The sequence below is a fragment of the Pristiophorus japonicus genome, chromosome 12, assembly GCF_044704955.1.
Source record: "Pristiophorus japonicus isolate sPriJap1 chromosome 12, sPriJap1.hap1, whole genome shotgun sequence".
Lineage (NCBI taxonomy): Eukaryota > Metazoa > Chordata > Chondrichthyes > Pristiophoridae > Pristiophorus > Pristiophorus japonicus.
Genome location: NC_091988.1, coordinates 85,617,314 through 85,761,492, shown reverse-complemented (window position 1 = coordinate 85,761,492; position 144,179 = coordinate 85,617,314).

The window sequence follows — 144,179 nt, the reverse complement described above, 5'->3', positions numbered from 1 at the left end:
GATGTCATTTAATGCTGTTGGATTTAGTCAGTTTGCATTGTGATCATTTCTAATTTACAGATGTGCGATGAGAATGCGTGTTTGGATGGTGTTGTATGAGGACACGTAGCAGCAGTTGGCTCTTTCTCAGTTCTCACATGTGGTCATTCGCTGCACACCATACACCACCCACTTTTACAATGGCTGCGCTTGCACCAGAGATATTGTGGCAGCTCAAAGCCAGGCATCCTCTCCTCAAGCTGGGCGAGGAAGAAGGGATTCTTACAGAGGGAACTGCTTGTTCCCATTCTGTTCAGTCCATTTAGAACGGAGGAGGAATTTCTTCTCTCAAAGGGTCGTAAATCTGTGAAATTCTCTGCCCTAGAGAGCTGTGGAGGCTGGGTCATTGAATATATTTAAGGTGGAGATAGATTTTTGAACGATAAGTGAGTGAAGGGTTATGGTTAGCAGGCAGGGAAGTGGAGCTGAACCCAAGATCAGATCAGCCATGATCTTACTAAATAGAAACATAGAAACAAAGAAAATAGGTGCAGGAGTAGGCCATTCGGCCCTTCTAGCCTGCACCGCGATTCAATGAGTTCATGGCTGAACATGCAATTTCAGTACCCCATTCCTGCTTTCTCTCCATACCCCTTGATCCCCCTAGTAGTAAGGACTACATCTAACTCCTTTTTGAATATATTTAGTGAATTGGCCTCAACAACTTTCTGTGGTAGAGAATTCCACAGGTTCACCACTCTCTGGGTGAAGAAGTTTCTCCTCATCTCGGTCCTAAATGGCTTACCCCTTATCCTTAGACTGTGACCCCTGGTTCTGGACTTCCCCAACATTGGGAACATTTTTCCTGCATCTAACCTGTCTAAACCCATCAGAATTTTAAACATTTCTATGAGGTCCCCTCTCATTCTTCTGAACTCCAGTGAATACAAGCCCAGTTGATCCAGTCTTTCTTGATAGGTCAGTCCCGCCATCCCGGGAATCAGTCTGGTGAACCTTCGCTGCACTCCCTCAATAGCAAGAATGTCCTTCCTCAGGTTAGGAGACCAAAACTGTACACAATACTCCAGGTGTGGCCTCACCAAGGCCCTGTACAACTGTAGCAACACCTCCCTGCCCCTGTACTCAAATCCCCTCGCTATGAAGGCCAACATGCCATTTGCTTTCTTAACCGCCTGCTGTACCTGCATGCCAACCTTCAATAACTGATGTACCATGACACCCAGGTCTCGTTGCACCTCCCCTTTTCCGAATCTGTCACCATTCAGATAATAGTCTGTCTCTCTGTTTTTACCACCAAAGTGGATAACCTCACATTTATCCACATTATACTTCATCTGCCATGCATTTGCCCACTCACCTAACCTATCCAAGTCGCTCTGCAGCCTCATAGCATCCTCCTCGCAGCTCACACTGCCACCCAACTTAGTGTCATCCGCAAATTTGGAGATACTACATTTAATCCCCTCGTCTAAATCATTAATGTACAGTGTAAACAGCTGGGGCCCCAGCACAGAACCTTGCGGTACCCCACTAGTCACTGCCTGCCATTCTGAAAAGTCCCCATTTACTCCTACTCTTTGCTTCCTGTCTGACAACCAGTTCTCAATCCATGTCAGCACACTACCCCCAATCCCATGTGCTTTAACTTTGCACATTAATCTCTTGTGTGGGACCTTGTCGAAAGCCTTCTGAAAGTCCAAATAGGGCCAAATGGCTACTCCTGCTCCTATTTCTTATGTTCTTATAATGAGGCAGGGTCCACCATGGAGATGGTTGGGAGCATAGTCCAGATTGGTCTTCTGCTGATGAGTTGGTGGCGAGGCGTCTCCCATATATCTCGTTTTTCGAGGGGGGGGTGTGGCGGGGAGGGAAATTGACTTCCGATACTTCTCATACTCCATGCAGGAGTGAGCATAACCTCCGTACCTTTAAATTGAGTGCATCAACTGCAGCAATAGTACAGCAATAGTACAGAGACTGTAATTTAATATACAAATTGACAGTAACATGGTGCCTATGTTAGGAGGCCATATACTAAGAGGATTGGTTGTCATTTGATGGTTATCATTGTATGATTTAATTGTACAAGAACCAGTTTTGTGTGGGAAGAGTTTAACTGCACAGGACTGGAATATTCTCAAACTGAGTAGCAGGGAGGTGGGCGCCGAGCTGAGCTTGTAAGCTTATTTAGGAGACCATTTCTACTCTTGATCTTCTGAGTGACCTTGGTGAGGAGATCCTTGTAGGTAAGTGTGCAATCTGCAGTTACTTCTACGGGTAATGATACAAAGAACATGCTTTACACGGCTCATTGGGAGAATGCAATATGGGGTTCAAACCTAAGGGGTAAGCCATTTAGGACTGAGTTGTTAACCTGTGGAATTCTCTACTGCAGAGAGTTGTTGATGCCAGTTCATTGGGTATATTCAAGAGGGAGTTAGATATGGCCCTTACTTCTAAAGCAATCAAGGGGTATGGAGAGAAAGCAGGAAAGGGGTACCGAGGTGAATGATCAGCCATGATCTTATTGAATGGTGGTGCAGGCTCGAATGGCCAAATGGCCTACTCCTGCACCTATTTTCTATGTTTCTATATTCCTATTAAGAAAACAGATAGCCTAACATGTTTTCCTCAGTTGCAAATGCTGGATATATCAATGGTATGGAGAGGATCTGAGCGATGAAGAATGACACAATATAATCAGAAATTGTCATATGCAGTAGTGTGATATAATAAATCTCTCTGTGGCTGTCCATTATTCATTCATGACATTTTTCACTTGTGAGTTTTTTAGTCAGGCTCAGCTCAGGAGATACTCATCATATCACACTGATAGTCATGACCGACTCTGTAAATCATCCAGAATTTACCAACTTTTAAAGGGTGTATCTGACCCCTGTCAAAATATTCAGAATGAATATGACAGCTATTGATATGTGCTTGAGATGTCGTTGAATGAAAAGATATGATATGATGTAATATGACAATGCCCTCACTTTAGAAAAGTTCAAAGAAAAGCTTTGAAGTTATTTATGATGGAACAAATTAAATCACTAACATTTGTTTGCTAGAGTATCCGTGGTTTATGAGTTTTATATAACATGTGTCTGGTTCATCCCCCCCCCAGCAGTAATTGTAATTGTTATAGTTTTGGGATTATACACTGAGCAGCCTGTCATGAGAAGGTGAAGAAAGTGTCTAACCCTTTAGAACTGAACGGTAAGCTGATCTGAAAGAAAATAAATGTTTCTGAACTACATGACATGCTTCAGATAGATCAGAATTCATTCAAGCCCCGGAGTAAACCTAATCCCCGAACGATTGGAACTGTGACATTCAACTAAAAATAATGCTTATTTTTAATAGTTTGCAATTATACATTTAATAATTTGACTCCATCGTATAAGTGAATGTCTTTCATTAATATTGTAAATCTCACAGATCCATGCATCATGCATTAATTATGGCTTGCAATAGCACTGACTGTCAGTTTATTGCTGTTTTATGCAATATGGATTTAGAATATTCATCATCTTTTAACGACTAAAAGCATTATATAAAAATGAAAAGCTGAGTTTCAGCAATATTTTTGAATATCAGCACAATAGAAATTTGAGAAATGCACAAAAGCCTGAAACAATTGGCAATTCAAGTTAGAATATTCTTGAAATCCTGAGATTAGATTTTAAATTACTGCCCTATTTTCAATAAAAAAAACATAGAGGTTACTTTACTTTTTCTTGGTTAGGGTGCTTGGGACGTTGGAAGATAAATGTTGGGTCTGGAAGATAAAGGAAGAGATGAAAGAACTTGTATTTATATAGCACCTTTCATGACCGCAGTATGTCCTAAAATGCTTCGCAGCCAATGAAGTTCCTTTGAAGCGTAGTCAGGAGGGTGTAATTACAGGGTGACATGTTTACATGGGCAGTTTCCATTATAAATGTAGCCGTAGGAATTTATAGTAGAAATACAAAAATAAGGACAAAATGGATAACTGTAAAATTGGGACTGATTTATGTTTGCAATTCCAGGTCCAATTATCTTGTTCTCTAACCTCATTTCATCTGAAAACTATATTGGGTCTTGACTTCCTGGTGGTAATTTTAACATTGGGAATGGTGTAAATTGGTTGGTATCAAATTGGCCACTTATTATACAACCTGCCTGATATTTAGTTCCGTTGACTTAATTCTAAGAGATAATGACGGCTTATTCAATATCACCCAATTTACGCCATTGCTCAAAGTTAAATTTACCCCCATGTGCAACAATAATATATTAAATATTGGATGTCTTACGTATAAAAGTACTTCTTGTAAGTGTCACACTTACTTCCTGTAACACAATACCCATCACATAACCCCCATCACACTATGTTAATGGAGTGTTACTGTTATAAAACAGCATATCCTCTGACTCACCTTGAGCAATGTTATGGAAGGATTGCAAACTTAAACTAGATGGCTCAAAACCTTTTGTTAAAATTGTGGACATTTTAACCCGTTTGATAATAACTGACATGTAAAACTATTCCAGTATGATGGATTGAAATAACTGTAAGCTTTATACATCATCTGACCTAGAGGATAACTCTAATCTAGGTGCAGGAGTATGCATTTGAATTATAAATAACTGTGCATCTATCATGAATTGAATTCTAGTTATATTGGGCCCAAGTTTCGAGCCGTGCCGAGAACGGCGCAGTCCCGACCTGGACGCCCGTTTTTCGCGCCACAAAGTGCGCCTAAAATAAACTTCCAGATTCTCCAGCTCCCTGCAGGTCGTTTGCAGCTCGGCGCAGCGCAGCAGGAGCTGTAGGGGGCGGAGCTAGGTCACTGCGCTGAAAACAGTGCCGGGACCTCTGCACATGCGCGCTACAGTGGGCACGCATGTGGAGTAGCTCCAGGCGCCCAAAACTGTGTGGGAGGGGCCGAAGCACGCAGCCCCTAGCCCTGGCCCAATGGCCTCACTGGGGCTGCGTGAATAAGGCTCCTCCCCCAACCGAACTCCCGCTTCCCCCCGCCCCCCCCCCCACCGCCTCCGGACCGGACCCGACTCCCGCTTCCCCCCCCCCCACCCCCCCTGGACCGGACCTGACCCCGACACCGACCCGACTCCCACTTCCCCGCCCCCGGACCTGACCCGACCCCCCGGACTGGACCCGACCCGACTCCCGCTTCCCCCCCCCCCCGCCCCCCGCCTCCGGACCGGACCCGACTCCCGCTTCCCCCCGCACCCCCCTGGACCGGACCCGACACCGACCCGACTCCCGCTTCCCCACCTGCCCCCCCCGCCCTCTGCCTCCGGACTGGACCCGACACTGACCCGACTCCCGCTTCCTCCCCCGCCCCCGGACCCGACCCGATCCGACCCCCCGGACTGGACCCGCCCCGACTCCCGCATCCCCCCGCCCCCCCTGACTGGACCTGACCTGACCTCCCTCCCCCCGACCTGACCTCCCTCCACCCGACCCGAACCGAACCGACCTCCCTCCCACCATCCTCCCCGACCCGACCCAACGCCACCTACCTGTAAATCTGGTGCTGCCCGAAGTCTTGGGCCCTGCCCGAAGTCTCGGGCCCGGCAGGGCCTGGCCCGTTCAGCCTCCCTCCCCCTTCTCCTTTCCCCAGCCTCCCCCCCCATCTCCTTCCCCCCATCTCCTTTCCCCCCCACCCCCCCTCCCCCCTCCCCCTCCCCTCCCTCTGCTCCCCCCATCTCCTTTCGCCCCCCCTTCTCCTCCCCCCCTCCTCCCCCCCATTCTCCCCCCCTTCTCCCCCATCCCTCCGCCTTCCCTCCCTCTGCTCCCCCCCCTCTCCCTCTACCCCCCTCCTCCCCCTCCCCTTGCTGTCAGAAACACAGACACTGACAGAGAATGAGAGACACCACACAGACAGACAGACAGAGAGATAGAGTCACTGACAGAGACACACTGGGGGGGGGGGCATCCCAGCACGCTGTTGGAGGGCTCCCGGTGCTGCAGTTGGTAAGTAGAAAATGTTTTATTTATTGATTTAAAACCAAAATTATTTCTTATTAATTTTTTTTGATTGATTTATTGGTTGATTTATTGATGTTTTTATCATTTATTATTGATGATGGCTCTTTATTTGTAAAACTGAAGTGTTTAATGTTTGTAAACTTCCCTTTAAACCCCCCCCTCTCCATTCCCTATGCCTGATTTGTAACCTACGCCTGATTTTCTAAACTGTAGACAAGGTTTTTTCGAGCGTACAAAAATCTTCACTTACTCCATTCAAAGTTAGTTTGGAGTAAGTTTTCACTGACGAAACTTCGAAAACAGGTGTAAGTGGCCGGACACGCCCCCTTTGGGAAAAAAAATTCTGTTCCAAAGTGAAACTGTTTTAACTGACTAGAACTGGAGCAAACTAAATGGTGAGAATTCCGATTTCTAAGATACTCCGTTCGACACCAGTTGCTCTTAAAAATCAGGAGCAAATCATGTCGAAACTTGGGGCCATTATAACAAATTAATTTGGCCCAATATTTTTTGTGACTTCAGGCACCCATCTCATAAAATACAACATTTCCATTATGGCACAATTTCAAGTCTCACTTAATTTTCAATGTCTTAATTCACTGGTGTATGTTTTGAAGTTGATGTTGTTTTTGCTAAATGAGGAATAACTAGGAACAGTGACCATCATTCATATTCATATCTCTTCACAGTTCTGCTGGAGGGCTGATGCCATTTTTTTTTTAAAGGTGGAAAAGGTGTTGTGCAAACATTTATGGAGACCATGCCAGACATTCAAAACCCCATAAGCAGCAATGAAATAAATAGACGGATAATCTGTGTTTTTTGGTGTTGGTTGAGGGATAAAAGTTATCCAGAACACTGGGAGAATGCCTCTGCTTTTCTTAGAATAGTGCCATGGTAACATTTGCGTCCACCTGAGAGGCTACCCAGGGCCTCAGTTTCATGTCTCAAAAGACAGCACCTCTGACAATGCAGAACTCCCTCAGTACAGGATTATGAGCACAAGTCTCTGGAGTGAGGCTTGTGCCCAAAACCTTCTGACTCAGTGTTGAGATTGCTACTACTGAACCAAGTCTGACATTTAAAAAGTAAAGCTCCCTCCACACTGCCCCATCATTTAGATGACATTTCTCTGATTCATCCCTTCCAGAAGAAGGCAGGCTTTCCTGTTGCATATCATGTGCCATTGTTGAAAGAGCTCCAAATGGGTATTGGGATCAAAAGTGCCCAACATTTTCAGTTTTGAATAGACAATTAGCATTGCATTTTTCTAGAACAGACACGATCTTTACTGCGTGACAACTACAAGAGAAATGCAGGGAACAGCACCAACCCTTGCACATGGCCTTGTTTGAACTTACAAAGGCTTTTGACACTGTCAATTGTGAGGGACTATGGAGCGTCCCCCTCCGTTTCGGCTGCCCCCAAAAGTTTACCATCCTCTGCCTGCTCCATCATCATCATAGGCAGTCCCTCAAAATGAGGATGACTTGCTTCCATGCCAAAAAAGGATGAGTTCACAGGTATGTCAATGAAGGACCTAAAATTCCAGGTCCTGATCTATTTCCTGAAGGGTGGAAGATGCCTGTGCGTGGATTTTTTTAACATGTTGTGGCCATTACACACAGCCACCACCCGGGCTTGACAGAGCTAGGTCTTGGTCCAGTGGCAAGGGTTATCCAAGACTGGAGACATGCTCTGCTGCACGGACCTAGTGCACGCACATATCACAGTGTGGGCTGGCCCGTGCTGCTCCTGGGCCCCTGGCCCCGAACTCACCCCTCTCCTGGGCCCCGATCGCATCCCTTCACATTCTCTCGCCACTCCTGCTGTATCTGGCCATGCTCCACGACGACATGCAAGCCGTGATCCTGACCAATGGATCCACCACAGACCCAATCCACGTCCAGACCGGAGACAAGCAGGGCTGCGTCACCACACCAAAGCCCTTCTCGATCTTCCTTGCTGCAATGCTCCACCTCACTATCAACAAGCTCCCCACTGGAGTGGAACTAAACTATAGAACCAATGGGAACCTGTTCAACCTTCGTCGCCCCCAAGCTAGATCTAAGGTCGTCCCATCCTCTGTCATTGAACTACTATACGCGGATGACGCTTGCATCTGCACACACTCAGGGTCCGAACTCCAAACCATCGTCAACACCTTCACCGAGGTGTACGGAAGCATGGGCCTTACACTAAACAAACGTCAGACAAAGGTCCTCCACCAAACTGACCCCACCACACAGCACTGCCCCCCGGTCATCAAAACCTACAGCTCGGTCTTGGACAACATGGACCGTTTTCCATACTTCAGGAGTCTACTATCAGCAAGGGCAGACATCGTTGACGAGGTCCAACACCACCTCCAGTGTGCCAGCACAGCCTTCGGTCGCCTGAGGAATTGAGTGTTTGAAGACCAGGACCTTAAATCTGGCACCAAGCTTATGGTCTACAGGGCAGTAGTGATACCTGCCTCCTATATGGCTCAGAGATGTGGACTATATACAGCAGGCACCTCAAAGCACTGTAGAATTACCACCAGCACTGCCTCTGCAAGATCCTGCAAATCCCTAGATGCACTCACGTCAGTGTTCTCGCTCAGGCATCGAAGCACTGACCACACTCAATCAGCTCCATGGAGTGAGCCACATCGTTCACATGCCCAACACGAGACTCCCTAAGCAAGTGCTCTACTCGGAACTCCTACATAACAAGCGAGCCCCAGGCGGGCAGAGGAAATGTTTCAAGGACACCCTCAAAGCCTCCGTGATAAAGTGTAACATCCCCACCGACACCTGGGAATTCCTGGCCCAAGACCGCCCAAAGTGGAGGAAGGGCATCCGGGAGGGCGCTGAGTACCTCGAGTCTCGTTGCCAAGAGCAAGCAGAAATCAAGCGCAGACAGTGGAAGGAACGTGTAGCAAACCAGGCTCCCCACCCACCCTTTCCTTCAACCACTGTTTGCCCCACCTGTGACAGAGACTGTAATTCCCGCATTGAACTGTAGTCACCTGAGAACTCACTTTTAGAGTAGAAGCAAGAAGTCTTCCTCAATTTCGAGGGACTGCCTATGATGACAATGATGATTTCTAGAACTCCCAATGTAACATGAACAGGACTCCGCACTTTACAGGTTGGAGGACAAAGTTTATCCCAAACAGGAAGGAAGCAGGGAAACAGAAGGGTAAGGACGGGAGTGAATTCATGGTCAAAGAAGAATGAATTTGGGAGGCATTTGAAAGGTATTTAATAGGTGGACACTTGAAGGTGGATGAAGGCAGGAGCAAGTGTCAGATAAGCCTATGGTGAAGATGGGAAACATATGCCTGCAGCTCATTGAGGTAGGGTGGGGCAAGACCATTGATTGACATGATGATTAACATGGTTGTGAGCTCAATTCTGTGTGGCACAGAGAGCAAATAGAGCTTATTAAGAATCATGTGATGAGTGCAGAATATTGAGCTGTGTGTGGATAGAACACCTCTACATCCCACAGAGGCAAAATCAAAATCTCAATTTATTCAAATTGAACGAATTTTTAGAACACATTAATATAACATTTCATTAACATGACCAACAGCCACACACTCATTTCTATGGGCTCAATTTTTCCCGGTCATTTGCAGCGTTTATTTGGTGCATGCAGCTTTTTTTGGTGTAAGTTTTTAAATTAAAGTATCCCCAAGGAATCTGCGCCACGTAACTGAGTTAGTTACGATTATTTTAAGGTTTTTTTTTACATCATAGGGGGCGTTACCTCATGTCTGCACCAATTTTTATCATTTTTCAAAGTTTGCCAAAAAAAAAATTGTCCGAGGTCAGGTTATCTGGCCACTCACGAAAAACCTTCTGGTGAATTAAGAGAAAGCAGTGCACATTGAAAAACTGGTGCAGAAAGACCCCATTGTCTTTCATCGAAGTTTTGGAGGGAGTCAAGAACACTTTAAATATGTCTAACAAAGATTACCTTACAAGAGAGTACATGGAATGTGAAGGAGTTCTGAAGTTTTCATCTTTTTTTAACTCACACGCCTCCACAGAACATCTTCAAGCAGAGCTGGAAGGTCGGAGCGTCGGCTAGCAGAACCGGACCCGCGCCTGGACACAGGGGCTCAGGGCTTGGCAGCCCAGGGGAGGAGGTGGCGATCGGAAGACTGCACTTGGCAGCAAATGAGCCCGGAAGATTGGTGGGGAGGTGGTTGTGGAAGGTGCTGTTCAACGCAATTAGAACAAACATAGAAACATAGAAACATAGAAATTAGGTGCAGGAGTAGGCCATTCGGCCCTTCGAGCCTGCACCGCCATTCAATAAGGTCATGGCTGATCATTCAACCTCAGTACCCCTTTCCTGCTTTCACTCCATACCCCTTGATCCCTTTGGCCGTAAGGGCCATATCTAACTCCATTTTGAATATATCTAATGAACTGGCATCAACAACTTTCTGTGGTAGAGAATTCCACAGGTTAGCCACAAATCACAAGACTGCAATGAGCCCGTTGGTTTGGGGGCGGCAGGGGCCGGTCGGGGGCAGGGGGGGGTGGTGGCGGGGGTGGCAGGGTATGAGAGAGGAGAAGGTGCTGTAGAACACGATCGGAACAAGTCACAAGACTGCAATGAGCCCAGGGGGGATTGGGGGGCGGGGGGGGGATCTTCCCGATCGCTGTGCAAGCTCAAACCTGGGTGTTGTCCATACAGACCTTGGGGAAAGAGAACAAAGAACCTGTCCTGCCTGCCTGCTGTTTTGAGCTTCTTGCAAAGGTACAATTTAATCATGGGGGCAATACTGACAACGCCATACTTTGTGTGAGCCTTCTGCATGATGGTGCTGCGAAGGAAACAATTGATTCAAGGTCATCGCATGAAAAACCTCAGAGCCCGTAGAGTGCTGGGCAGGAAGCCTTACCCACGTCAGGTATATCGAGACAGGTGTTTGTACCTGCACCTGAGTGATGCAGACTGTGTCAGAAGGCTGTGTTTCTGTAAAGAAGTTGTAACTGAGATCCTGTAAGTTGATGAAAGCAGACCTGCAACCTAGAAGCATCAGGAGGACTGCTTAGTCAGTTGAAGTGAAGGTTACAGCTGCACTTCCATTCTATGCATCTGGATCGTTCCAGACCACAACTGGGGATGTGTGTGCCATTTCTCAACATGCAACATATATCTGCATTCGGCAGGTGACAACTGCGCTGTATGCCCGGAGGAATGACTACAAAAAGTGCCCCATGACTGCTCAGGCAATGTGTGAAAGGTCTGTGGGCTTCTCTAGGATTGCTGGCTTCCCAAACGTATAGGGCTGCATTGATTGTACCCACATCGCCTTGCGAGCACCTTTGGAGGATTCTGAGATGTGCATGAACGGAAAAGGCTTCCACTCCATTAATGTACAGCTCGTGTGTGACGACGTGCATCATATCATGTCAGTTGATGCGAGATACCCTGGGAGCACGATGATGTGTTCATCCTACACGTTATACCTGCCATGTTTCAGCAGCATCCAGATGGGCAGTGCTGGCTACTGGGAGACAAAGGGCCATCTGTCTCATGATGCCCATACATGTAACTCGGACGGAAGCTGACCGGGAATACAACATGTCGCACATTGCGACGCGCAGCATCACAGAGAGGACCATTGGCATCTTGAAACAGCATTTCCGATGCCTGGACCATTCCGGAGGCTACTTGCTATACACCCCTGAGATTGTTGGCCAGTTCACTGTTGCATGCTGCATGCTGCTGGTAGTAGAAGACCCACCTGCGGTGAGAGTGACTGATGATAATGATGAGGAAGATGCAGATGATGAGCAGGAGGATGAGGATGAGGAAGCCATGCAAGTACCTGAAAGCAGAGCACGACGGCAGAGGAGGGCGGGCCATCGTGCCCCTTTAACGATTGCTCGAGCCTTGCGCCAGCAGTTCATCCATGAACGCTTTTCTGCCTGGAAGCTCAGCGACAACGATTCCACATGGACCATGTTTACTGTTTAGACCTGTTCCATAATGTTGTGTTGTGTTAATGGAACAAATAATGGAAATGATTCTTGTTTACTTCAAAAGTTGTGTTAATAATCAAACAAATAAAGGAAATGATTCTTCTTGAATTCTCAAAGTTGTCTTATTAATGGAACAAATAATGTAAAAGATTCAGTTTTAATTTAAAATATATTTTATTCAAAAGTTTATTTGTACTTAGCTTAACTTTAATAAAATTATTCTTCTATTAAGCTTTAAAGTTTTCAGTTAAGATCACTTACAAACTTTAAGATCACTTACAAACTCTAAGATCACTTAAAAACTTTAAGATCACTTACTAACTTTTAAACTTGTAAATTTATATAACTTACAAAAAACTTTGAATTTGAGAACAGTTACAACAGTAACAATAATAACAACAACAACAACAGCAGCAGCAGCAAAGAAAGGCTGCACCCATCTCTCCTCCACCTTATTCTAAGACCGCCCGCCGCACTTGGTCTTGGTGACTCCACCACCCCTGCCCGCAGGCGGTGGCATAGTGTTTCTGGGGTTGGTACCAAGCTTATTCTTTCTAACATCTTGTGTAATGCACACCTGTTGAGGGTGGGGGATGGGGGGAGGGGCGGTATTGGGGCAGGTGGCAATGTAGAGGGCCCAGGTGGCAATGTAGAGGGCCCAGCTTGGGGGTATTCAGAGGCTGGTGTGGGAGTTGGAGTGGGAGTGGCAGTTGATTCTGTCAATGGGCACAGGGTCTGGGCGTGTTCCCTTATTGCAGCAGCTAACTCCGACATTCCCTCCCTCATATGCCCTGACAGTGTCTCAACAACCTCCAACATTCCCTCACACAGCGCAGGCAGCTGTGAGCAAAACTCATGTTGAGCAAAACTGTCTGAACTATCTTCAACGTTCCCTCCCTCATGTTCACTAAGAGTGTCTGAACTACCTGTGACAGTCCCTCCCTGATGTTCACTTACATGGTTTCAGCTGATTGAGATATTCCCTCCCTCATGGTTCTGGACATCTTTCCCATTTCTTTTGAGAGTGCTGTTACTTCTCCCGATAGTCCCGATAGCTCATCACCCACCCCACTAATGGTGTCCAGGAGTGATCGGGTAAGATCAATACTCTCCGCACTCATTGCCATCATGTGAACCACATCTGTTAGATCCTGCCCCTCAGGAGAGCGCGGTCGAGCTCTTCTTCCCCTCCTCACCACGGGTGTGGCTCACACTCCACCACTGGGACCCGCAGCCTCGCAAGGTGGGGCCCTGGGTGTGCCTCGCTGCACCCCACCACTGGGACCCACAGCCTCGGAAGGTGGGGCCCTGGGTGTGCCTCGCTGCACCACACCACTGGGACCCGCAGCCTCGGAAGGTCGGGCCTTGGGTGTGCCTCGCTGCACCACACCACTGGGACCCGCAGCCTCGGAAGGTCGGGCCTTGGGTGTGCCTCGCTGCACCACACTGGAATCCCTAGCCTCGGATGGTGGGAATCCATGGACTGTCCCACCAGCACTCAAGCCACTATTCACAGAAGGTACCTCAATGGGCGTCACCCACGCCTCCTCAAATGTCAGTAAAACAGTGGGAGCTTCATCCATCACCATCCCCTCCCTCTCCCCCTCCACCTCATGCTCTTGATTTGGAAGGTGGGATTGGAAGATGTTCTCCTCTTCAGGCTCGTTCTCATCTGAATCTTCTTCTGCATCTTCAGGGTTGACCTCAAGTTCTGCAAGATATAACAGAACAGACAAATGGTTAGCAGCAGAGGAGGAGGCTGGGTGGCATGAGTAGGTCACACAGCGCAGTCAGCAGGCAGATCTGAAGGATCACAATGAATGATAGCACATTGCATCAGCCGAAGCGTAGCATCCCCATGAACCGAAGCATGGCTAGCCCATGCAGTACTTAACATTGAGGAAAGTCAGACTGTGGAATTTGCAGGACATACCCTCTCCCTCGAGTGTGGGCCCAGCTTGTGCAGTGGTGGTTGCTTTTCTCCAGGCAGGACCCATCAAAGCAGCGACCCTGTCTTCCAAGGGTGTCAGTGGGTGCAGATTTGCCGGGCCTCCTCCTGGTCGAGATCTTTCTCGTTTGTTGTGTGCCACTTTTCTCTGCAAAGATGAAAATATAACTTTTTAGAGAGGGTGTCTTTGTGCTGGGTGGGACATGGTCACATTTACAATTAAAATTCTATTGAAAAATTAAAATATTACTTACATTAACTACTTGACCAAGGTCCTGCCACTTCTTTTTGCATTGGCCTCCAGATCTCAGGGTGGTCACCATTGCACAATAATCGTCTGCAAGTCGGTTCCAGCATTTCTTCATTTTTTTGGGTGCAACTTTTATGTGACCTCTGCTGGTGTCCAGCTCCTGCCATCTGGCCTCAATTACAATAACTAGTACCTCCACGTCATCCTGTAAGAAATTCTTGGTCCTTACACCGTGTTACATCTTTTATTGCAGCTCCCATTTTTCAGTTCTTACATAGCACTCAACTTTCTCACACACACAACTGGCTCTTTAAAAATGGCCGATTGCAGACCGGGAGCTGTACTGCACATGTGTGCCCATTGGTATCATGTCAAAAATGTCCATTTTTTTTTTTTGCACATGCTCAGAAGGTGCAGCATCGTTTTTTCGGCGCAGACAGCAGGCTCCACCCCCCGGGGCGATTGGACAGGCTGCGCGGCACCAAACTTGAACAATACAGCGGGGAAACTTGGGCCAAATATTTTTGGAGTATTTCTGGCTGAGAAAAATGGGTGTAACTCTGGCAATACACCAAAAAATGGCCTTGGGCAAAATTGAGCCTATGATAATTCATAGGAATAGTGCACAGTTACAAAAGAAATGCAAAATATGCATTGTTGTTCAAACAAGAGCATAGCAAAATCAAACATGTGTTCTTTATAAACCCATTTGCAGCTTTGCTACATATAGTGCACAGAAGAAATGCCTACAATGTGACATTTGACCCGCGGGGTTAAAAATTACCTCACAACATAAAGTTATCACTGGATCCTAAATATTAGGGGCCTGAAATTCATTAGCGAAAGGTCTGCTCATTTCTCGGCAGTATTCCAGTGGTGAGTCATTTAAAACCGCCAGAATACTGCCGAGACCGAAGACCGCTAGCTTGGTCAAATTGTTTTCGGTGGTATGCGAGCTGTGTGCAAGTGGTGTGCAGCGGGCGGTATGCAGCATTATAGTCGATCAAGATCGGCTTTCTTGTTGATGGATGGTGTGGCACTCCCCTGCGCATGTGCAAATTTTTTTTGTTGCCGTTTTTTCACAGATGCTTGATCTCCACGATTTTGGGGGTCAGGGGTCACCTGCGCATGGGCAGAGTGTTGAAGTCGAGGGAGGGAGAGTGAGAAGGAGCAGCAAAGTATTCGAGGTTCAGTTGTTTTCATCAGAATCCAGAATCAAATAATATTAATAACAAATAATAATAATACAACATCAATAAATAATAATACATATTTTATAAATAAAAAAATCATATCATAAATATAAATATAATGGAAATGCTGAAAAAGAAGTCTAAGCGCAGAAAGTAAGGTCAATGAAAGTAAAAATCTTCAATCCATTCAACATCGCACACACACAGGTTCACACACACACACGCACAGATATTAAAGCATTGGGTTGAGCCTCTTGTCATTGCCTGAAAGCACAAATACATCGCTGTAATCTTGGGATAAACAACATCATCCGTGTGACAATGAACCTACATTTACATGGTAATAGCACATGGGGGTTGCATAAATAAATTCATTATTGCTCCCCTCACCAGGTCATTCCGCCTCTTACGACACCTTTCTCCAGTGCATACCATTGTACTTGTGAAGGCACAACCTCCCCGATCTCATCCCATATTCTGTTGTACTTCTTTGGGGAAGGCTTTCCACGACTACCCTTCGTTAAGGCGGAGTATCTCTCCGTGATATTCATCTGCAGAAGAAAACATTTGCAACAGCAGCTGATCAGTGGCGTATGGGGGAGGACCCCCAATGCAAGAACCCTTGATGGAGATTGACCTCCGCAAAGAGATCAGACGACAGACCCAGTCTCCAACTCTGGCATCACCCAGCCCTCTCCCAACTTTACCCCTGCCAGAGATGATGAAGAAGAAGAGGAAGAGGAAGAGCAGCTCATCCTGGGGCCAGTGGAGGTGGAGGTGGAGGTGGGGGTGGAGACAGGAGGATATAACAGTTCCCTCTAGGCCAGCTGGAATATCCTCCATCACCGAGTCTGTATTCAGGGGATTCCCCCATGCCTCCTCTGATTCTGTGGGACCAAGCCGTGTGCAGCAAGACACCCCCAGTGTTGCAGCGTCTTTGCCGCAGCGATGGAGGTTGGTGCAGAAAAAGTCCATTGCTGCAAGACAGGTAGGCACGTGCCAGGACATGGTGCATCTGTCACGGGCCAGCGTCGATATAGGTCGAGAGCTGCTCAAGGCCATTGCTATGATAGCTGGAAACATCACAGCACCATCAAAACGACAGTTAGAGGATATGTCGCGTCTGATCACCACAATGGAGTGAACCATCGACTCTGTCAATGCTATCTGGCGATTGATGGGATCGGGATATGGTACGAAATCCCCCCCATGCCATAATAGTTGGGTCGAAAGCACCTAAAAGTGGGGAGCTGCCAGCAGCTTCCAGCCCTGAAGCCGTGCCTTCCACATCATGAGCTTCTCCTGAGGTCCCATTCATTGCATCTGCAATATTTCACCCCCAATGACAACAACAGCACTCGGGGTGCACTGTTGCTCGCCAGCTTGATACCACCACGGGGAGGTCCGGGCTCAGGGGCAGTGGGAAAGGGAAGAGCGGGAGTAAGTAAGGGGGGTGACCAAAGGATAGGGGAGTAAGCAGTCGAGGTCGAGGACAGTAAAGAGTGCTTTGTTGTAGTCAATCCTTCATTGTTCATTTAAAATAGTTGAAGTTTGATTTTTAAAAGTTTATTTCAAGTTGTTAAAGTTGTTAAAGTTGTTACAGTTAATCAACATTATAGTTATAAGTTTTACAAAGTTTTTTACATTTTTACATAAACATTTCAATTGAATTTAAGCACTCTTGTACAGTGTCAAACTTTTGGGGTAACAGTCATGAGGGTTTCACACACTGTGTGCAGGAAAAGATGAGACGCAGCTCTCCACATTCAAGCAAAGAGTTCATTTATGAGCTGCTGATGTATCAATTTTGGAGTGGCATATGCTTCGCATGCCCTCCGCTGTGGTGTTGGGGTGGGGGCGTGATGCCATGGGTTCATCTGGAAGCTCCTCCTCATCCTCCTCCCCCTCATTTTCCTCTTCTTCCTCCTCCCTTCCTGCACTCTCTGCCTCAGGTGGTCCCGCAGTCCCCTGTGGCAATTCCTGTCCCTGCATGATTGCTAAATGATGCAACATGCATCACACCACTGTGAACTGAGCAACCTGCTCAGGGTGGTATTGCAGCCTACCTCCCGAGTGCCCAAGCATCGCAAGCACTGCTTCAGCACTCCAATTGTCTTTCCGATACTATTACGTGTAGCTATATGGCTCTTATTATATCGTTGCTCTGCTTTTGTCCGAGGTTTCCGCAGGGGTTCAAGAGCCATACTCTTTGTCCCCCAGCTTCCAGCATTTACCTTGTGACTCAGACTTCAACAGGTCAGGCACAGTGCTCTCATGCAAGATGTACGCATCATGCATGCTCCCTGGAAAGTTGGCATTCACTGCCATTATGCGCTGCATATGGTCGCAGACGAGTGGAATCCCTTTCGGTTTTGGTACACCTCCGCCGCAATATGGGTACACTCAACAGCACCAAGCACCTTGGGGAAGCCAACAATGTCTGCAAAACCCAAAGCCCTGTCACTCTGTGCCTCCCGGTCATTGGGAAGTTTATAAATTCCATCCGGCATGCATACAATGCTTCGGTTACCTGTCAAATGCAGCGATGAGATGCGTGCTGAGAAATGCAGCAAATGTCCCCAGCTGATGCCTGAAAAGAGCCGCATGCATAAAGAAAAGTGCCCCAGTCACCATCTCGACAAAGAATGCAGTAATGTTGGTGGTACTGGGCTACAGGTCTGCCTTAATGAGCTGGAAAATCTCATTGATCACCTCTTTTCGGAAATGCAGCCTTCGAGTGCACTGTTGATTGGTCAGATCCAAGTATGAGCGCTTCTCCCTGAAAATCCTTTCGGGGTAAGGTCTCCTCCTCATCATCAGTCTGCGAACTCCTCCATTACCATGATAACTCTGCTCAATAAACCTTCTGTTGTGAATCTGTAAAGCATACACTCCCATATTCCGCCACTAGGGAGCTCATCCCCTGAAGTCCCAAGGGATCCCAGCATCCCTTGGGAGCACTGTATATTAGCCGGCCTCTAAGGCCTGTTCCTCTCTCTGGAGTGTCCTTATTAAAGACTGAGGTCACTGTTAATTTAACACCCCTGTGTGCAGCCTCTTCTGTGTTAGGAACACAATAACTGGCGACGAGAATACGAATCCAACGCAAAGATGCAGCAAACTGTGGGCATCCTGGAGAAGTTCTTGGAGGGTGAGGACTGGGAAGCCTATGTTGAATGGCTGGACCAGTACTTTGTAGCCAACGAGTTGGACGGAGAAGGAAGCGCTGCAAAAAGGAGAGCGGTCCTCCTCACAGTCTGCGGGGCACCGACCTACAGCCTCATGAAGAACCTTCTGGCTCCAGTGAAATCCACAGATAAGCCATATGAGGAGCTGTGTACACTGGTTCGGGAGCATCTTAACCCAAGGTAAAGCGTGCTGATGGCGAAGTATTGGTTCTACACGTGCCAGCGATCTGAAGGCCAGGAAGTGGCGAGCTACGTTGCCGAGCTAAGGCGACTTGCAGGACAATGTGAGTTTGATGGCTAGCTGGAGCAAATGCTCAGAGACTTTTTTGTACTGGGCATTGGCCACGAGACCATCTTATGAAAACTTTTGACTGTCGAGACACCGACCCTCAGTAAGGCCATAGCAATAGCACAGGTGTTTATGTCCACCAGTGATAACACCAAACAAATCTCTCAGCACACAAGTGCTAGCAATGTTCATAAATTAACACAAATAGTGTTTGCGAGCATAAATGTACAGGGCAGAAACCACGAGTCTGCAACTACCAGCAGGCCTCAGGTGACCCAGATGACTCAGAGTCCCCAACAAAGGATGAATGCAAGGCAATTCATACCTTGTTGGCCTTGTGGAGGCTTCCATTCAGCCTATTCATGCCGCTTCAAAGGGTATGTTTGCAAAAGCTGTGGAAAAATGGGGCACCACCAACGAGCTTGCAAACGAGCTGCAAGCTCTGCAAAACCTGCTAAACACCACATGGCAGAGGAATATCGGTCCATGGCGGATCAAAGCAATTTCGAGCCTCAGAGAGAGGAGGCAGATGTTGAAGTACACGGGGTGCACACATTTTCGACGGAATGTCCACCTATAATGCTAAACGTAAAATTGAATGGCTTACCGGTAGCCATGGAACTGGACACTTGCGCTAGCCAATCCATCATGAGTAAAAAGATGTTTGAGAGACTGTGGTGCAACAAAGCATTCAGACCAGCCCTGAGCCCCATCCACACAAAACTGAGAACGTACAGCAAAGAGCTTATCGCTGTCCAAGGCAGCGCCATGGTCAAGGTCACCTACGAGGGCACGGTGCACGGACTGTCACTCTGGATTGTCCCAGGCGATAGCCCCACACTGCTTGGATGTGTAAGGGGTGGTTTTCAGGGGGTCAGCTTTCCCTTCTGACCTTATATGAGCGGTTCCGAATCGCTCCCACAACCTTGGTTCTAGACACTGGAATTATGAAGGGACTGTGACAGACTTGGACAGACAATCGGTTTCAAGGGAGGAAGCAGGTATGGCTTTATTGTGTTTAAAAAGAAGTAAAAGGCACACGTTTAATCACACACACAGACCAATACACACTGAGGGGTACAACACATTGAATAAATTGTCAAATTACAGCCTGTGGGGAAAAGAATACAGCTTAAATTCTGAATGGGTTAAAGAGGAGAATGCAGATACATTTACACAAGTTAACCCAGCCTCCCCCCTCCCAATTCCCCTGACTAACTAAGTTATAGCACTGGGGGTTCAGGGGCTATGCTCATCAATCCCGGTTTCGGGGTCCGCTGCACTTGGCCTTCTAGGCGAGCCGCACCCTGGACGGAGGAGAGGACTTCGGACTGCGTAGTCTTCGGTTGGGGTGCATCCGTTGATGCGCTAAGTTGCGTTTTGGATGTATGGGGTAAGTACCCACTTTCTTTGGTTAGGAATAGTTTTAGTTAGTCCCTTTTGGTAATTTCTCCCCCGTTGGGTCGTTCAGAAGTAGATTGTAGAGTGGTTGTCCATTTGGTTGCTGACAACCTTCCGTTTCATGGGCCTCGTGCTCGGTCAGTTCTGATAGTTTCCTTCACTATTCCATTTCTTCTCTGTAGAGGAAGCAAGCTGCTTGTGTTTGTGTCTGTTTTCCCGTCTGTGTCCTTGTTCGAGTCTGTGCGAGTTCCAGTCTGTGTTCTGTTAGTCTGTGCGAGTTCCAGTCTGTGTTCTGTTAGTTTTTCCTTGGAAAACTGGGGGATAGATATATCCAAAAAAAAGGCTCCTTTATCTCCCATCAAATCTCTTGGGTTCTGTTTAAACTGTTCTGTCCATTGATTTTCAAATGTCTCCTTTGTCAGCAGTAACTCGATTAGGGTATGAGAATGTGCGATCACTGGTTTTGCATTGTTTTAGGATTGTCCAGTTTCTTGATCATGATTTCCATTGTGCTTGATTGGGTAATTCGATTATCTCTTAGGGGGTGAATTGCTTCAGAGGTTAGCCCCACCTCCTTTATTTGGTAACTCTTTTTCGCAGCCAAAATGTTGTAGAATCTTAAAATTGATATGCTCCTTCCTATAGATGTTTAGGGGATCTCAAGCTTCTGTAATTTAGGTCCATTTTGAATTCCCTTTCCTATGAGTCCAAACACTGGGGGGGGGGGGGGGGCGGGCGGGGCGGGGGGCTCCATGAATGCATTCCCTTTTCTCCCCCGCAGGCTTCGTCTGCCCCTTTAAACTCATTTTAAAAGCCCAGAAAGGGATTCTTCTCCTCTGCAGGGGAAAGGTACCTGGAATCTTTGCGAGATATTGGTAAAGTCACCTGAATTCATGTACGGAGTACCTGGCTATCTGTCCCAATCCGGATACACATCCGCTGACGGGAGACCCCTGGCAATCAAGCCCCTGCTGGAGAAAATCATGACAGCGGTGGGGGAAGAGGGAAAGGTCTACATACATAAGGTGAAGGCCCATTCAAAAACCGAACCCCGTGCAGAGGGAAACCAACAGGCTGACAAACTGGCCAAAGAAGGTGCCCACACGAGAAAGTTCTGGGACCCCTATGACACCGGCCGCATAGCAGCGGTCAAGAATAAGAACAGGGCAGCAGAGAGTACAGGGCTAGCCTTGGCCCCAGACTTAAAAACAGTTCAGGCACAGGACCCAGTCCTGAAAGCTGTCCTGAACGCGCTAGCTAGAGGAGAGAGAGTAGAAGGCCCGTACTGCACAGCAGCCATTACCGTTAAGGAAGGCATGCTGGTTAAAGAGGGACAATGGGTCGTGCTGCAGCAGCACCAGAGGGAATTCCTAAAACTGGCCCATGAAGGTCCAGGAGCGGGACACCCCGGGCCTGAGACCACCTGGCAATGGATGGAACAGGCAGGATGGTGGCCGGGACTTAGGGAGGACATCCGCGAGTTCTGTGCGAACTGCCTGGTGTGTGCTGTGAACAACCCTGACCCCCAGAAAAGGAAGGTGTCCCTAGGACACGTCAGGAGGGTAGAGGGACCATGGCAGTCAATCCAAATTGACTACATCGGGCCCCTACCCACTGCCCAGGGAGGCTACAAATACTGCCTAGTCCTGGTGGAAGTGTTCTCAAAATGGGTTGAAGCCTTCCCCTGCCGAACAGCCACCGCACTAGGGACAGCTAAGATTCTAGTGAGGGAAGTATTCTCCCGGTGGGGACTCCCACAGTATGTGGAGTCGGACCAGGGGAGCCATTTCACCGGGCAGGTAATGCAGGCAACCCTTAAGGTGTCGGCATTGAGGGGAAATGGCACGTTGCCCACAATCCACAGTCATTGGGTATTGTGGAGCATTTAAACTGCACCATTAAAGAAAGGCTGCAGGAGGAAATGGGAGACTCACCCCAAAAGTGGGTGGAGGTCTTACCGTTGGTCCTAATGGGGATCCGAGCCAGCCAGTCAAAGAGCACCGGGTATTCCCCATACGAGCTCATGACTGGCCGGATCATGCGGACCCCCACCCATGTCCTAGCCCCGGTGCTCACAGAAGGTCAGCTCAGAGAGGTGAACCGGGACCGGTTTGTTGGGAACCTGTTTGAACACCTCAAACAGATTCACTGGCAGGCTGCTAGTATCATGGGTAGACAGCATCAGGGGAACCGATTGCTGCTAGAACCCAGCAAACACCACGAATGGGAGATAGGGGACCAGGTCATGGTGAGGAACTATGCTTGGGTAGGAGTTTTTGAAGCATGATATATGGGGCCATACAGCATTGTCGACAAGGCAAGCCCGATGGTCGATGCCATAAAGCTGCCCCGCCGTACTAAGTGGTTCCACATCAACCAGTGCAAGCTGTACAACCCAGGGTCAGCCAAGCACAGAGGGCAGCCGGGAGGTGTGAACCGTCCTCAGGACAGGGACCCTCCGTTGGCTGCCCCCGATGGTGGAGGGTGCACAGGGAATGTTGGAGGCTCAGAAACCGTGCCTATAGGGGCGGTGAATTGCAGTACTGGAGGGGCTATCCCACCCATCGTTTGGGATTGGGACGCAACCCCAGTAACCCAAGCCCTGCGAAGGACCCTCCATGGCCAAAGATACCGTGGTCACCGGCATCTGAGCCTCAGCAATTCTACCCTAGGAGAAGGGCAGCCCGACAGGAAAGGCCGAAGGTCAGAAGTACAGAGGCCGCTCAGAGTAGGGACCACCAGCCAGCCGCCTCCAGCGGTGAGGGGCAGTTGTACATAGCTCTAATTTTTAGTTTAAGGCAGCTGACGGCACCATTTTACATTTTAAGGTTTAGTGTTCTGTTAGTCTGTGCGAGTTCCAGTCTGTGTCCTTGTTCGAGTCTGTGCGAGTTCCAATCTGTGTTCTGTTAGTTTTTCCTTATAAAACTGGGGGATAGATATATCCCCAAAAAAAGGCTCCATTATCTCCCATCAAATCTCTTGGGTTCTGTTTAAACTGTTCTGTCCATTGATTTTCAAATGTCTCCTTTGTCAGCAGTAACTGGATTAGGGTGTGAGAATGTGCTATCACTGGTTTTGCATTGTTTTAGGATTGTCTAGTTTCCTGACCATGATTTCCATTGTGCTTGATTGGGTAATTCGATTATCTCTTAGGGGGTGAATTGCTTCTCCTATATTTGGTAACTCTTTTTCGCAGCCAAAATGTTGTAGAATCTTAAAATTGATATGCTCCTTCCCTTAGATGTTTAGGGGATCTCAAGCTTCTGTAATTTAGGTCCATTTTGAATTCCCTTTCCTATGAGTCCAAACACATGATGAGGGAGAGAGTGGAAATTGAGCTAGACAGGCTACAACGCGAGGGCATAATCTCCCCAGTGGAATTCAGCGAGTGGGCCAGCCCGATTGTTCCAGTACTCAAAAGTCAAGCCATGGTCAGGATTTGCAGCGATTATAAAGTAACTATTAATCGTGTCTCGCTACAGGACCAATACCCACTACCTATGACAGACGACCTATTTGCTACGCTGGCAGGAGGCAAGACATTCACCAAGCTCGACCTGACTTCGGCCGACATGACGCAGGAGCTGGAGGAATCTTCGAAGGGCCTCACCTGCATCAACACACACAAGGGCCTGTTCATCCACAACAGATGCCCGTTTGGAATTCGGTCGGCTGCAGCGATCTTCCAGAGAAACATGGAGAGCCTACTCAAGTCGGTACCACACACAGTGGTCTTTCAGGAAAACATATTGGTCATGGGTCGGGACACCGCCGAGCACCTGCAAAAGCTGGAGGAGGTCCTCCAGCGACTGGATCGCGTAGGGCTGCGGCTGAAGAGGTCACAATGCATCTTCATGGCAACAGAAGTGGAGTTTTTGGGGAGAAAGATCGAAGCAGACGGCATTCGGCCCACAGACACCAAGACAGAGGCGAACAGGAACACGTCCAGGCCACAGAACGTCATGGAGCTGCGGTCGTTCCTGGGACTCCTCAACTATTTTAGTAACTTCCTACCGGGGTTAAGCACCCTTTTAGAGCCCCTACATGTGTTATTGCGCAAAGGTGAGAACTGGGTATATGGAAAAAAACAAGCAATTGCTTTTGAGAAAGCCAGAAACATTTTATGCTCCAAAAAGCTGTTTGTATTGTTTAGCTCGTGTAAAAGACTTGTGCTAGCATGTGACGTGTCGTCGTACAGAGTCAGGTGTGTATTACAACAAGCTAACATTGCAGGGAAGTTGCAACTTGTCGCCTATGCTTCCAGGAGCTTGTCTAAGGCCGAGAGGGCCTACAGCATGATTGCGAAAGAGGCATTAGCGTGTGTGTTCGGGGTAAAGAAAATGCATCAGTACCTGTTTGGCCTCAAATTTGAGCTGGAAACCGATTACAAGCCCCTCACATCCCTGTTCGGTGAAAACAAGGGGATAAATACTAATGCCTCAGCCCACATACAAAGGTGGGCACTCGCGCTATGAGCGTATAACTACACCACCCGCCACAGGCCAGGCACCGAGAACTGTGCAGATGCTCTCAGTCGGCTACCATTGCCCACCACGGGGGTGGAAATGGCGCAGCCTGCAAACTTGTTGATGGTGGCGCAGCCCGCAGACTTGCTGATGGTCATGGAAGCATTTGAAAATGATAAATCACCTGTCATGGCCTACCAGGTTAGGACTTGGACCAACCAAGATCCTCTGCTGTCCCTAGTAAAAAACTGTGTACTTCATGGGAGCTGGGCCAGCATCCCCGTTGAAATGCAAGAGCCAATCAAGCCGTTCTAGCGGCGAAAGGATGAGCTGTCCATTCAGGCAGACTGCCTGTTGTGGGGAAACCACGTAGTGCTACCAAAAAGGGCAGGGAGACGTTCATCTCGGATCTCCACAGCACACACCCGGGTATAGTAATAATGAAAGTGATAGCCAGATCCCACGTGTGGTGGCCCGGTATCGACTCTGACTTAGAGTCCTGAGTATGGCAATCCAGCGTATGTGCTCAGTTGAGCAACGCGCCCAGGGAGGCACCACTAAATTTGTGGTCCTGGCCCTCCAGACCATGGTCTAGGATCCATGTCGACTATGCAGTCCCATTTCTCGGTAAAATGTTCCTGCTGGTGGTGGATGCTTTTTCAAAATGGATTGAATGTAAAATAATATCGGGAAGCACTGCCACCGCCACCATTGTAAGCCTGAGGGCTATGTTTGCCACCCACCGCCTGCCTGACATACTGGTCAGTGACAACGGGCCATGTTTCACCAGTGCTGAATTTAAAGAATTCATGACCCGCAATGGGATCAAACATATCACCTCGGCCCCGTTTAAACCAGCCACCAATGGGCAGGCAGAGCGGGCAGTACAAACCATCAAACAGAGCCCTAAACGAGTCACAGAAGGCTCACTCCAAACCCGCCTGTCCCAAGTACTGCTCAGCTATCGCACGAGATCCCACTCGCTCACAGGTGTGCCCCCAGCTGAGCTACTCATGAAAAGGACACTTAAAACACGACTCTCGATGGTTCACCCCAACCTGCATGATCAGGTAAAGAGCAGGCGGCAGCAACAAAATGTAAACGATGGTCGCGCCACTGTGTCACGGGAAATTGATCTGAATGACCCTGTGTATGTGCTAAACTATGGACATGGTCCCAAGTGGATCGCGGGCACGGTGATAGCTAAAGAAGGGAATAGGGTGTTTGTAGTCAAACTAGACAATGGACAAATTTGCAGAAAGCACCTGGACCAAATGAGGCTGCGGTTCACAGACTGCCCTGAACAACCCACAGCAGACACCACCTTTTTCGAACCCACAACACACACCCAAAGGATGAACGACACCATGCCGGACCAGGAAATCGAACCCATCATGCCCAACAGCCCAGCAAGGCCAGGCTCACCTTGCAGCCCTGCAGGGCCAACAACACGCCAGCCCAGCGAGGGCACAGCCAACACACCAGAACAGACATTTGTACCGAGGCGGTCCACCAGGGAAAGAAAAGCTCCCGACCGCCTCACTTTGTAAATAGTTTTCACTTTGACTTTGCGGGGCCGAGGGGAGTGATGTTGTGTATCTGTAAAGCATGCATTGCTACGTTCCGCCACCAGGGAGCTCATCCCCTGAAGTCCCAAGGGATCCCAGCATCCCTTGGGAGCGCTGTATATGCCGGCCCCTAAGGCCTGTTCCTCTCTCTGGAGTGTCGTATTAAAGACTGAGGTCACTGTTACTTTAACCTCCCTGTGTGTAGCCTCATTTGTATTAGGAACACAATACCTTCTCCCATCTGGATCCTGCACTAGGCAAGTAGTCAGCAATACAGGCCAAGATAGTACAGGCTCCATTCTTTTTAAATCACCAGAGTCTCCTTAAATATCCTGAGATAAACACAAATGATTTTTCAATGAATAACATATTAACTCGAATGTCTTCTATCTTAATAATGTACTCAGTTCCAACATTAATACCTTTCCCACTGTAAGGTCATTGTTCACCTCTGAATACTGAGGTGCTGCTTTTGCTGACTGTTCCTGATTTCAAAATGGTGGCACTGAACACTACCGCCCATTCCCACCCACTTAAGATCGAGTAAAACCATCTTCTCCAGGACAGTACGCAGCTCCAGTGGTATGTTGGTGGTATGTCATAAAATTTGCACTTTTTGGGCGGTATGCGTGCGGTTCTACATGGCGGACGGTATGCATACCGCTCGGCGGTTAATAATGAATCATCCGCCGAGTGGTATGTACCTGTTTTTTGATGAAACTTGTATTTTTCAGCGGTACATGTGCGGTATGTCGATGAATTTCAGGCCCCTATTTATCCAAATTGTACTGCACTTTCAGAACAAGTACTGTACAGCTATCATAGTAAGTCCAGTCTCAAAGTGTAGCCTTAGGTCCAATGCCACTATCTTAAATCCATTTGTGCTCAAACCAGCATTTGTGCTAGAAAGAAAGAAAGACTTGCATTTATATAGCATCTTTCACGACCACCGGATGTCTCAAAGCGCTTTACAGCTAATAAAGTACTTTTGGAGTGTAGTCACTGTTGTAATGCAGGAAATGCAGCAGCCAATTTGCACACAGCAAGCTCCCACAAACAGCAATGTGATAATGACCAGATAATCGTTTTTTTTGATTGAGGGATAAATATTGACCAGGACACCAGGGATAAGTCCCCTGCTCTTCTTCGAAATAGTGCTATGGGATCTTTTACGTCCACTTGAGAGAGCAGACAGGGCCTCAGTTTAACAGCTCATCTGAAAGACGGATGAGTGTGTCAGCCTAGATTTTTTTGTGCTCAAGTCCCTGGAGTGGGACTTGAACCCACAAGCTTCTGACTCAGAGGCAAGAGTGCTACCCACTGAGCCACAGCTGACACACAACCATTTCCAAGTGGTGGCTTTGTAGCAGTTTCACATTGTGCCCACAGCAGTGTAACAGTTAACTGCCACCTGGATACCAACTTTCGTTGAAGTTTCCCCTCTGTGACGGATTTTACTAACCTCTAAATGCTATTTCAATGTTATTGTAATTTACTGATGCTCCTGTTTCCAAATTGGTGTCCTAGGCACCAGAAATTAATGGAGTTTAAATGTATGTGTCATGATAGACCAAATAAGATGGATGCAAATAGTTTGTTAAACAGTGAGAAGGGATTAATATTGCATTTATTAACCAATATATAATAAGTTAAATAAATAAGTAGATATAAGCTGTAACTGCTTTCCATTTGACTTTAGATTTGTTGTGCCAATTATCCACATATGGTACTGCATGAAATATTAAGGAGTGCGTAATGTGAATGATTGCCTCTGGTCTTGTAATTTTTTTTTCTGGTTGTTCTGTTAGTGCTTCTTTAATGGGCTTTCATCCCTGTGCACCTCATCCACATGAAGTGACAGCAATCCTGCAGGGGCAGCTTGCTGTGGCCCTCTCCCCTGTGCTGTTATGTGTAGGCAACTGCAAGGGCCTGACCTTCGAAGATCCAATTACACAGCACTTGAGGCGGGATTGTGCCTGCATCATCTTTACAAAAACAGCAATTAGTACATCTGTAATTACGCCCCAGTTAATGTATGCTTTTGTTTATGGAGGATAACCAGCACAACAAAATATCATTTGTAACAGACTGCAACATTAAGAGTGTCGCTGATCATTATAATTAGAGGAGTAGAACTCCAAGCACAATAAATAATACTGGAGACAAAGCATTAAAGCTGTCTTATGTGGCTTGTATTGCATTTTATTTCAGGGAAATAGAACCAGGCTGACCACAGTGCTTGTGGATTAGTCAAATACGACTTACTGTCACAGATGTGGCAGGAATGGTTTTTCCCAATAGTTCCACTGCTACAGAAGACCTCCTAATTCCCTACATTTTGTGCACAGGTTCTTAAATCCTTGCCTCTGATTCACTGAGTGCTGTCCTCTCTGCTCAAAGCAAAAAAGCAAGAGAAGGCTGGAATACATTTATTTCCCGATGGGAGGAAAAGCAATGTGTGAGGAGGACACAAAAAATCTGCAAAAGGACATAGAAAGGCTAAGCGAGTGGGCAAAAATTTGGCAGATGGAGTATAATGTTGGAAAGTGTGAGGTCATGCACTTTGGCAGGAAAAAAATCAAAGGGCGAGTTAGTAATTAAATGGAGAAAAATTGCAAAGTACTGCAGTACAGCTGGACCTGGGTGTACTTGTGCATGAAACACAAAAGGATAGTATGCAGGTACAGCAAATGATCAGGAAGACCAATGGAATCTTGCCTTTATTGCAAAAGGGATGGAGTATAAAAGCAGGGAAGTCTTGCTACAGTTATACAGGGTATTGGTGAGGCCACACCTGGAATACTGCGTACAGTTTTGGTTCCCATATTTACGAAAGGATATACTTGCTTTGGAGGCAGTTCAGAGAAGGTTCACTAGGTTGATTCCGGAGATGAGGAAAGGTTGAGTAAGGTGGGCCTCTACTCATTGGAATTCAGAAGAATGAGAGGTAATCTTATCGAAACATATAAGATTATGAGGCCGCTTGACAAGGTGGATGCAGAGAGGACGTTTCCACTGATGGGGGAGACTAGAACTAGAGGGCATGATCTTAGAATAAGGGGCCGCCCATTTAAAACCGAGATGAGGAGGAATTTCTTCTCTCAGAGTGTTGTAAATCTGTGGAATTCGCTGCCTCAGAGAGCTATGGAAACCGGGACATTAAATAAACCTAAGTCACAGATAGACAGTTTTTTAACCGAAAAGGGATTAAAGGGTTATGGGTAGCAGGCAGGGAAGTGGACCTGAGTCCATGATCAGATCAGCCATGATCGTATTAGATGGCGGAGCAGGGCTGTGTAGCCTGCTCCTATTTTCTATGTTCTTATTTTCTTGTTCAACTTTCTCCTTTAGTGTGTATGGTAGGGGACGTGGCTTACAATAAACTGGTTTAGCATCCTTCTGTACCCTGACACTCGCCTTCAAACCTTGGATCAGACTCCCAATTTCACGGAACACTTTAGGATATTGCTTGATGACATCATCCTTCGATGCAAATCTCATTCCAATGCAGCTTCAATGATCCCAATCAATTTCTACCTATCAAGGAAGGTTTGTCTCCTGACACTGCTAAAAGAGGCGAGCACTGAAACTGATCGTTGTATTTCACCGTACGATGATATGCAAGCTCATGGTCCACATGGCTGTAATAATAGCTGCCCTCCTGTATGGCTCAGCGACATGGACCATGTACAGCAGACATCTCAAGTCGCTGGAGAGATACCACCAACGATGTCTCCACAAGATCCGACCAACCCCCTGGGAGGACAGATGCATCAACAACAGCGTCCTCGGCCAGGCCAACATCCCCAACATCGAAGCACTGACCACATTTGATCAGCTCCGCTGGGCAGGCCACATAGTTCACATACCTGACACAAGACTCCCAAAGCAAGCGCTCTACTCGGAAGTCCTTCACGGCAAATGAGCCAAAGGTAGACAGAGGAAACGTTACAAGGACACCCTCAAAGCCTCCCTGATAAAGTGCAACATCCTCACTGACACCTGGGAGTCCCTGGCCAAAGACCGCTCTAAGTGGAGGAAGTGCATCTGGAAGGGCACTGAGCGCCTCAAGTCTCATCGCCAAGAGCATGCAGAAATCAAGCGCAGGCAGCGGAAAGAGCGTACCATCCCTTCTCTCATGACTATCTGCTTCACCTGTGACAGAGTCTGTGGTTCTCATATTGGACTATTCAGCCACCTAAGAGCTCATGTTAAGAGTTGAAGCAAGTCTTCCTCAATTCCGAGGGACTGCCAATGATGATGATGATGGATGTGTACTACCACAGGGATTTGTTCTCCTGAGTAGCCTCGCAGCCCTATCTTCGACTTATCCAGTGGAAAATCACTCAACTTGTTGAGATATAGCAATTTCTGTATTATGCTCACGGATGCACCAATGTCAATTTCCATGGGTATCCTGGTTCCTGCAACATCTACTTGGATGATGATACTTTGCGAATCATTGTTTCACACCCTTGTGCTCCTGATGATGTGTATCTCCAGAAACTCCTCATCATGTTGTTTCTCTTTAATGCTATGTAGTCTCTGGCGATTTCTACTTATAGCATTGAACATCGGTTTATTCTTCAGTCGGCATGCCTTCGCAAGATGCCCTGTTTTCTTGCAGACGAAGCACTCTGCCTTCACATATGGACAGTTTTGAGCAAGGTGTTGTCTCAGACACCGATAGCGCGACTTCAATGTACTTTTACCTTGGCCAGTTTCTGAGGCCTTGTGGCCCAACTGCCTTTTGCTTTTAACCTGCAGGTGATTCATCTCGGTTGTCTGATGACTGGAAATTCTCAAGAGTATCGGTCAGCCATAACCATCGACATAGCTGTCTATCAAGCTAAATCAAAAGTCAAGTTAGAGGTTGTCAACAACTTTTTTCTGATTGCATCACTTTTCATCCCACAACCAAAGCAGTCACGCAATGCTCGGTCCTGAAAGTTTCCAGAATGGCAGTGAATGAGTAGTTTTTTTAAAGCTACAATGTACTCACTGATACTCTTGTTAATGAATTGATCTCATATTCCAAAGCGATAACTTTCAGCAATTTCCAGGAGCTTATGACTGTCATGCTGTTCTAACCTCCGTGAGTGGAATGAGGGTTTCATACACCTTGGGGCCTGCTTCAGTCAAGAAAATAGTCCGTTTTCTTTCTAACACCACCCAGTTATGGTTTTCATCATCAGGGACATCGATGATACTATTCGCGGTGAAAAACATTTCTAGCCGCTCCACATATGCTCCGACAGTCTCTTGGTCGCAATGGAAATCACCCAAGAACCCTATTATTCCCATAGGCGCAGCCATCTGGACTCTTCAGTTCAGCCAAGTGTGCTTGAAATTTACCTTGGATTTTTAACTGTTCTGCAAAACAAAGAACCTCTCAAAGTTAGTTGGTTGGCTCAGTCACCAGCAACAATTTCAGATAAGGAATCCGGAAATCCTATTCTTGTTCACCAATGTGATATATTCTTTACGCCATCACAGACACACTGCACACAAGATAGCTCCACAGGAACTTGTCATGTGACTGGTCACATGACCCTTTTATTATATACATCATTATTTGCATTACCACAGTAGTACACTTGATGGAGCTCTATATTACACACTTGAGAACCTAATTGTTAATCTGGACAGCTTCAACCCATTAAGAATTCTCCTCATATTGCCGAAGGAAATATGAAAGAATCAGACATGAAGGATTTATTTTTGTGCTGTGGAAAGTTCCTGAAGCTTCAATACACCCCCAAGAAACAAGACATTTCAGCGCCTTTAAATATAACTAGTGGATCTTCCATACATTTCTCACTGTGAGTCAGGTGATCACTATTTTGTAATAACAGGAGTGTTATGTTAATACAATACACAGTGCATTCCATCCATAATCCATCATAGGCAGTCCTTCGGAATCGAGGAAGACTTCCTTCCACTCCTGAAGTGAGTTCTTTGGTGGCTGAACAGTCCAACAGTCACAGGTGGGCCAGACATTCGTCGAGGGAATGGGTGCGTGGGACTGGTTTGCCGCATGCTCTTTCCGCTACCCGCTACCTTAACCTTTTCACGCTCTCGGCGTTGAGATTCGAAGAGCTCAATGCCCTCCTGGATGTACTTTCTCCACCTAGGGCGGTCTTCAGCCAGGGACTCCCAGGTGTCAGTGATGATGTCATACTTTATCAGGGAGGCTTTGAGGGTGTCCTTGTAACGTTTCCTCTGCTCACCTTATATTATAGTACAGTTGATCTCCTGTGGCTTTGCTCAAAGATAGGAAAATATTATGGCATGGAATGAGTATAAAGGGGTGACCTATAAAAGTTCACAAGGTCGGGTCATTTAACTAAGTCGAACACACTCTTTCAAAGAGCTGTTGAGAAAATTGAAAAGGATATGACCAGAAATGTGAGGAACCGATGAACATGCTGGGTCTCTTTTCTCTTGAAAAGGGAAGGCTGAGGGGTGACCTAAGAGAGACTTAAGGAGAAGCTAGATAAGCGCATGAGGGAGACCTTAATTGAAGGATATCAATAAGGTTAGATGAAGATGGGTGGAAAGAGGCTATGTGGAGCATAAACGGTGTCATGGGCTGGTTGGGTCGAATGGCCTATTTATGTGCTGCATAGTCTATGTCATTTAATGATAAGTGGTTGCGTGCAAGTACAAAAATCTTTAGAAAGGCTCAAAATAATGTTGAAATATTTGTCAGCCTTCCCAAAGGTTCGATGGGGGGGGGGGGGTGGTGGGGGGGCGGAACGGGGTTGGAGGTCAGGGAGGAGGAAGGAAAGCAAAGTCAAAAGTAACTAGAGTGTATGGACAGGAAAGAGAGTGGCACAACACTCAACTCTTCTTTGATAGATGGCAAAGTTAATATAATGCTGCATGGCTTGGGTGCAGAATGGCTGCCCTAATTGGCATCTCTGGGTACCCTCCTTACAAGGTGGCAGTGCACCAGCCCTAGCAGGAGGTGGCAGCCAGGCTCAATACTGTGTACAGTACGTTTAGCAGATGCAGTAGAAGGCGCCACATTTTAAGGAACGTTAGAAGGTAAGGCTCCCCAAAGCTACCATATAGCAGACAGACTGTCCAAGAGCGCATGCCACAAAGTTCTCTTGCAGCAGCTCATAAATACCCATGCTTGAGTTGGGCACACATTCAAGCACTTGCAATTGAAAGCCTTGCCACACTTTCATCTTCGAAGAGCTCCACATATCAAATCATTGTAACAAGTTCTAATTGCATAATCAGTTACTGACACACAGACCATTCTGCAGGTTGTCACTGTGTATGTACTCCTTCAGCTTTCCACATCTCCTCATTACTTTCTGCAAGACGGTACATAATGGCCCGAAAATTGTGGCCTCTCCGGGTGTGTATGATGTGCGCAGGTTCGCAAAGAGCCCTCGCAAATGCCAGTTCTCGGCAGGCAATGCGCATGCCCTAAGAAGCGGCTTTTGTGGTCTGTCAAAATATCTTTTATGCTGTATGGCTTGGGCGCAGAATGGCTGCCCTAATTGGCACCTCCGAGTACCCTCCCTACAAGGTGGCAGTGCACCAGCCCTAGCAGGAGGTGGCAGCCAGGCTCAGTACTGTGTACAGTACGTTTAGCAGATGCAGTCGAAGGCAGCCAAATAGCTCAAGCTCTGCCCCGTGAATGTCCTTCTTCCCAGCGAATGTCCTTTAAACTCTTACACTTGGTAAAAGCAGGCGTATGGCCTTTTTTAACAGAGTAATAGTTTTAAAACATAGAAAAATTAAATGTTATTACATGATTTTATATTAAAAACCTTGTCGATGAAGGTAAGTTTATTTTTAACGCTATTAAAAAATACATTTTACATTTCAAAACAATAAATTTTGCTCTAAAACATTTAATTTAATGCAATTTCTATTTTTTTTTTTAAAAAGTGGTGTTTTTTAAATTTATGTTTGTGTTTTATTTGATGTTAGGGGTATTCTCATTGATCGTAATGGAAGGCCGGAGCTCCCATTACTATGAATGAGAATATTACGTTGTGATTGGTGGTCCAGGCCCACATGATCCCAGGATACGCATACGCTCCTGGAAGACATGTTCCCATACGTTGGACTGCACAACTAGTACTTGGAGCGCAAGTCTGCGGTCCTCAGGGACCACCAGATATTTTTGTAAATCATTTTTTGGTCGAAGGCTGCAGGTAGCCTCCAAGCACAATTTTCAGGCCAAAATGAGGAAATAAACAGGCACAAACTGGAGACTGACTCAGGAATCACAAGCAGTTAGCAGCCTGGAAGGAGTCAGGAGCAGTGAAGCCACAGGCCTCCCCCAAGGGATGAGGGACTTTAGTTATGTGGACAGATGAGAGAAGCTGGGATTGTTTTCCTTAGAGCAAAGAAGGTTAAGGGGAGATTTAATAGAGATGTTCTAAATTATGAGGGATCTTGATAAAGTAGATTGAGAGAAACTGTTTCCACTGGCAGGAGGGTCAGTAACCAAAGAACACAGATTTAAGACCATAGGCAAAAGAACCAGAGGCGAGCTGAGGAAAATATTGTTTACACACCGAGTTATGATCTGGAATGCAGTGCCTGAAAGGAAGCAGATTCAATAGCAACTGTCAAAGTGGAAGTGGATATATCCTTGAAAATGGAAACATTTGCAGGACTATGGGGAAAGACTAATTGGTTTGCTCTTCTAAAGAGTCAGCACAGGCATGATGGGCTGAATGGCCTCATTTTGTGCTGTGTCATTCTTAAGTTCTATGATTCTATTTTAAGCTCAGAAATATTATGATATTGCTTCTGTGTCTTGTCCCCCTTCACACTCATTGCCAAACAGACACACAACTACACAAACATCACATATAGATAGTGGGGGAATTCACGTCAATGAAAACTAGGCAGGTTCTATAACAGGCAGGTGATCCCCTCTGACAGGTCACTGTCCAGGTAATGAAGATGAAATTTTGCCACAGTCTCTTGCAAGGCGGTTTCTGCTGGGGAGTGTGTTTTGGAGGCAGCATTCAAAACTTGTACTTTTTCTATTACTGCAGATCTCGAAGGGTAGCTTGCCAGCCTGGTGACCCAGAACAAGACAGTGCCGCATCGCAACCCTGCATCTTTCCCTTCAATGTTTGCAAGCACCAACACGCTATACACATACTGGAGGGTGCAAAGCTTGAGGACGTAGCACTAGGTGATAATAGTGCACATGTGTGGCTGCAACTTGCTGCATCATAGTTGCATTTATACCCTTGAGCCTTCTTAGTTCAGTTCTGATTCCTCAAATCTAATTAAACAGCCAGACTGGAAGATAAGCTATATTTATACTCCCGATAATTATCCAACTGTGTTGTACACACAAATTGGCTCAGCCTACAGTTGCCAACCCTCTGCTGAAATGAACCCTGGAGAAAAATCATTGGGGCATAAAAATAAAATGGAGTTTCATTTTAATTTTCTTTGAGCACTTTTGTCTATTAGTTACTGAAGAAGGGAGGGAAAAGACTGTTTGACTGATAGAGTCTGTTCACTTTCCAACTGGTGTGGAAAAGCGATGCTGCGTTCGGATGGATGTGTCGGGCAAGCAATGGCGGGTGGCAGAGGAGGGGCAGTTGGAGGTGGGAGGACAGTGATGAATCTTCCAGGAATACATCCAACCAGAGTTGGCAACTAAGCTGCCTGCTCAAATCATCACTTAGCTCTGTGAAAAATGGCAGAGTGAGGGGAAAGCCTAACCCCAAAAGGCTGGTTCATTATTTTAGCAAACAATAGCTAAATACTTGCTAATTGGAAACTCATTTTACTTAGTGGAGAAAGGTGTTCCCAATGTTGCCAGTTTGGTCATTAGTCAAATTCTGAAAATGATTGTCAAAACGCCAGAACTATTCCTATTCAGATGGTGAAAGTCTTATTATTTGTCCAAGTTATTTATGTCCTAATAATGTCTTCCTGTCAATTCAGAAAACTGCTCCATGCTGCTGATCCTGTTATAACAGGGAAAGAACTCTACAAAAGATCACTGCTATTAAACAACAATAATTCACATTTCATAGAATCATCATGGAATCATACAGCACAGAAGGAACCCATTCTTCCCACCGAGTCTGTGTCTGCTCTTTGAAACAGCTATCCAATCAGTCCCACTCCCCTGCCCTTTCTCCATAGACCTGTATTATTCTCCTTTTCATGTATATAACAAACTCCCTTTTGAAAGTTACTATTAAATCTGCTTTCACCAACTTTTCAGGCAGTGCATTCCAGATCATAACAACGCGCTGCGTAAAATTTGTTTTCCTCAGCTCCCTCCTGGAATTTTTCCAATTATCTTATGTCTGTGCCCTCTGGTTACCGACCCTCCTGCTGTGGAAACAGTTTCTCCCTATCTACTCTATCAAAACCCCTCATCACTTTGAGCACGTATTTATATAGTGCCTTTAGTATAGTGCTAGAAAAAATATCCCAAAGCACATCACAGAGGTGTAAAGAAAGAAATAGACACTGAGCAAAAGGAGGAGATATTTCGAGCGGGGACTGAAAACTTAGCCAAAGAGGTGGGTTTTAAGGAGGGTTTAAAGGAGGAGAGGAAGATGGTGAGACGAAGGAGTTTACATAACAACGGTTTCAAAAAAAATACAGCTTCACTGCTGCTAAGACACCACATGATAACTAAGTTGTGCAGAAGCAATCTTTGAGGCTGAGGAGAAAGAATTATGAATTAAATAGTTATAGGCAGACAAGTTATAGAAAACAAGAATGGACTAGTGTCAACTGTAAGTAGCAGTAAGGATCTGCTTTGCATTAAAATGCCATGGTCCTGGCAATATTATGTGAAAATTCCTGTAGTTCATTCCTTAAACATTATTGTGCAACCCCTGATGTGCTGTGCCAGATGAAGAAGTATTTGCTAAGGGATTACAGAGTAAATTTTCTGTTTGCAACCTCCCAGTGGAGAGGCTTACCCACCGGGAGTGCAGATTGGAAAATTGTGCAGGTTAGGCCCAAGCTATTCAATCCATTTATTGATCTAGCAAGGCCAGCATTTATTGCCCATCCCTAATTGCCCTTAAAAAGGTGATGGTGAGCCAACTTCTTGAACCGCTGCAGTCTGTGTGGTGAAGCTCCCATAATGCTGCTAGGGAGGGAGTTCCAGGATTTTGACCTAACAATGATGAAGGAACGGCGATATATTTCAAAGTCAGGATGGTGTATAACTTGAAGGGGAACTTGCAGGTGATGGTGTTCCCATGCACCTGCAGTCCTTGTCTTTCTCAGTGGTAGAGTCGGGTGTTTGGGAAGTGCTGTTGAAGAAGCCTTGGAGAGTTGCTGCAGTGCATCTTGTAGATGGTATGCACTGCAGCCACAGTGCGCGGTGGTGGAGGGAGTGTATATTTAAGGTGATGGATGGGGTGCCAGTTAGGTTTCTAGTCAATGGTATCCCCAGGATGTTGATGGTGGGAGATTCGGCAAAGGTATTCCCATTGAATGTCAAGGGGCGATGGTTAGACTCTCATTTGTTGGACATACTCATTGCCTGTCACTTGTGTAGTGTGAATGTTACTTGCCAATTATCAGCCCAAGCCTGAATGTCATTCAGGACTTGTTACATGCAAGCATGGATTGTTTCATTATCTGAAGAGTTGCGAATGGAACTGAACATTGTGAAATCATCAGCGAACATCCCCAGTTCTGACCTTGTGATGGAGGGAAGATCATTGATGAAGAAGCTGAAGATGGTTGGCCATGACACTGCCCTGAGGAACTCCTGCAGCAATGTCCTTGCAGTCAGATGATTGTCCTCCAACAACTACAACCATCATCCTTTGTGCTAGTAGATAGTTTTTTCCCTGAGTTTAATTTTACTAGGGCTCCTTGATGCCACACTCCGTCAAATGCTGCCTTGATGTCAAGAGCACTCTCTCTCGCCTCATCTCTGGAATTCAGCTCTTTTGTCCATATTTGGACCAAAGTTGTAATATGGTCTGGAGCCGACTGGTTCTGGCGGAACCCAAACTGAGCATCGGTGAGCAGGTTATTTGTGAGTAAGTGCCGCTTGATAGCACTGTCAATGATACCTTCCATCACTTTGCTGATGATGTGGAGAGTAGACTGATGGGACGTAATTGGCCTGATTGGATTTGTCCTGCTTTTATTGGACAGGATATACCTGGGCAGTTTTCCACATTGTAGGGTAGATGCCAGTGTTCTAGCTATACTGGAATAGTTTGGCTAGAGGCGCAGCTAGTTCAGGAGCGCAAATCATCAGCACGACAGCCGGGATGTTGTCGGGGCCTTTGCTGTATCCAGTGCATTCAGCTGCTTCTTGATATCACATGGAATGAATCAAATTGGCTGAAGACTGGCTTCTGTGATGGTGGGGACCTCAGGAGGAGGCCGATACGGATCATCCACTCGGCACTTCTGGCTGCAGATGGTTGGAAATGCTTCAGCCTTGTCTTTTGCACTCACGTTCTGGACTCTGCCATCATTGATGATCAGGATATTCATGGAGCCTCCTCTTGCCGTTAGTTGAAAGAAGGACTGAGGGTAGTAAGGACATAAAATGTACTCTGGGTGGAAGACTTCATTGTCCATCACCAAGAGTGGCTCGGTAGCACCACTACGAACCAAGCTGGCTGAATCCTGAAGGGTACAACTGCCAGACTGGGCCTGCAGCATGTGAGAACCAGCACGAGGGAAAAACCTACTTGACCTCATCCTCACCAATCTCCTGGCGCAAATGCTTCTGCCCATGACAGCATTGGTGTCAGCTGTGGCTCAGTGGGTAGCACACTCGCCTCTGAGTCAGAAGGTTGTGGGTTCAAATCCCACTCCAGGGACTTGAGCACATAATTCTAGGTTGACACTCCAGTGCTGTGATGAGGGAGTGCTGCACTGTTGGAGGTGCTGTCTTTCTGATGAGATGTTAAACGTCTGCGCTCTCAGGTGGACGTAAAAGATCCCATGGCACTATTGCGAAGAAGAGCAGGGGAATTATTCCCAGTGTCCTGGCCAATATATATCCCTCAATCAACATAATAAAGACAGTTTATCTGGTCATTATCACATTGCTGTTTGTGGGAGTCACTATGCGCAATTTGGCTGCCTCGTTTCCCACATTACAACAGTGATTACACTTCAAAAGTCTTTCATTGGCTTTAAAGCACTTTGAGTCATCCAATGGTTGTGAAAGGCACTATATAAATTATAATCTTTCTTCTTTCAGTGACCATCACACTGTCCTTGTGGAGACAAAGTCCCGTCTTCACACTGAGGACACCATCTATCATGTTGTGAGGCACTACCACCGTGCTCGATGGGATAGAACATAAGAATTAGGAGCAGGAGTATGCCTTTCGGTCCCTTGAGCCTGCTCCGCCATTCAATGACATCATAGCTGATCTACCTCAACTCCACTTTCCTGCACTATCCCCATACAAAGATGGGTGGGAAAGCAAATTGTGAGGAGGACACAAATAATCTTCAAAGGGATATAGACAGGCTAAATGAGTGGGCAAACATTTAGCAGATGGAGTATAATGTGGGAAAATGTGAGGTTATCCACTTTGGCAGAAAAAATAGAAAAGCAAATTCTAATTTAAATGGAGAAAAATTTCAAAGTTGCAAAGTGCTGCAGTACAGAAGGACCTGGGGGTCCTTGTGCATGGAGCACAAAATGTGAGTATGCAGGTACAGCAATTAATCAGGAAGGCAAATGGAATGTTGGCCTTAATTGCAAGGGAGATAGAGTATAAAAGCAGAGAAGTCCTGCTACAACTGTACAAGGTATTGGTGAGGCCACACCTAGAGTACTGCGTACAGTTTTGGTCTCCGTATTTAAGGAAGGATATACTTGCATTGGAAGCTGTTCAGAGAAGGTTCACTATGTTGATTCCGGAATTGAGGGGGTTGACTTATGAAGATAGGTTGAGTAGGTTGGGCCGATACAGATTGTAGTTCAGAAGAATATCGAAACATATAAGGTAATGAGGGGGCTCGACAAGGTGGATGCAGAGAGGATATATCCACTCATAGGGGAAACTAAAACTAGGGGACATAGTCTCAGAATAAGGGGCTGCCCATTTAAAACTGAGATGGGGAGAAATTACTTCTCTCAGAGGATTGTAAATCTATGGAATTCTCTACACCAGAGAGCTGTGGAGGCTGGGTCATTGAATATATTTAAGGCGGAGATAGACCGATTTTTGAGTGATGAGGGAATAAAGGGTTATTGGGGAGCGGGCAGGGAAGTGGAGCTGATTCCATGATCAGATCAACCATGATCTTATTAAATGGCGGAGCAAGCTCAAGGGGCTAGGTGGCCTACTCCTGCTCCTATGTCTTACGTTCTTATGTTTGATCCTTTGATTCCCTTAATATCCAAAAATCTATTGATCTCTGTCTTGAATATACTCAGAGACTGAACCTCCATAGCCCTCTGGGGTAGAGAATTACAGAGATTCATCACCCTCTGAGTGAAGAAGTTTCTCCTCATCTCAGTCCCAAATGGCCGACCCCTTATTTTGAGTCAGTGACCTATGATTCTAGACTCCCCAGCCAGAGGAAAGATCCTCTGGCAGAAAGTTGTTGATGCCAGTTCATTGGATATATTCAAGAGGGAGTTAGATATGCCTTACGGCTAAGGGAATCAAGGGGTATGGAGAGAAAGCAGGAAAGGGGTACTGAGGGAATAATCAGCCATGATCTTATTGAATGATGATGCAGGCTCGAATGGCCTACTCCTGCACCTATTTTCTATGTTTCTATGTTTCTATTCTCTTTGCATCTACCCTGTCAAGCCCTGTAAGAATTTGATATGTTTGAATGAGATCACTTCTCATTCTTCTAAACTCTAGAGAATATAGTCTACTCAATCTATCCTCATAGAACAATCCCCCCATCCCAGGAATCAGTCTGGTGAATCATCATTGCACTCCCTCAATGACAGGTGTATCCTTCTTTAGCTAAGGAGACCAAAACTGTACACAATACTCCAGGTGCGGTCGCACCAGGGCCCTATATAATTGCAGTAAGACGTCTTTACTCATACTCAAATATACCATCAGCAAATATACCAACATACCATTTACTTTCTTAATTGCTTGCTGCACCTGCATGTTAACTTTCAGTGATTTGTGTACAAGGATACCCAGGTCCTTCTGAACACCAACATTTCCCAATCTCTCACCATTTAAAAAATACTCTGCTTTTCAAATTTTCCTACCAAAGTGGATAACTTCACATTTCTCCACATTATATTCCATTTGCCATGTTCTTGCCCATTCATTTAGCTGTCTAGATCCCCTTGAAGTTCCTTTGCATCCTCCTCACAACTTACATGCTCACCTAGCTTTGTATCATCAGCAAACTTGGATATATTACATTTGGTCCCTTCATCCAAATCATTGATATAGATTGTGAACAGCTGGGGCCCAAGCACCGATCCTTGCGGTACCCCACTAGTTACAGCCTGCCAACCCGAAAATGACCCGTGTATTCCTACTTGTTCAGTAACCTCTTGTGTGGCACCTTATCAGATGCCTTCTGAAAATCCAAATACATCAAATCCACTGGTCCCCCCTTATCTATTCTGCTAGTTACAACCTCTAAAAACTGTAACAGATTTGTTGAACATGCTTTCCCTTTCACAAATTCAGAACAGATCTGGCAGCTCAAAACTGGGCATTATTGAGGCGCTGTGGGTCATTAGCAGCAGCAGAATTGTATTCCACCACAATCTGTAACTTCATGTCCTGGCATATCCTTCACTCTACCATTACCATCAAGCCAGGGGACCAACCCTGGTTCAATGAGGAATGTAGAAGAGCATGCCAGGAGCAGCACCAGGTGTACCTAAAAAAAACCTGAGGTGCCAATCTGGAACACACGACTATATGCATGCTAAATAGCGGAAGCAGCAATGCTATAGACAGAGTTAAGTGATCCCACAATCAACGAATCCAATCAAAGCTCTGCAATCCAGCCACATCCAGTCATGAATGGTGGTGGACAATTCAACAACTAACGGGAGGAGGAGGCTCCATTAAAATTAATGATGGAGCATCCCAGGCTGCAGGCTTCTTTTCCCAAGACGTGCTATTGACAGACAAGAATCTGTGCTGGGAGCAGAAAAGTTACCCTAGTTGAAAGCTAACCAAATACTATCACTTTTGGCCATATCTTTGCATTTCACAAGCACTTATTCAGCATAGGAATAGTCTGCAGCACTATTGTGAAAGTGCTCAAAATGAAGTTCATTTTCCAATATTGACTCGACCATTCGATAGAGGGTTATGCAATCTGAAAACAGTGTATCTTTTGCTGACTTCCCTCACATTATTGAAGACAATAAAAAAGCGAATGAGGCCAAGTGCAGTTCTCTAAGGGCTCTCCTACATAAATGTTATGCTATGAAGGCAAACAATTATTCATCATGATCTGACATTTGTCTCCATTGAGGAAGTTACGCTCACCAAAAGCTAATAAGACCAAAAGGTCACATACTTTTCCATGCTCTGAAAATATTGGGAATGTGTTGCTGTAATTTTGCACTGGATACAGAGGTAATCAGTGCATTCTGGGTCGTGAGACTAAGTATGTCACAAATCAATTAATTTCCTCCAAGCGCAAACTGATGACCAGACATCATTCTGTTGTGAATGAGATGTTGCCACAGTCTCTCCTTTTCTGTGGTTTCCATGGGGTTTGAGTGCACTCGTCTGTAGTTATCTGGCTGTCACGATTTTTAAAGGGGCTTTCTTTGGGTACTCAAATTCCTCACCTGTTTCAGGTAGAAAACCTCTTGATTATGCTAATTGGAGTTCCATGACATAGTTAGGTCTCCAATAGCAATTCTCAGGGACAGATGGGTGGAGCATGCCTCCTGGCTTCACAAAAATACTGAAGGTCACTGCTGGCCTGGGCTTGCCCACTCCCCCCCCACTCCCACCCACCCTCTGCCTCTACATTGGTGGGCCCACACAGCGTCCAAGCCTTCCGATATTGCAGAGGCCCCGAGCCAGCGAGCTGCAATGGGATGCTCACTCAGGGGGTGCAGCACGCCAACAAGATCCATCAATCAACCGTCTAAATGTCAAAACTCATTTGTGAAGTCCTGATAAATGTATCATGACTGGGAGTTAAATATTCCAGGTTATAAGGTCTTTAGAAAAGATAGAAAAACTGGAAGGGGGGAGGGGTGGCCTTACTGATCAAAGACACTATTACAACATTAGTAAGCAAGGATATAGGTAAGGGAAAGTATTCAGCGGAAACTCTGGTTTGAATTGAGGAATAAGAGAGGACTAAAAGCTGTAATGGAAGTTGTCTACAGGCCTCCTGATAGCATCAGAATGTATTAATTCAGAGATTAGAGGTTTGCAGCAAAAGCAGTGTTGTTTGAATGAGAGACTTTAATTTTCATATAGATTGGGAAGAGCAGAGTAGCTCAAGTCAGAAAGGTAGAATTTCTTGAGTGCATTCAAGATAGTTTTCTGGAGCAATATGTTCTAGAACCAACAAGAGGGTAGGCCATACTAGATTTAGTAATGAGCCAGATTTTGTTAATAATTTGACAGTAAGGGAACATTTATCCAACAGTGATCATAATATGATCATATTTAATGTTAGGTTTGTAAAGGAGAAATGTAACATTGTTCGTAAGATTCTAGGTTTTCGTAAGCTAACTTTAACGGGCGAGACAGACTAATAACAGCAAACTGGTTAAAACAGTTATCAGATAAAATGACAGATGAACATTGAAAAATGTGCAAAAAAGAATTTAGCTTAATACAGGACCAGTTTATACCCCTAAAGGGCAAGAGTTCTACTTACCAAATAAAACAGTCGCGGTTGACAAAAGAGGTGAGAGATGACATAAAACTAAAGAAAAGACCATACAAAAGTACAAAGAATAGTGTCGATCCAGGGGACTGGGATAGATGTAAAAAAAGACAAAAAAATAGTAAGAGCTGCAAAAATTGAATATGAAAATAAACTTTTGAGGAATATCTAGATTAATGTAAGAAGGTTTTACAATTATATTAGGAGAAAGCAGAGTATCCAAAGGGAATATGGGCCTTTAAAAACAGATGCATGTAATATTGCAAATAAAAATACAAAAATGGCAGACTTCTTAAATAATTACCTCATATCAGTCTTCATAGTAGGGAAATAGGATAATAAAACTGACATTCCAGGGAAATTTATAATAAATCCATGACTGGATCTCACTAAATTTAACGCAAGCAAGAAAACAGCATTAGAAAAAATAATGACACTAAAGATTGACAGATCCCCAGAACCTGATCGTTTCCACCCCATGGTTTTAAAGGAAGTAGGTGAGGAAGTTGCAGATGCTTAAGCCATAATCTTCCAAAGCTCTTTTTTTCCTGTTTTCTTGCCTCTCCAAGGAGATTGCATGCCTATAGGGTAAGATGGCATAGGAAGTGTCTAGCCCTGATGCTCTAGGCAGCCGAGTGTGAGGTACGTTTGATGAAGCAGCTCCTCTTTTCCTGCTTGTCATTTCCATATGTTTGTGGTATCAGAGTTACGTTATGTCATTTCCATATGACTTAGTGGCTGGAGTTTGAATGTTGTCAGGAAATCATATTATTCGGTCTTTGCTTCTATCACTTTTCACTTGGCCGTGTGACAATTCTGTACACTGAGCTAGTGAAGAAAAGTATTACAAAATGCCTGTAACTGTATACAGCATCTGACTGTTTCTGATGACTTCGAGAGATTTTTCTTTTTGAAAGGAAATCAGCATCAAATACTTTGAAAGAGCAATCTTCAATTCCAGCCTCCCTTAAAACATCGATTATAGAAACACACAAAAGCAAAGACTGTCTCTGATTCTGCTGAAATTGAAGTAATCTCTTGTAAAAATGGCAAGGAGGATATTGCACCAGTAGCGATGAATTACTGGGCTATTTCACAAGTGCCAAAGACCATGATTCATGAGTGACAGGATGGTGGATGACTTACGGGTTCTTTTGCTCGAGTTAAACTCAGTAAATATACAGCAGGTTGTCTGAATTGTAACTGGATAACTTCAGGGGAGATGCCATGGAATCGTGAAACTCCAAATATGTAACTTTTACACTGTTATTGATCCTGCTACAGTATTTATGGTTAGATCATTCATAGCCCTCGATCTGTTTTTATTTCTCTCAAAACAATAGTTTTTCTTTTTATTTACGCTCGTCAAGGAAGTTAATGTCAGACTCAGGGAATCAAAAATATTCCGGGGATGAATTCCCACAGAGATTTTCCCCTCTGTTCACACCATTTTTAGACGCAGAGAGGTTGCTTCCACTGGTCGGGGAGACTAGAACAAGGGGGCACAGCCTCAAAATACAGGGGAGCCAATTTAAAACCGAGTTGAGAAGGAATTTCTTCTCCCAGAGGGTTGTGAATCTGTAGGAATTCTCTGCCCAAGGAAGCAGTTGAGGCTAGCTCATTGAATGTATTCAAGTCATAGATAGATAGATTTTTAACCAATAAGGGAATTAAGGGTTACGGGGAGCGGGCGGGTAAGTGGAGCTGAGTCCACGGCCAGGTCAGCCATGATCTTGTTGAATGGCGGAGCAGGCTCGAGGGGCTAGATGGCCTACTCCTGTTCCTAATTCTTATGTTCTTATGTATGTTCTTATTTTTCCCAAGTTCCCATGGCTTTTCCACTGAAGTACTGAACAAAGGGGAGATGTCTCACGGGTATTCACCCCTTCCCACTTTTCTCCGCGCTGTACCGGTACACCCAGATTAGACGGACTGGATTTGGGATCAAGAGTCCTCTAGCCATCCCAGTCATCAGGATTTTCCCTGCAGTGAGCAGCAAGCTTGTAATTGGCAGTAAGGCTTTGAATTGCTGCCTGTTTGATTATAAATTGTGTTTTCATCCATTGGGATGCCGTAATTCAATGGGTTATAAGCAGGACTGCGACTACTCGCACACTGTGTGGAAGTAATGCCTAATTCGAATTGACATTTTAGTTATCACCTGTCCAGTCCAATAGAAAAGGCAGACAAAGATGTATAAGCATCAGATAAAGAAAAAAGATTGAAGAATATTACACAGGAGCAGGCCATTCAGCCCCTCGAGCCTGTTCCACCATTCAATTAGATCATGGCTGATCTATATCTTAACTCCATCTACCCACCCTGTTTCAGTAACCCTTAAACACTTGCATTTATATAAGCACCTTTAATGACATCAGGACATCCCAATGTGCTTTACATCCAATGAACTACTTTTCAAATGTAGTCACTTTTGTAATGTAGGAAACGTAGCAGCTAATTTGTGCACAGCACAAGGTCCTACCAACATCAATGTGAGCATCAACCACGCCGACTTGAAGCTGGCACCAGCAAAGTTCCACACAATGCAAGAGATGTTGATATACATGATTATGAGGAAATCTAGTGTGGAACAGCAAGGAATGAGGAGCAAGGGTTAGGGTTACATGGGCTGCTGGTTAATGAGGAATGAGCTGGCACGGGGTGGAGGCCCAGCATGCTGCATTGCCGCCACAGAATTATACAGGGGTTACAGACCTGCTTTCATTTGGAGGTTGGTAGAGTAGCAGGATCTTTTTTATGATTCTGTTGGCTCCTTGCACATGATATTCAAAGGTGATCTGTGCATTGTGGAGGAGTCTAATGGATGGGTGTGCACCATCATTCCACACGTGAGTGATGTAATGGAGCGCCAATGGCTGCAGTTTGCCACTGAACTCATGGCAATGCCAGTGGCATCTGCAGAGTAGGGACTTCACTTAGGCAGGAGCATATCCACTGCTGTAATGAAAGCTTTGTGAGGTCAGACCTCAGGATGGAGGCTTGGCCAACTTCACGAGGGAGAAATTTAAAGACCCTACAGATTCCCACAGTTGTATGTCCGCATGGATCTTTAGACACTGTGAGGAGATCGCTTCTAGCCGTGGCATACGTTGTGGAGCAGCACAGATGAAGGCATTTAGTTCTGATGTTAGCAGTAGTTCAACAACCATCATGTAGGCCTGGACAAGTGCCAGTAAAGGCCATGCCTGAAAACACTGAGCCTTTAACAGCTGCAGAACTGGACACTCCTGGCAGGGCCATCCGGGTTAATTGCAGAGAGTAAACAGGCCTTCTGTCCCGCCTTGCAGCTCTACATCACTACCCACCAGTGCTGCTTTGCTGATTCTTCATAGAAACATAGAAACATAGAAAATAGGTGCAGGAGTAGGCCATTCGGCCCTTCTAGCCTGCACCGCCATTCAATGAGTTCATGGCTGAACATGCAACTTCAGTACCCCATTCCTGCTTTCTCACCATACCCCTTGATTCCCCTAGTAGTAAGAACTTCATCTAACTCCTTTTTGAATATATTTAGTGAATTGGCCTCAACAACTTTCTGTGGTAGAGAATTCCATAGGTTTACCACTCTCTGGGTGAAGAAATTCCTCCTCATCTCGGTCCTAAATGGCTTACCCCTTATCCTTAGACTGTGTCCCCTGGTTCTGGACTTCCCCAACATTGGGAACATTCTTCCTGCACCTAACCTGTCTAACCCCGTCAGAATTTTAAACGTTTCTATGAGGTCCCCTCTCATTCTTCTGAACTCCAGTGAATACAAGCCCAGTTGATCCAGTCTTTCTTGATAGGTCAGTCCCGCCATCCCGGGAATCAGTCTGGTGAACATTCGCTGCACTCCCTCAATAGCAAGAATGTCCTTCCTCAGGTTAGGAGACCAAAACTGTACACAATACTCCAGGTGTGGCCTCACCAATGCCCTGTACAACTGTAGCAACACCTCCCTGCCCCTGTACTCAAATCCCCTTGCTATGAAGGCCAACATGCCATTTGCTTTCTTAACCGCCTGCTGCACCTGCATGCCAACCTTCAATGACTGATGTACCATGACACCCAGGTCTCTTTGCACCTCCCCTTTTCCTAATCTGTCACCATTCAGATAATAGTCTGTCTCTCTGTTTTTACCACCAAAGTGGATAACCTCACATTTATCCACATTATACTTCATCTGCCATGCATTTGCCCACTCACCTAACCTATCCAAGTCGCTCTGCAGCCTCATAGCATCCTCCTCGCAGCTCCCACTGCCACCCAACTTAGTGTCATCCGCAAATTTGGAGATACTACATTTAATCCCCTCGTCTAAATCATTAATGTACAGTGTAAACAGCTGGGGCCCCAGCACAGAACCTTGCGGTACCCCACTAGTCACTGCCTGCCATTCTGAAAAGTCCCCATTTACTCCTACTCTTTGCTTCCTGTCTGACAACCAGTTCTCAATCCATGTCAGCACACTACCCCCAATCACATGTGCTTTAACTTTGCACATTAATCTCTTGTGTGGGACCTTGTCGAAAGCCTTCTGAAAGTCCAAATATACCACATCAACTGGTTCTCCCTTGTTCACTCGACTGGAAACATCCTCAAAAAATTCCAGAAGATTTGTCAAGCATGATTTCCCTTTCACAAATCCATGCTGACTTGGACCTATCATATTACCTCTTTCCAAATGCACTGCTATGACATCCTTAATAATTGATTCCATCATTTTACCCACTACCGATGACAGGCTGACCGGTCTATAATTCCCTGTTTTCTCTCTCCCTCCTTTTTTAAAAAGTGGGGTTACATTGGCTACCCTCCACTCCATAGGAACTGATCCAGAGTCAATGGAATGTTGGAAAATGACTGTCAATGCATCCACTATTTCCAAGGCCACCTCCTTAAGTACTCTGGGATGCAGTCCATCAGGCCCTGGGGATTTATTGGCCTTCAATCCCATCAATTTCCCCAACACAATTTCCCGACTAATAAGGATTTCCCTCAGTTCCTCCTCCTTACTAGACCCTCCGACTCCTTTTATATCCGGAAGGTTGTTCGTGTCCTCCTCAGTGAATACCGAACCAAAGTACTTGTTCAATTGGTCCGCCATTTCTTTGTTCCCCGTTATGACTTCCCCTGATTCTGACTGCAGGGGACCTACGTTTGTCTTTACTAACCTTTTTCTCTTTACATATCTATAGAAACTTTTGCAATCCGTCTTAATGTTCCCTGCAAGCTTCTTCTCGTACTCCATTTTCCCTGCCCTAATCAAACCCTTTGTCCTCCTCTGCTGAGTTCTAAATTTCTCCCAGTCCCCGGGTTCGCTGCTATTTGTATGGCACTTCCTTGGCTTTAATGCTATCCCTGATTTCCCTTGGTAGCCACGGTTGAGCCACCTTCCCTTTTTTATTTTTACGCCAGACAGGAATGTATAATTGTTGTAATTCATCCATGCGGTCTCTAAATTTCTGCCATTGCCCATCCACAGTCAACCCCTTCAGTATCATTCGCCAATCTATCCTAGCTAATTCACACCTCATACCTTCAAAGTTACCCTTCTTTAAGTTCTGGACCATGGTCTCTGAATTAACTGTTTCATTTTCCATCCTAATGCAGAATTCCACCATATTATGGTCACTCTTCCCCAAGGGGCCTCGCACAACGAGATTGCTAATTAATCCTCTCTCATTACACAACACCCAGTCTAAGATGGCCTCCCCCCTAGTTGGTTCCTCGACATATTGGTCTAAAAAACCATCCCTTGTGCACTCCAGGAAATCCTCCTCCACCGTATTGCTTCCAGTTTGGTTAACCCAATCTATGTGCATATTAAAGTCACCCATTATAACTGCTGCACCTTTATTGCACGCACCCCTAATTTCATGTTTGATGCCCTCCCCAACATCACTACTACTGTTTGGAGGTCTGTACACAACTCCCACTAACGTTTTTTTCCCTTTGGTATTCTGCAGCTCTACCCATATAGATTCCACATCATCCAAGCTAATGTCCTTCCGAACTATTGCCTTAATTTCCTCCTTAACCAGCAATGCTACCCCACCTCCTTTTCCTTTTATTCTATCTTTCCTGAATGTTGAATACTCCTGGATGTTGAGTTCCCAGCCCTGATCATGCTGGAGCCACGTCTCCGTAATCCCAATCAAATCATATTTGTTAACATCTATTTGCACAGTTAATTCATCCACCTTATTGCGGATACTCCTTGCATTAAGACACAAAGCCTGCAGGCTTGTTTTTTTAACACCCTTTGTCCTTTTAGAATTTTGCTGTACAGTGGCCCTTTTTGTTCTTTGCCTTGGGTTTCTCTGCCCTCCACTTTTCCTCATCTCCTTTCTGTCTTTTGCTTTTGCCTCCTTTTTGTTTCCCTCTGTCTCCCTGCATTGGTTCCCATCCCCTTGCCATATTAGTTTAAATCCTCCCCAACAGCACTAGCAAACATTCCCCCTAAGACATTGGTTCCGGTCCTGCCCAGGTGCAGACCGTCCGGTTTGTACTGGTCCCACCTCCCCCAGAACCGGTTCCAATGCCCCAGGAATTTGAATCCCTCCCTGCTGCACCACTGCTCAAGCCACGTATTCATCTGCGCTATCCTGCGATTACTACTCTGACTATCACGTGGCACTGGTAGCAATCCCGAGATTACTACTTTTGAGGTCCTACTTTTTAATTTAGCTCCTAGCTCCTTAAATTCGTTTCGTAGGACCTCATCCCTTTTTTTACCTATGTCGTTGGTACCAATGTGCACCACGACAACTGGCTGTTCTCCCTCCCTTGTTAGAATGTCCTGCACCCGCTCCGAGACATCCTTGACCCTTGCACCAGGGAGGCAACATACCATCCTGGAGTCTCGGTTGCGGCCGCAGAAACGCCTATCTATTCCCCTCACCATTGAATCCCCAATCACTATTGCTCTCCCACTCTTTTTCCTGCCCTCCTGTGCAGTAGAGCCAGCCATGGTGCCATGAACTTGGCTGCTGCTGCCCTCCCCTGATGAGTCACCCTCCTCAACAGTACCCAAAGCAGTGTATCTGTTTTGCAGGGGGATGACCACATGGGACTCCTGCACTACCTTCCTTGCACTGCTCTTCCTGTTGGTCTTCCATTCCCTATCTGGCTGTGGACCATTTCCCTGCGGTACGACCAACTCGCTACACGTGATACTCACGTCATTCTCAGCATCGTGGATGCTCCAGAGTGAATCCACCCTCAGCTCCAACTCCGCAACGCGGACCGTCAGGAGCTTGAGGTGGATACACTTCCTGCAGATATAGTCGTCAGGGACACTGGTGTCGTCCCTGAGTTCCCACATGGTACAGGAGGAGCATAACACCCGACCGAGCTCTCCTGCCATGACTTAACCCTTAGATACACTTAAATTGGCAACAACAATGTTAAAAGTTACTCACTGATATAGAAGAGAAAAAAGAAAAAGTACTCAACAAGAACACTTAATATAACAGCATGCCCACAATCAGCAAGGAAAAGTACACTACATACAAAGGACAAGCACAGCAAAATATATTGAACAGTACATCACTGGCACTATACAACATAATATTCTGAAATAAGCCTGAAATCACGCTCCCCAGGGGCGCGTACAAGGTGCGCATGTGCCGGTGGGGTCCTCGCTTAGGTATGCGAACCCTATGCACCTAAACCCGGCACTTGCGATCTGTCAAGAATCCTCTTGACAGATCGCATGCGTCTGAAACTAAAGGGCCTCCGCGGGTGGAGATTAGACTATTTGCCCAACTCCTATCCAGTAAATGACCTTCAAATTCTTACGACTGAAAAAAGCAGGCTTAAGGCCTGCTTTTATCAGTATAAGGGCCGGATTTTTGCCAGGTTTGCGACCAGGTTTTCGCCGCGATTTGACCCTCCACGGCGAAAACCCAGTCGACGGGATCCTTGGTGCGTCGGTGCTTCCAAGTTGCACCAGGGAGAGGTGCTCCGCTGTGCAATGATGTAGATCGTGCTTGCACCGTACTTTCGGCACTCTCCTGACCTGTGCGCCGTGCAAAGAATATCAACAGGTCAAACCTGTTGGTACAGCCCTGCTAGCAGCAGTAGGTATGAAAACCTGCAAAAAAGGTAAGTTAAAGTTTTTATTTTAAAATTATTTTTCAGCGATTTAGTAGCGAAGGGTTTTGTAAATGTTTTCCGAATGTTTTTTAGAATTTTTTTTTTCCTCCCTCCCAAGGCCTCTCTCGCAGCAGTCCCGGCCCCAGACTAAAGTTGCCGAAACTTGCGGTTTGCACCAGGAATCATCGTGCAACACCTCCTTTCCGACGTAAAGGCCAAAAGTTCGACCTAAAAACAGTAGCGCAGCAAAAATGGTAAAACTGTCGTTTTCACCGAAAATCTAATCCTACAGGCCCAAACTTGGTGGCCTTACCGCCCGCTGCCGTCGGCTGCCGGCGAGTTGTTTGGTGGTCTCCCCTTGGTGCCAATTTCCACCAGGAATCCTGCCAATGGGAGGGGAGGACCGTTGTGGACCACCCGCTGATGGCCGCTAGCGCGCAAGTCGTGTAAGTGAGCTCCCGCCCAGCGAGCTGCCAGTTTGGTCCTGGTGGGAGTTGTTATGTATGTATGTAGAGCTTACCCAAATGTAAGACTTGCCACCAGGGAGCACACTTCTGGGAGACCTAAGGGTCACCTGCGCCCATGAGGCAAGCAGGTATAAAAGGTGATTCACCATGCTGTTTCCTCACTCTAGAGTCTGAAATAAAGAGACCAAGGTCACAACAGTTTGAGCTTGTGATATAGTCCTGTGGATTTATTCTGAACATAACAAATTGGCAATGAGTAACGGATCACGAACTTTCACACGGTAATGGCTGCCGTTGGTATTCTTGAGAGATTTGTTGAGGGTGATGATTGGGAAGCCTGCGTTAAGCACCTCGACCAGTACTTTGTGGCCAACAAATTGGACAAGGCTGAGACAGAGACCAAGCGCAGGGCAATTTTCCTCACCATATGTGGGTCATCGGTATATAATGGACAAATCTTACACAGAGCTGTGTATGCTGGCTAAGGAACATCTCAAGCCAAAGGTGAGCATCCTGATGGCCAGGTACCGCTTTTACACACACCGTCACTCCGAGGGCCAGAACGTGGCGAGTTTTGTCGCCGCCCTAAGACGCCTTGTGGGGCAGTGCGACTTTGCAGGATCCTTGAGGGAAATGTTGCGAGACTTTATCGTGCTTGGAATTTGCCACGAGGTCATCCTTCACAAACTACTGTCTGCCGAATCCCTAGATCTGAGCAAGGCCATCACAATAGCCCAAGCCTTCATATCCACGAGCGATAACACGAAACAGATATCTTCAAGGAATCAAAGCTCACAGGCGAGCAGCGTACAGCAGGCAGAACGGCACAGGGCAGGGCCCACACTGTTGCAGAAGCCAGACCTAGGCCTAGAGTGACTCAGAGTCCACCGTGGGGTATGAATGCGTATCAATCAGCAACATGTTGGTGCTGCGGGGCAAGCCATAGAGCTCATCAATGTCGATTCAAGCCCTATGTGTGCAAGGGCTGTAGAACAATGGGCACCTCCAGTGAATGTGCAAATGATCTCTGACTCACCACGTGGAAGAGTCAGGAGAGGACGACCGATCCAGCGAGGATCACGATGAACGAGTAGAAGAGGCATTGAACCTAAGGATGCAGAGGAAGTATATGGGATACACACCTTCACCACCAAAAGCCCTCCGATAATGTTAAAATTTGAACTTAACGGCACTCCAGTCTCCATGGAACTAGACCCAGGGGCGAGTCAATCAGTGATGAGCCAGAAGGCTTTCGAGAGGCTGTGGAGCAACGAAGCCAAGCGACTTGAGCTGATCCCGAGTCAGACAAAGCTGCACACCTACACCGAGGAACTGATACCAGTTATTGGTAGTGCGGACATAAGAGTATTCCATGAAGGAGCAGTGCACGAATTACCTCTGTGGATTATTTCAAGTGATGGGCCAATGCTGCTTGGCAGGAGGTGCTTGGGGAAGATTCGATGGAACTCGGAAGATCTCCGCGTAACTCTTCGGCGAATGAAGCCTCCCTTTCCCAAAGGCCGAACAAACCCCCTCTTCCAGCTGAACCAGGCATTGAAGTGCAGATCCATTTGCAGATCCCCGAGACACAGACCACTCATCACAACCACGTGGAGGTAAAGCTCAACCGAGCAGAGGTACAGGCGCGGTACACACCACCCGAAGCCGACGACCCCTTTGCGACGATGAAAGAGGCTCCAGGTCGACCATGCGGAGTAGGACTCCGGCAAATGATCCAAACGCGACATCCCGACCGCAGAGGCAAAATACCTGGGGAGGAAGACCACGGCAGTCGGCATCACAGACACGGACGAGAGGGCGTCCAGACCACGGAGTGAGAAGGCATCCAGACCAAAGGACGAGAGAGCGTCCAGACCACGGAAGGTCGCGGCAACGGAATGGAGGAATGTGTCGCCCAGCAAGGAAGACGACTGGGTTCAGGGCAAAGGTAAAGGGGCGGCCGTGGTGAAGGCCAGGAACCCACCACACTCAAATAAATTGTGTGTGCCATGTAACCCTTGTGAGTGGCCTTTCGTGGCCAATGATGTACCATTGTATGGGGCTGGGAGTACCTCACAACAAGCCAACCGGTCACATACGTATCTGACAAAGTACTTGTAACAAGTGATGTGTTATCACACGGGGTCGGATGTGTTGTACAGCAAGCCAAACTAGCAGGCTGTTTTGGATCAATAATAATAGACCCAGGTTCGGGATCTGGATGAATGTTAAATAAGAGACAAGACAAATGAAGTAAAGAATAAAACACCATTTACTGAGAGAAAAGAAACAGTAATAATACAGTTTACGAAGAAAAGAGAAGTATGATAAGATGCAATAACACTCACGGCCTTCCGCCCGTCGGGAACTCCGCAGCGACGGCTGGTCTGGAGCATTGGGTCCCGGCACCGCTCGCGAATCATGGTCCAAGGTGAAGTTCAAAGAGCTACAGGACAGTGCTGTACCTTTATACTATCAAATAAACATACTATTGAACAAAACATGGGTGCATGTGGCTTATGGCCAACTCCTAATCTGTAAGGCCCCAGGTACTCGTTCACAAAGCATGAGATCTCGAGCCGCGGACCGTCTCATAACAAGCTGGTGTGCGTCCAAGGTCGCTTTCTCTCTCTCTCTCTAGCAACAACATCCATGAGGCATGAAGCAGAGACACACTGTAAATGACTAAATATCATAATTAACCCTATATGATTAACCCTATACAATACACGGGCGAACCCCAACCAGTTGTATATGTATCTAACAAAGTATATGTATCGTAGCAAGTGAGATGTTACCGCACGGAGTCGGGAGTTTTGTGCAGCAAGCAAAAGTAGCGGGCAAGCCCCAAACGATTGAACATGTATCAGATAAGTTAAACAAAGCAGCAGCCTGTATTCACGGACTAAAGAGATGTACCAAAGAGTGTCTCAATATGTGCTCGAGTCATTCAAGCTGCTCATCCCACAAGCTTGGGAGAGCAGAGACACCATTATCAATGCGTTGTTTCGAGAATGTCCAGCACTGTACTGTAACATGATCTGCTACATGCCAGGCACAGGGAGCGACACCCATGCTCTCAGTTGGCCACCGTTGCCCACCCCCGGGGTGGGAACGGCACAGCCTGCAGACCCACTCGCGGTTGTGGAAGTGCTAGAAAGCGAGGGGTCAACCATAACGGCCCCCTAGCTTAGGACCTGGACCAGCCAGGATCTCATGTTACCACCTGCCAAAGGTGAACTGCTAGACGGGATGTGGCAAACTATCCGCCAAAAAGACAATAGACTCATCCCAACGTTGCAAAGCAAGGTAGGGCGGCTACACACAGTCGGTGGTCTGGGGCCCCCATACTACGGCCTAATGTCCACGCAGACCACTAGGCTCCCGCCACTACCGAAAGTTTCAAGGTCATTGCGGCCGTCCTGGGCTTGCCAGACCTCAGGGTCAGCGCCCAAATCACCAAACCTAGCACCGCGCGTGCCACGGTAAACTCCCTACAGACCCGGCTATCCTGAGTGTTATGCAATCACCAGACTGAATCACTCAAAACCGAGCCTTCCGCATGCCATCAGCAGAGAATGCACCATAAGTGCACGGCCCCGCCACACAACATCAGAATAAGTGATGTAGATCATGTTCAGGGCCCAAGTCGGGCCGCTAACACCGCATTAGCCAAGGCGGGGGGGTGTGGGGGGGAGGCGGGAATGGAGTGTATGTGATGAAAATGGAGTGTTTGATTGTGAAACCATGTACTGGGCTAACGAGTAAAGCAGTGGGATGAGACCAAACTGCGAAAGACAGATAATCAGGAACCACACTGTAAGGATCTGGCCCCCAGCGACCCACCAACACGATAAACTTTGCCGTAAACCACAAGGATGAACCCACCATGGCAAGATTTCAACCCAGGCGATTGACTCGGGGGCGCGGGGCACCAGATCACCTCAACATGCAAATAACTTGCACAAAAAGACTTTAGGGGGAGTGATATTATGTATGTATGTAGACTTTACCCAAATGTAAGACTTGCCATCAGGCGGCACACCTGTGGGAGACCTAAGGGTCACCTGTGCACCCTGGGGCAAGCAGGTATTAAAGGTGACTCACCATGCTGCTTCTTCACTCTAGAGCCTGAAATAAAGAGACCACGGTCACAACAGCTTGAGCTTGCGATATAGTCCTGTGGATTTATTCTGAACATAACAGGAGTCAGCGGCAGCAGAGGAAGGACTGCCGCATGGAGGTAGGTCTAACCTCAACGGTAAGTATGAAGGCCTGCAAAAAAAGGATAGTGAACATTTTTTTTTCAGGGATTTATGTGGATGGGGTCCCCTGAAGGTCTTCCAGTCGATTTGTTTTCATGTAAATTTTCATTTTTATGTGCTCCCTCTCCCTGGGCCGACTCAATCCTCGGCAGCACTTTGGCGAGGAACGCATTTGGTGCCGAGATCTGGAGCTCCCGCCTGCTGCCGCCCAGAGTCACGGTGTAAGTCCCTTTTTTGCTGCCAGGCGGTCTTTCCAGGACTTTTTTTACAAAACTCCCACCCATCAGGTCCTTTGGGCGGAACTTAGCTTCCACTATGTTCAGGCCCTAAGACTTTTAAAGTAGAGAAAAATAAATTTAAAAAAAAATTTAAACATTTAAAATCCTGCTAAATAAGGTAAGTTTATTTTAAGACCCTTTAAAATATGTACATTTATTTTTTAAACAACACTCTTGGGATATATGTGCGAAACGAAGACCTTCGAATAGAGGGCCAGGACCTCAAGGCCATGAACCTCCGGGACCACCAGGGGGATTTGTAGAAATATTTCAGGTCGGAGGCATCCGACTGCAATTTCTGGGCCAATAAAATTAAATCCATTGTAAACATATCCTGTATTTTGTCAGTCTTTCATTGTGTAGAAAATAAAACATCAGTTATCCTAAAGTCAAATGAAACACATCACGTATACAGCAACAATTAAACAGGGACAGCAAATAGCAGTTCCACGTTTGTATCTATGTCCAAAAATAAATGATGGTGTCCAATTGCACAGGTGCCTGGACGAACTGGGCACTGAAAGCCTCTGTCTGCAGTGGCTGGCCTGCTGCTAATGTGAGCTGATAAAGGGTTTGTTAGCTCAGTAAACTTGGCTGCTTCCCTTTGGCATTTCACAGAAATCAGACTATCTTCTGTCTCTACCTTAATGCGGACTTTGCTCACGGCCCTAACCATTCTCTGGTCATGTTACGTTATGTGATACACAGATCATATTATTAGGACATTAGGTGATACACAGTTCATAGAATCATAGGGCGGGAACTTGGCCAAAGCCAAGGTCTGCCCAAGTGCTGCCCAAATACCACCGAGATACCCGATGGTACTCTGGCAAGGGAGAATCCTCACAAAGACCTGCAAAGACCGCCCGGCAACAAAGAAACGAGTTACGACCTGAATGTAGGCGGCAGCGGGCGCGAGCTCCCAATCTCAGCGGCAAATGCAATCCTCGCCAACGTTCCGCCGAGGATTGAGTCGGGCCTGAGAGGGGGCAACACATAAAAATAAAAATGTACACAGAAATAAAACACTGGAAAACCTTCAGGGGACCCCATCCACCTGAATCACTATAAAAAAAAACAAAAGAGGTTTACTTAAATGCAGATCTTCATACCATTGAGGTTAGACCTGCCTCCACATGGCGATCCTTCCCCTACTGCCGTCGACTCCCACCCGGAACGATCTGGCAGCTCGGCGGGCAGGAGGAGGACACTTACGCGCCTTGCGCGCTAGCGGCCGTCAGTGGGCGGTTCCCAGTGGTCCTCCCCCCCGCCACTAGTGGGAGGTTTAGAGGAAACTGGCACCAAGGGGAGACCACCCAGTAACCTTGCCAGCAGTTGGCGGCAGCGGGCGGTTCCCAGTGGTCCTCCGGCCCCCACCCCCCCCACCCCCCTTGCTGGCGGGAGGTTTAGAGGAAACTGGCACCAAGAGGAGACCACCCAGCAAACTCGCCAGCAGTTGGCGGCAGCAAGCGGCAGTGGGCAGTGAGTGCACCAAGTTCAGGGCCATAGAATGGTTACAGCACAGAAGAAGGCCATTCTGCCCATTGAGCCCACGGCGACTCGTTACAAGAGCGCTTCAGCTAGTCCACTCCCCTGCACTTTATCCGTTTTCCTTCAGGTACTTATCTAATTCCCTTTTGAAAGCCAGGATTGAGTCTGCCTCCACCACCCTCTCAGGCAGTGCTTTCTACATCCTAACCACTCGCTGCATAAAAATGTTTTTTCTTATTTTGCCTTAGTTCTTTTGCCAATCACCTTAAATCTATGTCCTCTGGTTCTCGACCCTTCCGCCAATGGGAACAGTTTCTCTCTATCTACTCTGTCAAGACCCCTCATGATTTTGAACACCTCTATCAAATCTCCTCTCAATCTTCTCTGCTCCAAGGAGAACAACCCAGTTCTCCAGTCTATCCACGTAACTGAAATTCCTTATCCCTGGAACCATTCTTGTAAATCTTTCTTGAACCCTCTCTAAGGCCTTCATATCCTTCCTAAAGTGTGGTGCCCAGAATTTGACACAATACTCCAGTTGAGGCCGAACCAATGTTTTATAAAGGTTCATCATAACTTCTTTGCTTTTGTGCTCTATGCTTCTATGTATAAGGCCCAGGATCCCCAATGCTTTTTTAATTGCTTTCTCAATCTGCCCTGCCATCTTCAATGATTTGTGCACATATACCCCTAGGTCTCTCTGCTCTTGCACCCCCTTTAGAATTGTAACCTTTAGTTTATTTTGCTTCTCCTCGTTCTTCCTACCAAAATGTATTACTTCGCACATTTCTGCATTAAATTTCATCTGCCAAGTGTTCGGCCATTCCATCAGCCTATCTATGTCCTCTTGAAGTCTATCACTATCCTCCTCACTGTTCACTATACTTCCAAGTTTTGTGTCATCTGAAAATTTTGAACTTGTGCCTTGTACACCCAAGTCCAAGTCATTAATATATATTAAGAAAAGCAGTGGTCCTAGTACCGACCCCGGGGAACACCACTGTATACCTTCCTCCAGTCTGATAAACAACAGTTCACCACTAATCTCTGTTTCCTGTCATTGAGCCAATTTTGTATCCATGCTGTCACTGTCCCTTTTATTCCATGGGCTTCAACTTTGCTGGCAAGCCTATTATGTGGCATTTGATCAAACGCCTTTTGGAAGTCCATGTAAACTACATCAACCACATTAACCCTCATTTACTCCTTGTTTTATCAGCAAAAAACTCAATCAAGTTAGTTAAACATGATTTGCCTTTAACAAATCTGTGCTAGCTTTCCTTAAGTAATCCACATTTGTCCAAGTGATTGTTAATTTTGTCCCTGATTATCGTTTCTAAAAGCTTCTCCACTACCGAGGTTAAACTGATTGGCCTGAAGTTGCTGGGTTTATTCTTACACCTTTTTCGAACAAGGATCTAACATTTGAAATTCTCCAGTCTTCTGGTACCACCCCATATCTAAGGAGGGTTGAAAAAATTATGGTCATACCTCCGAAATTTCCACCTTACTTCCCTCAGTGTCCTAGGATGCATCCCATCCGATCCTGGTGACCTATGTACTTTAAGTACAGCCAGTCTTTCTAGTACCTCCTCTTTATCACTTTTTATCCCATCCAGTATCTCAACTATCTCCTCTTTCACTATAACTTTGGCAACACCTTCTTCCTTGATAAAAACAAATGCAAGGTACTTTAGTACCTCAGCCATGCCCTCTGCCTCCATGTGTAGGTCTCCATTTTTGGTCCCTAATTGTCCCCATTCCTCCTCTTACTTCCCGTTTATTATTTATATGTCTGCAGAAGACTTTTGGATTCCCTTTTATGTTAGCTGCCAATCTATATTCAGAATCGCTCTTTTCCCCTCTTATTTCCTTTTGCATTTCCCCTCTGAACTTTCTATATTCAGCCTGATTCTCACTTGCATTCTCAACCTGGCATCTGTCATGCGCCCCTGCACCCGACCTGTTATTGGGGTGTTAAGTGATAGACAGATCATGTTATCGGACGTTAAGTGACAATACATAGAGGTCATGTTACCATGATGAAATGCACATTTGAAGATAGTCTTTTCATCACTAGTTAAATATTATAAAGATATACATTAGTTCTAGATTTTGAGCATTAAAGCAATGGTTTTTGAGGAATCATTCACTGATAAGTAACAGCAATACTCATGTCACCTTCCTTTGGAAGAAAGGTTGGGGAGCATTTTGAACATCATCTAAAATGAGTTAAATCCACCATCAAGTGACATGAACCATCTGAACACAGAAGATGTATTCATAGCATGAATGTGATGAACAGAAAAGAAAGAGAATGAAAGATCAGTAAGACAAAATAAATTCCACATCCCTGTGATTGTTAGTAAAATCCCTGTCAGTTTGTGATATGACAGAACCATGAAAGGAAATTGTAGCATAAATGCAGTATTACAACACACAATGTCAAATAAGGGCTCATCTTAGCAACACAGACCTCTAAGCTAGCAATTCAAAGCTGCATCGTTCAGAAGCTTTGATCATTTCTAATTGGAGGAGACCTTGTTGGAACAGAGGCCAGAATGGTGGACAACTGTCACTGCCTCCACAGGCAATTAGTAAATGGAATAATACCTCTCTCTATTTTGAAAATTGTTGCACACTATCTGAGAAAGGGTTGCCTCATTTGTTGACAGAAGCCTGACTTGCTCCTCAACAGGCGCGAATGGTATTTTGGGAAGAAGCACAAAGTCAAGTGAATTCTAATGTGCTTTCATGCAACTTCTCAATTTTCTCCTGTGGTACAAGAGACAGTTTTTAATTGAAATCAAATGAGTTGGTGGTCATGAAGCGAAATGAGAACACTTCAGTGGCTGCCATTTGTTGATTACATGATCGAATGAAGGATTGATTGTTTTTAAATGATAACATTTTAAAGAAGAAAGAATTTATTGCATTCCCATAATTTATAAAGTGTCCAGTGTTGGTTACTGACATGCACAGGAGATATTCAAACCTTGGGAACAGCACAGAGAAGGGCCACAAAGCTGGTTTCAATAAGTCTGAGGCTTGAGGAAAGACTGAAGGCATTTAACGCTTTCACTTTTTTGAAAACTTTGCAAGTTTTTATTCATTCACAGGATGTGGGCATCACTGGCAAGGCCAGCATTTATTGACCATCCATAATTGCCCTTGAGAAGGTGGTGGTGAGCCGCCTTCTTGAACCACTGCAGTCTGTGAGGTGAAGGAACTCCCACAGTGCTGTTAGGGAGGGAGTTCCAGGGCTTTGACCCAACGACGATGAAGGAACGATGATATATTTCCAAGTCAGGATGGTGTGTGACTTGAAAGAAAGACAAAGATTTGCATTTATATAGCGCCTTTCACAACCACTGGACGTCTCAAAGCCCTTTACAGCCAATGAAGTACTTTTGGAGTGTAGTTACTGTTGTAATGTGGGAAATCTGATGGGGAACTTGTAGATGGTGGTGTTTCCATATGCTTGCTGCCCTTGTCCTTCCGGTTACTAGAGGTCGTGGGTTTTGGAGGTACTGCCAAAGAAGCCTTGGCGAGTTGCTGCAATGCATCTTGTAGATGGTACACACTGCAGCCACAGTGCGCCGGTGGTGGAGGGAGTGAATGTTGAAGGTGGTGGATGGGTGCCAATCAAGCGGACTGCTTTGTCCTCGATGGCTTCGAGCTTCTTGAGTGTTGTCAGAGCTGCACTCATCCAGGCAAGTACAGAGTATTCCATCACACTCCTTACTTGTGCCCCAGCATCGAAGTACTGACCACACTTGACCAGCTCCGTTGGGCGGGCCACATTGTCCGCATGCCTGACACAAGACTCCCAAAGCAAGCGTTCTAATCAGAACTTCTACGTGGCAAGCGAGCCCCTGGTGGGCAGAGGAAACATTTCAAGGACACCCTCAAAGCCTCCTTGATAAAATACAACATCCCCACCGACACCTGGGAATCCCTGGCCCAAGACCGTCCTAAGTGGAAGAAGAACATCCGGAAATGCGCTGAGTACCTCGAGTCTCATCGCCGAGAGCATGCAGAAAACAAGCGCAGGCAGCGGAAGGAGCGTGCAGCAAACCAGACTCCCCACCCACCCTTTCTTTCAACCACTGTCTGTCCCACCTGTGACAGAGACTGTAATTCCCGTATTGGACTGTACAGCAACCTGAGAACTTACTTTTAGAGTGGAAGCAAGTCTTCCTCGATTTTGAGGGACTGCCTATGATGATGATGATGATGCCTTGTAGATGGTGGAGAGGCTTTGGGGAGTCAGGAGGTGAGTCACTCGCTGCAGAATACCCAGTCTCCGACCTGCTCTTTTAGCCACAGTATTTATGTGGCTGGTCCAGTTAAGTTTCTAGTCAATGGTGACCCCCCAGGATGTTTCTTTCTTAATTCACTATTTAGCCACTGTGTACCTGAATCTCATACTGAGAAAGGTTACAATTCTTCGACTGATTTGGAGGGGGAAAGGTTTACCATTTGATGAGCTTCATTTTCTATTTATAGAATACTTCACCAATCCATAACACCAGTCTTATCAGTTACCATTGTTTATTGCTGATTACATTTTATTCAGTTCTATTTCATTATGTGCCAATCGTAATCAGAAGAAATCAAAGGGTGTTTCAAAAAGTACAACCCTCAATTTCTGAAAACATGTATTATTTTTATTGATAATATAACAATTTATTTATATTCACGATTTTATTTTAGATCATCAACACTATACTACAAACATTTGCCAGAACGTACAATAATATTACTTGCTGTTGGCAGTGAGGTGCTGTAGTAGGGTGTATAACAGCAATAACTTGCATTTATATAGTGCCTGTAACATAGTCAAATGTCTCAAGGTGCTTCACAAGAGCATAATCAGACAGAATTAGTCACCGAGCCACATGAGGAGATATTAGCACAGATAACCAAAAGCTTGGTTTAAAGGTAGGTTTTAAGGAGCGTCCGAAAGGAGGAGAGATGATAAAAAGAAAGAAGGACTTGCAAGATGGCCAAGGTCGTCCCAAAGCACTTTACAGCCAATGAACTACTTTTGTAGTCACTGTTGTAATGTAGGAAACATGGCAGTCAATTTGTGAACAGCAAGCTCCCATAAACAGCAATGCGATAATGACCAGATAATCTGTTTTTTTAGTGATGTTGATTAAGGGGCAAATATTGGCCAGGAGACCGGAGATAACTCCCCTGCTCTTGTTCAAAATAGTGCCATGGGATCTTTTATATTCAGAGAGAGCAGACGGAGCTTTGGTTTAACATCTCATCCAAAAGCCTGCACCTTTGGCAGTGCAGCACTCCCTCTGAACTACACAGAGTGTCAATCTAGATTTTTTTGTGCACAAGTCTCTGGCGTGGGGCTTGAACCCACAACCTCCTGACTCCAAGGCAAAAGTGCAACCCATTGAGGCACGGCTGACATTGATAGAGAAGCAGGGAGGTGTATGGAGCTTAGGGCCTAGACATCTAATTGTACACGCGGAAGTCTTATTGCTGGCCTTGCTGTCAGTGGGTGGAAGGGGGAATCGACTGAAAATCAGCACTGCCACATTGAAAATAATTAGACAGGAAATCATCTCATCACGCTTTTCTACAGTTACTACTGGTCAAGGCAAAAGCTATTCTGTGTAGGTGGCCTGTCTGTCGTGTTTGCTGGAAGGTGATTTACATGTGGGTGAGCTAAAGAAAGAATTGAAAATATATTTAAAAGAAAAGTAGGAGGGAAAAGAAGTGAATAATTTGCACTGAGGTATATCCATTCTGCAAAATTCCACAATAATTTTGCAAGGTTGCTGGATAGAATGGTACAACTGAAAGCTGCAAATGGCAAAAGGATGGTAATTTCTGCAGTGTCTCAATAATGTGGTAGTGCCATTTCTCTTGAGGTTGATCTGGTTTCTGAGGTCAAAGAGTCATTATGGGCATCAGTCATTCACTCTTGCTCAATTGTAAATTTCCGTTAGCTAAGTTTCAAATATCATAATTAGAAATTATACTTTGCTAAACTAAACATGATGAAACTTGTCTTTAAATTCGTATTTAATGATCGAAAGTTAATGTAACATGAAATCATATTAATATTCTGAAATTCTGAATGAGTTTCCATTCTCTGAATGAACTTGCTCATTATTGGGATTCCGATGATATGAGGGCTGACATCCAACACTCATAAAGGCTACAGCAATACTCTGACACAGACAAGAGCAGCTTAACAGCATGTCTGCTCAAGTCTTTCCCCAAAAAGCCAGGACGGTAGAGAAAGTGATGTCAGATTATGGTCATCAATTCCTTGATGATGGATGATGCCATGAATTAATGGTGAAACAAGTTAATAGATCTCCCTGTCTCAGCAACACCTCCTTCAGCCTCACCTGCAGCTACTGCTCCCCTTACAGCTCCTTCCATGTACTGTAGTGGCATTGGTGCAGGTCCTGTCATCACAGCACCTGCAGACATCCTTGCGATATGTGGGCAACGCTGTATGTCATCCACCTATGTCATGTACTCATTATATTCCACTTCTTTGGCAGGAGAAGAGTTGGCTCAATAAGGGAGAACTCACTGGTGAGAAGGATTCTCATATCTTTGTCCTGTTCCTGCATTTGAGAGTTACCTAACCCTAACCCTAACCCTAACCCTAAAGGTATTTTTAATTTCTTCTCCATTCTTTACAGTCACTTACTCACTGGCAGTGGCCTGAGTAATGGAGGCCAGGGTCGAGCGCCTGGAGTCTCAGGGGCTGGGGTGGGGGGTGGGAGGAGGAGGATCGAGGGTCCTCCTGGTCCCACTTCCAGAGGTAAGTAACTTACCCTTTTTGTTGAAAACATTCTGTAGGGTTGGTTTCTCTTACTGCAGCCGTGATGGCGCAGGCTGGCTCAGGGTGCACCAGTCCTACAGAGGGGACCTCAAGCAGGGATTAGACCTCTTATTTTTATATGCAAATAGCCTGACGCCTGGTCCAGGACTTGGTACAGGACGCCTCTTGTTTGTCCGTACCCAGTATGGCGGGTAGCGCACAATGTTCCCTATAAACTGCACTTTGTTCTGCGCGGCCCATTTCTTTCAATGCACGGTACCTTTAAATTTCTGCGCATGTGCGGTATTTCCAATGTAAAAGCTTGTGAGCGGCCTGAGTGGGACCTTGCTGAGTACAGATCAGCCGTGCAAGTGCACAGCTTAGAAGGAACATTGGTAGTGCACTTCCAGCAGACGTGTATGCGCGCTTCCTGCCGGCCATTTTGGAATCTTAGGAGGCTGTGTAGCGCCTCAAAAACGGGTGCTATACAGTCTAATTTCTAAGCCATATCTTTAAGTGACTCCATCTTTGTTGTGTCATCAAACTTACTGACAGGACAACGAATGCACAGAAATCATGATGTTATCCTGCCATAATTTTGCTAGGTCATAAAGAAACTATATTATAATTTACATACAGTATATTATCATGTATAATTCCCTACTCTACCTGCTATAGGGACAGTGCAACATGGATTATGATTGATGCATCACTCGACTCTTATTAAAATAAAGAATTAGAGAAATGACTACATGCATTCAAAATTACAGTTGCTGTCAGAGACCAAACTCCAGCTTCTGTATTGTGAGCTGTGCAGAACAGAGTTTTTCTGTTGCATATAATGATAACACGATTTGGAATAAATAGTCGACGTGTGCAACGATGAAACAGTTGCGGTGAAGCCTCCACCAACTCAACTCCTACTCAGCCCACTGTAGCACATGTAACACGTGGTCCTGCAGCCTCCAGCCTTGTTACTCTTGGAATTTAGCTCTTGCTGATAAGGAGTTGGAGGATAGTGAGCAATTATTCTGCGGGCCATAATGTTTGCTCAGAAAGTGTGATGGCTATTGTTGACCTGTTCACTTTGTAGTGCATGCAAATCTTTGACCTGCCATTACTGAAACATCAGAAGGCCTGTAACCAGTGATTCTGGACAGTTCCAGCTCTCTAATTATTACCTGAAGTATTAAAAGAAATGGGTAGACTTTTGATTCAAGAAAAATTGGAGAGATAAACAGTTCCGTTTCAGAATGGCAGGCAGTGACTAGTGGGGTGCCGCAGGGCTCAGTGCTAGGAACCCAGCTATTTACAATATACATTAATGATTTGGATGAGGGAATTGAGTGTAATATCTCCAAGTTTGCAGATAACACGAAGCTGGCTGGCGGTGTGAGCTGTGAGGAGGATGCTAAAAGGCTGCAGGGTGACTTGGACAGGTTAGGTGAGTGGGCAAACAAGTGGCAGATGCAGTATAATGTGGATAAATGTGAGGTTATCCACTTTGGTGGCAAAAACACAAAGGCAGAATATTATCTGAATGGCGGCAGATTAGGAAAAGGGGAGGTGCAATGAGACCTGGGTGTCATGGTACATCAGTCATTGAAAGTTGGCATGCAGGTGCAGCAGGTGGTGAAGAAGGCAAATGGTATGTTGGCCTTCATAGCTAGGGGATTTGAGTATAGGAGCAGGGAGGTCTTACTGCAGTTGTACAGGGCCTTGGTGAGACCTCACCTGGAATATTGTGTTCCGTTTTGGTCACCTAATCTGAGGAAGGACGTTCTTGCTATTGAGGGAGTGCAGCAAAGGTTCACCAGACTGATTCCCGGGATGGCAGGACTGACATATGAGGAGAGATTGGATCGACTGGGCCTGTATTCACTGGAGTTTAGAAGGATGAGAGGAGATCGCATAGAAACATATAAAATTCTGACGGGACTGGACAGGTTAGATGCAGGAAAAATTTTCCTGATGTTGGGGAACCAGGGGACATAATCTAACGATAAGGGGTAAACCATTTAAGACTGAGATGAGGAGAAGCTTCTTCACTCAGAGAGTTGTTAACCTGTGGAATTCCCTACCGCAGAGAGTTGTTGATGCCAGTTCATTGGATATATTCAAGAGGGAGTTAGATATGGCCCTTACGGCTAAAGGGATCAAGGGGTATGGAGAGAAAGCAGGAAAGGGTACTGAGGTGAATGATCAGCCATGATCTTATTGAATGATGGTGCAGGCTCGAAGGGCCAAATGGCCTACTCCTGCACCTATTTTCTATGTTTTCTTTGTTTTTCTATAAGGGCAATTCAGATAAGTATTTAAAAAAACCTTACCTTTTTGGTGGCTTGCAGTGGTCGCTTGAATGTTCCCTGGTTAGGCCGCATATCTATCTGATTTTCCTGAACGCTGGCTGCAGTCAGGGCAACCCAATTTTGCACAGGGGGCCTCAAACAGGCATTAGGACCCTCATTTGCATACACAAATAAATGAGCACCTGTTTCAGACGTGGGCCCGGGACCCCGATATAACGGGCAGCGCACCTCTGCCTCATGATGAACACACGATTCCTGCCCGTTTAGTACCTGAAAAGCAGGTGAGGCACCATTGAATTTCTAGGACCTCGATTCAGTCCCAAGGCAAGAGGAAGCTGAAAGTAGTCTGAGTCTATCTCATACCATTCGGTTTGCCCCATTGTTTAGATCAGTCATCTCTTATGTTCATATCTTGAGTCCCTAATATCAGCAAGTTAAATTTGTTTGAAAAAATTATAGTGATAATCTTTATGGTATATAATATATTATGTATGTAATCTATAGCTTTGTTGTGTTTTATCCTCTTGTTCTTCCCCTTGTCCTACTCTCAGCAGCGATCCCACTCTAAGCTGAAGTACAACAATTTAGAAAGAGCTATCTTGTCAAACCGCAATCATCATTGGGAACAAATTAGTGCTGAAGGTTCTTGTGTTTTGATTGGAGCATCACTGAAGATTATTAATCCGAGACGAGCAGGCACTTTTATGTAGGAGTCATTTAAGGTAAAATTGGAAGTTTTAGATTAAAATATTATCATAACAATATGAATTTTGAGTGTTCCAGGAAATACCCTAACTTGTTCATAGATTGCATTAAATATATTGTTTCATTATGTGTTTGATTACTGAGTTGGATGCACTGGAAAGTGTTGCTTAAACAAATAAAGCTAGAATGTTGCATCAGTAATGTGCCAGATGGTGAAATTTCCATTAAATTATGCACTTTGATATGCTGTGTTCGAGAACCTATCAATAGGAGCAATTGTCCTATTAATAAAACATCTGTTGTAACACAAGTCTGTAGAAGTGATTTGGTAAATCCAGGGAGCAGATGATGAAGGGAATGTCACATAGAGGTTTGGAGGAGAAACATTCAAGGAGATAGGGACGGTAAATGTTGAATCTTTATAATGGCACCTTGGTCAACCACTCTGCACAAAGCTATTAGTGGAACAATTTCTCATTACATGCGAATTATTGTGACAGGTCAATTGAATACCTGAATTTAGTAGTTAAATTGGACAGGGTAGAGGAAGACAAGCAAGAGACTGGAGATGTAATGTGACAGGAGAGGGAATAGAGAGAATGTTAGAGGACATAAGTCAAGGGTTATGGGGAACAGAAAAGTGGAGTCGAGGACAAGATCAGAACAATGATGATCTTATTGAATGGCGGAGCAGGCTCGAGGGGCTATATGGCCTACTCCTGCTCCTATTTCATATGTTCTTATGTTCTTATAATATGATACATTTTTAAGTAGAAGCTCTATTTTTTCTCTTTGTCAAACAAACAGCACAAAGACAAACAAGGAATGCAATTGAAAGCACGAATGGAAATGATGAGATAATGAGTCCATGGAAAACTGTACAATAAGGATGAAAGTGAAAATGGCACAAGGGAAAGGTGAACAAAATAATAAGCAGCAGAAAAGAGGGAAATAAAGCCAACAGGAGAGAGAGAAAGAAAGAATTAATTCATTGCATATAGTACCTTTCATGATCTCAGGACGTCCCAATTGTGCCAATTTGTGTTCAGCAACGATACACAAACAGCAATGCGATAACTGACCAGATTATCTGTTTCACTGATGTTGATTGAGAGATAAATATTAGCCAATACACCGGGGAGAACTCCCCTGCTCTTTACTGCCATAGGAGCTGTTACGTTCAACCAATAGGGCAGACAGAACTCGGTTTAATGTCTCATCCGAAAGATAGCACCGCTGACTGTGCAGCCCTTTCTCAGTACTCTGGAGTGGGATGTGAAGCACTAACCTTCTGAGGCAGAGGTAAAAGTGCTACCACTGAGCCACGGCTGACTTAGTGGAAAAGCAACAGATGTAAATTAGTCGGCATGTGAAAATGTTGCTGTAATCAGAATGTTAGTTGCCTTGGGTGGTGGTTAGCTCTCTGCTTTGTATTATTTAATAATGGGCAGACAATTGAAGGCTAAACCTATTCAAACAGAACGAGACCGTCAGTCTGAAAGGTGAGGGACGATGAGGCCATTCGTGACCTAGTAAATCTTGTCTTTCTGGAGAAATGAATACCCTTTTATAATCCAAGTTAACAAGACAATTCAGCTTCACAAACCGGAGCTGTTATGAACTTGATGAAAAAGCCAGAAAATAATTGCACATCAGTTCCAGCAGTAGATAATGACAATTTAATTGCTGTTATGTTGAGACAGGATCAAAAACAAATACACTGCCGTTGTCACTTCCTACAGAACAAGTCACCTCCATAGCCACGAGCTAATCGGTATAGTTGAAATAGTTCATTTTCCAGCTCTGAATAATTCCGATAAACATGAGTTGCACAATAGAATCTCACAGGAGTATAATCGTGGCAGCAGGTACCTTTCCATTGCTTTGATTTCCTGTATTCATTCTTTGATCACATTTTTAAATAGCACTTTGTAGAGATCCAATACTGGAGTAACTGTTTACCCATATAAATGAGATCAGGGCCCTGCTTCAGAAACATGTTTCTTTACCTCTGATTCTGATAAAGGCTCCAACTGAAATATTAACCTACACTTTCTCTTTCAGATGCTGACTGACTTGGTGTAGGATTTCAGTATTTTCTGTTATCATCATCATCATAGACAGTCCCTTGAAATCGAGGAAAACTTGCTTCCACTCTAAAATTGAGTTCTCAGGTGGCTGTACAGTCCAATACGGGAATTACAGTCTCTGTCACAGGTGGGACAGAGAGTGCTTGAAGGAAAGGATGGATGGGGAGTCTGGTTTGCTGTACACTCCTTCCGCTGCCTGCGCTTGTTTTCTGCATGCTCTCGGCGACGAGACTCGAGGTGCTCAGCGCATTTCCGGATGTTCTTCTTCCACTTAGGACGGTCTTGGGCCAGGGATTCCCAGGTGTCGGTAGGGAGGTTGCATTTTATCAAGGCTTTCTGTTACCTTTCTGTTAACTTTCTGTTATCAAGCCACGTTCCAACTCCATTCTGATCTTAATCTATTACTCAGGAAACTTCAGACTGAAAAGGTCAAGTTTGTGGTTCAACATGAGACAGCCGTCACTCAGGGTTCACAGAATGATGGCAATGTCCAGAGACCATTATTGTACACTTCACTGCAGGATGTTTTTACAGTTCAATTGGACACAGAGAGAAAAATAAACAGTTAGCTTACAATTTTTATTCAAAACACAGCATTAGTAATGAAAGCATTCTGACGGGTTTAGACAGGTTAGATGCAGGAAGAATGTTCCCAATATTGGGGAAGTCCAGAACCAAGAGTCACAGCCTAAGGATAAGGGGTAAGCCATTTAGGACCGAGATGAGGAGACACTTCTTCACCCAGAGAGCGGTGAAACTGTGCAATTCTCTACCACAGAAAGTTGTTGAGGCCATTTCACTAAATATATTCAAAAAGGGGTTAGATGTAGTCCTTACTACTAGGGGGATCAAGGGGTATGGCGAGAAAGCAGGAATGAGGTACTGAAGTTGCATATTCAGCCAAGAACTCATTGAATGGCGGTGCAGGCTTGAAGGGCCGAATGGCCTACACCTGCACCTATTTTCTATGTTTCTATGTTTCTATTCAGAATTTTAAGTCGGCAGATCTAATTTGAATAAGCAAAACTGATTTGTTTTTAAAATATAAAAAGAACGGCAAAGCAGCATTTAAATAAAGTTGGAAGTAGGGCTAAATGCCTCCCAATGATTCTTGCTCACAAATATTTCAATTATTTTTAGAATAAACTAATATCTTATAATTTTGATTCATTAACACTCACTGTGTGACAATGATCAAGGGTCATCTGTACTTTCAAGTTATTTAAAGACAGTCTACATTGTACAATGTTAACAGGACAGTACAAAATAGGATTACTAATGGAAATTATAGTCTATCTACAACTAGTTTTAGGGATTGCCTGTCATTATGCAAAGCTCCTTCCAGATGCCTACAATGAAGAAATCAGGATTCAGAGAACAAAAGAGCAACAAATACGGCAGAAAATTCGACAAAATGAAAGGATCGGGCAAAGGGGCATATTATATTTGGAGAGTAGGGGAGTTCTCCCTGGTGTTCTGGCCAATATTTATCCCTCAACCAACAACACTAAAGAATAGCTTATTTGGTCATTATCACATTGCTGTCTGTGGGAGCTTGCTGTGTGCAAATTGGACACCGCGTTTCCTACATTACAACAGTGGCTGCACTTCAAAAGTACTACATTGCCTGTAAAGTGCTTTGAGACATACGGTGGTCATGAAAGGTGCTATATGAATGGAAATCTTTTTTTTATATAAAATATAAGCAAAATACTGCAGATGTTGGAATCTGAAATAAAAACAGAAAATGCTGGAAATCTCAACAGTTCAAGCAGCATCTGTGAAGAGAAACTTTCTAATATATTTGGATTGGGTAAAATTGAGATCTTCATTGGTATAATCTTGAAATGTGTTGGGATTATCTGACAATGTACATGTTAGCCTGGTTAGACATCTAACCCATAACCACTTTTTGAAACTGGATATAACTCTGCTGCCCTAAAATGTAACATTTTTTTTAAATCAGTAGAATCCATTCAATGCAATGAAACTGGGAATGGTCCACTGTTGATGCAAGTTTCTTACTGATTTTATTAAATAATATAAACATCAAGAGTTACATCTAAAGAGTCGATAAATCTAGGTCTCAGCTACGCGTTGCAGTGGCAATAGGATTAGCAAATAAGCCAACAGTGATAACCATGATCATCTGTTGTGAAAGGAACAGCAATACTGAACAGATAACAGGATTAACTCCATACAGAAAGGTTAGTATAGGCATTATCTCCTGCCCTCAATGTGAAATATCAATAAACTATGTACAGGGCCTTTTTTAAAAGATAGACTTTTGACATTTTCACGAGCAAATGATTTTTATAATTGTGTAGTCTTTCCATTTCACATAACACACACTCTCGTGTATTTGTGGTACAAAAACGATTGGTTAGTTGGGGATGCCAACTGTGCCATAGAGGTAATTTAGAGCGGCTCAGACCAGGGTTCAGATGGCTGTTGTGGTGTGATTTAAACCAATCATTTGCTGCAGTCAATGACAATCTTTTAAGTGAATTCCCTGCACATAAGTGTAGGGCTCACTCACTTACAGAAACATACTCCCCATTGGAAAAAACTTTACTTTAACTCTTCATCCTGTCTGGTGCTCAGAATCCAAACATATTATATGAGCACTTATATCTCTCAGACTTCATCAACATCAAACTAAAGACCCTGCCCCACTAGCCAGAGTGATAGTGCATTAAAAAATAACATGGGCCTCCTGGTGATTCAGGAGCAATGGAAAAGGTCATTATTGATCCATCAGGACGGCTGGATGATGCCAATTATCGCCTTCCCAGTGTATTGATTGTATGCACTGGATGCTATGGTAATGTCGCTGTCTATAATAGGATTGCGAGATAAACACAGTGCACAGCAATTCCAGAGTTAAAAAGGATAAAAGTCAAAGAAGAAAGAAAGACTTTCATTTAAATAGCACCTTTCACAATCTCAGGCCATTTCAAAGCACTTTACAGTCAATGACGTGCAGTCACTGCTGTAATGTAGGAAACACGGCAGTTAATATTGACCAGAGCACTGAGGAAAACGCGTCTGCTTTTCTTTGAATAGGATCTTTTATGTCCACCTGAGAGAGCAGACAGGGCCTCAGTTGAACATTTCATCTGAAAGACGGCACCTCTGACAGTGCAGCACTCCCTCAGTACTGCAATGAAGAGTCAACCTAGATTTTTGTGCTCGAGCCTCTGGAGTGGGACTATGAACCCAAAACCTTCTGGCTCAGAGTTGAGAGTGCGACGGCTGACAATGAGGGCAAACAGGCGTGGTATCTTGAATCAGATAGGTCGTTCAGGTGGACTGCTTTGACCTGGATGGTGTCAAGCTTGAGGGTTTCAGCTGCACCCATCCAGGCAGGTGACTTGTAGGCGGTAGAGAGACTTTGGGGACTCAGGAGGTGAGCCACTCACCGCAGAATCTCCAGACTCTAACCTGCTCTAGTAGCCACAGCATTTGTGTGGCTGGTCCTTTTGAGTTTCTGGTCAATGGTAATGGGGGATTCGGCAATGGTAATGCCATTGATTGTCAAGAGGAGGTGGTTACTTGCACAGTTATTTTAAAAGAAGTACAAATGTAAATGTTTTATATGTGGACTTGTATTTACTCTGTACAGCCACCAGAGGGCTCATCCCCTGGAATCCCAAGGGATCCCATAATTCCTTGGTATTTAAGAAGGCTTCACAGGTTGGAGAGGCACTCTGGAAACCTGCAATAAAAGACTAAGGTCACACTTTACTTTGAGCTCACAGTGTTCAGTCTGACTCATTCTCCATATGCAACAACTGGCGATGAGGTACAGATAGCAAACCCAAAGATGCAGAGAACAGTGGGATCCTGGAGAAATTTTCAGAGGGAGATGAATGGGAAACTTGTGGAGCGACTCGACCAATACTTTGTGGCCAACGAGCTAGATGGGGAAGAGAGCGCTGCCAAATGAAGGGCGATCTTCCTCACTGTCTGTGGGGCACCAACATATGGCCTCATGAAGAATCTGCTCACTCCAGTGAAACCCACGGAGAAATCGTATGACGATTTGTGCACACTGGTCCGAGAGCATTTGAACCCGAAGGAAAGCGTTCTGATGGCGAGATACCGGTTCTACACCAAGAAAAGATCTGAAGGCCAGGAAGTGGCGAGTTATTTCGCCGAGCTAAGACGCCTTGCAGGACATTGCGAATTTGAAGGACATTTGGAGCACATGCTCAGAGACTTTTTCGTACTTGACATTGGCCTCGAAACCATACTTCACAAACTTTTGACTGTAGAGACCCTAACCTTGAGTAAGGCCATAGCAATAGCCCAGGTGTTCATTGCCACCAGTGACAAAACTAATTAAATCTCTCAGCACACAAGTGCTGCTACAAGTACTGTGAACAAAGTGATGTTGTTTTTGAATCGTAACCTACAGGGCAGGTCACACATACCTGCAGCTGTACATCCGCAGGTGACTCAGAGTCCACCATCAAGGGTGATGAGTGCAAGGCCATTATCACCTTGTTGGCACTGCGGGGGTGATCATCGTTTCCATTCATGCCGATTCAAAGAGTACGTTTGCAAGGGCTGCGGAACAATAGGACACTTCCAACGAGTGTGCAGACAAGCTGCTAAGCCTGTTAAACCTGCAAACCACCATGTTGCAGAGGAGGACAGATCCATGAAGGATCACAATGAACCAGAGCCTCAGATAGAGGAGGCAGAGGTACATGGGGTGCACACATTCACTACGAATTGTCCCCCGATAATGCTGAATGTTGAACTAAATGGACTCCCGGTATCAATAGAGCTGGACAAGGGTACGAGCAGTCCATCATGTGCAAAAAGACTTTCGAAAGGTTGTGAGGCAACAAGGCCTCAAGGCCGCATGAAACTAAGAAATTACACGAAAGAACTGATTCCTGTAATCAACAGTGCTACCGTAAAGCTCTCCTACAATGGAGCGGTGCACAAGCTACCACTCTGGGTGGTACCGGGCGATGGTCCCAGGCTGCTCGGCAGGAGCTGGCTGGGAAAGATACGCTAGAACTGGGATGATGTCTGAGCGCTATCGCCCGCTGACAACACTTCGTGTGCCCAGGCCTTAGACAAATTTCCTTTGCTGTTCGAACCAGGCATTGGGAAATTCCAAAGAGCAAAAGTGCAGATCCACCTAATTCCGGGGGCGTGATCCAAACATCACAAGGCGAGAGCAGTACCGTACAAGATGAGAGAAAGGGTAGAAATCGAGCTAGACTGTCTGCAACGAGAGGGCATCATTTCACCGATTGAGTTCAGTGAGTGGGCCAGTCCTATTGTCCCAGTCCTCAAGGGAGACGGCACCATCAGAATCTGTGGCAATTACAAAGTAACTATCAATTGTTTCTCCCTGTAGGACCAATACCCACTACCAAAGGCCGACGACCTCTTTGCAATGCTGGCGGGAGGAATGACGTTCATGAAGCTGGATCTGACTTCAGGCTACATGACGCAGGAACTGGAGGAATCATCGAAGGCCCTCACCTGCATCAACATGCACAAAGGTCTTTTTGTTTATAACAGATGCCCATTTGGAACCTGATCAGTGGCGATGATATTCCAGAGAAACATGGAAAGTTTACTGAAGTCGGTCCTGCAAACCGTGGTTTTCCAGGACAACATCTTGGTCACAGGTCGTAACACAGTCGAGCACCTGCAGAACCCGTGGGGTTCAGGTTAAAATGCTCGAAATACGTTTTCCTGGCACCTGAAGTGGAATTCTTGGGAAGGAGGATTGCGGCGGATGGCATCAGGCCCACCAACGTGAAGACGGAGGCAATCGAGAACGCACCGAGGCCACAGAACATGACGGAGCTGCAGTTGTTTCTGGGACTCTTGAACTACTTTGCTAACTTCTTACCAGGTCTCAGCACCCTGCTAGAACCACTACATGTCTTACTACGAAAAGGGGGTGAATGGGTTTGGGGCAAAAGCCAAGAAAATGCCTTTGTAAAAGCTAGAAAATTGTTATGCTCAAATAAATTGCTTGTATTGTATGATCCATGTAAGCGTTTGGTACTATCATGTGATGCGTCGTCATATGGCGTCGGGTGTGTAGTGCAACAAGCTAATGATTTCGGGAAACTGCAAGCGGTTGCTTATGCACCCAAGAGTCTGTCTAAGGCTGAGAGAGCCTACAGCTTTATTGAAAAAGAAGCGTTAGCGTGTGTCTATGGGGTAAAGAAAAAGCATCAATACCTGTTTGGCTAAAATTCAAATTGGAAATTGACCATAAGCCACTTATATCCCTGTTTTCCGAGAGTAAAGGAATAAATACCAATGCATCGGCCCGCATCCAGAGATGGGCTCTCACGTTGTCCGCATACAATTACGCCATCTGCCACAGGCCAGGCACAGAAAACTGCGCCGATGCTCTCAGTCGGCTGCCATTGCCCACCACGGGGGTGGAAATGGAGCAGCCCGCAGATTTAGCCATGGTTATGGAAGCATTTGAGAATGAGCAATCACCCGTCACTGCCAGGCAGATCAAAACCTGGATAAGCCAGGACCACTTATTATCTCTAGTCAAAAACTGTGTGCTTCACGGGAGCTGGTCCAGTGTCCCAGTGGAAATGCAGGAAGAGATAAAGCCATTTCAGCGACGCAAAGATGAAATGTCTATACAGGCAGACTGCCTTCTGTGGGGCAATCGAGTAGTGGTCCCCAAAAAGGGCAGAGACACCTTCATCAATGACCTCCACAGTACCCACCCAGGCATCGTAATAATGAAAGCGATAGCCAGATCCCACGTGTGGTGGCCCGGTATCGATGCGGACTTAGAGTCCTGCATTCACAGATGTAATACATGCTTGCAGTTAAGCAATGTACCCAGGGAGGCACTGCTAAGTTTATGGTCTTGGCCCTCCAAACCGTGGTCTAGGGTATATGTCGACTATGCAGGCCCGCTCTTGGGTAAAATGTTCCTTGTGGTTGTCGACACGTAATCTAATGGGTTGAATGTGAGATAATGTCTGCTAGCACATCCGCTGCCACTATTGAAAGCCTGCGGGCCATGTTTGCACTCACGACTTACCCGATGTCCTGGTGAACGACAACGGGCCATGTTTTACCAGTGCTGAGTTCAAAGAATTCATAACCCGTAACGGGATCAAACATGTCACATCTGCCCCGTTTAAACCAGCGTCCAATGGTCAGGCAGAGAGAGCAGTGCAAACCATCAAGCAAAGCTTGAAGATGGTAACTGAAGGCTCACTGTAGACTCGCCTATCCCGAGTCCTGCTTAGCTACTGCACGAGGCCCCACTCACTCACTGGAATCCCACCTGATGAACTGCTCATGAAAAGAGCACTTAAGACAAAGCTCTCGTTAGTTCAACCTGATCTACATGAACAGGTAGAGAGAAGGTGGCTTCAACAAAGTGCATACCATGATAGCGCAAATGTGTCACGCGAGATTGAAATCAATGATCCTGTATTTGTTTTAAATTATGGACAAGGTCCCAAATGGCTTCCCGGCACTGTCATGGCCAAAGAGGGAAGCAGGGTGTTTCGATTCAAACTTTCAAATGGACTCATTCACCGGAAACACTTGGATCAAATCAAACTCAGATTCACAGACTATCCTGAGCAATCCACCTTGGACCCTACCTTTTTTGATCCCCAACATACACACCAGTGGCAACCGGTTGACCATGAAGCAGAACCCATCATCCACAGCAGCCCTGCAGAGCCCAACATACCAGGCAGCCCAGCAAGGCCAGCTGTACAGCAACCCATCGAGGGCCCAACAAATGATTCAACAACACCAGCTTTCATACCGAGACGATCAACCAGGGTGAGAAGGGCCCCAGATCGACTCACATTGTAAATAGTTACACTATTGATTTTGCAGGGGAGTGTTGTTATCTATGTGGACTTGTATTTACTCTGTACAGCCACCAGAGGGCTCATCCCCTGGAGTTCCCATAATCTCTTGGGAGCACAGGTATTTAAGGAGGCTTCACAGGTTGGAGAGGCACTCTGGAGACCTGCAATAAAAGACTAAGGTCACACTTTACTTTGAGCTCACAGTATTCAGTCTGACTCTTTCTCCATATGCAACATAAACATAGTGGATAAAACTGTGAAAATCACTAAAATAGCCTTTATTTTATTTTTAATGCTGGATCATGCCACACAGAATCATCCTCTGCTAGTTTGGTCTGTGGACATACAGGTCATGAAATTGGATTTGTTAAATATGAGTGTATGAACCTTTATTGCATTCCTTTGAAATTCCTTTGTTTGCTCCTCTAACAGAGACACCGATCCATTTAAAATGAATGTGATGATGCTGTCTTTAAAGAATTTCATACAAAAAGTGGATTACAGTGGATGATTCAACTTTTCTTTATTCACGTGACTCTTATGTAACCGGTTGCTATTACAACAGTGATTGGTGTCTAGTTTTAGTGGCCCTCTTGATGTTTACAAAAAGTGGTTCAATCGGCAAGAATCCATTTTGCAGGAGTGCACTTGTACTGTAGGTAACCTCTGTGGAATTAAAGAAAAGCTAAGTCCCCGAATGGAACTGAACTGGTTAGGGAACACCCGATTAAAGCATAAAATTGCCATGGAAAATTTCTAGAACTGAACCAGGAGAAGCAAAGGTGGTATAAATACTGCAAGAAGAAAGGGCTCAGGCTGTGACAGAAGGATAATAGTTTTAATGAGCTGAATTAATAATCGAGTCAGTTGTGGGGATTTATTTTTAAAGTGAGTTTTACAATGTGGAATGCATGACCCTATATAATCCAGTCAATTAATTCTGTTTTACTACATGAATTACCTGTAGACACTTTGAAATTCAGCAGTTAACGTTGCCTTGGAAAGACTTGAAACTTTTCAAAACCTTATCCGACCAGTTACAGAGGATAATCCTTTAATTAAAATCCGTAGCTTATAGTCAGTATCCTACGTCAACCCTTTAGTGAGTTTTTTGCCCAAGTTATAATTCAGTAATGAGTCAAAAACATAAATTAGAAGGATATCAGACACAAGTCTGGATAATTAAGGAACCAGTGCATAGGAACAGTTGCATGGGAAGAGACATGAACAGGGGAGAGTACTTTAACAAAGGGCCATTCCAATTTGAACCTTCTGGTAGCCACATGGGCAACTGATATAATACAAGAACCAGCTAAGTGTTGCAGCTCTTCAATGAATTGCAGATGGACCTCACTTTATTTCTTATTATATCATTTAAATTTCAAAATGTTGAACTACATGGGGTATATTTGCCACCCTTGCTTTAGTTTACTGGCCAAACTGGCTGTTCTTTAGTACCGCCGTCATTTCAGTTGGATGGGTTTTGTGCAAACAGGAATCATCTTCAACAGTTGTTGGGCAAATAAAGTTATTTCTAAAGTAGCAGGAGAGCTTTGCATCCTTTTTTGTCACAATAACATCATGATTCGTTTCACATGACTTACATCACCATGATGTGAAAACAAAATTGACAAATGTTTTAACACAAAGATGTCACCTCTTTAATGGCCAGTGGAAATTGGCAATGGAGAGGCTGTAGTCAATGACAAGCTCCCATGCCAGTTGGGAATGAATTGGCTGTCACTGTATTGTTATAATAACTGACGTGACTCATTCTGTAGTATAAAATGCTTTTATTTTACAGTTTAATGATGACTGATACATATAGTATTCAAGCAATGTGTCACCATGATGGGAGCCTGCCAGAGGTATGGGAGGGAGGAAGGGAGGGATTGAAATCTGCACAGTCTTGAGGATCAGAAGTGAAAATGACTGTGACAATGCTCATGCATCATATATTCAGTCTTCCAAAGTGATACATGTGCAGGTCAAAGGCTCAGGACTATTCTAATATCAGGACCAGTCTGTAATTACTTAGCCAGCCAAGCCAGATGAAACAGCATGCACGTAACGGAGTACATGCTACAGCCAGGAAAACATGAGTTTGAATGGTTTACAGCTGGAAATCCACAACAATGGATGTTCCCTTCCTTTATTTCTTTGCTATACTGTCACTTTCAGCTAGAGAAGCCATCTCTCTATCTCTCTCTCTCTTCTCACTATAAGAACATGCAGCTAAGGCACTACAAGATACGTGCAGCACCAAACATACAAATTACTGCTGAATTAATTTTGATAATGAACATAAAAAACTCTTGCATTTATATATAATGCCTTTAACGCCCTCAAAGACATCCCAAAGCGCTTTATAGCCAATGAAGTACTCTTGAAGTATAATGTAACTGTCATAATGTAACATAACAAAAAAATTCTAATGGGGTCATTTTCCGATATTAAACCACAATGACTGGTGGGAAAATGTCGACGCGGAGGTATTAAAACTTGGGGAACATGTCCCCATCCTGCCACATACACTCCTGCCGCCATTTTTATATTTAAATCAGGCTCCCATAATGTAGCCGGATTTAAATTTAACAGTTGCCGGCTGGGCTTCCCAGGGCTCGGGAAGCCCACCAGCAAAATGGAGATGGGAGCAGCCGGCTCCAGAAGGTTAGTGCTGTATAGACCATTCATCGTGGGTCCGGCCCCTCAAGCAAACCTTCGGTCTTCCTTTCCCTGGTTACGATCTCTCCTCATTGCTGCGATCAGCGACGCCCGCCCCCCCCCCCCACCCCACGATCTCCGGCCTACCCTGCGATCCCATCCTTCCCTCCCTCCCAATTGACGGGCTCTGACCACACCTTCCAACCCAAACCCCGATCCGGAGTTCCGATTGCTCAGGACCATCTCCTGCCGCTGGTTTTCATTCCCGGGCAGGAAACGGAATAAAAAATAATAATCAAGTCCTGCCGTTAGATTCGACAGGACCTCCCTGTCCCCAGGATTCCCCCATTACAATGCTCTCCCACTCCCTCAATGCCTTCCCGTGAATATTGGGGCCATTTCAGTGGGGAGCCTTGCCCAGCAGCAGTGCTCGTTGTAAATTTGGATGCCTCCACGCATGATATTCTGACCCTTCATTTAAAGGGCAAAGAATGATGCGCACCACATGTATGGGTTCCTGGTGTATATCTCTACTAATTGTGGTATCAATCTGGCCATCTTATGTAAATGCCATAAGAACAGTTCAGTCTATTTAAAGGCACAGGCACATAACTGCACAAGATAAAAGCTCATGGGGTTGCGGGTAATATATTAACATGGATAGAGGATTGGCTAGCTAACAGAAAACAGAGAAGCGGGATAAACGGGTCATTTTCCGGTTGGCAAACAGTGACTAGTGGGGTGCCACAGGGATCGGTGCTGGACCTCAACTATTTACAATCTATATTAATGACTTGGATGAAGGGACCGAGTGTCATGTAACCAAGTTTGCTGATGATACATCATCATCATCATAGACAGTCCCTCGAAATCGAGACTTGCTTCCACTCTAAAAGTGAGTTCTTAGGTGACTGAACAGTCCAATACGGGAATTACAGTCTCTGTCACAGGTGGGACAGACAGTCGTTGAAGGAAATGGTGGGTGGGACTGGTTTGCCGCACACTCCTTCCGTTGCCTGCGCTTGGTTTCTGCATGCTCTCGGCAATGAGACTCGAGGTGCTCAGCGCCCTCCTGGATGCTCTTCCTCTACTTAGGGCGGTCTTTGGCCAGGGACTCCCAGGTGTCGGTGGGGATGTTGCCTTTTATCAAGGAGGCTTTGAGGGTGTCCTTGAAAAATTTCCTCTGCCCACCTGGGGCTCACTTGCCGTGTAGGAGTTCTGAGTACAGCGCTTACTTTGGGAGTCTTGTGTCAGGCATGCGAACAATGTGGCCCGCCCAACAGAGCTGGTCGAGTGTGGTCAGTGCTTCGATGCTGGGGATGTTGGCCTGATCGAGAACACTGACTTTGGCGCTGTGACTGTAATCAGTTGTGGTAAAATACACTTAAAACAGCACAATACATGGTATCTTTGAAAATTCTGTTAAATTGTAATAATGCATTCATAAAAATGATACAAAGATGGGTGGGAAAGCAAATTGTGAGGAGGATACAAACAAATCTGAAAATGGATATAAACAGGCTAAGTGAGTGGGCAAAAATTTGGCAGATGGACTATAATGTGAGAAAATGTGAGGTTATCCACTTTGGCAGAAATAATAGAAAAGCAAACTATATTTTAAATGGGGAAAAATGCAAAGTGCTGCAGTACAGAGGGACCTGGGGGATCCTTGTGCATGAAGCACAAAAAGTGAGTATGCAGGTACAGCAAGTAATCAGGAAGGCAAATGGAATGTTGGCCTTTATTGCAAGGGGGATACAGTATAAAAGCAGAGAAGTCCTGCTACAACTGTACATGGTATTGGTGAGGCCACACCTGAAGTACTGCGTACAGTTTTGGTCTCCGTATTTAAGCAAGGATATACTTGCATTGGAGGCTGTTCAGAGAAGATTCACTAGGTTGATTCCGGAGATGAGGGGATTGATTTATGAGGATAGGTTGAGTAGGTTGGGCCTATTATACATTGGAGTTCAAAAGAATGAGAGGTGATCTTATTGAAACTTATAAGATAATGAGGGGGCTCGACAAGATGGATGCAGAGAGGATATTTCCACTCATTGGGGAAACTAAAACTAGGGGACATGGTCTTAAAATAAGGGGCTGCTCATTTAAAACTGAGATGAGGAGAAATTTCTTCTCACAGAGGGTTGTAAATCTATGGAATTCTCTGCCCAGAGAGCTGTGGAGACTGGGTCATTGAATATATTTAAGGCCGAGATAGACAGATATTTGAGCGATAAGGGAGTAAAGGGTTATGGGGAGTGGGTAGGGAAGTGGAGCTGAGTCCATGATCAGATCAGTCATGATCTTATTGAATGGCAGAGCAGGCTCGAGGGGCCAAATGGCCTACTCCTGCTCCTATTTCTTAGGTTCTTATGTTCTTATGAATGCATTATTACAATTTAACAGAATTTTCAAAGATACCATGTATTGTGCTGTTTCAAGTGTATTTTACCACAACTGATTATAGTCAAAGCAGCAATGAACACTGAGTTTAGTCACCAGATTCTTGTCTTATTACATCAACAATAACATCCATAGAAGGAAAATTGCATTGGTGTAGGCCTGTAGGATCTTAATTTCCAAACTGGCAACTGAATAAGAGAAAGGTGCAATCTGCTTCCTGTTGTATTTAGTGTGCACGATACTGAGTGTGAAACATAGTGGACACATTTAGTTAAATTTAATTAAATCATTAAGATGAATTAGAGTTGCAATTATTGTAAAGTTCATAGAAAGATAAACACCGGGGGTAATTTTAATCTAACTCACCATGCAGGAAACTCATGGAAACGTGTGGAATGCCGATTTCATTCCCCGTCCAATATTATCCTAAACTGACTTCAATGGAGAATAAAATTGGACGGGCTGTAAAACCACTGTTGCACCCAAACCTGCCTGTTTCCCGATGGATGGCTTAGGTTAAAACTGTCCCTGAAATATTAAGACCAAAATTTGACGCTAAATCTCATAGATTGTATTGCATTATATGTATGTAGTGAATCCGAAAGTTATCAACAACTGGGGCTTGTTAAATTGTCCATTGCTGCCATGAACAACTCTCTCCCTTTAAGGGAAGAAAGCGCTGCCAAATGACATTGTGATACAGCTTTGCATTGAACATGCTGCGCACTACACGACTTAAGATCACTGGGGACCAACTGTGCTGGCTGCTTGGCATTGTCTACTTCACGTCTTTCCCTTTGCCCACAGCACAGGAGATTTGTAATCATCCTTTCCATGAGAACTGCAACAAACCATGTATTAATAGCCTGCCTTCATGAACAATGGAATTATTCGGAGTGACACTTCAGATTTAAGCTGAAAGCAAATCAGGCTCCAGCGAGAGCAGGAAGCTCATGTTGACATAGACAAGCATCAGCTTATTGGCCATTGTCCAATTATACAGGTGCATAGATTGCCAACTATGTTGAGGCAAATATTATTGCAGCAAAAACTAAATGTAAGCCTCCTAGTTAAATGGAAATATGTGGAACAAGCATTATCTGTTAGGACAGGTGGAAAACCCATCTTCGCTTCTCTTCAAAGACTGATACAGAACCTTTAACGTCCACCTGAATCACTGGAACAGATAGACATAAGGACTAAAGTCTGCAGTGCTTTGGGCTGGGAGAGCAAGTGGCCTACAGGCAGATGGAGAAATTGCAGAATTGAGATAGCACCTCACATAACTAAGAAAGAAAGACTTGCATTTATATAGCTCTTTTCACATCCTCAGGTCATCCAAGGCACTTCACAGTCAATGAAGTACTCTAAGAATTTTGCTAAGTGTCAGACGTGGCTAAGTGATGGCATACTCAGAAGGCAGTTGGTTCAAGTTCCACTTCAGAGAGCTGAGCACATCATCTATGCTGACATGAGTGCAGCACTGAGGGAGTGCTACAATGTCTTTCAGATGAGATGTTAAACTGAGGCCCCATCTGCCCTCCCAGGTGGATGTAAACTATTCCATGGCACCATTTCAAAAAAGAGCAGGGGAGTTCTTAGCCAATATTTAACCCTCAGCCAACATCACTAGAAAAACTGATGATTTGGTCATTTATTTCATTGCTGTTTGTGGGACATTGCTGTGCGCAAATTAGCTGCTGCATTTCCTACATAACAACAGTGACGACACTTCAACAGTACTTCATTGGTTTTAAATCACTGTGGAACGTCCAGAGGTAATTATTCCTTTCTAAATGTGTATTTTGCCTTAATGCTCCTGCTTGGAAAGAGAGAAAGCAGGCTCCATAGACAAAGGAGTTCTTAAAGTGCCACAGACGTTGTGTAGTGGCTTCTTGTAACATTTGCTGTTCCATCTTCATACGGTATTTTTAATTAGACATACTTATTACTAATATATTTAGCTCTGAGAAAAATGGCCTTTTTTAAAAAATGTTCATTAGGTAAATTTCCTCTTAAAGTGCCTCAAATACAATGTTCATATTATGTCTGTAATGCACTTATGAATGACTCCACGAGGCAATGTGTTGTACTCAAACTCTAGTCACCTTGGTCCTTTATTCGTGACTCCAGAGTGAGGCGCAAGCATGGTGAGCAGCTTTTATACTGGGCCCTGCACACCTATACAGGTGACCCTCAGGTCTCCCACTGCAGTGCCCTCTGGTGGACAGCCTCTGCCACAGGGGCAGGAAACCCTGGTCTCCACTAGTTGCACACTCTAGTGGTGCCAGCATAGTATATACACAGTGTAAACCTTATTGATAGTACATCAGGTAACAAGTCTCCATTTTATGCAACCAAACAGTGACTACACAGAGAGTATCTCTATAGACTGCATATAAAAGAGTTTACTGGTTGAGGTGGTGAGCAATGAAAGAAGGGGTGCAAGGGAGATTAACAAGTACCAGGCCATATCGGCAGACTTCATTTAATTTCCTTGCAAGGACAATGATGTCAGCTTGGTCTAACTCAGCAGGGAGCCAGATCCAGAGCCTTGCCATCTGCAGCAAGGGCATCTTTTAAGTGGTTGGATCCCTTTAAAATTGCCCAGCACTTGCTATGATATCGCACAATGCAGTTTTGCTGCATTGGATCTTTAAAAGCAGCCTGTTGAGCGTATGACCAAACACCCGTGCTTCAGGACTATGGCTGTGATTGTGCACATTTATCAAAATCCAGGAAATGCGAGCAGTGGCCTCGTACCAATGTATTAGTCGACAGCGTATGGGTAATTTTGTAAAGCTCTCCCCTCAGCTAGAATGTTTGCAGAATTGACTCTGTAGGGTTACCTCTGACCCACGCTTGCACCGAGTAAGGCTCCACACTGATAATATAACTGCGCTGTCTGTTCACACTTTGCCAGAATGAAAACCAACAGTTGTTGTAGTCCTAAGAATAGAGCAGATGTATTATTCTATTCTGTGGCTCAATGGGTAGCACACTCACTTTCAGATCAGAAGGTTGTGGGTTCCAGTCCCACTCCAGAGACTTGAATGAAAAATCTAGGCTGACAGTCCAGTACAGTACTGAGGGAGTGCTGCACTGTTGGAGATGCCGGTGAAACATTACACCAAGGCCCTGTCTGCCTTCTCAGGTGGGTGTAAAAGATTCCAGCATGCTATATTTATCCCTCAACCAACACCTAAAATCAGATGATGTAGTCATTATCACATTGCTGTTTGTGGGAGCTTGCTGTGCACATATTGGCTGGTGTGTATCCTACATTACAACAGTGACTGCACTTTATAAATAGTACTTCATTGGCTGTAAAGTGCTTTGTGATGTACTGAGGTTGCAAGAGGTGCTTTGTAAATACAAGCTCTTCCTTTCAGCAGTAACTGAAATATGCTCTATGCAGATAACAGATTCGATTGGGCCAAATTACATTTGAATGCTCTTAATATTAGATTCAAACTTCGTTAAGTTTCCAATGCAACCTGTAGGCTTTAATCACAAGAGCCACCAGTAATCAAGACTTAGGGGTGAATTTTAACCCCCCAAAATGGGTGGGTTGGAGTCAGGTGAGATATTACAATTTTAAAAATCTCAAACCCCTGACCCCAACCCGCCACCAAACTGCCCACATCCGGGATTTATGGAGGCACGACAGGGGGCTGGCAGCCCACACACTCCCAGAAGACGGGTTGTCAATTTAAATATTATAAGGAGGCGGGCAGCTTCTGATTTAACCTGCTTTGCAGGTTCAATGCCCCTGACTCGCCGGGATTCCCAAATCTTGGGGAAAGGTTAAGAGCCTTTATAGCACTGCATGTGGGCCAAAAGGAACAGGAATGCTTTCCCCTGGCTCTCCAAGCCCTTGGATTGAACTCCCCTCATCAGACAATCCCCAAAGAAAGACAGTCCCTGGGTCAGAGATCGGAACACGTCGGGGTTGGGGATCGGAACCACTTCTGCCCGTGATCGGATCCCACAGGATCGGGGATTGGACCAGCCCGGTGTCAGGGATGAGACCTGTAATATATTCTTTACGACATCACAAATACAAAGATTTTACAAGATGGCTCCAATACATCAGGTGACTTTTATTGTATTTACAGCTGCAGTTGCATACCACAGTAGTCCACTAGGTGGAGCAGTAGTCCTCTAGGTGGAGCTATATTACACTTCTCCCTCCTTAATGAAGAAGTAATTATAACAAATAATCATCATACATAACTTGCATGGTTATACACAAAAAGAAAGATATGGACTTATTTTACCATATTAACAAATAAAACTTAACCACTGGTTTTCTGTTTCGAAGAGGATACTTTCGCACTTGAACAGAACCTTCCAAACATGGTGTCGAACTTAGACTCATTCTAGGCAGAGCCTGAGGAGAATTTTTCTTCAAGGGCATCCCTTGATTTACAATTTGACTCTCGACAACTTCAGAATGCCTGTCTGCCTGACTTGGACTCAGACTTAAACTCTGACTTCCTTTTGAATGTGTTTCCAGTACATCTGATGTAGGATTTGCTACTGGTACTCTATTTACTTGGAACAAGAGTATCTGGCTCATTAGAAATAATCAAATCATTCCAACTTTCAACTCCTACCACATCTGTAGTTAAAATATGATCAATGTGAACAAAACTAACCTTTCCATGATTAAATATCTTGACCAAATATGTGCGAGGGACAGATATGTTCACTGTTCTTCCTGTTAACCACTTTAACCATTTATGGTGATGGTTCTTCACTTTCACCCTCTGATTCAATTTCACACTTCTCTTTCTTATGCTCACTCTATCAGATTCTCTTTCTGTTTTAATTGTTTCTCTTCCACTGACTGTGCCAAGTTTGGCTTTAACAATGAAAACCTGGTTCGTGGCTGTCGTTTGAGGAACAACTCTGCTGGTGTTCTACAAGTAGTTGTATGAGGAGTATTATGATAAGTAATTAGAAAATTTGCTAATTTGTGGTCCAATGACAATTGTCATTTCTTTGGATTTGGATCCAACATTTACTTGAAGAAGGCACGTTTTACAATTTGTACTGTGCGCTCTGCTACACCATTTGAAGTAGGGTGGAACTTTGGTATGTTTCACATCATTTCTGCTCGTGAACTGTGCAAATTCTTCTGAATAAAATTGCGGCCTTTATCAGACACAATTTCTTCTGGTAGGCTATATGAAGAAAACAATCTTCACAAATTGTCTAGTGTTTTATTGTTGTTATTTTCTGCATTGGAAACACCACTACCCACATCGAATGGCTATCAATCATATTGACGAATTATTGTCCGTCTAGCTCAGCAAATCTACACATAATCTTTCCCACATCCTGGGAGGCCATTTCCATGGCTGTAATGGTACTGATGGTAGTTTCTTGCTTACCGATTGACATGTTGTACACTGACTAACGATGTACTCTATATCTTTATCTAGACCTGGCCACCGTAAGTAACTCCTTGCAAAACCCTTGGTTACACACATTCCCAGGTCATGAAGAACTCCTAATAATTTGGACCTGAACTTATTTGGAATAACTACTCTTGCACCCCACATGATATAATCTTTATCCATGGAAAATTTGTTCTAACAAATGAAGTATGGATGATTATCTTTCTCTGATACCTGGTTTGGCCAGCCATTTGCAATATAATCACACACCTTTGACATAACTTGGTCGCGTTTGGTTGCCCTACCAATCTCACAGTTCATCAATGTATGAAAAATAGAACACTTCTTTCCTATTGGGTGTAACTTGTGATGGAGATGGCAACCTAGACATAGCATTAGCATTACTGTGATCAGCTGATCATCTGTACTCAATTTCATACATATATGCTTACAAAATCAAAGCCCATCTCTACATTCGGGCTGCAGCTAAATTTGGAACTGGGGAGTTTGAATGGAGGATTGCTGTCGGGGACTTATGGTCTATATTGATGGTAAACTTACGACCAAAGAAGTATTTGTGAAACATCCTGACACCAAAAATTAATGCCAAAGCTTCCCATTCGATCTGCGCATAATTACACTCATTGGCACTGAGAGTGCATGAAGCAAAAGCAATTGGTCTCTCCTCCCCCCTATGTAATACATAAGAGATTACTGCTCCAACTCCATACAGAGAGGCGTCACATACTAGTTTGATCTCCTTAGAAAAGTCATAGTGAACTAACATGGTGCTCTCTATTAATTGGCGTTTACACTTCTTGAATGCTGCATCGCATTCTTCTGACTACTTCCAATGGACCTATTTTTTCAGTGGATGTAACACTGTAGCCAAATTTGGTAGGAACTTCCCATAATAGTTCAAAAGACCCAAAAATGATTGAAATTCAGTAAAATTCTTGGGAGTGGGTGCATTTCTGATTGCATCCAGCTTTCTCTTGGTTGGATGTAAACACATCTTTGTCCACTCTGTGCCCTAAGTACTCCACTGAGTTTCGAAATAACTCACACTTACGAGCAGTCACTTGCACTTTGTGACTTCTCTAGCCATTTGAGCATTTCATTCAATTCGTTATTATAGATTTGCCTGTTTAGTGCTGAAATGAGTATGTCATCTAAATAACATACTACCTCCTACCACAGGGATTTGCTCTCCTGAGTAGCCTCTTTGACATCTCCAGTGGAAAATCACTCAACTTGTCGAGATATAGCGATTCTGGTAGTACACTCATGGATGCACCAGTGTCGATTTCCATGGGTATCCTGGTTTCTTCAACATCTACTTGGATGACGATACTTCGCGAATCGTTGTTACATATTCTCATGCTCCTGATGACTTGTATCTCCAGAACCTCCTCATCCTGTTGCTTCTCTTCAATGCTATGTAGTGTCTGGCGATTTCTACTCATAGCATTGAACATTGGTTTACTGTTCAGTCAGAATGCCTTCTCAAGATGCCCAGTTTTCTTGCAGAAGAAACACTCTGCCTTCACATATGGACAGCTTTGAGCAATGTGTTGTTCAGCCACCAATAGCATGACTTCAATGCACTGTTACCTTGGCACGTTGCTGCGACCTTGGGGCCCAACTACCTTTTTCTTTTAACCTGCAGGCGATTCAGCTCAGTTATCTGATGACTGGAAATGGCTCGAAATTCTCGGGAGTATTGGTCGGCCATATCCATTGACATAGATGTCTGACAAGCTAAATCAAAAGTCAAGTTAGGAGTTGTCAACAACTTTCTTCTGATTGCTTAATTTTTCACCCCACAAACAAAGCAGTCAAGCAAAGCTTGGTCCTGAAAGTTTCCGAAACGACAGTGAATGGATAGCGTTTGTAAATCTCACTGTACTCACTGATACTCTCGTATTCCAAAATAATAACTTTCAGCAATTTTCAGGGGCTCAGGACTGTAGTGCTGTTCTAGATTCTCCATCAGTGGCTTGTCCTTTTGCTTGACAGGAACAAGCACATTTTTCAAGGTTTCATTCACCTCGGGGCCTGCTTCAGTCAAGAGAATAGCCTGTTTTCTTTCTAACACCACCTGGTTACAGGTTTTATCAACATGGACTTCAACTATACTATTTGCAGTAAAAAAACATTTCTAACCGCGCCACATGTGTTTTGAAAGTCTCTCGGTCGCGATGGATCTCACCCAAGCGCCCTATTATTCTCATAGGCGCGGCCATCTGGACTCTTCAGTTCAGCTAAATGTGCTTGTAATTTACCTTGGATTTTTCACTGTGCTGCAACACAAAGAACCTCTCAATTTCTCTCTGTTAGTTGGCTGGAACATCCACCAACAAAAATCCAGAGATCCGATTCTATGTTGCCAATGTAATATATTCTTTATGACATCACAAACACACAGACTTTACAAGATGGCTCCAATACATCAGGTAACTTTTAATGTATTTACAGCAGTAGTTGCATTACCACAGTAGTTCACCAGGTGGAGCATTTGTCCACTGGGTGGAGTTATATTATAGGACCTCTTCCCAGATTCTGGGATTGTACCTTCCCGGGATCAGCCCTTCTTTTCCACTCTCCCACACCGCCCCCCCCACCCCACCTGCCTCAGGATTAGGAATTGGATAAACCCAAGGTCAGGAATTGTACCCGCCCCCAACCCACCACACACCCCCCCACCACTGCCCTGAATCGGGGATCAGATCTACACTCCCAGTAGCAGCTTCAGGCTCCCTTCCTCTAGATGTGGCCTGCTCTGGCGTGCTCCCTGCCCAATCAGGCAGACCTCCAAGCGGGGAATTTGTGAAAGAAAAAAGTCGCAAGCTATGGAGTTAAACCTCCATAGCATTCAGGGAAACCCAGACTTCCCCTCTGAAACTCCCCCCACACCCGCCTATACAACCTGCCCCTGACAATATCGCTGCCTTAATTTCATCATATACTTCAAGTAGATTTGACTGACCTCGCAGAGAGGCAGCAAGAAAAACTGTTTGTATCACACTGTCAAACAATGAACATGACTGCCATTTAATAAGGTCTGAACATTTGATTGATGACAATGAGTCGGCAAACACCTAGACCTTGATAAGCAAGGATTTCATTTAATTACAGGCTAATGCTTGGAGCTAAGATTTAAGCAAATGGTGTAACAATGCTGGTACACGTGTGTCGAGACACGGAAAGGTGACAGGGGGCTTGGATCATAACTTCTGATTAGACGATAAATCTATAATGAAATTTCAATTATGTTTCGATGTTTTGTTTAGAAGAGCTCGACAGTCAGTATTTAAAATCTCTCCCGATAACTGTAGCATGAACTATACAGCCCCATTGGCTGTAACTTAAACCCTCAGGGCATGGTTTAACACAGAACAGCATGCTATTCTTCCGTAACAGATTAACCCTCCGACTTTTAACCTAGACAGACTTGCTGTCCACTGAATATTTTAGCCAAGCGTAACAACATGGAATTGCTGTCAAATTAAGTGACAATTTGTATGAGTTTCAAGGATGTAGTCATGTTGGATTCAGATGTTTTATGAAAGACAGAATTCCTTATTCTGTAACAACCATAAGGCCAGTCTGATCCAGCTAGCCAGAATTTGCGCTCATCTCTAATTTATTCTCTTTACTTAACCATGACTTTTCTTCAAGAAAGCTCATTTTGTTAGCTTTCTCATCTCATTACCCTGAAGGTGATGACTTCAATTGAGATAAACTGCTCTTAATGCATAGTTGCTTAATTCAAATTATTGGATAATTCAAATTATGTTAGTGTAGTAAAGCTCCTTTGAATTATCAGAAACAGATCATGTGGTCGTTCTTTATAGGACCCAAGACAATGGAATAAGGATAAACTATTTCCACTGTACCACAGGGCACAGAATTAAGTTATTTGGCAAAACAAGATGAGGCGAATTTTTTTTACGCAGCGAGTTGTTATGATCTGGAATGCACTGCCTGAAACGGTGGTGGAAGCAGATTCAATAGCAACTTTCAAAAGGTAATTGGAATTTTATTTGAAAAGGAATAAAAAGGCAGGGCTATGGGGAAAGAGCAGGGGAGTGGGACTAATTGGATAGCTCTTTCACAGAGCCAGCACAGGCATGATGGGCTGAATGGCCTCCTCTGTGCTGCCTGAGTCTATGTTAAGACTATTTAACTGTGCAGGACATATCAGTCAAACCCAATCTCATGCTTACCCAATGTCGATGCATGCACACTTTCCAGTAGTGATCACTTGATAGGGATCAGGAGCAGAAACTCACAAATTGATCTCCTCAATTGTGTCAGCCAGTAGCTCAGTTGGTAGCACACTCAGCTCAGAGTCAAAAGGTTGTGGGTTTACGTCCCATGCCAGAGACTTGAGCAAACAAATCTAGGCTGACGCTCCAGTGCTGTACTGAGAGAGTGCCGCACTGTCGGAGGTGCTGTTTTTTGGATGAGATGTTAAACCAAGGCCCTGTCTGCCCTCTCAGGTTGGTGTAGAAGATCTTGTGGCACTATTTCGAAGAAGAGCAGGGTGTCCCGTCCAATATTTATCCCTCAATCATCATAACAAATAATGGGCTAGATTTTACACTTTTGTGCAGATCGTCCAAAAATGGGCGTTATTTCCGGCGTGGGCAGTAAAATTGGGTTTTCAGATCGCCGGCTTGTCGCCCCCATTTTCAAAGCTCCTAGTCTCCATTTTAAAAATTGGGCATTACCACGAGCAATCTTAAATGGGCGTTAACGTTACCTCTCTCTGATCTTCTGCCGTAAAGTGTCGCCGTCCTTAGCAACGGCATGGCAACGCTCGACTCCCGCGATTCAGGAGGTCAAGGGTCATCATGACATGCGTTGAAGAGGAGACAGAGAGAGAGGGAGCCGAGAGGGACTGAAGGTGTGTGCGGGTGTGGTGTGGCTGCGTTAGGAGGAAGGAGGGAGATTTCGAGCATAAAAGCAAATTGTGCCAAAAAAATTAGCTGTTTCCAGCCAGATAGTTTCCCGAATTTGTTGCCTATAATGGAAGGAGAGGAGGAGGTGACACAGCACGCTGTGGAGACTGACGCTGGCGAGAGCAGTGAGTTGGGAGAGGAACACATTGGAGGGTGCAAAAAAGCGAGGAGGTTCTCAGATGAGGCAAATGCCTCCCTCTTGCAGGAGGTTTCATGGACGCGGCAGGTCTGGTCCACAAGCGCCAGATGAGAGCAGAGAGATGGTAAAGTTGTCCAGGAGAACTGTAGACATAGGTGACCAGATCCTACATGCATTGGGGGGGCACATCCTGACAGCTGGCCAGCATCTCCGGCACCATGATGGAATACGTTCCACAGATGGCGGAGGCCGTGGAGACAATAGCCAGGAATACTGCTGGTACAGGCCTCCCAGTGGTCCCGGAGCGTGGCACTCCACCCCTAGGTCCCACACCCCCAGTGCCAATGACACATGAGAGGCAGGAGCAAGATCCTGCTTCTGGAGCCGAGAATGTTCCCACCTCGGCACCCACCCCCCCACCCCCCCCGCCCCTGCTCCTGTACTCATGCAACCACCGATTCTGCCTTCAACCCCCCCCAATGAGGCACTGCCTAAGGAGCTCCTCGGCCAGGCGGCGTGGAGCAATGAGGGGAAGGGGTAGAGGTGGGGAGATGAAGGGGAGGGGGGAAGGAAAGTGAGGTGCATATCCGCAGGTGATGGCTTTGTTATATTTCCATCTCGTTGTATGCAATTTGTTTTAATGTATGGGGGGAGTGGGGCCAACCTCCTGGCTTGCATTTGTGTTCTGTGTTGCTGGACATGTTGACATTTGATCGATGTCAATGGTCGAAAAAGTGGGATGGAGTTGGGGTGTTTTTGCCTGTGATACTTATGATTTCAGACCAATGGTCGTATTAAATGTTTTTTATTCAACATAACCTTGTTGTGCATTGTCTCAGATAGCTGGACCGTTACACACTGGTGATTACTTAACATGAAAGGGTATAATTAAACTTAACTTCAATCAACTTAAACTTTAACTGGCACCAAGGTGATGCCCACCATTGATGTCTGAGCTGCACACACACAGCAGTGTGTCAGCTTTGTCAATAACAGCAATGTTCTTTCAGGCAAATCGCTCATTTATGAGCTCCTGACGTAAGAGTCTTGCAGCTATGTAGCCACCACAGTCCCTTTCCTGCGGTCTGGAGGAGGGCGTAGGCATGGTTGCATAGTCAGCCTGATTGTCTGGCCCGAGGTCAGCGTACAGCCCCTCGTCCTTGTCATGTATATACTTTTGGGATCACTAGCCACTAGATGGCATCACTGTTGGAGGCCTTTGGGCTGCACGCACGTGTGTGTAGCCCAAGTATAAAAGGCCAGCCATTTTGTATATTAGTCACGTTGGGCCTTAATAAAGCAGAGCCAAGGTCATGCCTCATGGAGTTAAACAGTACTCAGTCTAACAGTTATTGCATACACAACAGTCCTCCTCTTCCTCTCTCATCTGAGGTGGAGCATCAGTCCCTTCTGGCAATTCTTGTCCCCTCCTGATAGCCACGTTGTGTATCATGGAGCACACGAACACGAATTGAGCTACTTGCTCAGGGTTGTATTGTAGCTCCCCTCCTGAGTGCTCCAGGCATCCAAAGTGCTGCTTAAGCACACTAATTGTTTTCTGGACCACATTGCATGTGGCTCTGTGGCTCTCGTTGTATTGCTTCTCGGCCTCGGTTTGGGTGTCCCGCAGGGGGATCATTAGCCAGGTGGCTAGGCCATATCATTTGTCATCAAGTATCTAGCATTGTCCTTATGGCTTATTGTTAAACATGTCAGAGACAGCACTCTCACACTGAATGTGAGCCTCATCGAAGCTGCCCGGACATTTGGCATTCACTGCCATAATTATCTGGTTGTGGTCGACAACTAATTGGACCTTCAGGGAGTAAAATCCTTTTCTGTTGCGAAAAAGCTCTGGGTCCTGAGAAGGTGCCCACATGGCGATGTGAGTACACTGTGTTGCTCCCTGCACCTTGGGGAACTTAGCAATGCGGTAGAATGCTCCAGCCCTGTCAGTCTGAGCCTCGGCGGTCACGGGGAAACTGATAAAGTCCATCCTGCGCGCGTACAGGGCCTCCGTGACCTGTCTAAAGCAGCGATGTGTGGCATGGTGAGACAGAGGGGAAATGTCGACCGCGGAGGCCCGAAAGGAACCGGACACATAGAAAGACAGTGCCGTGGTGATCTTGACCTTGATGGACAGTGATGTCCTGATGTCTGGCAGGCTGTAGATCTGCCCTGATGAGATAACCACTGATAACCAATTTGTGGAAGCGCAGTCTCCGAAGGCAGGTATTCTCGGATAAGTCGAGGTAAGACCACTTCTCCCTGTAAGTGCGGGGTGTGTATGGTCTGGACCACCTCATCAGTCTGGCACATCTTAGATTGGGCACATAATGCTGTGGATTAGACGTTGTGCCATTTGCACTCTGCAGCATCTGCATAGTAATCGATGCAGGCTGAGAAATGGCTGGCCCCATTCCAATGAATATATAATGCCGATTGTTCACAAGCAATAAATTCCAACACTAAAAGATACCAACAGTAAAACCCAATCATCCGCAGTCTGAAAAGATGTCTGTTCAGATGGTCACTTCACCTGAGAAAAACTTCAGAGTCAATCCAAACTTCCCCAAAGTTGAAGTAGCCTTTTCAATGAAGCGACCTGCGATTTGAAAAATGGCACCCACACCGCTGTGATTAGTTCAGAACAGTTCCACTTTTTTAGTGCGTTGTTGTGGGTGAGATGTGTGCGAGATGGTGAAAGTGACACTGGGTGATCTCCTGGGCGTTAATTTCACTGGGCGATATTACGGCTGTTGGTTTCGCCCATTCTGAAGATTCCGCCCCAAAAATGTGGGCGGGCGGTATTATTTTTTCCTGGCGTTACGTACATGCCGAAAGTAATGCTTACCGATAAGTGTTCGAAAGATGGGCGTCAGTTTCCATTTTGTGGCTAAATGGGCGCTATCTGGGCATTACACCTGATTTCAGCATTAAAATGGACATTAAGTGGGCATTATGCATGCCAAAATAATGGAAAATCTAGCCCAACAGATTATCACATTGCTGTTTATGGGAGTTTGCTAAGTACGAATTAGCTGCTGTACTTCCCACATTACAATAATGACTACACTTCAAAAAGTACTTCATTAGCTGTAAAGTGCTTTGGGATATCCAGTAGTCGTGAAAGAAGCTATATAAATGCAAGTCTTTCTCCTTTTCCTCAGAGACTCAAAGGGCTGTCCGTTGGAACACATGGGATATTTGTGTCATTTGACTCCACAGGATTTCTATGGAGCAGTCAGTAGGATAGCTTGAACTTTCACTGAGCGTACTGCCATTGTCTGTAGTTACTGAAGTTAGCTGATCTCGGCCAGCAGAGGTGAGTTAGAATTGACCTCAGATTATTGGGTTAGAGAGTCAGAGCTCCTGCTCCTCAGTCCTATCAGTAGCCCTCCATGGAAACTTGCCTCTCTGGGTCTTGCGACGAGGGGAGGATCAGTTGTGATGCCCCTCAGAATCAAAAGCATTCCAGCAGTCTCTGTCAAGTCTCACATGAGTTACCGGAGGGTGACTGTTGCCATGGAGCCATACCCCAGCAAGACGTCAACATTTTCATGGAAGGGTCAGAGAAAATGACAAAAACAAAGAAATAAATAAGACTATAACATCCCAGGTTTTAGTAAGCAGATCTCAGTTAAAGTATCTTTTGGAGCACTGCAATTATCCTTCGGACCTACAGACGAGGGAAATCACCCAGGATTTTCACTCCTCAGGGGGAGTTTTAACTCTCCCTGATTGGTGGGAAAGGAGCAGGTAAAGCAGTTAAAAGGCTCCATTTCACGCTCTGTTCCTGCCGGTTCCCCATTTTAACACCATTGGTTCAGGTGGTGAAGGGTTTTGGACATTTTTATATGGATTTTTTGAAGGACTTTTAAGATGGACTAAGTAAGGACTAAGGAGTGGGACCTGTGAAGGTGACGCTCACCCAGGAACCATGAGATAGATAAAAGAATCGACTTGAAACCCTGGATTACTCGGGTGAATGCTTGGTTAAAAAAAAAAGCATAATGGATTAAAAGTATGAGCAGCAAATGAGGAATGACTCATGTGCCGTCAATGCGATCCAGATGAAATTACAGATAGACTAATTAAGATCGCTAATCTATCGAGGAACAGATGGCTTGTATCGAAACACCAATGGAGAAAAGGGCTATGGGAACTTGAGCAAGTTTGAAAAGTATCATGGGCTTGTTATTGCTTCAAACTGCAATGATGAACACTGTGTACTTTCGAAGGACACTGGCTGCCAACAATGAGAGACAAAAACAAGGTTAGAGCTGTCTGCTGAGACCATGAGAAGACAGTTGAAAGAAAGAGGATAAAAAAACAAGTCTATTTACAGCTGTTTTGCCCAGCAACGAGCTTGGAAGAAGAGATATAAAAATATTAGTTTACAATGAATGTTTTTAGGAGAACCACGTGCAATGGCAACAAGACAATATGGGAGAGGGACCTTCTTATCTACCAAGAACAAGGACGGCATCATTCGTTCGTCCTTCAGTTGTGCTCACTGGAAAGGTTGTATGACAAGGTATACTTTGTTTCTGCATTTGAATGACAAATAACATTCCTTAGTTAGAAATTAACGACAGTGTCTCGCTTGATCCTTAACCTTTTGTATCCTGAACTGGAGAAAGGGAGAGGGAGGAATTCCTACACTGGTAAATGAGGCTGCATTAATCAATGCAAGTCTTGATCCCATTCCATAAATGGGAACCCCATGACACTTGACCCCACTCCTGACGAGACGCCCACCACTTGCCAACTCTCCAGGTAATGCTGTTGGGAAGCCAGCAAGACCACTGATGTTAAGATCTTTCCTTAGTGGGGCCAGGAGGAGCAGGAGTACTTACTCTGAAGTTCTCAGTCCAATGCTGTAATCTGAATAGAGTTAATGAGGGGGAATTTTAGCCTAAGCTGCCCGGTGGGAATATGATCGGCCGTCCTTTTTATACCTCGCCGATCGTATTCTCCCTTAAAGTCAATGGAGAGTATAATCTTACGGGAGGTGAAACCAACATTGGACCCACTCCCATCAGTTGCCCACCTAGGTTAAAATAAACCCCAATGACTTTCTGTCCATTTAACATGAGCAGGCAGAACATCTAGTGCCATTTTGTATTGTACTAATTGCTGCTCTTTAAAAAAAATAATAACCTAAAACAAATGGGGAAGGGGTGTGAACATGCCCTGACGAGGGGGACTTGGAATGTAAATTGCAGCACCCTCTTACATATGCATGTGATTCCAACTTGCAACGCCATTAATAATTGAACTACCCACACTCCTCCTCATTGTCTATTAATATGATGGCTAAATTACTATTAATTCATCCCTATTTTCTGTTCAACATATACATCTTGTGCAAATCCTATTGAATCTGCTCGGTCTCATTTCATTTTTGACCTTTAATAGGCCTCCAGAATAGACAATTATTAACCTGCGTGACCTAGATTGTTTAAGAATCTGACCTTTGTCCCAGTGACTTCAAGGCACCTTCCTTGAAATATCTGAATTAAATGGCTTTGATGATTATTCATAACTTGTTCAGCCTTGGAGCGGGAGGGCTTTGTTCTTCATGCACCAAGGACTGAGCATACAACACTTTCTATTAAGGTGACGAGTAAGTTGATATCCAGCAACTTGGTTGGCTATTATTTCTCTCCCCACCCTGTGGGGAGCAGTGTTATCTTAGCTTTGCAAACTTTGCTTGCCCATAATGCGTAGTAGCACTGAAACTTACGCCCGATATTAACCGGGAGTCAGGGAGGGTGTGGAAGGCTCGTCATCGTAGGCAGTCCCTTGGAATCGAGGAAGAGTTGCTTCCACTCCTAAAGTGAGTTCTCTGGTGGCTGAACAGTCCAACACGAGAGCCACAGACCCTGTCACAGGTGGGACAGATTTTCGTCGGGGGAAGAAGGGGGGGTGCGGTTGGTTTGCCGCGCGCTCCTTCCGCTGCCTGCGCCTGACCTCTTCACACTGACAGCGTTGAGATTCAAAGAGCTCAACGCCCTCCCGGATGCATTATCTTCACCTAGGGCGGTCTTCGGCCAGGGTCTCCCAGGTGTCAGTGGTGATATCGCACTTCACCAGGGAGGCTTTGAGGGTGTCCTAGTGGGAGGCTAGTGATTGAGCGAAGAACACGGCAAGTCTCTGCTTTGCTCCAGTGTTAGGATGCACCAGATTGCATTTCCAGTACAACTAGAATACCTGAGCAAAGTGGAACCATTTCAAACCAATTTTATAATTGCAGTATAAATGCATCCTTCACTGGGAAAATCTCAATCAAGCCATGTGTTGTGTATTTAGGAAGCATGACTGACAGCAAAACAACAAGAATCAAAACTGTAAAGCAGTGCATTGGGAATAATGCAAAAGCTTCATAAAATCAATTTCAAAATCTCTCGAGAGACTTCAGCGTGTTTCAAATCCACTTTCTACACGAGATTCTTACTGTCATGACAGATTACAAATTCTGGGGCAGGATGGTGCTGCCACAATTTGGACCAGAGCCAGATGTCATATGAATGGTTGCGAAGTGGAGATTTGTATACTTTGTATATACAGCATGGACTAACGCCAAGTGTTACCCACACAAAGCTTATTCTATATGGTTTGGGGGAAGACTGCAGGAGGAAATCTACCTGAATGCCAGCAGAAACAGAGCAGCAGCATATCCTGATTATCCGGAAAAAAAAACATCTTTACCCTACACATCTAACCAATATCTAAAAACAGATTATCGAGTCATTTATTTCATTCATGTTTGTGGGAGCTTGCTGTGTGCAAAATGGCTGCCGCATTTCCTACATTACAACAGTGACTACACTTCAAAAACTACTTCATTGGCTGCTAATCGCTTCAGGATGTCCCGAGGCCGTGAAAGGTGCTATATAAATGCAATTCTTTCTCTTCTTTTACGCAATACCTCAGAGGTCACGGTAGATGTTGTCTCATAGCAGATCTGTCAGAATATTTACAGGATATTTCTAGATATAGAAAGAAAGAAAAAAAAAAGATTTATGTAGCTACTTTCATGACCACTCGACATCCCAAAGCACACTATAGTCAATGATGTTCTTTTGAAGGTTAATCACTGTTATAATGTAGGCAGCCAATTTGCACACAGCAAGCTCCCATAAACAGTAGTGCGATAATGACCAGATCATCTGTTTCTGTTTCATTGATTCAGAGATAAATGTTAGTCTAAATACCAGGGATAACTCCACTGCTCCTCTTTGAAATAGTGCCATGGGATCTTTTACATCCACCTGAGAGAGCAGACGGGGTCATAGTTTAATGTCTCATCTGAAAAACGGCACCCCCAACAGCACTGGAATGTCAGCCTAGATTTTTGTGCTCAATTATCTGGAGTAGGATTTGAATCCAAAACCTTCCGATTCAGAGGCAAGAATTATACACATTGAGCCACAGCTGACACTTAAAGAAAGGAATAGAATTCTTCTGGTTGCTATAAGTGCCAACATAAATCCATTCATGAAGATTTTCTCTGATTGCTAATTCCAGCAAAATCTTAAAAATAAACTTCATACCTACTCTTTCCCATAATGCATCATTACACCAGAACAATTACTGCTCGCCAGTCTGTGTAGCACAAGAGGAAAGCGTAATTGTAATAATTGGAGCTTCTTGACTGAGTGTGGCCATCATAGTTGTCATAATGTTTTCCTGCCACTGTGTGGCATTTTCTGATTGGACAGAGACAGACAAAGAGAAAGACAGAGAGAGAGAGAGAGGAGAACAGCAAGCAGGGACCTGCCTCCATTTTAGCTAGAACTATATGTAACTTTTGTTAATTAGAAACAAATAATCTGTAGTAGCAAATCTTCCCAGAAATACAGTTATGTAAGTAGCTGCTCCTTATCCAATCATTCTGGAATTATTATATTTTATCTTTGAAGTACAGTAAGAGATAAGTAACTTCTCTTTATTGCTGGTTTTTATTCGATTGTTATTGTTGTATTACAAGAATTCTAGATCTGTTTTTATTCATTATCAACAGTTTCACTGCATTATTAAAGGATTTAGATTCTGAAACTCTGGCCTTTAGCCATATTTCGTCGTGCAGTGTTGAAGCTAGTTGAAGAATCAGGGTTATCGCTCACTGTACACTACACTCTGACAGAACCACTACAGTGAAAATAACTGTGAAGCACAACTTAAGAATTACCCCGAGTAATTGCCCAGGTCACTAGGCAGAAGATCATCATGTCAGGCATTCCAGATAGCACAAATACCCTCCACGAGGCTCAGCGCTTGAGGAGATCTCTCCCCCTGAGCCAAACCCTCCAAGTCAATCACAGAGAGAAAGGTATCCTACCCTAAAAGCCCTCAGCAATGATGTAGAAACAAGAAAAAATAAATTACATTATCACTGGCGGAGAACCCAACTAATCCTTGAAGAACTTCAAGATGCCCAAGACGAAGAGAACACTCTTCAAACAGCCATGCCTGAGGCTCGCTCAGCACTGCAGACATACGAGGAGCTATGATCTGCGCTCTGCTACCTGTATACACAAGATAACATCGGAGCATTCAAGGAAGATGCTCAACAAACTGAATCAATCTTTCCAGAGAATTGTGAACTTGCGAACGGCACTATTGCCCACATGACGGAGCGGCTCCACTCCGTGGCCCTTGAATCATGGCCGAGTGTCAGTGCCATCGCCACGTGATGAAGCAGCTCCACCCCGTGGTCCTAGAATCATGGTTGATCATCAACGCCATCACCCACGTGATGGACCGGCTCCACTCCGTGGGCCCAGAATCATGATCGAGCGTCAAAAGATGGTTGGGACACTCGACAAGGAGCTCAAGAACATCATCCTCAAGTCGGGCTGCCTTGTTCAATGCTCGAGCTGACGCGGCCACTGCCGCCAAGAACGCAGACTTTGAGGAGGTCATAGTGAGACAAACGGCTGAGTTGAAAGCGGCAGAAGTGAGACAAATGGCCAAGTTAAAAGCATCGGAAGCGAAGGCCAAGGTGGACCTCCAGATACTTCAAGCCAGGAAAACCACCACCATAGAGCAAGCAAGGGTAAGGAGATGGAGCGAGCCGAACAAGAGGCACAGAGGCCTTGGGTCCGAACCTCATGAGAGCAGACCTCAAATGACCATGCCTCGCAACTTTGGCACCTCGCAGACAGGTCGGTTCACTCTGCCCCCGTATTCTGGCTTTGGACAGTGGCCCCGATCTTTCAGCCATCCGGAATGGAGCGAAGAGCTGTCCCACCAGCCAGCAGCGTAGCAACGAACACTTGAGCCCCCATCCTCTCGAGCTGGCAATCAACAGGAGGGAGCCATCCCTCGACCTGACAATGGACATTTCCGACATCCTCGCACGTCAGCGTCAGCCTGTACGCGAGCCCGATGTCTATGATGGGGAGCCGAGCATGTTTCAGCTATGATGCTATGCATTCGATGCCATGGTGGGCCAGGTCACCACCCCAACCACACAGAAGCTTATCTTTTTTGCCAAGTTTACAAAGGGGAAGGTCAACGAATTAATACACAGGTTCCAGCACCAGTACATTGCGGATCCTGAAACGTCCTACCAGGAAGTGTGGAAGGAACTAGAAGAGATTTTTGGTGACAAGACGAGGATTATAACATCGGCCCTTCAAAAGTGCAACAGCTTTCTGAAGCTCAGGGCAGACGATGGCCACAAACTTCTCGAACTTGCCGAATTGTTCACGGACATCGCAGCACAGATGGACGATTTGCCCGACTTGGGGCTGCTCAACCACCCCCACTATCTTTGCCCGACACTTGAAAAGCTCCCTACCTACATATGCAACACATGGAGGAAGCGCATATCAGAGCATAAGACCGATAACGGCGGCTAACCTCCTTTCACCGTGCTGACTAAATTCCTGAAAAAAGAAGCCAGACAGCACAGCAACCTAAAAGATTAGTGAAGACAAACGTAGGTCCCTTGCAGTCAGATTCAGGTGAATTTATAATGGGGAACAAAGAAATGGCGGATCAGTTGAACAAATACTTTGGTTCTGTCTTTACGAAGGAAGACACAAATAACCTTCCGGAAATACTAGGGGACCGAGGGTCTCGTGAGAAGGAGGAACTGAAGGAAATCCTAATGAGGCGGGAAATTATGTTAGGGAAATTGATGGGATTGAAGGCCGATAAATCCCCGGGGCCTGATAGTCTGCATCCCAGAGTACTGAAGGAAGAAGCCCGAGAAATACTGGATGCATTGGTGATCATTTTCCAACAGTCTATCGACTCTGGATCAGATCCTATGGATTGGAGGGTAGCTAATGTAACACCACTTTTTAAGAAAGGAGGGCGAGAGAAAACGGATAATTATAGACCGGTTAGCCTGACATCAGTAGTGGGGAAAATGATGGAATCAATTATTAAAGATGAAATAGCAGCGCATTTGGAAAGCAGTGACAGGATCAGTCCAAGTCAGCATGGATTTATGAAAGGGAAATCATGCTTGACAAATCTTCTCGAATTTTTTGAGGATATAACTGGTAGAGTGGACAAGGGAGAACCAGTGGATTTGGTGGATTTGGACTTTCAAAAGGCTTTTGACAAGGTCCCACACAAGAGATTAGTGTACAAAATTAAAGCACATGGTATTAGGGGTAATGTACTGACATGGATAGAGAACTGGTTGGCAGACAGGAAGCAGAGAGTCGGGATAAACGGGTCCTTTTCAGAATGGCAGGCAGTGACGAGTGGGGTGCCGTAGGGCTCAGTGCTGGGAGTCCAGCTATTTACAATATACATCAATGATTTGGATGAGGGAATTGAGTGTAATATCTCCAAGTTTGCAGATGACACTAAGCTAGGTGGTGGTGTGAGCTGTGAGGAGGATGCTAAAAGGCTGCAGGGTGACTTGGACAGGTTAGGTGAGTGGGCAAACGAGTGGCAGATGCAGTATAATGTGGATAAATGTGAGGTTATCCACAAAAACATGAAGGCAGAATATAATCAGAATGGTGGCAGATTCGGAAAAGGGGAGGTGCAACGAGACCTGGGTTTCATGGTACATCAATCATTGAAAGTTGGCATGCAGGTGCAGCAGGTGGTGAAGAAGACAAATGGTATGTTGGCCTTCATAGCTAGGGGATTTGAGTATAGGAGCAGGGAGGTCTTACTGTAGTTCTACAAGGCCTTGGTGAGGCCTCACCTGGAATATTGTGTTCAGTTTTGATCTCCTAATCTGAGGAAGGATGTTCTTGCTATTGAGAGAGTGCAGCGAAGGTTCACCAGACTGATTCCCAGGATGGCAGGACTGACATCGATGGCAGGAGAGACTGGATCGACTGGGCCTGTATTCACTGGAGTTTAGAAGGATGAGAGGCGATCTCATAGAAACATATAAAATTCTGACAGGACTGGACAGGTTAGATGCAGGAAGAATGTTCCCGATGTTGGGGAAGTCCAGAACCAGGGGACATAGTCTAAGGATAAGGGGTAAGCCATTTAGGACCGAGATGAGAAGAAACTTCTTCACTCAGAGAGTTGTTAACCTGTGGAATGCCCTACCGCAGAGAGTTGTTGATGCCAGTTTATTGGATATATTCAAGAGGGAGTTAGATATAGCCCTTATGGCTAAAGGGATCAAGGGGTATGGCGAGAAAGCAGGAAAGGGGTACTGAGGTGAATGATCAGCCATGATCTTATTGAATGGTGGTGCAGGCTCAAAGGGCTGAATGGCCCACTCCTGCACCTATTTTCTAAGTTTCTATGTTTCTATGAACCATACCTATCGAGCCAGGTCAGTAAGCCAACCTCGGAGAGGACGAAAATGAGCAGAAGTCGCAGCTCTTCCCTTCATGTCTTGGCAAAATCTGCAGCCAGGCACAGAGCCTGCCACCTTCATGCACATGACGCCAAGACAGAAGGGCGGGGAGAGCCAGAAGCCAGTAGAGGAGCACAAGATCGTTGAGGGCAACGCAAAGTGCACCAGATACTTGGTGTGCCCTATTCCACGATCATTCCCTGCCAGATCTACCACAGAAATCGTCCCTCGAAACGTATCCTTGGATACACGCTGCTGGACGACCAGTCTAATGCTTGTCTAATTTTCGATGCTCTATACCTCCCAGGCCAAGCTGTCCCCTGCGAACTTTCCACTTGCTGCGGAGACCAAATCACGGTGGAAGGGAGACGAGCACGTGTTCTGGTGGTAGAAGCAGCAGATGGGAAGACCAAACAGCTGCCCACTGTCATTGAGAATGCCCACATCCCTGGAGACAGAAGCGAGATCCCACGTCCCGATTTCTGTGAGAAGTTTCCCCACCTCAGGTCAGTGGCGACAAAGATACCCGAGCTGAGAGAAGATGCAAATATCATCCTCCTCATCGGAAGAAATTGCCCGGAACCCCTCAAAATAAGGGAATTTCTCAACGGACCGAGGGGTTAACTTGGGCACAGCGTACCGACCGAGGCTGCACAGTCCCCAGACAGGTTTGCATGAGCGACGTAGAAGGGAAAATACATGCCTCCGTCAACCGTACCATCCTTCAACCACGACCAGACGACCCAAAGTTCTACAAGAATCACATTTATGTTAAGGAACTTCTCTCCACGACTGGCAGGGAAAAAATGATGTACGAATTATATGAGGAGAACCCGGAAGATAACCTGAAGGCCATGTCCATTCAAGACCAACAATTCATCAAGATTTTGACAGAAGGTGCCCACACCAACTCTGAAGAAAACTTAGAGTTTCATCTACCTTTCAAGAGGGCTCAGATGATCCTTCCTAACAACTATTCCCAGGCCTAAAGCAGACTCAAAGACCTCCTGAGTACTCTCGGCGTAAACTGATGATGTCGGACTACGTCGCCTCCTTCAGGACAATTCTCACCAGAAGGCATGCCACCCCTGTGCCAGAGAATGAGTTAGCCATCCCTGTGCCAGAGAACGAGTTAGCCACCCAATCCACATTGGTTTGGTACCTTCCTCACTTAGCAGTACACCACCCGAAAAAGACCAACATCAGAGTGGTCTTCGATGCTAGTGCAGAGTTCAGTGGAATTTCTCTCAACAAAGCACTTCTGCAAGGGCCAGACCAAATAAACGGTCTGCTTGGGATTCTCCTCAGGTTCCGGCTGGGTGAAGTAGCTGTGATGGGAGATGTGTTCCACAACTTTTACGTAAACCCGGAACACCCCGACTTTCTGAGCTTCTTGTGGTTCGACGACAACGATCCGACGAAGTTCATTGCCGAGTATAGGATGAACGTTCGCCTCTTCGGCAACATCTCGTCTCCTGCAGTTGCAACATTTGGCCTTAGAATGGTTGCAGATGAATGTAGATCCACTCATGGAGAGGATGTGACAGAGTTCATTCATCGTGACATTTTATGTCGACAACGGCATCACATTCAGGCCAGACGCAACAACAACGATGTCTCGTCAGACGAACTAGAGCTGCACTAGCCATAAGGAAGCTATGCTTCCACAAGATCATATCTAACAGCAAGGAGATTATGAACGCACTCCCCCAAGAAAAACGATCCAAAGATCTGAAGTGTCCAGACCTCAGCCGGCACAAGCTGCCTACCCAAAGATCCTTGTACTAGGTCTCTCGAGCAGGACACTTTCACATTCCGGGTCGACCTACAAGAGAAACCGTTCTCACAACGGGGAGTCCTGTCAGTAGCAAGCTCTATCTACGACCCAATCGGCTTAACCGCACCGATCACCATCGAAGGAAAGTTCATCCTAAGAGAACTTATGACGGCCATGAAGAAGGAACAGAAAATTCCCCAATATCTTTGGGACAGGCCGCTCCCAGAGGAATACCTACCGAGATGGACACGTTGGCACAACTCACTACATCACCTTGAAGATATCTGCATTCAAGTATTGCCAGCCACTAGGCTTTGGCCCCATTAAATAAAGAGAGATTCACGTCTTTTCAAATGCCAGTAATCTCGCCATAGGGGCAGTCGTTTATCTACAAATCACCAACGAGAACATGTCCTCCCTTCTCGCCAAGGTAAAAGTAACACCCTCACATGCCATCTCGATACCTCGCTTGGAACTGTGTGGTGCAATACTTGGAACGGTGTTAGCACAGACCGTCCAACAGGAAATCAGAGGTCGAGCCCCCATAGACAGCGTCATCAACTACACAGACACAAGGTGGTCCTAGGCTGCATCTCAAATGAATTGAAACAATTTCATGTGTACGTGGCGAACAGGGCAAATAAGATAAGTAGTGAATCTGACCCCAGCCAATGGCGTCACGTCCCCACAGATAAGAATCCTGCAGACCTCGCTACACGGTCGGTACCAGCCAAACAGCTGAACATTACCCATTGGTTCAGAAGACCAGAGTTCCTTTAGCAACCAGAACCCCCTATGACACTGGTCCCCGAAACTTACCCGCTCGATTTTCCACTTGACGAGGAGCAAACCCGGGAGAAATATCATAGCGGCATAAAAAAGTGTTTTTTTCATTTTTTTTTTCATTAATTCCTGGAGTGTGTGCTTCGCTGGAAAGGACAGCGTTTATTGCCATCACTAATTATAGTTGAGAAGGTTGTGGTGAGCCGCCTTCTTGAACCACTGCAGTCCCTGAGGTGAAGGCGCTCCCACAATGCTGTTAGAGAGGGAGTTCCAGGATTTTGACCCAGCGACAATGAAGGAATGCCAATATATTTTCAAGCCAGGATGACGCGTGACTTGGAGGGGAACTTGGAGGTGGTGGTGTTCCCATTCAACTGCTGACCTTGTTCTTCTAGGTGGTAGAGGTCGTGGGTTTGGAAGGTGCTGCTGACGAAGCCATGGCGAGTTGTTGCAGTGCATCTTATAGATGGTACACACTGCAGCCACGGTGCACCAGTGGTGGAGGGAGTGAATGTTTAAGATGGCTTATGGGGTTTCAATCAAATGGGCTGCTTTATCCTGGATGGTGTCAAGCTTCTTAAGTGATGTTGGAGCTGCACTCATTCAGACAAGTGGAGAGTATTCCATCACACTTCTGACTTGTGCCTTGTAAATGGTGGAAAGGCTTTGGGGAGTCAGGAGGTGAGACACTCGCTACAGAATACCCAGCCTCTGACCTGTTCGTGTAACCACAGTATTTATGTGGCTGGTCCACTTAAGTTTCTGGTCAATGGTGACCCCCAGGATGTTGATGGTGGGGGATTCAGCGATGGTAATGCCATTGAATGTCAACTAGCGGTGGTTAGACTCTCTCTAGTTGGAGATAGTCATTGCCTGGCACTTGTGTGGCGCGAATGTTACTTGCCACTTATCAGCCCAAGCCTGAATGCCGTCTAGGTCTTGCTGCATGCGAGCATGGACTGCTTCATTTTCTGAGGAGTTACAAATAGAACTGAAGACTGTGCGAACTGTGAAGACTGAATCATCAGCGAACATCCCCACTTCTGACCCTATGATGGCAGGAAGGTCATTGATGAAACAGCTGAAGATGATTGAGCCTAGGACACTGCCCTGAGGAACTCCTGCAATGATGTCCTGGGGCTGAGATGATTGACCTCCAACCACCACAACCATCTTCCTTTGTGCTATGACTCCAGCCAATGGCGAGTTTTCCCCTGATTCCCATTGACTTCAATTTTTACTCGGGCTCCTTGATGCCACATTCGGTCAAATGCTGCCTTGATGTCAAGGGCAGTAACCCTCACCTCACCTCTGGAATTCAGCTCTTTTGTCCACTTTTATTTATTAGTTATAAAATATTAGATGTGGAGAAGAAAGACTATTTGACTGAGCAGGGCAATTGGTGGCAATAGGTCATGTGATGAAGCCTCCAGGGTTACCCCCAATCAGATTTGGCATCCCTAAGTCTGAGCCAAGTTTGTTTTAAAGGACATGATCCCAAAGGCAGCAAAGCCTCTGCAAAGAGGTCTGTCTCCCCCAACATGAGTTTATTGTGCAAAACAATCAAGCAAAAAGTAGAGCCACCATCTAAGGATGCCACAGAGAAACTGTTCGAAATGGGCCAGAATGGAACAGACCAATGTCAATTTGGAATCTGTCCAGCCGATCATCTTCAAGAGACAAGTCAATGGTTACGTTCAAGGCTTACTACTTTGGTCTGCATTGAACCCCGAGAAAATATAGATAAACCAAAATAATTTAATAATTTCCTCATTGAAATGTAGCCCATTGCATTTCTAATCTGAATTGTTTTCTGAACAGGATTTGATCTCTTCTGGCTTCTGAAATAGGGAGCTGCGTTCTTGAAGCTTCCATGGACTAAGATTGCTGGCATGAGCACCAACAATGCTGCCGCCATGCTTGCGGCGAGACATTAAAAAAAAGATCGACGTGCAATTATATAGCCCCTTTCAGAGCCTCAGGATGTCCTAAAGTGATTACAGCCAATGAAGTACTTTTGAAGTGTAGTCACTGTTGTAATGTAGGAAACGCAGCAGCCAATTTGCACACAGCAAACTCCCACAAACATCAATGTGATAATGACTAGATCATCTGTTTTTTTGTGATGTTGATTGGGGGATAAATATTGGCCAGGACACCAGGGATAACTCCCCTGGTTCTTTGATGCCCACCTAAGAGAGCAGACGGGTCCTCGGTATATCGTCTCACCCAAAAGACAGCACCTCCGACAGTGCAGCACTCTCTCAGCATTGCACTGCAGCGCCAGCCTAGATTTTTGTGTTCAAGTTTCTGGAGTGGGACTTGACCCCACAACCTTCTGACTTAGAGGCGAGAGTGCTATCATTTGACCCACGGCTGACACTTGAGCCAAGGCACGTCAATAAGCGAACTGATGGCAATATGTGCTATCTCCTGATGATTGTTGTATTAGCATTACCCTAGAGTAATGTTAATGAATGAAGGACTACAGTTACGTGGATAGACTGGAGAAGTTGTGTTGTTTGCCTTAGAGCAGAGAAGATTGAGAGGAGATTTGATAGAGGTGTTCAGAATCATGAGGGGTCTGGACAGAGTAGATAGAGAGAAACTTTTCCCATTGGCAGAAGGGTCGAGATCCGGAGGATAAGATTTAAGGTGATTGGCACAAGAACAAGAGGCGACATAAGGAAATATTTTTTCACGCAGTGAGTGGTTAGGATCTGGAATGCACTGCCTGAAAGTGTGGTAGAGGCAGACTCAATCACGGCTTTCAAAGGGGATCTGGATAAGGACCTGAAGGAGGGGAATTTTCAGGTCTGCGGGGAAGGGGCGGGGGAGTGGGACTGGCTGAGGTGCTCTTGCAGAGAGCCAGCACAGGCTCGACGGGCCGAATGGCCTCCTTCTGTGCTGTAACCATTCTATGATTCTACAGTGGAGACAATATTGAATACGTCATTTGTGTTGTATGTGCACCAAGCCAACTAACAGCCGCCAGTGTGCATTACACCAAGGATCTGTGGCTGGCAGAGTGGCCAACTTGCAGTCAGTCGTGGAAGTGGTCATTAAAACATTGAATGTCATTCAAGCAAGATGGCCAAATCCCACATGCATCAGTACAAGGACATGCGCTACCATCACTGATGTAAACTGGCTCAGCTGCAGTGCTGTACTCAACAATTCTTTAAGCTCTGTCATGAAATGCACGTCTTCTTAGAGCAGCAGAAAATGCTGAATAGTCTGATGAGGCTGCAAGGGGCTGAACAGATCATGACAAAACTGCTTGGATACCTGTGCGCTTTTGAGGACATCACCAGGGATTCCCTCGGGGGTTGCCTCAATTGTCTGCTGCAACTCTAACAGAAACCCCGCTTACACATCCGGTGTTTCCGTTGACCAAATCGGAGATTCCTGGCATAATTTCTGGCCGTTTGAAAGCCAGCTGGCTCAGGGTGAACCGTCGCATGTTCCCTTCACGCAATTATATTCAAAAAGGAGTTTCAAAGGGAGCTGCAAAGGTCTATTGACTGTGGCGTTTACACTCTGTGGGTGAGGACTAAGGCGGTTTGCCCGTTGTTCGGCAACTTCCGTGACCGATTGCCAGAGCTGAAGGTGCCCCTTTTTACTGTCAAAGCTGAGCGTGTCCCACTACAGATTCAAGTAGAACATATTGAGCTCCAATGCAATGATCAGGTGATGAGCAAGTGTGCTGCCACTAGTTTAATACCTGTCGGAATGGTTTGGGAGTCTGCAGTGTCATGCCCAGTGCACGCTCCCATTATTTGCTGGCATGTATGTGTGGGCAAACATTTCCACAAATGAGAACGTGTAGGAGTCCCACTTCTGCTCAAGGGTCGATGATGAATGTCCTTTGGTAATCCGCAACAAATCAGATACCGCACTTAGCAGAAGCAAGCCCAGATCTCGAGCCGAGAAACAAACTGATATTATTATTGGACAATAGCTTGTTCAATAAACGTATGGTTTTGTTGTTCACAGAAAGCCAGTGACATGGCCACACAGCACTTAGATGCTCAGAGTGCTATCTCTTTCTTATGATCAGTCTTATAAGACTTGGGTTTATGGTGCAAATCCTGTGTTTTTCTTAAAACTCTGAATCTCTGGCTGAAACCTAATGAACAGCATGTGGAGAGATTGCAAATTATTGCTTCTTCCAGCTACTGGCCAGTGCTTTATAAAGCCTCAACAGATTAGCATTCCTCTGTTGTAACTATATTTCCGCGGGCTATATTTCCAAGGATTTTATTAATTCTTTTTAATTGTCTCGCCATATTGTGTTTGATATTGATATCCAATATAAAACTTTAACTCAAAACACATTTTTGAAAAGAAAAAGGGCAGCTATTATTCAGGAAAGCCACAAATCACACAGGGGCCTGATTCTAACTTCTGGTTATGTTTTTTAACTTGGTTCCTAGCAGCAGGGGCTGAATTTTTTTTTCCATCTTCATGTTTGAACATAAGCAGGTTTATCAAATTAGAAAGCAAATAAGGGAAAGGTTGTTAAACAATGGAGGGGAAGCATGTAAGCAGTGGCATCTTATGAAGAAAGGTTGAGCAGGTTGGGCCTATATTCTTGGAGTTTAGAAGAATGAAAGATGATCTTATTGAAACATATATGATTCTGTGGGGGCTTGACAGGGTAGATGCAGAGAGGATGTTTCCCGTCGTGGGGGAACCCAGAACTAGGGGGCATAGTTTCAAAATAAGGGGTCGCCCATTTAAAACGGAAATGAGGAGGAATTTCTTCTCTCATAGGGTCGTGAATCTATGGAATTCTCTACCCCAGAGAGCTGTGGAGGCTGGGTTATTGAATATATTTAAGGTGAAGTAAACAAATTTTTGATAAGGGAGTCAAGATAACAGATAAGGGAGTCAAGGGTTACGGGGAGCGGGCAGGAAAGTGGAGTTGAGGCCAAGATCAGATCAGCCATGATCTTATTGAATGGCGGAGCAGGCTCGAGGGGCCAAATGGCCAATTCCTGTTCCTATTTCTTATGTTTTTAATGTCTCATTGCAAAATTCTACAAGCAGGAACATTGTATCTCTGACTCAACTTGCAGCTCCCATTGACAAACTTGGATTCTGCCTGTAAGTAATCATTTGGGAAAAGGTTACGGAGACAGTGATACCTACCAATCACATCCAACAATAGGAAGGCAATTGGAAGATAGGAATATCATTATTCTCATTGCCACACAAATTATTTTTAGCGTTGGTAGTATTTCTATCATTGAAGGGGTTTGAGAATGTTACAAGGGGCTGCAGTGGGCAGAGCATGTGTATTGTAACTTCAGGTGCATTGTGTCCTAGCTGGCAAAAGACTATGTGGAAAGTCAAAAGGTGAAAGTGGAGAGGATGTGACCAGGGATGGGAAAACCTGAACGGATGATTGAAACCAGCAATGAGCTGCAGGAGTTGGCAGAAGAGAGACAGCAATAGTAGGGATTTCTCCTGGGTATAATGAATGACTTAACAATGTGACTGGGAAAGAAAATTCAACCAGATGCAGCCTCTTTGCAGGGAAATCAGAGCTGGAACTATGAACAGGAATAGTGTCTGTGGATCATACTTGCGGGTTTCATTTGTGTTTTGTCGTCTATCAATAAATCAGTAATTAGATTGGCAATGACCGATTCTAGTTGAAATTAGTATGAATCAGATTGCCACATGATTAGTGTAAGCATCGGCGTAAACATCGACACAGACTTCAGGATTTTGGACTTTAAGTTTTGGACATGGCTTTTCCATATTTTGTTTACTACAGAAGAGCTGACAGCATGACTGGTATGTTCCACAGGAATACACATCAGGTGGGCGGGGATAGTCTGGGATGGGTCAATGGCTGAAAGCAGGAACCTCATCGCAGGCAGATGGCTGATGGAGGACCATTTTGTTATGTAATGGGAACCCATCAGTGAGAGAGCAGGTAAACTGGTCAGTGCTCAAGCCATCGCAATGACTGGAGATAGCCCCGGAGTGCGGGAACCTCAGGACAAAGGAAGCTATTGGCCACCCAGACTTGTTGGAGCCTTTATCCCCAGGAAGAGCCCAGTAACAAAGGCACAGGCCGGAGATGTGATTCATGCTCTTTAGTTGGACTGCCTCCGGCAAAGGACTGGTTTTTGGCGCGAGGATTCAGAAAGCATTTTTCAGGTATAAGAGAAGGCAGTTTGCTGCCATTTCTCTCTCTTTCTCTCTCTCCTCTTCTACGCTTGCTTCCTTCGTTCAACGCATTCAAGAACCGAGCACTCCGTCTGGGATGGAGAGAAGAAACCATCATCTATGAACAAAGAGAGCCTTGCTATTTCGACTGGGAAGCTGACCTTGAGACTGGACTTGGAAACCACAGATTGGTATGGAACGAGAAGATACGCCTCATCGGGAGAAGCAGTGAGTAAGCTAAAGGGGTAACTGGTGAACATTATCCCAGCCCACACCTCCTTTAAACCACCGCATAGTGTGAAGGGGTGTCGTGTGTCCCAACCAAGCCTTAGGGGTTTAGTGGGGAGGTTCTGTGTGGATCATAGGTATACGCACAGTCTGTTGGACAGATTCGGTGGTGCACTAGTAATCCAAGCAGGGGTGTTTTAGTCGTGGGTACTTCGCAATAGGGGCCTGTTCAGATGGGCCAGTGTTGTGTGTTGTACTGTGTTTGTTTTACACCACCAGAGTGTGTTTTACTGGAAGCAGGTGTGTGCTTTAACTTGAATAAAAGCATTGTGACGGTTGAGACCAAAAGATCTGTCTATAACTGAGTATTCTGTTCACTACCATAATTCCCAGGTCTAGAATCACCAAGGGCAAAACCACTTAGATGAGGTCATAATATTTTCAAATGACTAAAAATAAATAAATATATTCCTTCCCTTCTATACGTGTCTCTGGAACATATAGGGCCCAAATTTCCCCAGCCGCCTAGAGCGGCGTATATATCCATGGTACGCCGACTTTGTGGGGCAAAAAACGCGCCGAAAATTTACCTTTTAATTTGGCCAATTCTTCATCATTCTGGTCCCGTGGCGTGCCGCTGCAGAGCCTGCGGGGGGGCAGCGTTTGCTCAGCGCAGCCGGCAGGGGGGTGGGGCTTGGGCCCAGCATCGCTTTAAGTGCCAGCAGAGGGACGCATGTCCGTTTGAGCGTGCGCGCATGCACAATGCGCATTTCAGCGTGCGCATGCGCAATAGAGCAGGAAGCTTGGCAATTGGCCAATTAAAGGGTGAGTGTCCTCAGTATCATTGGTAATGGAGCATGTATAAAGGTAAGGAGTGAATAGTGATTTTTGGGTAGCTGAGGGAGAGGAAAGGAGTGCTGCATAGGTGAAAGAAAGGTGAGAATTGTGATTTTTCAAGATAACCTTAGTGTAAGTGCAATACACCAATGGCGCAAGAGTGTGCAACAAAAACAAAGAATTTCCTCCATGAGGAAGTGGAGAAACTAGTCACTGTCACTGAGGAGCGATGGCAGGAGCTGGATATCAGTAAGAGTGGTCCCACAAAAGTTCCACCCAAAGAAATGAGAAGACGATGGAACCTAGTTGCAAAAGAATACTCCACAGGGGTGAATACCGCAAGATCTGGAAGCCAGTGTAAAAAGAAATGGCAGGACGTTGGTCTAGTAGTGAGTGTAAGTAATATCTTCATCTTTAAATGGAATTGCAATTGTAAATGTGACCATTTGTATATGTCCCACCCATCAGAAGCGCACCATATGTGAAAAGTTATATTTTCATCTTTGCAGAAGAAATTGGCCCACAACAAAAGTGAAAGACATAGAACAGGAGGAGGGCCGCCAAATCGGCACCAACTATCAGTCCTGGAACAGAGGGTTGGTGCCTTGCTGAGTCGCACCTGCAGAAAAAGAATCAGCTCTGCACAAGCTGGACCCACATGCGAGGGTGAGGGTGTGTCATTAAATTGCATTGTCGCCTTTCAAATCAATCTGCTGATTGGCCTGCTACACGTGAGACTACTCATACCACCCATTCTGCCCCCTCCTGTGCTGCTAACCATTTGACTGTTCTGTTGTATTTTTCAGAAGAAGAAGACAATCCTGAACATCCTGAAGATCCACCAGAAGATCCAGATACGTGCACTCCAGACCAAGGCGGGTGGGGTGAGGAGGGGTCCATGGAAATGTGTTCATGAACGAATGCTGATTGTGATATGGATCAGTCCATAGTACAGGGCACCACACTGCCAGAAACTTCCATGAGCTCCTCGGCGACATTCCATGGTTTCCCACCTTTCAAGGTTGCGGGTCCCAGTGGTGGTGGTGAAATGCATGTTGGAACACCCAGTGCCCCACCGTCTCAGCCTGCACCTGACACTGGAGGGGTGCCACAAGGCAGATCCATGACAAGGAGAAGGAGAAGCTGACCAGTCTCTCCTGAGATGCAGCCCTGAGCAGAGGTTAATCAGGTTGTTTCATTGGGTGAGGAGACCAATGCCCTTACAAGATCACTCGTGGCGGCCGTCAGTGGGGTGCGTGATGAGGTAGTGATACTGTTGGGAGAAATATCAGCACTGAGACGGGAACTGAGGGCAGGCATTTCAGAGAGTGTGCAAACAATGGCAGATGCCATGAGGGAGCGAGCTGCTGCAATAAGGGCACAAAGGCCGGATACTCAAATGCCACTCCAACTTCAATCCACGCACCAGCCACCGGTGAGACCCAAGCCGGGCCCCCAACCCCCCCCCACCACCATCACCGACCCTATGAGGAAGTGCACTTTCCCTGAGATGTGGGTGAGGGATGGGTACAGCCTTTCTTTGCTGTTGTTGTTGTTGTTGTTGAAGTGCATTGTAAACTTTTCAATAAAAAATATTTTGCATTAAGACTGAATCATGTTCCAATATCATCACAAACATTTAAGAATAACTGTAAAAAAAAAATCCCTCACCCCTGCAGTCATGCGTGCCTGCCACTCCTAGCCCTAGCCGAAGGGCTAGCCGGTGCGTTCTGTCGTCGGCAAGGCAAGACTGCTCTATTTTTAGTAGCTGATTTATCTTTCCTTTATTTTTGATGATGTTGTGAATATGTTGTGCTGAAGATGTTGTGATGTTGTGCTGATGCTGTGAAGGTGTTTAGTGCTTTAGAATCCTCGAACTCACCTTCCCCCCCCCCTCCCCTCCCCTATCTCTGGATACCTATGCTGATTTCTTAAATGTAGGTAAGGTTTTTCGGTGCATACAAAAGTGGCCACATACACTGGCTAAGTTAGTTTGGAGTAACTTTTAGCTGGCCAAATTTGCTTCTATGGCTAAAAGAGGCGTAAGTGGCTGGTCATGTCCCCTAACTAACTGACTTACACTGGAGCAAGTTAAATGGAGAAATATGCGATTTTTAAGTTACTGCAAAAAAAGCTACTTGCTCCAAAAATAGCAGGGCAACTCCTGGGGAAATTTGAGCCCATAGATCCTTACAAACTAAGTAACTATGCCTGGTGATTTAATTCTAGCTGAATGCCTTTTGAATCCAAGCATAGATTCAGAATGTACCAAATCACATCCCAATTCTCCTGCAATTCCTAATCAAGCATTGAATGTTTTAATTATTACGTTTTTAATGCTCTGGAATGGGTGCCTCAAATCTATTGCCAGATTTCACCCAGCAAATAGCACCTTCAAAAACCTAATCACTTTTATCGAAAGTATAGTGTGTTTTTGCGAAATGCTTTCTACAGTTTTTGATGAGACTGAATTGTTGCACAAATGATTAAGTGGGATTTGGTGCTAAGACCCACAAATTGACAATATTTATTTACAGCTGGTAAAAGTGCTGATCCAGAAGTAGCAGTATTAGATAAAATGGTTGCTTGATTTACCAGGTTTGTGCTTGAGTGTTTTATGACCTTTAAAATAATACTAAGCTTCATAGACGAGATACTGATGGGAACCTCCATTCAAGTTGGGGCCTAGTGTCAAAAAAACCCCTGTTGAAGCATTCGCCATTTTGGCAGAATTCACTTGCACAAATCTTAATCACAAGAAATAAAACAATTTCACATTTTATTCATCTGAGAAACTAATGAAGCTGACAAACAAATTATACTACAGTGTGGGGATTACCATCTAATAGTGTGTGCTTTAAACTTGTTCTGTACTGAGGGGAATGCACTCTGATCCCTGTTGATCCACTCGCTCAGTATGGATCCATGAGAGAGTGATGATGAATGGTCCAACCTCATGTGGTCAAGACTATTATTACTGGGGGGACATAGTGTCACCTTGCTAATGGAAAGGACAGTGATCAATATTCAGTACTTACTCTGCTTTCCACGCTAAATGGATAAGTAATTTCCTTTATGGGGTTTTATTATATATCTTTACCCTCTTGAAATTAAAAGTAATATGAACAGTACATTTGAGTCCGATACTTGCAGCTACATGTTTTCATGTGTTTCTTGGTTACATAAAATGCTTCTAACAATAAACAATTGCTTTCTTGGCAGCATGCTTTCTTCAGGAGAAGTAAGACAATGAATCGCCAAGGTGTCACATAATTATAGGGACCAAAGTGAAACCAGAACATTGCAATTCAAGCCACATTAACCTAAGCATGAATCCAGAAAACAACCTGTGCAACTGCTAAGATTGACAGATCAAATGACAACGCAGAGGGCATCTCACATGCACACAAACACGCATGCACTCACACACACATGCGCACACACGTGCATACACACACATGCATGTACATGCACTCACTCATGCGCGCACACACATGCACATAAACACACATGCATGTACACAAACACACGCATGCACCCGCACATGCATGTACATAAACACACATGCATGTACACAAATGTACACATGCACTCGCACACACATGCACATAAACACACATGCATGCGGGCACAGTTATTATTTTAAAGGCAATCTATAAGTACAAGTTGTAATTAGAATCTTATTTCAACCGTTAAATGTTAAGTGACTATTTAAAAAAAAAACATAATACTTATAACCATGGGGGTCCAGGATTACTTTCCTTGTTAAACAAATTGTGCTTTTCTCCAGTATTAATTCAATCTTAATGGAAACATGTGGCTTTCAAAAGTGTGACTTTTGTGGCTATGATTTGACCAGCAGCAACAGAAAGGAAGCAGCGAATCGCAGCACACCTGCAACAATGACTCCTTGATCCTGCGCAAACAAACTACAAGCATCACAGAGACAGGTCGGTTTACCCCCCCCCCGGTGCCCTGCAAGTAATGAAGCAATGCAAACACACTTTCAGTGAGGAGGGCAGCCTCCCAATGTGCAAAAACAGGAGGAAGAATATTAGTACGTCACAGATAGAATCCAAACCATCCTTGTGACTGGCAGAGCCTGGCAGTAAGCCCAGAACAGAGCATAACCTGAAGAGCACAAGAGTGAGGCATAAACATAACTGGACACTTGAAGGAAAAGAGCAGTTGTTAAAAATATATTTGCAAAAATAGTGCTACTCTGACAAAAGAAATAAAGATGTAACCATTAAGATACCAGAAGTGGAAACAGCAGCATTATTCAAATTGTATTACACACATACAACAGCAACATGCATTTAAATAGCACCTTTAACGTAGTAAAAAGCCCCATGCACTTCACAGGAGTGTTAGCAAATGCAAAAAATGTACACATTGCCAAAGAAGGAGACATTAGGGCAGGTGACCATAGCTCGGTCAAAGAGATAGGTTTTAAGGAGGGTCAAATGCCTCTATGTCTGCTTTGATGATCAGCACCACATTGCACAGGCAGTGCTACAGCTCTAAGAGCCCAGCCAGCAATTGATTAGCAAAGTGCAATAGACTGTACATGCTGCATTCCTCAAATAAAGGAATATCCATGGTCGTAGACGTTGCCCATTAATTATGTGCTGACCTCTGCTTCTCAACTGTTTACTTGAAGACTTTCGTAATAAACTCCTTGTTTGAAGTAGAAAATTATTTGAAAAGAGCTTCCTGGGTGTAATTTGAGTGTTTGATGCGCCGGTTTTTACATACATGGTGTACCTTAACATCCGTACAGTAGAATCAGTGAGCCAACAGAGCGTTGTTCAAAGCCTTGAAAGTGAATCATTATTTGGACATAGTTTTTCTGCTGTGCAGTGTAGAGAGCTGCCCATTCTGTCAACTGATGTAAGTTGTATTAGTTATGCGCTATGGACACTCCAATTGAAACAATGACCATGCCTTCAACCATGTGCTGTGGAAATTCCTCCCTAAACCTTTCCACCTCCCTCTGTAACACCATCCGCAAAAGCCATATCTTTGGCCAAGTTTTCGACCACCTCCTCCTAATATCTCTTCCTTTGCCTCTGCTTTGGGACATTTCTCTATGTTAAAAGTGCTATACAAATGCAATTTGTTGTTTTTACTGCTGTGATTTATTACATAGAGTTTGAGTGGATATGGTGTATTTTGGATTTCCAGAACGCATTCAATAAGGTGCCAGATAAAAGGTTACTGCACAAGATAAAAGTTCATGGGGTTGGGGGTAATATATTGGCATGGTTTGAGGATTGGCTAACAAACAGAAAACAGAGAGTCGGGATAAATGGGTCATTTTCCAGTTGGCAAACAGTAACTAGTGGGATGCCGCAGGGATTGGTGATGGGGCCTCAACTATTTACAATCTATATTAATGACTTGGATGAAGGGACCGAGTGTAATGTAGCCAAGTTTGCGGATGATACAAAGATAGGTGGGAAAGCAAGTTGTGACGAGGACATAAAAAATCTGCAAAGGGATATAGACAGGCTAAGTAAGTGGGCAAAAATTTGGCAGATGAACTATAATGTGGGAAAATGTGAGGTTATCCACTTTGGCAGAAAATATAGAAAAGCAAATTATAAGTTAAATGGAGAAAAATTGCAAAGTGCTGCAGTACAGAGGGTTCTGGGAGTCCTTGTGCAAGAAACACAAAAAGTGAGCATACAGGTACAGCAAATCAGGAAGGCAAATGGAATGCTGGCCTTCATTGCAAGGGGGATAGAGTATAAAAGCAGATAAGTCATGCTACAACTCTACAGGGTATTGGTGAGGCCACACCTGGAGTACAGCGTACAGTTTTGGTCTCTGTCTTTAAGGAAGGATATACTTGCATTGGAGGCTGTTCAGAGAAGGTTCACTAGATTAATTCCGGAGATGAGGGGGTTGACTTATGAAGATAGGTTGAATAGGTTGGGCCTATACACATTGGAGTTGAGAATGAGAAGTGATCTAATCGAAACATATAAGATAATGAGGGGACTCGACAAGGTGGATGCAGAGAGGATATTTCCACTCATAGGGGAAACTAAAACTAGGGGCATAATCTCAGAATAAGGGGCCGCCTATTTAAAACTGAGATGAGGAGCAATTTCTTCTCTCAGAGGGTTGTAAATCTGTGGAATTCTCTGCCCCAGAGAGTTGTGGAGGCTGGGTCATTGAATATATTTAAGGCGGAGATAAAGAGATTTTGGAGCAATAAGGAAATAAAGGGTTATGGGGAGCGGGCAGTGAAATTAAGCTGAGTCCATGACCAGATCAGCCATGACCTTATTAAATGTCGGAGCATCCTCGAGGGGCCAAATGGCTTACTCCTGCTCCTATTTCTTATATTCTTATGTTCTTATAACGATCCTTCTAAGAGCACAACATTCATACTGTAACCCAGGGTGCAACATGTTTGGTTGGAATCTAAATCTGACATGCAGATACCTGGACTACCAAAGCAAAACAATTCTGGGTAGCTCAGTTGCAGCCGTTGACAGTCTGAACCAAGCAAGGTGACCTAACCCCTAGTTTAAAAAGCACATCGAGGCACCTGAGAACAAAACATAGCGTTATGTGTTGGAATTGTACAACTGGTTCATGCTTCACAACAGACAGGTATTATTTGACAATTCTCAGTTCAATGAAAATGAATGGGAATAAAAATAAGCAGTGTGTCGTTGGCAGAATTGGAGTCAACTTATGATTGTGGACAGTAAAATGACCGAGCGGATCGATCGCCCATTATAGACCCCACCCTATTTTCATTTTCCACTGACTGAGGGTTTAACAATGTTAACAGTCTCGATGCTCAGACTTGTGTTGCTCAGTGCTATTGCAGTACTCCATTTATGCCACTAGGAGTGACAGAGTCTGTAAATAGCAGAATTGTGCTACAATTTCACTCAATTTCATTCTGCAATAAATAACAGAAACAGGAACACATAATCTTTACATAAAAGACTTAATGGGACACAAAAATGAAGGACTGAGATCCAAATGCAGACTTTATCCTGGACCTCCTAAAGATTTTATTATAAACTTTAATGGTCTTATTTCCATTTTCCATTTGTTTTCACAGCCTTAAGTGCTAGGAAACGTCACAAATCATTCCTTACTACATTTCAACTGCCAGGCAGCGCATTTCATTTTATTGGGCTCTCAGGAACACCGCTGCATTGACAGTATGGCTCTCAGATTTTCCAAAATAAAATTGGGTGCCCAAATCCTGCAATCTGAAAGAAAAATTCTGTTTAATTAATAATTAGTCCATCATTGGTGTAGTTACCTCTTATGAGTTGGAGGATATGCCAATAGCGTAGAAAAATGTCCCATGCCAGGTTATGTTGTGAATGAGCCTGAATGTTCCCAACTAACATTGCCATGGCTCGTAATGATTAATGCATTATCAGGGCCACTCATCTCCAGGGATTGAATAAATGAATTTTTTTACCTTCCAGTTTCCAGTTCTGATAAAGAGGTCACATCCAACATTTTGATCTGAATGTTTCTTGCTGTGACTGGCAGATTCACTGGGAATTAAACTTGTTAGCCCTTGAAAATGAGTGCAGTGATTGTGATTAACCCATGCCCATTCAGGGTAATGCAGGCAACATGCAACTTCATGTTGTCTGCTCATTATCATGATTGCTGCGTGTAGCTAGTGCTCCCCTTCCTGTTCATTGGCTGCATGCATCAGCAGAGGACTCAATAGCGTTACTACTTAATTCTGACCATTGTGACCGATTTATTGTATCGTTATACAGGTTGAGCTGCCGAAATCCGGAGTTCCAAAATTCGGAATGTTCTGAAATCCAGACGTCCCCTGCCTCGGCAGCCCCGATTACTCCCCGGCCCTCAGCGCCTCAACCTCGCCCCAACCCTCGGCGGCCCAACCTCGCTCTGGCCCGACTTTGCCCCGGCCCTCAATGGCTTGACTTCGCTCGCCCTGACTTCGCCGCGACTTTGCGTGGCCTGACCTCGCCCCGGCCCGACTTCACCCCAGCCCTCGGCGGCCTGACCTCGCCCTGGCCCGACTTCACCCCGGCCCGACCTCGCCCCGACCCGACTTCGCCCCGACCCTCAGCGGCTTGACTTCGCTCGCCCTGACTTCACCCCAGCCCTCGGCGGCCTGACCTCGCCCCGGCCCGACTTCGCCCCGGCCCTCGGCGGCCAGACTTCGCTCGCCCTGACTTCACCCCGGCCCGACCTCGCCCCGACCCGACTTCGCCCCGACCCTCAGCGGCTTGACTTCGCTCGCCCTGACTTCACCCCGGCCCGACTTCGCCCCGGCCCTCAGCGGCCTGACCTCGCCCCGGCCCGACCTCGCCCTGGCCCGACTTTGCCCCGGCCCTCAGCGGCTTGACTTCGCTCGCCCTGACTTCACCGCGACTTTGCGTGGCCTGACCTCGCCCCTACCCGACTTCACCCCAGCTCTCGGCAGTCCGACCTCGCTCTGGCCCGACTTCGCCCCGGCCCGACTTCGCTCGCCCTGACTTCGCCGCGACTTTGCGTGGCCTGACCTCGCCCTGACCCGACTTCACCCCAGCCCTCGGCGGCCCGACCTCGCTCTGGCCCGACCTCGCCCCGACCCGACTTCACCCCAGCCCTCGGCAGTCCGACCTCGCTCTGGCCCGACTTCACCCCGGCCCGACCTCGCCCCGGCCCGACTTCACCCCAGCCCTCGGCAGTCCGACCTCACTCTGGCCCGACTTCACCCCGGCCCGACCTCGCCCCGACCCGACTTCACCCCAGCCCTCGGCAGTCCGACCTCACTCTGGCCCGACTTCACCCCGGCCCGACCTCGCTCTGGCCCGACTTCACCCCGGCCCGACCTCGCTCTGGCCCGACTTCACCCCAGCCCTCGGCAGTCCGACCTCGCTCTGGCCCGACTTCACCCCAGCTCTCGGCAGTCCGACCTCGCTCTGGCCCGACTTCACCCCGGCCCGACCTCGCCCCAACCCAACTTCACCCCAGCCCTCGGCAGTCCGACCTCGCTCTGGCCCGACTTCACCCCAGCCCTCGGCAGTCTGACCTCGCTCTGGCCCGACTTCGCCCCAGCCCTCGGCAGTCCGACCTCGCTCTGGCCCGACTTCACCCCGGCCCGACCTCGCTCTGGCCCGACTTCACCCCAGCCCTCGGCAGTCCGACCTCGCTCTGGCCCGACTTCACCCCAGCCCTCGGCAGTCCGACCTCGCTCTGGCCCGACTTCGCCCCAGCCCTCGGCAGTCCGACCTCGCTCTGGCCCGACTTCACCCCGGCCCGACCTCGCTCTGGCCCGACTTCACCCCAGCCCTCGGCAGTCTGACCTCGCTCTGGCCCGACTTCGCCCCAGCCCTCGGCAGTCCGACCTCGCTCTGGCCCGACTTCACCCCGGCCCGACCTCGCTCTGGCCCGACTTCACCCCAGCCCTCGGCAGTCCGACCTCGCTCTGGCCCGACTTCACCCCAGCCCTCGGCAGTCTGACCTCGCTCTGGCCCGACTTCGCCCCAGCCCTCGGCAGTCCGACCTCGCTCTGGCCCGACTTCACCCCGGCCCGACCTCGCTCTGGCCCGACTTCACCCCAGCCCTCGGCAGTCCGACCTCGCTCTGGCCCGACTTCACCCCAGCCCTCGGCAGTCCGACCTCGCTCTGGCCCGACTTCGCCCCGGCCCGACTTCGCTCGCCCTGACTTCGCCGCGACTTTGCGTGGCCTGACCTCGCTCTGGCCCGACTTCACCCCAGCCCTCGGCGGCCCGACATCGCTCTGGCCCGACTTCACCCCGGCCCTCGGCAGTCCGACCTCGCTCTGGCCCGACCTTGCCGCGACTTCGCGTGGCCCGACCTCACTCCGGCCTGACTTCGCCCCAGCCCTTGGCAGTCCGACCTCGCTCTGCCCCGACTTCGCCGTGACTTCGCGCGGCCTGACCTCGCCCTGGCCCCGGCGTCTCCCTCTCCCTCCCTCTCCTCTTTACCTCGGCGGGCTGACCCCCAGGGTCCAGGCAAAGCCGTTCCAAAATCCGGAAATACCCGGAATCCGGAATGGCCTTGGTCCCGAGGTTTCCGGATTTCCAATGCTCAACCTGTATTACAGACCTTATTTCTAAATATTAAAGATTTCAGGTTTGGAGAAAATATGGTGAGAAAAAGGATTTTGATTATTTTGTTGAGGTGTTTTGCGTGGATTTGTCAGTTTGCACAGTGACAGGTGAGTTCAGATGGATACAGCTTTCTATTTTTGTGGCTTTCTTTATTTCATGCAATCAATCAGAAAGTTTGATGGCAGAGCTCTATAGACAGAAGCATCATCTTTTAGTATATTACTCACAACTCTCACTAGAAACACTCCACATGCCAAGTCAGAGAACTTGCTGTTTGATACATACGTGAACACTTGACAATGTAAAATATAATGGGGATAATTTCCCCCTCATCGACTCGATGCTAATCTGATGAAACAGGTGAGTCTCCCATTGTAGAACCCGCCTGATTTTAATCCCATCGATTTCTGTTGGATGAAAACTGGGCGTGTTCTACAACAGGTATAAAGTTTTCTAAAGTTAAAAGTCCCGACTCTCTAAGACTGGCATGATAACTGAGGGCCTTTCAGCCAGGTGTCAGTCTAGTGGCCCTCCTCTGAGCCATTTCCAGGGCCTCTATAGCAACAACCCTGTGAGAAGACTAAAACTGGACATGGTTTTCTCGACGAGACCTAACCAAAGTTTTATATAAGGACAGTATAGAGGTCGTTGTGTTATATTGAATTGCCCTAGCAACACTTCCTAATATTCTATTACCTTTTGCTGTAACCTTGTGCCACTGACTGTGAATCATAAGAGATTCATGGTTCCATTCCTATCTATCTAATCGTAGCCAGAGAATCACCTGCAACAGCTTCTCTTCCTGCCCCCACATTGTTACCTCTGGTGTCCCCCAAGGCTCTATCCTTGGCTCCCTCCTATTTCTCATCTACATGTTGCCCCTTGGCGACATCATTCAAAAACAAAGCGTCAATTTCCACATGTACATTGATGACATCCAGCTCTACCTCATCACCACTTCTCTCAACCCCTCAACAGTCTTTAAATTGTCAGCCTGTTTGTCCGACGTCCAATTCTAGATGCGCAGAAATTTTCTCCAATTGAATATTGGGAAGACCGAAGCCATTGTTTTCGGTCCCAGTCACAAATTCCATTCCCTCGCCACTGACTCCATCCCTCTCCCCAACTTCTGCCTGAGGCTGAACCAGACTGTTTGCAACCTTGATATCATATTTGACCTCGAATGAGGTTTCGACCATATATTCACAGCATAACTAAGACTGCCCATTTCCACTTCCATAATATCGCCTGTCTCTGCCCTTGCCTCAGGTCTTCTGCTGCTGAAACCCTCATCCATGCCTTTGTTAACTCTAGACTGGACTATTCCAAAGCACTCCTGGATGGCTTCCCACATTCTACCCTATGTAAACTAGAGATGATCCAAAACTCGGCTGCCCTTGTCCTAACTCGCAACAAGTCGCGCTTACCCATCACCCCTGTGCTCGCTGACCTACATTGGCTCCTGGTTAAACAATGTCTCAATTTCAAAATTAGCATCCTTATTTTCAAATCCCTCCATAGCCTCGCCCCTCCTTATCTTTGTAATCTTCTCCAGCCCCACAACCTCTCGAGATGTCTGCGCTCCTCTAATTCTGCCCTCTTGAGCATCCCTGATTATAATCGCTCAACCATTGGTGGCTGTGCCTTCTGTTGCCTTAGCCTTAAGCTCTGGAACGCCCTACCTAAACCTCTTCACCTCCCTATCTCCCTTTTCTCCTTCAAGACGCTTCTTTAAAACCTACCTCTTTGACCAAGCTTTTGGTCACCTGCACTAATTTCTCCTTGCGTGGCTCCATGTCAAATTTTTTGTCTCGTAATACTCCTGTGAAGTGTCTTGGGACATTTCACTACTTTAAAGGTGCTATATAAATATACGTTGTTGTTGTAAGGGTGTTAAAAAAGCAAGCCTGAAGGCTTTGTGTCTTAATGCAAGGAGTATCCGCAATAAGGTGGATGAATTAACTGTGCAAATAGATGTTAACAAATATGATATGATTGGGATTACGGAGACGTGGCTCCAGGATGATCAGGGCTGGGAACTCAACATCCAGGGGTATTCAACATTCAGGAAGGATAGAATAAAAGGAAAAGGAGGTGGGGTAGCATTGCTGGTTAAAGAGGCGATTAATGCAATAGTTAGGAAAGACATTAGCTTGGATGATGTGGAATCTATATGGGTAGAGCTGCAGAACACTAAAGGGCAAAAAACGTCAGTGGGAGTTGTGTACAGACCTCCAAACAGTAGTAGTGATGTTGGGGAGGGCATCAAACAGGAAATTAGGAGTGCATGCAATAAAGGTGCAGCAGTTATAATGGGTGACTTTAATATGCACATAGATTGGGCTAGCCAAACTGGAAGCAATACGGTGGAGGAGGATTTCCTGGCATAAGGGATGGTTTTCTAGACCAATATGTCGAGGAACCAACTCGGGGGGAGGCCATCTTAGACTGGGTGTTGTGTAATGAGAGAGGATTAATTAACAATCTCATTGTGCGAGGCCCCTTGGGGAAGAGTGACCATAATATGGTGGAATTCTGCATTAGGATGGAGAATGAAACAGTTAATTCAGAGACCATGGTCCAGAACTTAAAGAAGGGTAACTTTGAAGGTATGAGGCGTGAATTGGCTAAGATAGATTGCCGAATGATACTTAAGGGGTTGACTGTGGATGGGCAATGGCAGACATTTAGAGACCGCATGGATGAATTACAACAATTGTACATTTCTGTCTGGCGTAAAAATAAAAAAGGGAAGGTGGCTCAACCGTGGCTATCTAGGGAAATCAGGGATATTATTAAAGCCAAGGAAGTGGCATACAAATTGGCCAGAAATAGCAGCGAACCTGGGGACTGGGAGAAATTTAGAACTCAGCAGAGGAGGACAAAGGGTTTGATTAGGGCAGGGAAAATGGAGTACGAGAAGAAGCTTGCAGGGAACATTAAGGCGGATTGCAAAAGTTTCTATTGGTATGTAAAGAGAAAAAGATTAGTAAAGACAAACGTAGGTCCCCTGCAGTCAGAATCAGGGGAAGTCATAACGCGGAACAAAGAAATGGCAGACCAATTGAACAAGTACTTTGGTTCAGTATTCACTAAGGAGGACACAAACAACCTTCCGGATATAAAAGGGGTCAGAGGGTCTAGTAAGGAGGAGGAACTGAGGGAAATCTTTATTAGTCGGGAAATTGTGTTGGGGAAATTGATGGGATTGAATCCCCAGGGCCTGATGGACTGCATCCCAGAGTACTTAAGGAGGTGGCCTTGGAAATAGTGGATGCATTGACAGTCATTTTCCAACATTCCATTGACTCTGGATCAGTTCCTATCGAGTGGAGGGTAGCCAATGTAACCCCACTTTTTTAAAAAGGAGGGAGAGAGAAAACAGGGAATTATAGACCGGTCAGCCTGATCTCAGTAGTGGGTAAAATGATGGAATCAATTATTAAGGATGTCATAGCAGCGCATTTGGAAAATGGTGACATGATAGGTCCAAGTCAGCATGGATTTGTGAAAGGGAGATCATGCTTGACAAATCTTCTGGAATTTTTTGAGGATGTTTCCAGTAAAGTGGACAAAGGAGAACCAGTTGATGTGGTATATTTGGACTTTCAGAAGGCTTTCGACAAGGTCCCACACAGGAGATTAATGTGCAAAGTTAAAGCACATGGGATTGGGGGTAGTGTGCTGACGTGGATTGAGAACTGGTTGTCAGACAGGAAGCAAAGAGTAGGAGTAAATGGGTACTTTTCAGAATGGCAGGCAGTGACTAGTGGGGTACCGCAAGGTTCTGTGCTGGGGCCCCAGCTGTTTACATTGTACATTAATGATTTAGACGAGGGGATTAAATGTAGTATCTCCAAATTTGCGGATGACACTAAGTTGGGTGGCAGTGTGAGCTGCGAGGAGGATGCTATGAGGCTGCAGAGTGACTTGGATAGGTTAGGTGAGTGGGCAAATGCGTGGCAGATGAAGTATAATGTGGATAAATGTGAGGTTATCCACTTTGGTGGTAAAAACAGAGAGACAGACTATTATCTGAATGGTGACAGATTAGGAAAAGGGAAGGTGCAACGAGACCTGGGTGTCATGGTACATCAGTCATTGAAGTTTGGCATGCAGGTACAGCAGGTGGTTAAGAAAGCAAATGGCATGTTGGCCTTCATAGCGAGGGGATTTGAGTACAGGGGCAGGGAGGAGTTGTTACAGTTGTACAGGGCCTTGGTGAGGCCACACCTGGAGTATTGTGTACAGTTTTGGTCTCCTAACTTGAGGAAGGACATTCTTGCTATTGAGGGAGTGCAGCGAAGATTCACCGGACTGATTCCCGGGATGGTAGGACTGACCTATCAAGAAAGACTGGATCAACTGGGCTTGTATTCACTGGAGTTCAGAAGAGTGAGAGGGGACCTCATAGAAACGTTTAAAATTCTGACGGGTTTGGACAGGTTGGATGCAGGAAGAATGTTCCCAATGTTGGGGAAGTCCAGAACCAGGGGTCACAGTCTAAGGATAAGGGGTAAGCCATTTAGGACCGAGATGAGGAGAAACTTCTTCACCCAGAGAGTGGTGAACCTGTGGAATTCTCTACCACAGAAAGTAGTTGAGGCCAATTCACTAAATATATTCAAAAGGGAGTTAGATGAAGTCCTTACTACTCGGGGGATCAAGGGGTATGGCGAGAAAGCAGGAAGGGGGTACTGAAGTTTCATGTTCAGCCATGAACTCATTGAATGGCGGTGCAGGCTAGAAGGGCTGAATGGCCTGCTCCTGCACCTATTTTCTATGTTTCTATGTTTCTATGTACTATATAATTCCTTGGTTCCTTTCCTGCTCAACAGTCTTGAGATCTGAACCATGCATGGTTCACACATGTTTGGCATTAGCCCTACCCTCTGCATAACAGTAAATCTATTTGACAACTGCCAGACCCGGGCCCATTCCCCCATTGCATCGAGATTTGATTGTAATTCTTTTTTATGAAGACCCTAACACTTGCACAAATCTTGGCATCAGCTGCAAACTGGATGTTAGTTGCCCCAATGCTATTTCCGGAATCCGTGTCGAAAGTCTCTCCTATCCCATTCTCTGACAAAGTGTTCATACCAGTTATTTCCATTGATCCCTTCTACCAACTTGCTACCATTTCAGCAGCGATCACACAAATGTAATACATTTGCAGGCCAAAAATTAAGTATTTCTGCCCCATAAACAGTGAACATATAAATGTTCAGGAAATAGTGCAACTCAAAATTTACACCAATATTACGCCATGAACGCTTGTTAATTGAATATATATATATATATTTAAACTGAAACTAGACAGAACAGGTTCCAAATTACTTTCCATGATTTCAACTTTCAATTATATGCTTTCAATATGTTTGGACATTGAAAAATATCATTATCAGATCACGGTTAAATGTATTGTTGCATAGAGAATGCTGTTGACGGAAGCGAGAAAGGACAATGAAGGAGCCTGAGCCATAAAGGTTGAGAGTGATGGTCACCTGCATTACCACTGAGAGGGCACTGCGGCAGATGGGCATGGCTTGAGAACTTTTCCCATCAGGTCACGAAGAGATGAGTCTGGCTTGAGATCTTCACCCAGTGGGTCATGGAGAGATGAGCCTTGCTTGAGACCTTCACGTAGCAGGTCACAAAGATGCCCAATCACATCTTTTGAGGCACAAACCCTTCAGAAGCAGAGTTCCTGCCTGCCAATCCTTTGGAAGATGAGGGGATAATATCGTTGGACTGCATTCGTGTGGTTTGTTGCCTGACTCTGTTCCCCTTCAGCCTGCGCTGATCTTCTTCCTCCTCCATAATAATGACACAGAGTGGAATGCCCACTGGAAAAGCTTTACTTGCTTCTGAGTCACTGCTACTATCGAAGGGAGTGGGGCAGTGGTCCACAAATCTTCAGCGTTCTGACCCAGTAGCAGGCAGTCAAAGTCAAGTGTGGATCTCGGTATCAGAAGAAACTGGTAGGAACAAAGTTTTAAAGTCACTGAAATCACTAAACAAACAGACTCTTCGAAGCTCATAAAACCCGCACATATTCCTTGATCAGATGCTACAGGTAGCTGTTGTACCTCCTATACATTGGTCGAACTTACACATTACAATAGCTGGGGGAAGGGGGAAGGGGGTAGAATCAGGAGACTCACATCCATTGTGCCACTGGCCGTATCCAAATGAGGCAGCAGGAATTCGAAAGGCAGATCTTGGGAAAGCTCAGAAAGCACGAGCAAACTCAGGACAAACGATTTTAAAAAACCCGAATTTTCTGCTTCAAAAAAAGCGCTGGGCCAGCGAGGCCAATGCACCATAAACATTGAGGAAATTCACCTCTAAGTGTGACAGCAGTTTCTGAAGGTGTGTGTGGCCCGAGGGAGAGAGGATACATGACATTTGTCTCAGGATGTGGCAAAAAAAAATGAGGAAAGGACGGTATAGAATCAGTAGGTTTAAATACAAAGTAAAGGGTCAGGATTCATAAATCTTCCTCCTTCTATGACAGAAGAGAGAATCATTGGCTGCTATGGTTAGACATTGCCATCCACGGCATTGCAAATATTAAAGCTGAAACTTCCTTAGCTGGGTTCTTAATGATCAGATCCATTTCCCTCAGGTATCACGGATGATAGGCAGAGGTCCAACCTCAACACTAACGCATATCCAGTAAAGATATATTCAGCAGTAGGGCGGTAACATATCCATCTAATCACAACCTGGCACTTAGAAAGCCCGAAGGAAAGAGCTCTCATATTACTCTGTCCTGCATGATGTCTATTCCAGAATCAATTACATTTTCACAAATGTAGCGCTTGCACAAAATGTATTAGTCACTAATTACCTTTGCTATCAGAGCTCAGCCTGCCCCTGGGGGGGCTCCCATCACTCCCATTTATGCAGAAGAAAAATATTAAAGTTTTAGAGATTTAACATATCCATAGCACAAAACAGATACTTTTGCAACAACAAAAATTATACATAGAGCCTTTTGATTGCTTTTTCAAAATCCTCTTGCTCTTAATTTTCCTATCTTATTCTGGAGTTTTGAAAACAGTTGAGCACTATAAGTTACTACTGTGCAGCAAGAAAATAATGGCCCAGAAATTCCGGTATCCCAAGCCCGTACAAAGTTTCTACCAACCCAGGAAGGCATCGGCATGCGCTGAAAACCAGCTTTTCCGATCTGTCAAGCTGGAGCTTGAGAGATCCTCTGCATCTCGGGAGTGAGGACATTTGCACAGGCAAGATTGCGGGATTTACCCATATCTTGCCCGACAAATGTCCTCAAAACTCTTGCACCTGATAAAAACAGGCGCATAGCCTACTTTTACAGGCGTAAGAGTTTTAAAACACACTTAAAATATAAAAAATAAAATTTAAAAAACACATTTTTAAAAAACCCTGCCCAATACAGTGCATTTATTTTTAACCAGAATTAAAACTTTTTTAAAAAATCGGCAAATTTTTTTTCTTTAAAAAACATTTCTAACAACTTTAATTTCTATTAGTGTATTTATGTGAGGTGTTTTTTTAAATGTTTTATTTAGTGTTTGTGTGTTTTGGAGTGTTGCTCATTCATAGTAATAGGAGTTTTGTCATGTCTGTCGATCATGTATACTAACTGTATAGTCACATAAGATGTGCCACCAGAGGGCACTGCGGTGGGAGACCCGAGGGTCATCTGCATAGGTGTGCAGGGCCTAGTATAAAAGGCTGCCCACCATGCTTGTGCCTCACTCTGGAGTTACAATAAATGGGACTAAGGTCACAACAGCTCAAGTACAATACTAGACTTCGTGGAGTCATTCATAAGAGTATTAAAGACATAACAAGTTTCACATTTACGAATCTCCTATTACTATGAATGAGAAAATACTTACCTATGATTGGGTGTCCAGGCCCACATGACTCCTGCAGATGTCCCAACGTGAACGCGCTACGACGCACAGTCACGAGAGACCTCCGAACCAGGATCTCGAGCGGGTCTAGCAGCTTCAGGTAAGAGCGCATTTTCTGTCCATTCTTTAGTACTGAGACTGAGAGGAATTTCTGGGACAATGCAAAAAGGGGGAAATGTAACTTGGTGAGCTAGAAAGAAAAACAAAGGTGATGCAATTCAATAAAGCTCAAAAATGGAAGCAACATTCGTACTGTCTCCGCATTTACACACTAACCATGCTGCTGGTTGGCTTAGCGCTCAAGCAGGAGGCCAATATCGGATACAGTGTTCTGGCCAATAAAACTTTGCCTAGGCTCTCTGCACTATTTAAAGGGGAGATGTTTTGTTGCAGACGCACCTCATTGTCACTCTGAAACAATGGCTCAACAGGGAAGAGACGGGGAAAGGAGGTCCTCAGATGCAGCACTGGAGGATTTGGTCCTGAGGTTTCACAGAAGACGACAGGTCCTCTACCCACAGGAGGGCAGGAGGGCTTCCAGGCAACACACCAGAAGGCAGTGCCATGTGTGTTGCCCCCAGGACTTGAATCTAGTGTCACAAGAAGTTTAATGATCTCATATTAGTGGTCAAGGTGAATGAATGAATCTTCAAATGCTATATCCCACCAACTGCAACACGAGACTCACACACTGCTCAATGCACCACACCCCTCTCAGTCACCTACCAACAATCTCTAGCAATCACGACTCATAACCTCACGATGATAACTTCACCCCACCCTCACACACTTACCACTGCTGCAAGACTCACATCCACATCTCACACCTTGCACACAGTGCCAGCTATTCAACCAGAACAGGCACATCACCCCAACACATTGCACCACACTCACTGACACACTTCCATTTTTGTGCAGGCAAAGGTGGTACACAACAGCTGTGAGCAGCAGCCGATGGGCGGAAGGGAAGCACATCTTTGGAATCTCATTGAGCTGGACGAGACAGTGCTGGGGATCATTGGAGGGCATAGCGAGTGGCGAGGTTGAAAGCATTGCTGATGACGGTATGTTCGTACCTAATCCTTCTTCTCACATCCCACTTCCCCCTCATCCCACAATCTCTTCTCACTTACAAGCTGTTGATGGTGTACACATGCATATCTTGCTCTTCTTCCCCTCACCACAACCCGACCCTTGTGCCTTTCTCCTTTCAGATACTCAAGAACTGCCACTAGCCCAACTTGTCCCTGACGTTGTGGAGGAGGAGAGTGAAGGATAAGAAGAGGCACCGTCACTCCATCTCACACTCCCAGGCACCAGCTCAGAAAATGGAACTGCGTGGACTTTAGAGGGTAATATAGAGGCGGGATCTGCACATGGTGAGTCACTGGGCACGAGTGGGCTGCAGTCAGGCCAGCGGGAAAGGGTAGCGCAGGTGCCAGCTCCCCGGAGGGCGAGTTCGCGCATGAGTTCTGCTGCATAGGACTCAGATGAGGATATCGATGGGGCAGTCTTCAGAAGAAGGGTTATGGGCAAGCATACAGAAAATGCTTGGTGCAATGGCAAGCCTGCCAGAGAGCCTCTTGTCAGTGTCAAGGAGCATGGAGGAGTCTGGCTCCAACATTGCACCGAGCTTTGGACGGAGCTTGGTGCCCGTGATTTCCAGGATGGAAATAATGGGCAACTCCATTAGGATCATTGTGGACCCAACCATGAAGCTGGGTGTGATGGGCAATGTTGCAGCTTCCATTGCAGCACAAGCGGAAGGGACCCAATGTCTGAGTGCTGCAGTGTTCTCACGCAGGCTCAGTTTGCTGCCACACTAGCTCAAACTGATGCCATCGTGGCTGGGTTTACAAGTGTGGAAAGGGGTTTGCAGAGTGTCACAGCAGTCCAGCAATCTGTCCTCCAACAGATGGCCAGGAATGCTGCAGGGGAGTGGCAGTGACTCTGTGGTGTTCGAACCTGCTGTCCTCTTTCAGGATGACGGCATTCCTACTCCCACCACTTTCACTCCACCAGTACCCTAGCTGCTGGCTGTCAGCCAGCCATGCCAAGGTGGTGCAGTCTTTACTGGGCCTTGTAGCTTTCTAGCAGCCTTCAGAGCTGCTCAAGGTCATCCTGCAAGGCCATCTGCAGTCTCCACCATGGAAAATCAGTATCCTTCCACCCGCCATGCTGCAGCTACCAGGAAAGCACTTCATCAGAGCACTAGAGTAGGCAAAGGAACACGAAAGACTGATACTAAGGGAATGCACAAAGGTGATTAGTTGATGTTGTTATGTTGTATGGTATTGATTAATTTGTAAATTATGTTTGGAATGTTTCATTTTGTGTTGGCTCCCATTTCAGCTTTGTGCCCAAAGGGTCACTGTTATGTTCCGTGAGAGAGGGCTGGTAAGGTAGGGAATTCATGAGCAACAGGGATCGAGGGAATTCATTCAGGAGAACCTGATTCTGCTGAGGCGCTCATGGATAGCCCATCGGGGACGGGGATCTGCTGCCTGACTCCTCACTTCATTCTTCTCCTGCTCCTCCTTTTCCTCCTCTTCCATTCTCTTCGTCCTCCCCTTCATCCTCCTCCTACTGAAGTGGTTGCAGAAGCCATAGTGACAATGGCTCACCTGCATGATGGCCAAGTTGTGGAGGATGCAGCAGACCACCACGAATTGGGACACCTGGTCTGATGAGTTCTGTAGGGTTCCTCCCGAGTGGTAATGGCAGCAGAACCGTTGCTTAAGGTTCCTCGTGGCTCCATGGCTCTCATTATATAATTGCTGGCCATAAGTGGTGGGGTTGCAGAGGGGAGTCATCAGCCAGGTGCAGAGCGATAGCCCTTGTCTCCTAGCAGACACCCTTGGGTTCGACGTGGTGGCTGGAAGATTGATGGCCCAGTGGACTGGTGCAGGATGAAGGCATCATGACTGCTTACAGCATACCGGGAATTCACCATCGTGATGCACTGGGCGTGGACACAGACCAAATGCACATTAAGTGAATGTTAGCTTTTGTGGTTGCAGTACATCTCAGGATGGATATACTGTGCCCGCAAAGCCATGTGTGCATAGTCGATGGCGCCCTGCACCATGGGGAAGACCGATATCCTGGCAGTGCCACATGTGCATGGCTCCTGCTTCTCTATATTCAGAGAGAAGACAATGAAGTCCTTTCTCCTGGAGTGCAGAGCCTGTGTGACCTCTCGGATGCAGTGATGGACGGCGAACTGGAAAAAGCTAGCTATGTTGCCTGCTCCAGACTGTAAGGATCCAGTAGTGAAAATAATTGAGGGCCACAGTGATCTTGAGAGTCACTGGAACTGCTGTTGTTACCCTGTTCTAAGGCTACAGGTCTGGTTCCAGGAGCTGGCAGAGTTCTGTGACCACCTCCTTGGTGAAGCGGAGCCTCTGAATACACTGCTCCTGACTTAGGTGCAGTTTAGAGAACTGCTCTCAAAAGACCCAAGATGGGTAAGGCATCCTGTTGAAAACCCACAAACCCTCCTCCACCTCGCTCTTCGAGCATCTTGTCCTCTTTTTTGCTGCCTCCGCTCCACCTCCCTGTCATACCCGAGTGTGAGGGGGACTGCAAGTAGATCAAGTGGTCTGAGCAGAACCTTTGTAATCAAAAGCAAGGCCTTCACCACTTGCAGCACCGCTCCCTGTCACCTCACCAACTTTAAATAACTGTAGAAAGCTCCAAACAGTTGCATAAACTTACACAGAGCCAGCAGAAATCAAAAAGCAAGACAGCAAGCTGTTGCTGATTCCTTAAAATAGCACTGGTGGCAGCTCCTTCCTACAGCTGAATGCATGTTCAGCTGTTCGTGTTTTGGAGAGGGTGTTGAATAGAGTGGCGATGTCCAAATTGGCAGGTCGTGCATCAAATCAGCGTTGCACACTGATTGACATCACGATCCACCTCATTACCACACGGGTCTAAATCCGTGATCCCATGATCAAAGCAGGGAAGCTATGCTCAAAGGGATTGCCAGTTGGATGGGGGCAACAAGGCTGTAGCCCTGATTCTCTGTCCTGTACTCCCTGTATATGCAGCTCCCCAATGGGAAAGTAGAATTGCAGCAGTAAGCCTGCGACCTCACCAGAGTAAACCAGAAATAGTGGAGACCAAGAAACATATGGGATCCTTGGCTTTATAAATAGAGGCATAAACGCAAGGAAGTTATGCTAAACATTTATAAAACACTGGTTAGGCTTAGCTAAGTATTGTATTCAATCCTGGGCAATACACTTTAGGAAGGATGTCAAGGTCTCAGAAAGCATGCAGAAGAGGCTTCCTAGAAACGTAACTGATGAGGCTGGGATTTGTCTCCTAACTGCAGAGAAGCTTAAGAGGAGATTTATTAGAGGTGTTCAAAATCATAAATGGTTTTGATAGAGTAAATAAAGAGAAATTGTTTCCAATGGCAGAAGTGTCGGTAACCAGAGGACAATGAATTAAGGTGATTCGCAAAAGAACCAGAGGCGACAGGAGGAAACGTTATTTTATGCAGTGAGTTGTTGTGATCGGGAATGGTCCGCCTGAAAGAATCCGTGCTGCGTCTGCTTGATTGCACTATTCCTATCTAGATGTCCCGCTATTTCTTCCTTAATGATAGTTTCAAGCATTTTCCCCACTACAGATGTTAAACTAACCGGCCTATAGTTACCTGCCTTTTGTCTGCCCCCTTTTTTAAACAGAGGCGTTACATTAGCTGCTTTCCAATCCGCTGGTACCTCTCCAGAGTCCAGAGAATTTTGGTAGATTATAACGAATGCATCTGCTATAACTTCCGCCATCTCTTTTAATACCCTGGGATGCATTTCATCAGGACCAGGGGACTTATCTACCTTGAGTCCCATTAGCCTGTCCAGCACTACCCCCCTAGTGATAGTGATTGTCTCAAGGTCCTCCCTTCCCACATTCCCGTGACCAGCAATTTTTGGCATGGTTTTTGTGTCTTCCACTGTGAAGACCGAAAATGTACTGTCTACAATCAATATGCCTCTACTGCAGTGATGTTTCATTATACTGCCAATAAGTTAGCCACGGTATTGGAATGATAGCATTAGAAAGCAATTCCAGTCTATAAAGGAAGCTTTACCAGTCTATAATTCTATAAAGCAAGATGTTTATGTCCACGTCAACAGAGAAAATCAAAGGTAGCATTCGATATATCTATAGATCAAAGAGAATGATATTACCTTTACTAATAGATAATGTATGCCATCTATTATTGATATCTTAAAAGGTCATATCCTATGAAAAGACACAGAAAAGTGATAGAAAATGGAATTGGAGTAGATAGCTCTAGTTAAAGGGCTGATGGGCCAAATGGCCTCCTTCTGTTCTGTAATTTCTATGATTCTTTAAACATAGGAAGAAGATAACCTCAACTGAAATGCTAACAATATTATAAATGTGTTCTTTAGAATTCTTCAAGGATACCTTCCTGTTATCTCCATAGCATCAATACATGCTAGCAGGGGCATTAACTATTTAAAATAAATAGCTTAATAACAGAACTGTCACATGAACGCATTCAGCTAATATTGCCAGAAGTAATTTATAAGCAATTGTTACAAAACAAAATCTTCACTCTATATTCATTGAGTTGAGACAGACAAATTAATTATTTTACTTATCTAACCACAGATCAAGAAGACTTGAGGGACCAAGATTCATTATTAAAGCAATATCTGCAATAAATTATTTACAACATTTTATACACTCATATTGGCAAAGAGTGCATCTTTAGTGAGACACAGGCAGAATTCTGTCTGAAGTGAAGAGTATGTCAATAATATTAGCTCCTCCAAAAATATATAAGCCCCCTGTGTTGTGTATATGCTACAGATCCATCACACTGATGAATTCTAATTGTAAAGTTCTGACCAGAAGTGTTATATGGAAGAATTTCTCCAATCTTCTGCAGCTGATTCATGCTCATCATAATGGTTTCATGGGGGCAGACTTAAATTGGAGTAAATGTATTGGAATCCGTAAATGAAATAAATATTCCAAATGAGGCCATTTCTTTGGATGCAAGGGAGGTTGTTGAGGACTAAGGTGCAAATATGTGAACTTTGACCCAGTGTGATATCATCTGCAAATGGAAGAACCAATCACTTCCTAGTTGCAAAAACTGTGCAGCTTGCCACTAGAACTGTGGAAACCTATGTTGGGCCGCACTGTGGGACTCTCCCCAGATCTGTCCAGGCACCAGAAGCAGGACTTCAGAATTCAATAGTCTGTTCAGCCATGGTGCACGCTGGAACACAATGTTACATTGTACTTGTTATCCATAGCTGTCTTTGGATGTAGAGTGGGGTCATCAGCCATGGTTTCAGAGGATATCCCTACTCTGTAAACAACCATCTGAAATAACTGTTCTGACTAAAAAAGCCAAGTGTCATCGATTGCTGTAGAACAAAAGCATAATTGCAGCTTTCAGGGTTGCATGCATTAACATGCAGGACTAGGTGACTGGCATCACACACAAGCTGTACATTTAAAGAATGATAATCCTTCCTGTCATGGAGGAGGTAGTCAAACAGAGGCTTTAATACCACATGGGTCCCATCAATTGCACCCTGGACTTAGGGCAATCCTGCCACTCAATACAAATGAGTGCTCACTCTCTCTCTGCTTTGATGGGTCCATGGTTAAGGATATGAAATGTGATTGCCACTTTGATAAGAATATCATGGCCTGCTTGATGTAGTGCTGCATTTCTGATTGACTAATATGCTTTAGGTCATCCAAGGCTTCCTGGAATGTGTCGATAGCAGAAAGATTAAGAGCTCTGGACACTAACAGTCACTGATAAGGCTACAGCCCTTGTAGAAAGAAGATTCAAATCTTCAGCCAGCATTGTACCCATTGGGAAGCACAATGTATATGATTTACCTCCATCCTTTCCTCCTTCACATTCTCTAAGTACAAGTAATTACTTGAGGGACATCTACTATTTCCCAAAAATATGCAACAATGTTAAAGTACTCACTAGAATCTTGTATCAATAGGCTCAGCAATTTTCAGACCATTTTACTCTTTTAAAGAGCAGCAGGTTCGATGTAAAACTTCAGCAATGGCCTCCACTGTGTGCTTCTGCCTCTGTGACACCATCTTGGTTTTATCAGTGCCACTTCTGCGTTGAGATTATTTCCTGAGAGGGGGATGGGTGGGTAGAAGAGACATCAGGAAAATATCAGACAGAACAAAGCCCAACCCACTCACCATCATGTATACACAGCAAAGCAGCCATGCTAGCCAGAATCTGTGGCTGTGGAGTGGCAGAAATTAATAACAGGCTTCTTGTTGAATGCAGGTTTAGGGCAGAAAACTATAATCGCCTCATTTTGCTTCTTATACTGAACAAGGGCAGGTTTAACTGCAGCAACCATTGCTCAATGAAATGGTGAATGAGATAGTTGAATATTTGTTTTGGAATACAAGTAGGGTAGAAACCAATAGCAGCACGCTCTCTGGACACAGAACAGGCTTTGGACAGCACAGAGTGAGGAGGCTTGTTTTATAGACAATGATAAATGGAGCTGTAGATAGATCTATGGAATCACTTATTACAGAACCCCCACACTGCCATGTTTATAAATGGCCTAGCTTCCGCTCATTTTAACTCTAATTATTATGTTCATCAGCATGCTTTCACTTTATTACAGTTGTTTAGCTTGAATGCAAAATGTTTGATCAAAAGAATGACAGTAATGATTATAATGAATACCTGCAGAAATGATTCCTGGATGGGTATTGGTAGATTCGTTTCTTCTTAATTAATATTGGATGTCACCAAAATCAAGTGCATGTGTTTAGTCATAACATACATTTTTGACTTAATTATACCTGACCACTGAATAAGATATTTCTTAATATAGTGAAGAACATTGCTACTCAATTGGGGACTGAACTGAAGTTGCTCAAATGAATATAATGTTGGTGTCAAATGGCATACTGAGGATTTCATATTCTCTACACACCCCTACCCCCATCCCCAGTATATACATTCCAGAAATAATGCTTGTGGTTTGTTTGCTTATCTACTTACCATCCCATGTAATAATGGGCCAGAAATTGCAGTCGGAGGCTTCCTGTGGGCGGATGCCTCTGACCAAAATGTTTTTTGTTAAAGTACCTGGTGGCCCGGAGGAATGAACACTTGCGCTCTGAAGCCTAGATACTTAGCCCAGCGCAGAGACCCATGTATTCCAGGAGCGAATGCGCATCCTAGCATCACGTGGGCCTAGACCACCCATGAACATGGAGTATTCTCATTGATAATAATGGTGAGTTCCGTTTGTATGGACTTCCGATTACTATCAATGAGAATACTCCCGAAAATACAGAAGCACAATACATTAATTTAAAAAAATCTCACATATTTAAAATTAATTGAAATTGAATTAAATTAAATGATTTAGAAATGTTTTTATTTTTTTTGAAATTTTTAAAAATATGTTTTAATAGGGTTAAAAATAATCTTACCTGAATGGACAGGATTTTTAATATAAAAATTAGTTATAAAATTTAATTTTTCTATCTTTTAAAACTCTTACACTGATAAAAGTAGGTGTAAGCTTTTACCAGGCGTAAGAATTTGAAGGATATTCGCTGGGTAGGAGTTGGGCAAATAGCTCAAATATCCGCCCGTGAAGGCCCTTCTCCCGGAAACCGTGCGATCAGATCTCAAGTGCCGGGTTTAAGCGCATGTGCTTCGTGCGCCTAAACCCAGAACTTGCGGGACCTCTTCGGCCACGTGTGTACATCGTACGCACGGGGAGAGGCTGCGATATATAGCCCAATTTTGTAATCAGACTGTGTTCAAAAAATTATTTTGAAAAACTCCAAAAGAACAATGGAGTGAGGAAAGATACTTCGACCCATCAAACTTATTTCCTCCATTGTATCATACAAGACTATTTCATAAAGCTTCCAAAACACTGTCACACAGATGATGCCCTAAAGCTTCCCTAAAGCCAAAAAGCAATGACCTTCCTCCACATATTCTTGTCGTATACTGAGTAACACACCATAGTGTTCCATAATGATATATTCATGTTAGCCTAAATCTATCTCGATAACCTTCAATTCAACTTCTTGCCGAAAATCATCCAACTTCTTTTTCAAAGAGTTCAGTGAATTAGTACTAACTGACTTTGATTGATGTCCATTGCACACAAATCACTTGAAATCCATATCCTCTAGCCTCACGATCACAATTAAGGTTTAAAAAAACCTTTCTTGTTCCTATTTCCATAGATTTATTTCATGTTAAAGGTTTGAACCTGCTCTCGTGAAAACAAATTCATTATTGTAATTCTGTCCTTAAAGGAGTTTTTGGTCCCTGAATTCAGCCTGCTCATTCTTCTCTGCATCTCGTCCAATCCATGTATGCTTTTAATAGTAGATAGGGTGACCCAAACTGAACAGTATTCCCTGGCCTGGGACATCGTGGCCCCCCGACCTGAGAGAGAACATCTCCACAGGTCGGGCTATAAAAGAGCTGGAGCGGTGTACCACTTCAACCTCCACCACGAGCTGCTCCAAGTGTGAGACGATTTTGAGATGGGCGACTGGGTGATGTCATCAAAATCCTGGTTGTCGTTTTGGAGTGTGGGCAGGAACATCGGCGGGGTCCAGGTACAGAGGAGTGGGGAAGGTCGGGGCGGATAAGCGGCGAGAGTTTGTGGCGTAGGTGCGGTGAGAGATCGTGACATGGGAGCGGTGAGAGATTGTGGCGGAGGTGAGGCGAATGTTTGTGACGGAGGAGCGGCGAGAGATTGTGGCGGAGGTGTGGCAAATGAGGGTACAGGGCCCAGAAGAGCCGAGGGCCCAGGGACAGCATGGGCCAGCCCAACTTGTGGTATGTGTGCGCGTTAGGTCCGTGTAGCAGAGCAGGTCTCCAGTCATCCTGGTTAACCCTTGCCACTGGATAAAGGCCTAGCTCTATCAAGCCCGTTTGGTGGCTGGTGTGCAACAGTCACCACACATTAAAAAAATTCATGTACAGGCATCTTCCACCCCCTCAACTGGAGTTCAGGACTGGAACATCGGGTCCTTCATGGAAACACCTGTGAACTCGTGGAAGCAAGTCATCCTCGTTCGAGGGATCGGCTGTGATGATGATTCCCTGCAAGAGATCAGTTCCAAACCCTGTGTGGCTTGGCACTGGCTAACAGCTCGAAACATAGCCAAGCAATTGTGATTGACTTATAAAAGGCCATGGTTATTCTTGTATCAGATAATCCAGCTTTTGGCGATGATGATGGATCTACTCTTTCAAACAAAATCGGTGAAATCAGAATATGGAAGGAAGCATGGTGCTGCCATTTAGCAAACCTACAATATTTAAAAAGTTGAAACATTAATGAAGATGTTGAGACAAAAAAACAGTTTACGTTGGCATACATATCAACATTCAGCTGGTTGAAACCTCCAATTATAGATAACCTGAACTGAAGAACAAATATGGGAAATGAGATACAAGGGATT